The sequence below is a fragment of the Brienomyrus brachyistius genome, chromosome 5 (genome assembly GCF_023856365.1).
Source record: "Brienomyrus brachyistius isolate T26 chromosome 5, BBRACH_0.4, whole genome shotgun sequence".
NCBI classification, from domain to species: Eukaryota; Metazoa; Chordata; class Actinopteri; order Osteoglossiformes; family Mormyridae; genus Brienomyrus; species Brienomyrus brachyistius.
This window is the reverse complement of record NC_064537.1, coordinates 23,210,833-23,341,905: the sequence shown is the minus strand read 5'-3', so window position 1 is coordinate 23,341,905 and position 131,073 is coordinate 23,210,833. Positions and strand designations below refer to the sequence as shown.

Genomic DNA, 131,073 nt, shown 5'->3' with positions numbered 1-131,073 from the left:
AAGTCCTAAATGCATTAAATATGTGTACAGTGTTGGTTTGGAGGATGCCAAGTGTGTATACTGCAGCCTCTCATGCGATATCTCGCAACGAACCTTGTACGTTTGCTCGCATGCCCAATTCGCTGGCCAAGGGGAGGAATAAAAAAATTATGTGGTTTTTCCAGATTGTGGGGGCCTGAAGAATAGGTGTCTAGAGGGATGTACTGAAGAAAAACAACTGTATGATGAGGAAATACCAGGATACATAAGTGAACTTCATCATCCACTACTTTTGTTTACTCAGCTGCATAGATACTTTAGCTACAAGACTAAAGACTATAAACTTTTCCATGTAACAAAGGTAACAAGGCACCAGTCACAATGATCTGTGAGCTTTGGCTCTGCTGCAATTTAATAGCCAATATCAGATTTCCTGACCCTAGTGTTTTTTTGTTTTGTTTTTAATTTCACAACAATGTAAATTTCCTTTATTTAAAACATTTCTTGGGGGCGGCATGGTGGTGCAGTGGTTAGCACTGTTGCCTCACACCTCTGGGACCCACGTTCGAGTCTCCGCCTATGTGACATGTGTGCGGAGTTTGCATGTTCTCCCCATGTCGTCGTGGGGTTTCCTTCGGGTACTCCAATTTCCTCTCACAGTCCAAAAACATGCTGAGGCTAATTGGACTTGCTATATTTCCCGTAGGAATGGTGTATGAGTGTGCCCTGCGATGGGCTGGCCCCCCATCCTTGGTTGTTCCCTGCCTCGTGCCCATTGCCTCCGGGATAGGCTCCGGACCCCCCGCGACCCAATAGGATAAGTGGTTTGGAAAATGGATGGATGGAAAACATTCCTTGGAACTGCAATATCGAAATCACATTCAAATTAATAATAATCCTGCTTTTCATTAGACTGATTTTCTTTTTGTTTTTGATTTTGAAGTGTGTGTCACACATTGTCATTGCTATTATCATCGTCATTCCCAATCAGAATATGTTGTGTAAACTTGTACTAATTAGAAATAAAAAATAGCGTTAAATATAAAATGCAACTATTGTAGCAGTAGAAGCAGTGTTTTTTTTATTAGTATCTTAATATAGCTGCTAAGTCGATGTGGAGGGTGACATGAACCACCACTGAAAAGTGCGATAGCGCTCCGTATCCAGGTCAATCCAAACAGCCTGGAGCACGAGCAGAACCACAAAGCCTGATGCACAGTTTGTCTGCTGCACTCAGAGGGCACAGCTGGGTTCAGCAGCCGCAAAAGGCCTCGTCTTCAGTGAGAGACTTGATTAATTAAGAACATCGCGGAGTTTATTATAAATCAAGTTAACGAGCGGCAGAATGTCACAGATATACAAATGCGTTGACCACGAACAAGAGAAACAGGATATCCCTGCATGCTTGCTTAGATTCCTCCTCAGTTTTCGCAGTTAACATATTAAATTTACCTAACCTTTTTTACATTATGTTCATGTTGGGTTCATTTAATTTAGGAGTCTAAATCTGATTTTAAAAAATTATTTGCAGTGACCCTGCCCAGGTATGCAATTAGAAGATGGATGGATAGATTAAACATATAAAGAACTCTGTTTTAAAACTTACGTACAAAGATCTATGTTCTAATGCAAATTTTTAATTATTTTTTTTAATCCATGTTTTGGCATCTTTGATGATACCAGTCCCACTAAGGCTTTGCAGAAACATTAACTGGTGACAGTGATATCTGCTGGATAATGGAATGAAGGGCAGAACGTGTATTTAAATGAGATAATTAAAAGAGATGCTGAGCGATGCATGTTCTCGTCGTGTGTGAAAACCATTAAGGACAGTAACATGAAGCTGGCTCTGCTTTTCCACCTGGATACGAATCTCCAGATTTCAGAGACAAACACTGATCGGCAACATTTATGCATAAACTACGCTGATGTACATGGGATAAATATCACTCATGTGGAGCACAGCTGTGGATTGCTGTACAATGGGCAGAGGAGCCAGCAATTTCTCTGCAATCAAGGCTTTATAAGGGGAACATAATCAGGGTGTTACACAGCAACACCAAGTGTATTCTTGAGGGCTGGTTTATTTTAGGACTGTCTCACACATACAAGCACAGCTGATTATTTTAGCAAGGGAATTATCTGTAATACAATAAGTTACTGTGTTCTGTACCTGAAGACACTGTGGTCGGGTGTCTTTGGGTGCCTGCCTTAAATCTGCGAAAGTAATAGGTTGTATTGATCTTAAATACCACATTATTACAGAATATTTGCCATGGCTTTTTCATATTGCTGTAGTCAAGTGATTTACACTTGGACTCAGCAGCAGTGCACTGATTCACGTGTCAAGAAATGCAGTCATGCTTAACTCTGAGCGGAGGGAATGATACTCCCCAGAGACCTGCCTTGTGCCCTGTTTATATTTGAGAGCATTTGCATCAGCTGGAAGATGGGTTACATATGATGACCCTCAATTCAGCCGCAAATCGATGCCAGATGTCAAGGGCTCCTCTGAATTAGGCCTGCAATGACCTGACGATGTCACTTAAACTCACTTAAGGTTAAGAAGATGACTGTAAGTCAAGCACTGTCCTCTAATGATATTCCAGTGAGTGAATCACTCTGCTTTTGGTCTCCCACATCAATACATGTTTAAAACTCAAATAATTTTTTGTAGAGTTTCTGGTTTATGGTAGAGTTTCATTTGGGCATAGTGAGATGACATTAGACTTGAATGGGATGCAACTTAAAGAAATGCTGGCTGTTCAAAACTGGAAATGACTTGCTATCATTTTCCCAGCTGGGACTTCCCTCTGAATATAGTATGGAGTATGACGGAAGGAAAGTTGTCATCATTGTCTTGGTTTGGCTGGTGGAGAAACTTTGCTGCTCCATTGCTGATGACTGTGTGTACAGAAGGTCTCACATCAGCTGAGCTTACAGCTGCTGTTCTTTGAATGTAATATTCCTTAATGTGATTATATTAAGCTATACAGCTTTGCTTGATTAGAATTAATTAGTGTAAAACTTAATTTCCTTTACTATTTACAAACTACTGGATTGTTCAAGGAGAACAGCCGAATCAGCAGCAGGTCATTCATTCCTAGAAATAATTACCATACTATTCATCTGAGGAGTCAGATAATTGTTAAAAAGAAAATGTATTGTTTAAGGATGACAACTGTCCCTAAACTGAAAAAAAATAGTTCTGCATTTAAACAGTATAGGTGTCAACATCAACAGCTCAGTAAAAAAAAATAAGTTAATTAAGAGCTCAGCAGCAATTAATCACAGCACAACTCAGCCCAAGGCATTCAGTTTTACACCCCGGCTCTAGTGTGAGCCTCAGACTTCAGTGGTTAGGAGCGCTGTGTATTGGTGTAATTAGGACCACCAGGATCATTACTGTTGGAGTGCATTAGTCTGAGTGTGGTTAGAACCACCAACATTATTATTGTTCGGGTGCATTAGTCTGGGTGTGGTTAAGACAACCAGAACCATTACTGTTGGAGTGCATTAGTCTGGGCGTGGTTAGGACTATCAGCACCATTACTGTTGATTACTGTTGGAGTGCATTAGTCTGGATGAGGTTAAGACAACCAGAACCATTACTGTTGGAGTGCATTAGTCTGGGCGTGGTTAGGACTATCAGCACCATTACTGTTGATTACTGTTGGAGTGCATTAGTCTGGATGAGGTTAAGACAACCAGAACCATTACTGTTGATTACTGTTGGAGTGCATTAGTCTGGATGAGGTTAAGACAACCAGAACCATTACTGTTGGAGTGCATTAGTCTGTGTGGGGTTAGGACTATCAGCACCATTACTGTTGGAGTGCATTAGTCTGAGTGTGGTTAGAACTACCAGCACCATTACTGTTGGAGTACATTAGTCTGGGTGTTGTTAGAACTACCAGCACCATTACTGTTGGAGTGCATTAGTCTGAGTGTGGTTAGGCCTATCAGTACCATTACTGTTGGAGTACATTAGTCTGGGTGTTGTTAGAACTACCAGCACCATTACTGTTGGAGTACATTAGTCTGGGTGTTGTTAGAACTACCAGCACCATTACTGTTGGAGTGCATTAGTCTGAGTGTGGTTAGGCCTATCAGTACCATTACTGTTGGAGTACATTAGTCTGGGTGTTGTTAGAACTACCAGCACCATTACTGTTGGAGTACATTAGTCTGAGTGTGGTTAGGACAACCAGCACCATTACTGTTGGAGTGCATTAGTCTGGGTGTGGTTAGGACTATCAGCACCATTATTGTTGGAGTACATTAGTATGGGTGTTGTTAGAACTACCAGCACCATTACTGTTGGAGTACATTAGTCTGGGTGTTGTTAGAACTACCAGCACCATTACTGTTGGAGTACATTAGTCTGGGTGTTGTTAGAACTACCAGCACCATTACTGTTGGAGTGCATTAGTCTGAGTGTGGTTAGGCCTATCAGTACCATTACTGTTGGAGTACATTAGTCTGGGTGTTGTTAGAACTACCAGCACCATTACTGTTGGAGTGCATTAGTCTGAGTGTGGTTAGGCCTATCAGTACCATTACTGTTGGAGTGCATTAGTCTGAGTGTTGTTAGAACTACCAGCACCATTACTGTTGGAGTACATTAGTCTGGGTGTTGTTAGAACTACCAGCACCATTACTGTTGGAGTGCATTAGTCTGAGTGTGGTTAGGCCTATCAGTACCATTACTGTTGGAGTACATTAGTCTATGTGTGGTTAGGACAACCAGCACCATTACTGTTGGAGTGCATTAGTCTGTGTGGGGTTAGGCCTATCAGCACCATTACTGTTGGAGTACATTAGTCTAAGTGTGGTTAGGACAACCAGCACCATTACTGTTGGAGTGCATTAGTCTGAGTGTGGTTAGGCCTATCAGCACCATTACTGTTGGAGTACATTAGTCTAAGTGTGGTTAGGCCTATCAGTACCATTACTGTTGGAGTACATTAGTCTGGGTGTTGTTAGAACTACCAGCACCATTACTGTTGGAGTACATTAGTCTGGGTGTTGTTAGAACTACCAGCACCATTACTGTTGGAGTGCATTAGTCTGAGTGTGGTTAGGACAACCAGAACCATTACTGTTGGAGTGCATTAGTCTGAGTGTGGTTAGGCCTATCAGCACCATTATTGTTGGAGTACATTAGTCTAAGTGTGGTTAGAACTACCAGCACCATTACTGTTGGAGTGCATTAGTCTGAGTATGGTTAGGCCTATCAGTACCATTACTGTTGGAGTACATTAGTCTGAGTGTGGTTAGGCCTATCAGCACCATTACTGTTGGAGGGCATTAGTCTGAGTGTGTTTAGGACTATCAGCACCATTACTGTTGGAGTGCATTAGTCTGAGTGTGGTTAGGACTATAAGCACCATTACTGTTGGAGTGCATTAGTCTGTGTGGGGTTAGGACTATCAGCACCATTACTGTTGGAGTGCATTAGTCTGGGTGTTGTTAGAACTATCAGCACCATTACTGTTGGAGTACATTAGTCTGAGTGTGGTTAGGACTATCAGCACCATTACTGTTGGAGTACATTAGTCTGTTTGTGGTTAGGACTATCAGCACCATTACTGTTGGAGTGCATTAGTCTGATTGTGGTTAGGACTATCAGCACCATTACTGTTGGAGTGCATTAGTCTGGGTGTTGTTAGAACTATCAGCACCATTACTGTTGGAGTACATTAGTCTGAGTGTGGTTAGGCCTATCAGTACCATTACTGTTGGAGTACATTAGTCTGGGTGTGGTTAGGACTATCAGCACCATTATTGTTGGAGTGCATTAGTCTGTGTGTGGTTAGGACTACCAGCACCATTACTGTTGGAGTGCATTAGTCTGGGTGTGGTTAGGACTATCAGCACCATTACTGTTGGAGTACATTAGTCTGTTTGTGGTTAGGACTATCAGCACCATTACTGTTGGAGTACATTAGTCTGTTTGTGGTTAGGACTATCAGCACCATTACTGTTGGAGTGCATTAGTCTGGGTGTTGTTAGAACTATCAGCACCATTACTGTTGGAGTGCATTAGTGTGATTGTGGTTAGAACTATCAGCACCATTACTGTTGGAGTACATTAGTCTGAGTGTGGTTAGGACTATCAGCACCATTATTGTTGGAGTGCATTAGTCTGTGTGTGGTTAGGACTACCAGCACCATTACTGTTGGAGTGCATTAGTCTGGGTGTTGTTAGAACTATCAGCACCATTACTGTTGTTGTGCATTAGTCTAAGTGTGGTTAGGACCACCAACATTATTATTTTTCGGGTGCATTAGTCGAAATGTGGTCAGAAGCTCCAACATCATTATAGTGTGGACCTGCCAACACTACTATCACTACATCATACTAATTTGCAGTTTCCAATGTGAGTCAAAAAGAAATAGCTGTGTTCCTATATGAGAATAAGGTGGGCAAATGGTCAACAAGAAAGAAAGATTTAACAGAAGTCAGAGCCAGAATGCTTCTCGATAAAAAAAATTAAAAAAATGACAGGCCTGGAAGTGTGAGGAACTGGAGCAAAGATAATGCAGTGCAGGTGCTGAACAAACAGAGCATGCAGCTCATTGGCTTCTAACAGACTGTCTGTCCTTCAGCAAACCTGTGACCAAACTGCAAACCAGAGATACAACAGGCCCACATATATCACAGGAACACACATGCAAGCAGACCAGAAGGAGGTGTGACAGGGTCTTTACTAGTAAAGAAACTGCTGAATCTCCATCCATCCATTTGTCTTCTAAAATCACTTATCCTACTCAGCATCACATCTCAGAGACTACAGGTGCAAGGCAGGGAATAACCCAGGATGGGGTGCTAACCCATCACAGGGCAGACTCATATACCACTCACACATGCATACCTATGGGCAATTGGGGAACAGCAAGTAGTCTCAGGATGAACTGTGGGGGAAACTGGAGTACCAGCAGGAAACCCCATGATGACAAAGGGAGAACATGCAAACTCCACAGACATGGAACCTTGGTGGAGATATTATTTCCTCATTTATCAATCTCTCAATCTATTGGATTTCAGGTCCATACGTTTATATAGCATCTGGCATAACCCCAGTAAATTGTATAAATAGCATCATTTTTGTAAGAGATACACATATTAATGCTGTTCATTCACTGAATAATGGCAGAGTGTGTAACTTCTATTAATCCCTATAAGTGATAGATTTAAACATGATTTAAGGCCAATTTCAGCAAATAAAACAAATCTTACAGTAAATACTTTATTAATACTGATGCATAGTAAAACCAAATATAAGCTGGCACAGAGGATTAAATGTAATTTTTAAAGGCAGAAGAAATTTCTAAATCACTGCTAATTTTGCTATCCAGCTGAAATTATACATTTCCTTTGTTGTGCAGACACTATTAGAGATTTGCTAATTAATTCAGATTTTAATCAGTGTTGCCAACTCTCACGCATCTGGCGTGACACACTTTCTGACTCTCACGCTCACGGAAGAAATCTTACGGCAAATCTATATTATTCCATTTTAAAACCTGAAATTAGCAGCATCAGTAGTGTGTGGTAGTTTGCAAACCCTACAGACATACATACCTGTAAACGCTTGTGCATGTGTGTGCAGACTTGTCTCACACCAGCCAGCTGACCAAAGTTGGCAGCTCTGTATAATAGAATGCTGTACAAATACTTTCCTGACATTGATTATGAAACATGAGCAATAAATGTGTCATTAATAAACTTGATAAATGCATTGGCTTGCTTTTACAGAATAAGAAATTGTGTTGAGATTTCACTACGAGTTTAAATCAATAAACAAGTTTGATTACTTGAATGCTTTTGGGTTTTTGTGGTTGAATGTCAGAAGCAGGAATATATGTAAAATAGGCAGCTTATACTAGCATTTTCTATCTATTTATCAAAATTCTAACACTTATCCTGATCAGCGTTTGGAGGGGCCTTGAGACGACTGCAGACAACACAAGGCACAAAGCAGGGGTACACAATGACCCCGATGCCAGCACATCACTAACAGTACCACTTTTAATGATCAAATTCATTTTATTGGACAAATATAATATTTATTGACCAGGTTCTCTGCAATGACTGGTCAGAAAAATCGACCAAAAGTTTATGTATTAACAATTCTAATTATTTTCCCTTTTACTGGTTCATTTCTAAACTGCAACGGTGAAATCCACAAACCACAACCCCGAAATAGATAAATGCAAAATCTGTAGCAGATGGAATGCAAATGTATACCTGCCATAACCAAATGCTAGCAAAACAAAACGGATGAGTGTGAAAATAAGTGTGTGTGCATGTGTGTGTATTGGGGTGGGGGGAGGGAGCACAAATTTAGCATAATGACTATTTTGAGCAGGTGTTGTGGAACACAATGTCTGATATTATAACAGTTGATAGGATTTAGCTTATTAAATTAATAAACACCATAATTTTAGCAGTATTTTCCTCACTGGATTAAAAGATGTGAGTTATTAATAAGCCTTAACCTAAATAAGCTCTTTGGCAATAGCCAAAGGGGAAACAATGAATGTCTCACCTATCAACAAAAAATTCCTGCCAACTGTGGATGTACATTTTGTACATTTTAGGATAGATCGAGGCCTTGCAAGAGCCTTGGTCGTGATGAAGAACTAGGCTCTTCTATTCAGCCTTTAACAGATGCCCATCGAGCATCGAACCAAATGTGAGGTCAGATGTCAAGTGGTACGGCTCACACGGTGGGTAATTTATACAAAGCTACCGACACATGAGGATCGGACAGGGTACACACAACACACAGGCAAACACACATGCCACAGTCAAGAGACACCACCACCACCACCACCAACAATACAACAAGGGCCATTTACAGTACTCGCGGGGCATGCTGGGACATGCAAACCTCGCTGACGCTACACTGCCCCCTCCTCAAAGGTTGACTATCCCAGCAACCACCATCGCCAGTCCCCAAAGTAAGTCCCTGGTCCGGTGTCAGCCGTCAGTGCGTCACCTCCAATGACAGGGGCCATGAGCGTTCCAAGTGCTGGCGTGGCTAGCTGCTGGCGGGCACTGGAGTGATAGACAGTCCCCCTGGCCAGGAATCACCAATCCCAAAGACTGCCAAAACCAGGCCCCGGATTGTATGGAGCAGGTACAGACAGTGCCACCTCCTCCTGGCCCCAGCCCTTCTTTCTCCCCAGCTTGGTGGGGCCCTGATGTTGTGCAGCAAACCGGTCCTGCCACGGAGCCTCCTGCTTGCAGGGTCGGGCAGCCCTGCACAGCCACTCCTGCCCCTGCACGAAGTGCGCGTACTGCTATTCCAGCACATGCAGTCCAAAGCCAGTCGTGTCCAGGGGGCGACATACTATTCCCGACTGAGCAGCGCCGTCTTGTGGCCATGTAATGCCAAAATTGCTCCTGCTCCAAACTGGCCAGTTCTCAGCACAGCCACTCCTGCTCCGCGGACTCCCACAGCCGCTCCCGGCCTTGCTGGTCCCTATCCCACTTCTCATCAAGATAGCAGGGTTCCCAGGCTAACCGGGCCTCTGAGCTCTGGTACGCCTCCTCACACTCTGACAGAGTAGCCTCCACCTGCTGCCTCTGCTTTTCCTGCTCGCAGCCGGGGTTGCACCGTGGCTCCTTGCATCTGACGAGAGGGGAGCCCTTGACGGCCAGTGAACAGTTGCGGTCCGCTGTGATGCCCACTGTCCTCGATTGCCTATGTCTGACGAGGGTCCAGCGGGCTGGCAGAAGCGGCTTCAGGGCGTGATGTATGGGTCCAGTGCACTTCCTCAGAGCAGGATGGTGCCACCTTTGCTGCGATACCCTCAGCTCATCTGCCGGTGGGTTTGGGGCAGGATACTTGCCCCCACTTGCCACAGCCCCACCAGATAAGCTTCTCTCTCCCGGCTGTCTTCTCCCCAGAACTGCCGCCTCTTCTGCTTCGCCACTTCCCTGCTGCCTTGAGGTCTGCCAGGCTGGAGCAGGCTTGCCAAAGTGGCTACTCCAGCAGCGCTACTGTGATTCCTTCCGGCATCCCATTTCGGATGCCACTGTAGCACCGGGCAGGCCGAGGCATTACGTGAGAGGCGAATGACGAGGGAGACTTGGACTAATGCAGGCACCCAACAAGCACCGAATCAAATGTAATTGGGAAACACAGGGAGGTCAGACACCAAACAGTGAAGCTCACACATGGTGAGTAATTTATACAATGCTAAAGACAAGTGAGGGTTGGACAGGGTACACACAAGACACGGGCAAACAAACGCCACAACTGGGAAATACCACCACCACCAACAATAGTACAGGGCTATTTACAGTGCTTGTAGGGCACGATGGTACATGCAAACCCCACCAGCACTGCACTATATATATTTTATACATTTTATATCCTCGTGTTCTTACTAATAATGAATAATATACAGAAAATACCCGGTTTTCTTCAAATAAATCCATGCACAGATCGCTGGTATCTCATGCATTTTGATCAGATGGTGGTGATGCAACCAGCTTGGTTTTCTCAGGCTTTCAGCCTTGCTAATAGGCAGGGTCATGTCAGAGCGTGTACAGCTTGGATACGGGTTGGGTCCTTCACAATGGAAAATCACCAGTGTGGCTCAGTTCTTGGTGGCAGTAGAAAAGCACCATAAGACAAATGATGTACACGGATAAACGTGACTGGATGCTAGAAAGAATAAATATGCCGTCTTCAGATGCCTCTAGAAGGGCCAGTGTACTCAGAGTAAAGTAGTATAGGTCACTTTGCAGGAGCTACATGTATATGACGAGCATAATTACTATTCTGTTTATTTTTGCAGGTGTTATAATTATGTGGTAGCTGAGACACAAAAATGTTGCTAATATAGGCAACAAGATATAAAAGTGTGGAGTGGACTGAGCCTCGGTCATTAAAGAGAAGTGAAGTAATTCGTTGAAGGTGCAGATATGTACATATTCGGTATGGGATGTTCGACGGTAACTGTGGTGAGACGAGTGATGCATTTATTTAGCTGCAATGCGATTTCATAAGTGCACTGAAGGAGGGTGAAAAAAAAGATGTAGGCGTGGAGAGTTTCAAAGAAAATTCTGCAGTCAAAATACACCCCCCTACAATCCTCTGGTCCCCTCACTCCAAAAATGGCATAGCGTTGCAACTGAACAGCTTCCGTAAGCTGCCAGACAAGTTAAAACACACAGAACTGCTGGTGCTAGGCAGACTGCAGGGCACGCAATGTGAGTTTCATTTCTTTTTCATACAGAACTCATCCCAACATACTCAGACTAGTTCATGACAGCAAAACACTGTAAATAGACTTGTAAGCCTTATAAATCATGCAGTTTAGGCTGGGAGGGAGGGATACAATAGGCAGACCCAGGAAAAAAATATATGACCTGTGGGGGGGTCTAAAACCATCTGGCTGCAAACTTCCCTGAGTCTTATGCCAAGCGGATGGATGTCAAATGCTGTGAGAAGAATGAAGATATCAAGTGAGAGGGACCTCCTGTCAGACCGCTGCTGGTCAGGCAGCAGAGGAGCCGCGGGGTCTTTGCGGAGCAGCACTCAATCTGCCACCTGGATCGGACACTTACAGATCTCACTCAGCGGCAAATTTAGTCAAGGAATAGCCCGGGAGAGGGGGAGTGAGAGAGAAGAAGAGAGGTTTGGCTCTGTAGCACATGCATGAAAAAAACTTGGTACCTGATGTGTCTGTATGTTTGGAGACCTTATTCTGTACCAAGGACCATATGGCACGAGGCTGGGGTACACCCTGGATGGGATGCCAGTCTATTATATGGCACAAGGCTGGGGTACACCCTGGATGGCATGCCAGTCCATCACAGAGCACGAGGCTGGGGTACACCCTGGATGGGATGCCAGTCCATCACAGAGCACGAGGCTGGGGTACACCCTGGATGGGATGCTAGTCTATTATAGGGCACAAGGCTGGGGTACACCCTGGATGGGATGCCAGTCCATCACAGAGCACGAGGCTGGGGTACACCCTGGATGGGATGCTAGTCTATTATAGGGCACAAGGCTGGGGTACACCCTGGATGGGATGCCAGTCCATCACAGAGCACGAGGCTGGGGTACACCCTGGATGGGATGCCAGTCCATCACAGGGCACCAGGCTGGGGTACACCCTGGATGGGATGCCAGTCCATCATAGGGCACGAGGCTGGGGTACACCTTGGACGGGATGCCAGTCCATCATAGGGCACGAGGCTGGGGTACACCCTGGATGGGATGCCAGTCCATCACAGGGCACGAGACTGGGGTACACCCTAGATGGGATGCCAGTCTATTATAGGGCACAAGGCTGGGGTACACCCTGGATGGGATGCCAGTCCATCACAGGGCACCAGGCTGGGGTACACCCTGGATGGGATGCTAGTCTATTATAGGGCACAAGGCTGGGGTACACCCTGGATGGGATGCCAGTCCATCACAGGGCACGAGGCTGGGGTACACCCTGGATGGGATGCCAGTCCATCACAAGGCTGGGGTACACCCTGGACGGGATGCCAGTCCATCACAAGCCTGGGGTACACCCTGGATGGGATGCCAGTCCATCACAAGCCTGGGGTACACCCTGGATGGGATGCCAGTCCATTGCAGGGCACATGCACACACCCACAGACACACAATCTCCTGTGACCCTGACCAGGATAAGCAATTGGGTGATTGATGCAATTCTCTGTAATTTGCAAGAAAGAATACAGATATGTATTACAATATAGTGTCATTTATAAACATTTAAGTGGAACAGCTTGAAATACCTTGCCAATTGTCTCCCCTCAATTTGGATATAAACCAATAAAGTGACATGAGAACTGGAGTGACATCATCATGATGGAAGTGGCAATGGAAGAAAACCAGCAAATGTCAAACGAATCTTTTCCTGAAGAAGTCTGAAGTACCGCCGTAGTCATTCATTAAAATAACAGACAATGAGAGCCTCTTTTCTTGGCTCCGTCTGGATATAGTCAATTAAGGGCATGATGACCAAATGAACATACTGGTGTACAGTTTTTGGAGATTAGTCCATATATGCTGTCCAGTTAAAAACCTTCTGCCTTGCAATGAGAAGCAAAGTGTTTGTTCTCACTAAGAATGCGATTTTGTCAATTTCTCATGGTCAAATCTAGGTATAAATGCTAATACTGCACATAAGCATCCCATGTTCCACTATGCCGTCAAAGTACTCAATAACTCTGCTACCTATGATTTATACATAAATCAATCCAAGATCAAGATGGGATGGTCACTCAAACCACTGAGGTATCACCAGGTACTGTGCTAAGGAGAAGCCTATGCAGGATCTAAACCAAATCAAATGGCATCCACATGCATTTTAACATATAGCAACCTGTCAGTACAAATGCTGCAAGAGAATGTATAAGTACAGTGATGTGCAAAAGTCTTAAAGAGCTGTTTCTTAGACTCACTATCTGAGTGAGTGTAATTTACTTGGAAAAAAACCCACAATTTAACATTAGAATGTATGAAAATTAACACTAACACTCCAATCCAAAAAACCCCAGAATTTCTTACTTTCTCCAAAAACTTACTGATGTCTTGTTACATTATGATTTGGTTCTTCAGGGGCATTCCATGCATTCATTACATTTCACTACCAGCTCATTTAATTTAATTAGTTGAATGGTTAAGCGAACACACTTCAACAGACATGTCATAGTTTAACAGCAACATGACATCATTTAAACATCATTTTCTTTGATTACCTCAGACCTCTGCTCAATGCTGCGAGTGTGTGGTCTCCGGAGACCAAGCATAGTGTGAAAAGACCATCCAGACACATCCCCTCTTCCCAGGTGAGGGTTGCCGCTCCAGCTGAGGAGAGAATAATGTTTTCTGTTAACATTAGCCGCTGGGCTTTCCCCCCAGTCACGGGTCGGTCAACTTGCTGACTGTCAGGCAGATGAAGTGGTGTCTAGCCTAGAGGTTTAGGGATCAGTGCCTGTGTCAGGGAGGTCATAGGTTTGAATCTCGTGTAAGAAATCACATCAGCAGAGTGCCCTTGAGTGAGCCCTTGACCCCTAACAGCTCCAGGGGTTCTGGGTGCTGGCTGATCCCACCCTCTGACCCCAAGGCTTCCTCATGCGTACTTCGCTTTGGATGCAAACTGCTACTAGATAGATGTAACGTAGCACCAATTGCAATACGGTCTGCAAAAGCTATTCCAGAGCAGCCTAGCACACTCAACTCACCAGATTCTGCAAGAGTAAATGCAGCAGGCCTTTTGGGACCTATTTGTATTGCAGCGACATTAATTACAATCTAGTTTAATGCAAAATAAGTATTCTGTTCAAGCATATATAGCTTTATTCCCAGTACATACATAAAGTGTTTACTTAAAGAGAGATACACTCTCCTTAATGATTCTTTTACTGCTTCAAAATACTGTTAACAACCAAAAGAGCATTTCATAATGTTTGTGACCGAGGTTCTTAACATTTTAGTATGAGGTCTCATTGTAACTAGCATTTTATGTTTGACATCTTACAATGTTACCTATAAAGATTCATATTAGGCACAGGAACAGAAATATTGCTGACCGTCATAATGTTTGATTATTTATATGATTGAGCCATAGCTGTAACACAATGACTGACCAAATCCAGACCTGCCAACAATTAGGAGGCAGCTGGCAGCCAGACTGGAGCACACAGCCGTTTTGCAGGAGCAGCGAAACAGCGCCATGCGTCCAGCCAAATATAGGTTACGCTCATCAGCGGCGCTCAGCTGCTCGTCATCCAAGACTAATGAGAGCATTGAGGAGCAGCTGAGCTGAAGATGCAGAGACAAAGGCGGCTTGGCAGGGAGACCAGACTCTGCTGGGCTTTCAGTCATTCCTTACATTTACACGTTTATTCTGGATGCAGTTTGGAGATTTTTTCTCCTTTCATTTTTGATGGGTTCTTAATTATTTTTAACATGATAAGTTGATGCTTCTTAAAGGCTGCCCTCTCTGATTTATCCCGTACTTCAGTCTGAGTTTATATATTTTTTAAATTTAATAAATCATGAACACAATCAATGTCTTTTGTTCTAATTGTATGACTTAGTAGATCAAAGCTTCCTTAAATGAAATTTTAATCAAAAAATTGAGAATTGCGAAGGAATCAATATTATTAATATTAATACTATTAATCTTAAAATTGATACTAAATTAATTAAATATGTGTGTACATGGCCTGTCTCTAAGAGACGCATTTGTATGTCGCTCCAGACTCGGTGTAATAAACATCCCTTAGACAGTGACTTCGAGGTTAAACTGTATTGGTTGTCAATACTGTGAAGATAGTAGTGCTCTGGAGGAGATAATCATCAGCAGCGTCAGCATGTCTCAAGCCCTGCAGCACTGCCTTTAGCCCCAAGGAGGAGGACAGGCAGGGCAGCCAGCCGCAGAAGAGGCACCCGGGTGTGGGGTATGCGGGCGCCGACCTGCTTTCGCTTGTGCCAAACAAGTGGTGAAATGCCCATAACCATGCCTGCAGAGATGGAAGGAGCAGTGCAGAGCGGCTGTTTATGAGGGGGTATGTGTGGAATAGCACTGCTCTCAGCTTGGATCCATGTCTGCCGCCTCCCGAGACAAAGAGAAAACTGCACGATTCACAGTCGGAGAACAGAGGTGAAGAACGGCACTGAAAACGTAGCAGAGGACAAGCTTCAGGAGAAGGAAACTGGCTCTCAGGAGCAACCACCATTAAACTCATGGAGTCAAATGCTATCAATGATAAATAATTAATGATTGCTACTCTATTAAGGATGCATATTTTTCTCTCTTTATGAAGAACATACAGAGTGAAACACATCAAAGAAAGTAGTAATTTCACTCCCAGGAGTTATGTGAGAAGCAAAGACTGTTGTCCACTGCAGAGCATCACTTATTCAAGATCTGTCTCTTCATTCACACTGTTTGTATTTGGCTGTTGAGGGCAGTGCTGTCTCCGTGAGTTTAACTTGATTGACTTGATCTCATCTCCTCTGAAGTACTGGGCGACAGGCATGGAGGAATTCGACATGTTTATTCACAGGGAAATGGTATAAAAAGGTAGCATTCTGTGGAGATGCTGCCCCACGAAAATCACTGACAAGATGCTCTTAATCAGCGCAAGTGAAGACCGAGTCACAGTGTTTTTTGCGTTCTCAGGTATCAGATTTTGTATGCGAATGATAATTGTCGGGCTGGAATAACAGTCATTAAAGCGCGTGACAGTGACACGTGTCAGGCTAATGCTGAGCTACGACGTGCAGGGTCTGTAAACGATATGCTGGAGTAGAAATAAATAAGTAAAGATGGTATCTGGGTAGCTGATTCACCAAGGAAACAGGAAAGGCTCCGGCCCGGATCGCCGCTCAGCCTGCGAGTCTCAGATCTCACGTTTCAAAAATAGAGCAGCGGGCAGGCTGGAAGTTAGGGACCTGGGTAGGGTAGAGGGCAGGGCGGCAGGCAGCCCAGTGGGCAGGGTGGTGGGCAGTCTGGTTGGCAGGGCAGCAGGTAGGCCGAAAGGCATGGGAGAAAGTAGCCTGGAGCACAGGCTGGCGAGTAAACGAGATGCATAATGAGGGCAGAGAGGTGGGTAGGGTAGAGGGCAGGGCGGCGTACAGGCCAAAAGGCAGGGAGGCGGGTAGCGTAGAGGGCAGGGCGGCAGACAGTCAGGAAGGAGGGTAAAACTGCAGGGCAGAGCGGCGCGTAAACTGAAGGGCAGGATGAGGGTAGAGAGGTGGGCAGGCCAGAGGGCAGTGCGACGGACAGGCCGAAAAGCGGGTAGGGTAGAGGGCAGGGCGGCAGACAGGCAGGAAGGTGGGTAGGGTAGAGGGCAGGGCAGCGGGTAAGGTAGAGGGCAGGGCGGGAGGCTGGCCAGATGGCAGGGAGACAGGTAGGGTAGAGGGCAGGATGGTAGGCTGGCCAGAGGGGAGGGAGGCAAACAGGGTAGAGGCCAATGCGGTGGGGAGGGCAGGGTAGCCGGCAGGAAGGCAGCTTGGGCAGAGTGCAGGGCGTTTGGTAGGAAGGTGGGCAGGGTGATCAGCAGGGCAGCCGGCAGGGCGGCTGGCAGGGAGACAGGTAGGACGGAGGGCAAGGTGACTGGACAGGCCGGACAGCGGGCAAACATGCGATTCCTCTCTGATTCAGATTCGGCTGCGATTCATGGAGGTGTGGCTGGTGCAGGGGGTGTGGTCACAGAGTGGTAGTTCACAGGCTGCCTCTGGGGGGGGGGGGACCCGCTCCAACCCCAACGATCATCAAGATCAAACCTATTAATTAACACACAAAGACACTCGGTATGTGACAGGGTGGATGGGGGGAAAATAGCCCACAGCTGTGTGGCTCCGTAAATCACAGTGAGGTAACGGGGGCACCGGTGCTGCTCAGACAGACACAACTGGCTCACTGGGTGACCGTGGCAGGAGGCGATGGCAGTGCCCCAAGCTCCCCCAAGACAGAGTATCACTGAATCCATACATATTTCATTAACAATTATGAGCTCAGAATGACAAATTATTCCTTCTGTGCGAATTTCAGCCACATCTGTCCCATGTGCTAGTCTATGGTTAGCCCCATATTCCTGAATAACTTTAGCATGCACTTCCCAGGTTACAAACAAGATCCTACGTCTGTCTTTAAGCTGAGTTTGTAGGAAAAATAATGATACTATACATAATAATTATTATCATACGGTAATAGTCAAAGTCAAAGTAAACTTTATTGTCATCTCTGCTATATACTGTACAGGTACATAGAGAGACGAGATGACGTGGCTCCAGTTTTTTTCAGTGCAGACGAGAGAAAGACATGTAACAAATAGGCACGTGGTAAACAAAGTAAATAAATACAAGGTATACAAAAAAATATACTATACTTGGAGATGGAGGTAGAGGAGGTTATAATAGTTATGTATGGAAAATGTGCAAATAAGTGGCAGAAGTGCAAAAATGCTTGCAGCAGAGTTTGTGTGTAAAGTGCAGATGTGCAGGAGTCAATTTGTGTTGACCAAATGTATGTAATAAAAGAAGCTGCATATGGTACCGTACTGCACCTCAAGCCGACAAACCGTTAAGCCATACAATGTTTTCGCGAGCGTCACAAAGTAGCGTGTAAGTTCGTTATTATGAACCATAGTATTTAACCCAAATTATTAATATAATAGGCTTTATGACAGTCTGTTCCTAAGTACGTTAGTCGGACATTGCTAACCAAGGGACTTACTGTACAGTGTTATGACTATCATATAGTTTTTAGCTAACATTAGCTATATTTTTGGCTTCAGGGTCACTGTGCTTGTAAACTCCATGTGCTACGGAAACACAGTGTCATTATCCGGCCAGTGACTAAGGATTTTTATATGCTCTAATCAGCACCTGTAACATACTGTGACTCTTATTATTCAATGCAATGGGCGAGAAATTCTTCCCAAGTTAAAACAAAAATGTCTTGTACTTCATGAGGTGTCTCCTGGGGTCAATATTAAATAAAACATACAAGCAAAGACACAAAAGGCAGTAATGAGAATGAATAAATGCTTTGTCTCAACCTTTCAAACATAAGGGCTTTCAAACAGGCACAAGCACTTCAGAAATTAAGACCATGGAAAGCTAAAATGTGAAATGCTTTGTTGCCATGGTCACGTCTCAATTAGTGTTCAGAATGAAGACAGCTCTATATTTGTGGAAACCTGGAGAGCCTACATTGTAGTGCATTTCAGAAATAAATAAGATTATACAGACCATGAAACACAATTGGCCCTTAAAATCAAATATTGTTGATTTTGGAGTGTCTGCCCAGTCCTCTAATGTGAGTTTAATTCAGAGTCACAAATAATCTAATAGAAGCAATCTAAAAAAATTACGCTTTATTTGAATGATAAAATGGTTGTGACATTCAATGCTTGATTTTAACACTGGTACAATCCATCAACAAACACAATATCCCTTGATATTTTTACTTTATTTGCGGATTTATTAGTTTTGTATTTTTTCCACTGGGGAAGCTTATGGGGAATTCTCCACACTTCTTGTGTTCCTTCTCCTCCAATAATACATGTTTGTTACTCTGTTTGAAATCCGCCCCAGACTCCATCATATCCTAAATCCCTTTCAAGGAATGAGTTGCCTGCGATTACAATCGACCAATTACCAACGACCTTCACATGCAATTTAAGGCCTTACCCAGTACAACTAAATCATGACAACTTTCTTTCATACCGATTATTGTGTGCAAGCCATCTCTATTTACTTAAAAGCATTACGGATGTCGAAAATAAAAAGCAGTACAAAATGATATATTAGAAGCATTTCAAAACACCTACATATCCAAAATGGCTGTTGAGATACATCACAGATTCACAAGTACTGCTGAGCTCTCATGAAGCAGCTAAACTGGGAGCGAGTCCTCTTACCGCAATGTTTCTGTGTGCTTTACCTTGCCTGTGTCCTTCTTGTCCCCACACATTGCTCATTTAGGAATGTATTATTTAGGAAATAAAAAATGACTGTGAAGCACTTTAGATTTGCAAAATAAAATCCCTGGGAAGCCAGTCTTCCAAATGTAAAACATCAATAAACTAATCAAGATCAATCAATCAACTGATTAACATACTGCTTAAGCTGGTTTTAATTTTGATGGAATGATGCTACACATCCATTCATTTTCCATAAATAATTATCCAATACAGGGTCACAGGCCCAGGAATACGAGGATGTGACACAGGAAACGTTGGACTGCATTTTGCTCCTTCACAGGACTCACACATACACACACACACACACACACATGCACAGACACAGGGTTCATATATTCCTGTCATTCTGGGGACTCTCCATTAATTTCCATGGGCAAAACCCTCATTAACTGTGACAACCGTAAGCCTTACCCAGTCCAAACCATAACCATAAGTAATCAAACAATAAGATTTTTGTCTATTTCACAGCCGACCCATCTGAATGGCAACGTTCCACATCATGGTCTCGATATATCGTGGGGTCGGCGTAAGAAATGAAATGGGCTTTTTTCGTGAGTTTTGCAAACTGTGCAGGTGACACACAAAAAGCTTAAAAACTCATAAATGCATAAAAGACCATGAGAAGAAGGCAGAGCACCTGAAGAAAATTTAAGCAAACAGGCAAACGATGTGCGACTCCCATCTATACACAGACTGTTTGGGCAGGAATCCACAATTCCGCCGAACACAAATCCACTTAATACCCAAACCACCTGGGGCGGTGGCTGTCAGAACATTATACTGATAGCTTATTAAAATCCTTTAATTCCAGAGGAGCAGAGGCTGACCTGCATGCACTTCAAAATAAACAGAATTTATGGTAGGTGTCCACCCACTACGAGGAATGGAATCAAATGTCAGCATGCATGTCATACTTTCGTTCAGTAAGCATATGTTTGTTTTCTTAATCTGTATAAAAATCAGAGATGGATTAGAGACAAAAGCAGCGTGTCAAAATAATTTAGAAATATTGACTTAATTTGCACTCAATAAATGACAAATTAAAAGCAAACACTATCAACTGAAAGACGACAGATAATGACGAAAACATTACTACCAATGGGTCCGTTGGGGCTTGGTTGTCTGCATTTGGCAGCTCTGCTAACTCACAGCCAAAGCTTGGCCATGATAAACTAGTGGATCAGAAAGACATGTGATCGAGGAAGAACCACAAAAGCTGATGGTAACTAGAGTAGGGACAGGCAGAGCAAACCGGGTCTACAGACACTCAGCCACAAGCCTGGGAATAAACCAGGGACAGGCAAAGCAAACCGGGTCTACAGACACTCGGCCACCAGTCTGGGAATAAACCAGGGACAGGCAGAGCAAACCGGGTCTACAGACACTCAGCCACCAGTCTGTGAATGAACCAGGGACAGGCTGAGCAAACCGGGTCTACAGACACTCAGCCACCAGCCTGAGAATGAACCAGGGACAGGCAGAGCAAACCGGGTCTACAGACACTCGGCCACCAGCCTGTGAATGAACCAGGGACAGGCAGAGCAAACCGGGTCTACAGACACTCGGCCACCAGCCTGTGAATGAACCAGGGACAGGCAGAGCAAACCGGGTCTACAGACACTCGGCCACCAGCCTGTGAATAAACCAGGGACAGGCAGAGCAAACCGGGTCTACAGACACTCGGCCACCAGCCTGTGAATAAACCAGGGACAGGCAGAGCAAACCGGGTCTACAGACACTCGGCCACCAGCCTGTGAATAAACCAGGGACAGGCAGAGCAAACCGGGTCTACAGACACTCGGCCACCAGCCTGTGAATGAACCAGGGACAGGCAGAGCAAACCGGGTCTACAGACACTCAGCCACCAGCCTGTGAATGAACCAGGGACAGGCAGAGCAAACCGGGTCTACAGACACTCGGCCACCAGCCTGTGAATGAACCAGGGACAGGCAGAGCAAACCGGGTCTACAGACACTCGGCCACCAGCCTGAGAATAAACCAGGGACAGGCAGCGCAAACCGGGTCTACAGACACTCGGCCACCAGCCTGTGAATAAACCAGGGACAGGCAGCGCAAACCGGGTCTACAGACACTCGGCCACCAGCCTGAGAATAAACCAGGGACAGGCAGCGCAAACCGGGTCTACAGACACTCGGCCACCAGCCTGTGAATAAACCAGGGACAGGCAGAGCAAACCGGGTCTACAGACACTCGGCCACCAGCCTGAGAATAAACCAGGGACAGGCAGAGCAAACCGGGTCTACAGACACTCGGCCACCAGCCTGTGAATAAACCAGGGACAGGCAGAGCAAACCGGGTCTACAGACACTCGGCCACCAGCCTGTGAATAAACCAGGGACAGGCAGAGCAAACCGGGTCTACAGACACTCGGCCACCAGCCTGAGAATAAACCAGGGACAGGCAGAGCAAACCGGGTCTACAGACACTCGGCCACCAGCCTGAGAATAAACCAGGGACAGGCAGCGCAAACCGGGTCTACAGACACTCGGCCACAAGCCTGGGAATAAACCAGGGACAGGCAGAGCAAACCGGGTCTACAGACACTCAGCCACCAGCCTTTGAATAAACCAGGGACAGGCAGAGCAAACCGGGTCTACAGACACTCGGCCACCAGCCTGAGAATAAACCAGGGACAGGCAAAGCAAACCGGGTCTACAGACACTCGGCCACCAGCCTGAGAATAAACCAGGGACAGGCAGAGCAAACCGGGTCTACAGCCACTCAGCCACCAGCCTGTGAATAAACCAGGGACAGGCAGAGCAAACCGGGTCTACAGACACTCAGCCACCAGCCTGTGAATAAACCAGGGACAGGCAGAGCAAACAGGGTCTACAGCAGGGGTCTCCAACTGTCCTGGAGAGCTACCATCTAGGTGGTTTTCTCGCCTACCTGGTTTCTGATGAGCCACACCTGTTCTCAGGTAAATACTAGGAACAGGTGTGGCCCATCAGAAGCCAAGTGGGACAGAAAACCTACTGGATAGTAGCTCTCCAGGACTGCAGTTGGAGACCCCTGGTCTACAGACACTCAGCCTTCAGCCTGGGAATAAGTGAGGGACATCAGTCAGGAAGTCAGGGAAGAGCAAGTCAGTTTCTGTGAAATTACAATGGAGCCAAACATATTTTGAGTTGAGCACTCAAATGAAATTTGACACTGACCACAGCTTAAAAACAATCCCAGTAAGGCTTGATTAGTGGGTGTTTTGGAATTGAGCTGGGACTGTCATTCCTGCATGGTCTCTTGACGCTGCCCTCCTATAGCCAGAATGACTAATATTCACGTTATCTTTAATTCATGTTCATTTAAATTTTTATTAAACACAAGTATATAATGTGTAAAGGTGACTATGCAGGGAATATGTAGAGCATCAGTTTTGTGGTTCGTAAATCTTGTTCATTAGGTCTGCATGATGTAAACTGTGTTTACCACGTACTACATGCAATATGGCAAGAGAGCACTGGGGAAGGAAAGCCTACGATGACTTTGCCGCTCGTGATTTCCCTGCATTGCATCTTTTTTCTTCTTGGGGTCACCTGTGTGTGAAGCGGCAGAGAAGGTTGGAGACAGCCATTATTAATTGGTTCTATTCTGGTTCTCCTTCCCTCCGGCTGTAAGTGACGGTTGTTTTACTGCTCGATTCCTTTCAACGCTCTTCGTGCTCCACAAATGGGATGCAGGAAGGGGAATGTCAGTCGAACCAGCTCGTTTGTAAGGCCAGCGGCCGCTTTCTTCTTGCAGCACGACCTTGTCGCGGCTTTCGACGGAGCGAGTCGGTAATCCTCCGGCAACGCTCGCCTCTATCCCTCCATCTCCTGGTAGCATCTCTGAAATAACACAGGTGTGCCACTCAAGTTCCCGCAGAGAAACAAGTAGAACTTCCTATCTCTCTGCACTCACAGAACGACTGTCAAAGACCACAAGGACTCTATAAATAGAGATCAAATTACTGCATTTCCTTACTGCGTCATGTTCACCGCACCAAGAAGAGTTGGCATTTGAAAAAAAGAAAAAAATTTAGCCAGCTTCTGTGATTCTTGCTGGACGTCATACTCCCTGTTACTGCACGTCGGCGTGCAGTGTGGTGGCTGAATCGATGTCACATGCTAGCTGATGTCATTAAACATAGATATGCTAACCAAACGGCAGGGATTAAGACAGGCACTTACAGTCACCCGATACTGCAACAAGGCTGTAGCGTTTGTTTGCCACCAACAGAGCACCGATGTCGCATCACCGCCAGCAAAAGACCGCTTCTAAAAGATCGCAAAATAAAAGACGGCTCGGAGACAAAGGCTCTCATGGGCAATGATGCCCTTCGGGTAAGATGATAGGCCGTCCCTCTCCAGAACACCGGATGAAAGGGGAGGTCTGAAGCATGAAGAGGCCACATTGTTTCCCAGGAAACTTGCCTTTCAGGCCTGGAAATGTGAGCAGGTCTCCTCCCAGAGAGTGGCAGTCACTACTGTAATACCTGTTCTCAGATGCTTTCATGAGATGGGTCAGGACCTGCTGTGGGTGGGTGAAAAGGTCCTTCTGATGAGGCCCCTCTATACAGGAATCTTTGTGTATTACACACCATGCCTGATGAATGAATTACACAATACAGGCATGGACGTTAAGTGGAACTTTTATTTTGTTTATAAATTATACTAACACAGTAACTACAAGTACTACCTATAAAACTACTGTTTAGCGTGATATTTACACTGTATTACATATGTGCTTCGCTTCTGCACCAGTTCTTGGCATGCACTAATAGGGCACATGCAATTTTGCTAACAAACAAAAGACAGAATACAGTGTAATATAACATGTACTGCAACATATCACTTTGCACCTGGCTCTGACCAAAGGGCTTCCCCTTGATAAGCAGGGGGCTGAACACAAGTAAGGGGCCATATTGTACCGATTGACAGATGAGTATCAGTGTCTCAGGCATAGTTTGTGGGACAGAAACTAATAGTCAATTTATGAGATCTGTCTGAAAAGTATCCTAACAGAAAAATTACACATTCAGCATTCATTTAAGTAATCTGTTGTCTGATTGGTCATTTGTCATCACTTCAAACAATTAATAATCAATCGATACCACGTTCTCCTTCAAAGATGTTTTAAAAACATTGTCATCATTACAGTCCTATGATGGACTGGCATCCCATCCAGGGTGTACCCCAGCCTCGTGCCCTGTGATGGCCTGGCATCCCGTCCAGGGTGTACCCCAGCCTCGTGCCCTGTGATGGACTGGCATCCCGTCCAGGGTGTAGCCCAGCCTCGTGCCCTGTGATGGACTGGCATCCCGTCTAGGGTGTACCCCAGCCTCGTGCCCTGTGATGGCCTGGCATCCCATCCAGGGTGTACCCCAGCCTCGTGCCCTGTGATGGCCTGGCATCCCGTCCAGGGTGTACCCCAGCTTTATACCACAAAAATTCAACAAAACAAAAGTTCCATTGTCATTGATCTCATTTCATATTAATAAGTATAAAGTCCTTAACGCTTATGTATAGCAATTATTTAAAACACAACACAAGACATATTTAATCACACAGTTACATTAACACAGTAAAAATCAATGGCAAGATTACGGCCGAATGGCTGTACTGACGAGGCTGGAATGTGATAGAGGCTTTGGTTTTCCTCTGGACGCTGCAGCTCCTTCCCCTGGTCCGAGGATGTTACTCTGACTGTGTCCCAACAGACACCCAGGTGACTCCGTACAACTGCAGGAAGCATGGAGTTCAGCGTGGGCCAGCATCCCAGTGCAACATCTGGCACTGTCAGACCACAGCCCAGCTGGCCAAGGCTGCTCTCAGGAAACAAGGCGATGCAGCCAGATATTTGGACGGAGCCCCTAGTGGTGTACAGGCACCATTCATATTACTGAGCTACTTAAAAATGCATGTCTGTAATAATATTAAAACGGACAGCATTTTGTGCATTGACTCCGATAGGGCTGGGCTTTGATTCTCACCTCTGCTCTGTGTGGCCAGAGCTTGCATGCTCTCCCTGTGTCATGTGAGCCTCGCCCAGGTAACCCCCCTGCAGGTAACCCCAAAGTTTCTACTGCAGTGCCAAGTCCTGCAGTGAGTCTAACTGCCCCTAGAACCTGACTGTGCAAATGCATTAGCTGTAATGGACCGGCTTCCCATTCACGGCAAGCTCCATCCTTGTGCTGCCTGGAACAGGCTCCAGGCCACCCTGAGCAAGATAAGCCGTCACAGGAGGGATGCAACATAATATTCAGCATAATGTACACTATACAAAAAAGTTGGGACACCCGTCTGTTGGCCAAAAGTTGGCCTGCCTGCAGTCCAGATCCGTCACCCACTGAAACGAAATATACATCACAAAACGAAAAACACACCAAAGGAGACCCTCGAACTGTTAAGCAGTTGAAATTCTATATCAGGCAAGAAAGGGACAAGGTTTCACTTTCAAAGCTCAGGCGACGGGTCTCCTGAGTTCCCAGATGTTTACAGAGTGTCGTTAAAAGAAGTGATGCAACACAGTAGTAAACTTTCCCATCTCAACTTTTTTGAAACGTGTTGCTGGCATCAAATTCAAATTGAGTATATAATTGTCATAAAACAATAAAATTTCTCGGTTTCAACATTTCATAGATTGTTTTTTCTTCTATTATCAATAAAATATGGGTTTATATGATTTGTAAATCATTGCATTAAGTTTTATTTACCTTTCATACAGCAAACGCACTTCTTTGGATACACGGTTGTATTACATTGTGTGTCACTGCCCGTTCTCGGGGGACTTTCATTTTAATTATATTTACATGATAGATGTAACTCAAACCGCACTCCTATTATGTTGTACTTTTTGAATACTGCTTTCTGGCTGGTGTTCACCTGCGTGGACATTTGCACTGTCACGGTATGATTGCACTCTTGAATTGCCAGCATTGTGTGAGTTTCAGATAGCTCTATTCTTTCTTTATCAGCATAATGGTGCCCTCATTCAATCCTCTAAGCATGCAATCTGATTATTCCCTTCTGATGTCCATTAATAGCGTAACACCCAAAGGCTGAGCTGGGTGTTTTCTTAAAGGCGTGTAAACATCCATCACTAGCTAATGCTCCACAGAACTGCCATACTGTACTGTCACTGTACTGCCTGCACATGTGTACTTCTCTCTTTCCCTTGATCTGGCTCAGTACAAGTTAAGTGGCATCCCTCCTGAGTCATTTTTACATTTTTACAGTATCATCACTGTGATATTACCATACCCATAGGTGCATATGTGCACGCAATCAGTCAGCCATAAAACTGCAGCAAAAAATAAGCAAAGATACTCAAGCATAAACAGAATGATATGTTTATTGTGATGGTTTTCCAGTCAAGGGCGTAACTATATCTCTCAGTTTTATACTTCTTTTCTCACAAAATCTCAATATTCAGATCTCCGCTTCTCTCAGTGGGAACCCTGTTCACAGGGATGTAATACCAGCAGACAGCAGACCTGCAATACTTCCTGGTATAGGACTCGACTGTCAGGCTGAGTTGGCTTTTTGGCACTGGCATTCGTAGGCTCTGATCTATCGGGGGACAACCCATGAAAGTAACGACTACAACTGATCATCTCAATGACACTGGAAGCCAGTGTAATGATACGCTGGGATGAATGAATCTAATATTTATATAGCACTTTTTAAGACACCCAAAGTGCTTCACAGAACAAACGGGGAGCCATTTCAATCACTACCGTGTAGCATCCACCTGAACCAGTACCCTCACCACACAACAGCAAAGGTGGTGAAGGGCCAGGAGAGAATTCACCGGTTAGGTATAGGGGATATAGGCCACAGTGGGAGATTTTAGCCAGGACATCAGGGTACCACCCCTACTCTTTCGAAAGATGCCCAGGGGTCTTTTATGACCTCAGTGGGTCAGGACATCAAGTTGACGTCTCATTCTAAAGACAGCAGAGTGTCCCCGTCACTGCACAGGGAGGCTGGGTCCCACACAGTCCCCAGGACATGCTGACCTCTTGGTCACACCAACACCTCTTCCTGCAGCAACACAGCTTTCCAGGTTGGTCTCCTATCTACAAAGCCTTGCGGTTTAGATCAGTCTACAAAGATTTAAAATAATCTAGTGTAGCATTCGTTAAGGTATGCAAATACATACTTAGCACTCCTGAGACAGAATCGAGTTATTATAATACGATATATTTTTCAGTTGCCGGTAACAGGGCTGCGCATGCAAAAACAGCTGTAATAAACATGAAAATTACTTTCCTAAACAAAAAGTAAACTCCTGCATCAGAAAGAATGTAATTATGCTGTAATTGTATAATAGCTATTTAATTAGTAGTCTACTGGTTTATTGTAATGTTGAGTTTGTCTTTCTGGAAGGATGAACTAATGCGCATATAATGAAAGGGTTGGAATTATGTAGATTCAGGCACTTAACACTTTGAGTGGCAAAGGTTTTAAAAAACAGTGCCTGCATTTGACAGCTTCTTTTATCTCAGTTAAGTGAACAAATTCACTTCTGGAAACAATTTCCACAATTTGTAATCTATTATTGGTAGGGAACGTTTTACATACAAGTTATAAGCAGGTAACAGTAAAATATGTATCCTAAACAACTGAGCAAATCTCAAAGTGCTTCAGACGTAAGATATTTGGACATTTGGATTTAAACTTTAAAATATGTATAATTGATCAAAAAAATTGCTCGGACCACTAAACCCTTCTGTCTTAAAATCCAAATCAGGGTTGTAGTCCTTAAAGTCAACCCTGGGCATACAGGGTTTCCAATCTCTGGAAAGATTAGGAAAAAAAATTATTGCTCATTCTGGCAATTAGTTTTCAGGTATAGTGTCAGAACTATCATTAGATATATTCTTTCATAACGTCACATGCATGAAACAGCACCAGTATAGTCATATATATGTTGAGCAGTGATAATGCTCTTCATGTTTTCAGGGGACACAAAATATTAGACACTTCAGAGTTCCACTCGTTGCATCTATAAGGACTGGCTGATTCAGTCTGATCTTCTTCTCTTCTAGATTTTGAAGCTCATGGCTTTGGTGCTGAAGACTTTATCGCACAGCTCTGTTTTATCTGCATGGAGATGTAGTTTGGCCAAGAATTTGCTCATTTTCTTGTAAGATTTCTCGGAGAATGTCCTTAAGCATTTTTGACCTTTTAGAGATATATATTTTCTTAACTGTCTCATACACTGCCCATTTTTGCCTTCAAACCTAAAGGTAGATAAATCCAGTAACTACATCTGCACTATTTACATTTATGATTTTTTTTATCCAAATAAATTTTCATGCAGTTTTCCTATTAAAAAGACCCAACATATTTACACAGAGGTTTAAGTAAGATATATTTCTGCAAAGAGAATTTTATTTTAATAAGTCAGGGTATATCAAAGGCTTAAGTAAGTTAATTTTGAAATTCAGAATTAAAAAAAAAACTGTACTGCTGAACATTCCCCATAATATTCTGGAAATGTACTTACATTATAACCAGATTGATCATTTGGACTCAAAACACGGTTTTTCTTTATCGTCAACTGTTGTCCGGCAACTGCATCCCATCATATTCACTTATTCACAGAGTAATGCACTAGGTCTCCTCTGATGCATAACGTTGCTGAAGCTTAGAAGTACATCTGCTTATCAGTCCCAGAGGTGAGATGGATCAGACAAGAACCTGCCCTCACTAATATCTTATCTGATGTCTCTAACTAAAGCACAGGCAGCAAATTGGAAGGGTTTACTTTCATTATTAGAGCATCACGCATCAACCTTAAGAGTGCACATATAACTAAAGTGTAGTACAGTTAAAAGTATCATTTGTATAGTGGGATGAGAGTGGAGATTACACAGGAAGCATACCACAGAGAGAGAACTGAACTGCAATGTACGAGGCTTAAATGATTCAGTTTGGCTGAGGCTTTTTTTTTTTACTGATCAAATTTTAAAAAAGGGAAAAATTTTGCATAAAAGTGAGTTTTAACTCTTAGATCTTAGAGGGAAAAAAAAATGCAACTGCTGAAAAATCCTGCGATACAGCAGACATATGGAAAGCAAGGCCTCCTAAAACGCCGGGTGAGCCTGATGCTCTATAATTAATAGTGTTGTAGATTGGGAAGCTAGAGACAGTAAGGTAGCGTCTGGTAAAAGCTTTTGTGATGAGGAGAGTTCAGCTTACTGATGTTTTGTGGACAGTGGTTAATGTGACATCAGCACTGGAGAGAGAGGAATCGATCGTCAGAATGCAGACTGACGCACATACTTCTGGAGTATGATACGCATGGCTGCAGATGTCATCCCTCTGAGCGGGTAAAACAGTCGGGCAGAAATTACACACTGCAGGACATAATTGCAGGATTCATAAGTGCTTATTTAAGCTGGTAGCATATGTCCGTAAATTCAGAGGAGCAGAGAGTATAGTCAACTGACTTCTCAGAAACTGAGAAATACAACATATTCAAGATGATTCATCTGCACATTGTTGTCGAGTCATGCCAAAGACATTGTTTTCCACCTTCATGTACCAGCTGTGCGATTTTCTTGTGACAAAATGCTGCCACATTCCTCCCACAGAGTCCCAGATGCCAGTAGACTGTCACACCGTCGTGCCTAAAGGCCACACGAGCCATCGGTATTAGCTTATATCAAACTTTCCATTATAGAAGCAACACAAATACATCAAATTATCATCAATCACGGTGACGGGCAGGGCATCATGAAGGAGGAATGATTCAGGGAGTTGCTTCAATGAACATTAGACTTAATTAAACTGAAAAAGAATTCAAAGGGAGAAACAGAAAATAAAGGGGATAATGAGGGATCAAAACTAAACTAAGGCAGGGAGCAACACCTGGAAAAGCAAGGGGCAGGTGTGGACTATAAGGAACTAGGGGAAACAAGGAGCAGGTGAGGTCAATTAACAGATCTGGAAGGTTCAAACACCATGGAAAAGTAAAACAAGGAAAACAGACCATAATACCAGGGATTATAACATGGCCAGACTTGAACCCATGACAATAAAAGGGAAGGCAGGATGGTGGCTCATCCCTATGTAGTTAAGCTACGTGGTGGCCTGGGGAGCAAGGAAACACACTAGGAGTTAAAGACACTGGGATGACCAGCAGCATCTGCTGGCCACAAGGGGAACTGACATGAGAAAAGGGGCAGAACAGGGACCAATCCTGACAGTCAAAGGACATGTATAAGTTCTCATAAGGCCTATTGCTGACATGTAATATCACCCAGTCTGCTTTTCTTTTTAGTATTCTTTTACATAATTTTTATTTCAACCTGCAGATTGAAGATTATTAAGACTGTAAAAATTACATGAACATTTTTAAACTATCAATATGCAATTATTTTGTAGCATCATCAAAGTGGATGTTTTAAATGCAGTCACCCCTTCACAATTGTGAGGGTTAGAGGTGGAAGATCCCCATGAAAGTGAAAATTTGCGAACAATATTAAGATATACTCTGCACTTACACTAACAAACATTTCTATATTTGCATGATTTAATGTGGTCCAAATCATTTTCATCATTGTATGTTTTTGTCTTGTGTCATCAATAAGTTTCTGTGATCTTTTCGGCAAGCTCCAAAAATATTCCCATTTAATTGTTCACAGCCAATTTGCGAATGACCAAAACTGTAAATGTCAAATTCATGAATGTAGAGGGGCGACTGTACTGCCAATTATAACGCCAGACAGGCAAATAATTCCAAGAGACAAATATATCTCTGTATGGCATTCAGTGGAATCATGCATGGAACGGACTGCTTGCTTGGACACACATATCTCCAAAGTTTTCATTCCAACTTGAAACCTGAAGCATCCTGCTTGGTTTTCAATTTCATGAACAATTAATTCATATGAATGATTAACAATGCATTGCTACTTTGGGGATTGTGCTGAATTTGATTTATGGCAGAAATTATATACATATCTTCTAATGGTGGATCTGATCTAAAACAAAAAGTACACAAATATCTATTCCTGAAAGAAGAGCATGAAAATCAGAAATACTAAATAATAATCTAGTGCAGCCTGGAAGAGTCAGCTACCAGGAGGCTTGGCACAACTTGAAGAAACCATTAGACATGCATTACCCTACTAACAGCTACACACATGCCTTATACTCAACCCCTCAGTAGGTACCCAGTTGACTCAGCCTCATGAACCATTTTATTTATCTCTTGACCCCACTGGATGGCGCTCTTGGTTTGCGTTAGGACATGAAATGAGCCCTTTTTTTGAATATAGAGCACCACCTAGTGGTATCAGAAAATACAGCGAATGGTTCATGAAGCTTTATTTGGCCATCACTAGTTTAAATCCCAACACGACAGCAGCCTGATCAGGATCAGCTGGCTTTCATTACCACAGACACTTGGTGGCCCAGGGCTTGTGATCAGTCACCATGGAGATACAAGCGGTGAGTGTTATCCAGCGCCTTGCCGTCGCTCTGCCTCCCACAAGCTCACACTGTTACATTCTAGCCAAAAATGGACACACTGCACCTGTAATCTAAGCACTAAAACAGAAATATGCCATTTTAGTTAGCTTCTGTACACAAAGATGCAGTTGATAAAGTACATGTGAAGTTTCTAGGTCTACAAGTAGGTTTCTAGGTCTTGCGTAGGTTCAAGGCATGCGTGTCTTATAAACTTACATAATACTTTATTAAACAAACTATTGCTTTAAAAATATATAGAATAACAAATAGACAAATTCAGTTATATTCTGTTATTCTGGTAATTCCAGTTTACAAAGAATTTGCTTACATCTTCTATTAAAACATTAATGTACCTACTGTAAGAGTATATTCTAGAATATGTAAATGATTTATATATGCCATTCTTTTTATGATGGATTTCTGTGGATTTCTGATAATCTGTGCATTGCGCTTGATGATGCTTTTGCTGGGCCAAGTTAATACTTCTGTCTTAAATAGCTGCACAGTTTCCAGTAGTTTATGCTTATTGAATTGCAGCCTATTTTTGTGACACCGTTATCGAAAACAGCACAATACGCTAAGTAGACAACTCTTGGCTGTAAATCTTCTTATATAATTATATCTGTATGAGTGGCCAGGGAATATTAACATAATAGCACAGCATGTGACAGTGCGAAGAGAAAATGAGGACTGAAGCACCACGGAGGCGGGAATGTGGGTATTACAGTGTGTGAAGCATGTGCTCATGAGCCACAGTCTTCTGCTTAGGCTTCCAAAAGCACTGCAGGTCAAAGATACCAAACATCACAATAAAATTAGGATACAGTGACAAAAAAGGATATTGGTGAGACTGATCATTAATATTTAGAATTTGCTGCTTAATAAAAATATTTAAATTTGACTGCATTTTCCAAGTTATTTTTATAGTTTAGTGGGGAAAAAATAAACTGTGGTGGCACTGTAGCCTCGCCCCTTCAGGGCTGGGGGGTTTGAATGTTGCTCTGTGTACCTGGATATGCTGGTGCCCTCACATAGTCCAAAGACATGCAATTGTCTATAGGGTGTGATTGCTTATCAGTGTGTACCGCACCCTTGTGCACTGTGGAGGACCGGCATCCCATGCAGGGTGTACCCCAGCCTCGTGCCCTGTGGAGGACCGGCATCCCATGCAGGGTGTACCCCAACCTCGTGCCCTGTGGAGGACCGGCATCCCATGCAGGGTGTACCCCCAGCCTCGTGTTCTGTGGCGGACTGGCATCCGATGCAGGATGTACCGCAGCCTCGTGCCCTGTGGAGGACCGGCATCCCATGCAGGGTGTACCCCAGCCTTGTGCCCTGTGGAGGACCGGCATCCCATGCAGGGTGTACCCCCAGCCTCGTGTTCTGTGGCGGACAGACATCCCGTGCAGGGTGTACCGCAGCCTCGTGCCCTGTGGCGGACAGACATCCCGTGCAGAGTGTACCGCAGCCTCGTGCCCTGTGGTGGACCGGCATCCCATCCAGAGTGTACCCCCAGCCTCGTGTTCTGTGGCGGACTGGCATCCGATGCAGGATGTACCGCAGCCTCCTGCCCTGAGATGGACTGGCATCCCGTCCAGGGTGTACCCCAGCCTCCTGCCCTGAGATGGACTGGCATCCCGTCCAAGGTGTACCCCAGCCTCGTGCCTCATGCTACGGACCCCCACAGGAACTTGTGTATATATGTAAAGATATTTGGCTGGGCTCAGACTTAATCCGATCTGTAACTTTCAGCCAACTGAATTCATATTTTGAGTTTTATAAGGGTCTCATGGGATTAATTTGCCAAAATTATCAAATGTGGTCATACATTAGAGTACTTCCAATTAACAAAGACAATCAGCACACAAGACCTGCAGAGAAGGACTGAATTCTAATTTATACCGAGTCCAAGTGTTTGAACTTATACTTTTGCCTTCAATGATTGTTCAGTAACGATTAAATATCTACAGGAGACTGTTATGGGAGCAGATACTCTAGACTCGACTTTCTTCACAAAGCTCTTGGGCTATGAGCTTGAAACAGGAGGAGTTCCTACTTGGTCAGTGGTTACTGCAGCATTAAAACTCAGAATAAAGGCATGATTCTTTGCTTTTCCAACCATCAAAGTAGGCAGGTACATATTCTTTTTTGTTTACATTTTCGATCTTAAGGTCACGTCCAGATGCCTGAACCGTATGGGGCAATGTGAGATTTAGTCTTGCTTTCTAGATTTTAACCACATGGGTCAAAATTCAGCACTGGGTACCGCTCTTGGTGTTATATTTCTAGTGAGGTTTTGAAAATGCTCAAATATACAAGTAATGGACAAAAATGGGAAAACAGACAAAGCAAGATCCAGCAGGTGGTTGCGTAAGGGCGCGTAGGTGGACAGGAGAACAATGCAGTTTGGAGGAAGGACCAGACTGGAAGGGGACAGCACTGTTCTCCCAAATATACAGCATAATGACTTTACCAGCCCACCTTAACCCTCTATTGCCCTGTCAAGCAGGGCAGATAATATGCTCCTGCTATTCTGATGCTTCAAACACACACACACACACACACACACACACACACACATACACACACAAACAGCCGTAAGCAAAATATTCCTCCCCATTAAAGAGATCCCAGTATGAATGTTATTCAGATCTCCCTGCTTAAGCCCATGTGAGCTAATTAGTCTCCTTTAAAACACCCTCAGTTGCTATTAATTACATTTATGTGCTGGAAAGCACTATGGCATTTATACAGTGAGGCTCTCTGGCTCGCGGGACTTTGCGTTGATTAGTTCAAACAGCACAGGACAGTTTCCTCTGAAACTCCTTTGTTACACATGGGATGGACATATCAGTGTACAGCAAACAAATGGAAGAAGGGAGAAGAAAAATGTTACTTTACTGGAGTAATTTAGGTCAAGAGCTTTACTCAAGGGCGCCACAGCAAAGCCCTTTCCGGGACACAGATCAGCCTTCACATTACTGTCTATGTACTATGTATACACAAGTCTTTGCAATTGCCTACTAAGTTTAACAGGAATTTCATTATTCTTTTTAATATATGATGTTAAATAAGGGCCTTGTAATATATGCTTACAACATGTTTTATGACATACTGTAGTAAACCAATCTGCATCTGTCTTACTGAAGCAGATACATTTTTATTAAAATATTATTTTATGTATAAAATTTACTATTTGTCTAGTTTGTTCTATCACAAAGCAATGTTTTGTTTTTGTTTTTTTAACTTTTTTTTTTTTAAGTATGCCACAAATTTCGTTTTATAGTTAAAATCCCAGATTGCAATATTGGGAAAATATAATTTCCTAACCCTTTTCTAGCAACATTGGGGAAGAGGGAATTTGGAGATAAGTTATTATGCATCTGTGATATGCAACCTGTTGGCAGCTCGGCGATCCCAGGGATCTGCTGTTGGCAGCTCGGTGATCTCAGGGATCTGCTGTTGGCAGCTCGGCGATCCCAGGGATCCAACTGTTGGCAGCTCGGCGATCCCAGGGATCCTGCTGTTGGCAGCTCGGCGATCTCAGTGATCCACCTGTTGGAAGCTCGACGGTCTCCATGATCCACCTGTTGGCAGCTCGGCGATCTCAGGGATCCACCTGTTGGCAGCTCGGCAATCTCAGGGATCCAGCTGTTGGCAGCTCGGCGATCCCAGGGATCCTGCTGTTGGCAGCTCGGCGATCTCAGGGATCTGCTGTTGGCAGCTCGGCGATCTCAGGGATCTGCTGTTGGTAGCTCAGCGATCTCAGTGATCCAACTGTTGGCAGCTTGGCGATCTCGGCAATCTCAGTGATCCAGCTGTTGGCAGCTCGGCGATCTCAGTGATCCTGCTGTTGGCAGCTCGGCGATCTCAGTGATCCTGCTGTTGGCAGCTCGGCGATCTCAGTGATCCTGCTGTAGGCAGCAGGCAGCTCGGCGATCTCAGTGATCCTTCTGTAGGCAGCAGGCAGCTCGGCGGTCTCAGTGATCCAGCTGTTGGCAGCTCGGCGATCTCAGTGATCCTGCTGTAGGCAGCAGGCAGCTCGGCGATCTCAGTGATCCTGCTGTTGGCAGCTCGGCGATCTCAGTGATCCTGCTGTTGGCAGCAGGCAGCTCGGCGGTCTCAGTGATCCTGCTGTAGGCAGCAGGCAGCTCGGCGGTCTCAGTGATCCTGCTGTAGGCAGCAGGCAGCTCGGCGGTCTCAGTGATCCTGCTGTAGGCAGCAGGCAGCTCGGCGGTCTCAGTGATCCTGCTGTTGGCAGCTAAGGACTGAGAGTGGGCCGATATAGTTAACTGTGTGAAACCACTGGCTCATGTCAGAAGGAGCATGTGGATCTGCTCCTGTAATGGAAACTGCAGCTGTCTGGCTGTCTGGGCCCAGTTGATGATCTGTTTAGCTCAGGGCCAGATGGCCCCAAGCAAGAGGCAGAAGGGAAGGCAGAAGAAAAAATATTCAGCCGATAAATAATTACATTATTTACAAGTAGTTTATCAAATGCCATACAGAATATCTCGGGCAAACACACCTACTCACTATGCTTTCTATCAGTATCCTCAGACTTTTAAAACATCATTCTCATAAACTTAACATTATTAAGACCTTAAATAACTATAATGCTCTTTGGATGATGGGTTTGAGTTTGCATTTTGGCAGTCTGAAAGTGCCCTTTACTTCATTTTTTTCTTTCAAATGTCTCACAGTCAAATTAGGTAAATCGCATACTGTCTCAGCAATAACAGTCACAGTGACGCAGGCAGATTGTGACATGACTGTCAAGGATGTTCTTAGTTTATTATGTTCAAGGTCATACCAACAGAGACTAAGCTTTGCTTTATCAACATATTTGCTGTCCTTAACCAGCAGCTTGAACCAGCTTGGTTCTAATCATATTTAATCCTCATTGCTGTTCATTAGGCTAATCCATTGAGGAGGTTATGAATACCTCAAATGGCAATGAATTGCATAGTGAAAGAATATGCTTAATCCAGAATGTACCATGTAGCTTGTTAAAGACTAAATATCAATTGCTCTAGAATAAAATGTAAAAAAAAAAAAAGTATTTACAAACCACATCTGTATCTACATTCCAGTTTTATGTGCTAATACCCTAGAGCATCCCGGATAGGGGTGTCTATTAATGATACTAATAATGCCAACACTTATTTTAAAATGAAAAGAGCTACTTAAGCATCCTACATGAATATGTTTTTTAGTTTTATTTGTAATCAGTGATCTAGTATGTTCCACATTTGCCATACAGTGTATAACGAATGCATGAAACTGCAGATTTCCTGCTACAAAGCCTCAAGTGTATGTTATCTATCTGAAATGGCTACGCAGCTTTTATCTGCTCAGTATTTATATAATACGGCATTTTGGCTGGTCTGTGGACCATATCTGTGAACTGTTAGTGCCACGCAGAATCTACTGACCATTTTTGGATCCCGTGCAAAAATATCTGGGGCAAACTGTACACTGTTACTTCCCAGCAAAGTGTCACTGTACTTTAACTGTCGGTGACTGGGATAAGAATTCAGAAATACCCTTTACCCATGGTAACCTAACACCAGTCTTACCATATGCTACTGCTACAGCACCAGCTACATCACAGCCCAGATCTGGACTGTGTCACAGGCTGACTCTGACCGGACACCACTGGCAGCATGATAGATTCCTCAGCCTTTCTTAGCAGGTTCTCTGCTGAGATACTGGGTGCTAAGACTCAATTATTCATCCTTTTGGCACAGGACTCCACTGCTAATCTTAAGTTCTGTTTGGTTAACGCTCTGCCTCATCTCCTGCTCAAGTCTCAGCTCATGGTTATGTGAATCGCTCATCTCCTCGGTTTTCCTTAACACGTTATTTTTCCCATAGTGGTCATTAGGAAGCTGGCTTTACATCTTCCTGTATTGGGGTCTGACAGCCAGAACACCTGCGGCCACTTCGCCATGCACGGTGTGGTTGGTATTCCATTCATGGGCAACTTGTCAAACGGCTCAAAAGCTGCACCCAAAAGTGGAATTGTGTGTAAATAGTGAGTATGAGCAGACATAGTATAACTGCAGGTTACGTAGATGTTATGTGTGAACTGGGTTTGAACTGGTTCCTAAAATGGAGAGCCGAAACCAAGAGTCAGGTGGACTCCTTACATTTCCCCCATTGTCAACTACAGTGATCAATAAACACAGAGTCAAGCTTGATAGGACATTGACAGTGGAAGGAGAGCACCAGTGAATGATGTACAACGTCTTGGTCTCTGGGCACTCTGAGCCAATCTCCTTTCTAACACAGCTGAACACTAAAGAACTCTAAGTTAGAAATACTGGACCTCAAATTCTGGTCACATACGAAGATGTTTATTTTGTTATCTTGCCATGTTACTAGTTTGCAAAGTATTCCTACCTCATTGTTAGCCTGAGGGACTGTGAGTAACGCACATGGAAAATTCTGTTTAGCATGTTAACAGGAGTCCAACTTAAGGGCAATGGTAAGGCTAACAGTTTCCAGAAGATGCATTCCTCCTCAGAAAAGGTGTGGTACGTGTGGGATAACCCTAACCAGGATAAGCAGTTAGGGGATGGATGAATGAATGGATGGATATTGAGTATATTATTCAGCACGAGAAACTGAGCACTTCCCAGCAAGTTATTTGTGTATGCATTAGCCACCCAAAGAGTGAGAAAAAGTGAGCAGACCGGGAATTCATATTTTTCACCAGGTTCTTCACTAGCTTCTGTATATTTCGGCAATGTGTGTTCATGATAACTCGGGACACTACCCTTATGGTCTATAGTGTGTTGGGCTGAGAGGCTACCATGAATTAGCTAGGAGAGGTATTCTGAGATTGATGGGAGGCTAGAGGCAAAATATAAGACCTGGGGGCTTTTACGTGCTCCTGTGTGAGTGGTTATAAAAATAAAATCTTTAAATCTCTCTCTATTGGACTCCTGTGTACAACACAGGCAGTTACACTTGCCTACAGTTGTGATGCTGGGCCTTGATGCCTCTGGGAGGTCCACCGGGCTTTTGACAAATGTACTCCGAGGCAATCCAAAGCATAAGGAACTTGCACTTCGTCGGCTTAGCATACAGCTGGTGCTGGATCACAAAGCAGCAAATATGTTGAGTGGATTCCTTCAGTATGTAAGAAAAGGGAAAACACAAGGTCAGGTCAGGGAACATGCACTGATAGAGAAAAGACTAAGTATTTAGTAAATTAAAGTGATTTTAGCAAATTTCAGATAACTGACAAATAAATGGAAGGCAATGGGAGCACTGGTAAAGCCAAGGGGCGTTACAATATATCCACACTGCCGAAATGCAGTGGTATAGGCTCATTCTATTCGTCGTCGTTCTGAATCTTCTGAAAATGAGGTGCTATGCCTCACACAGGTCTTGTTTTGTGAAGATATCAGATTTCATTGCAGGACCCCGGGTTTGCCCAACTTCATTGTCAGAGGACAGATGACCTACAGACTCATGGAAGTTCTCAGCTTACAACATATCAGTATTTCCAATCATCCATTTGGCAACGAGAGCCTTTCTACTTTCAGTACTTTAGGGATTTAAATCTGCTAGAAAACAAGTCAACAGATTCATAAGTTACTACAGACTAGGTTTTGTGGTAGACTGCTTACTTTTTAGGTTTGACGTCGCCCTGCGGAATCGTGGCTTCATTGAACAGTGTTTAGCCAGATTTTGCCCTTTTATAGCAGCAATCTAGACTGAAGCTAACATTTTTGAAGACACAGCAACTGACTGGAAGTGGACTCCTGAGTGGCTCTCTGTGCATTTTTCCACTCATATTCCCGATTTTTCAAGCATTTCAGAAACCCACACACCTGCTTCAGCTTAATCTTAGTGGCCAGAAACTGTCCGGGGACAAAGGTCTACATGATGTAAAGGATGTGTGATGGTCCCATCTTTTAAAGAAATGGATTTATTGTCCTAGACACAGGTAGTATTTAGAGAGTGTTGCAGCTGTGGGTGTGGCCACTGACCTGAAACTGTAACTGAAATTTTCACAAATGCTGTGGTTCTCTCCCAAGTCACTGGGCCCTAAGACAGAGATGCATTTTCCCCCCCAAACCGTAGGATTCAGGAATAATCCAATATGTACATTCTTAAGCTCTAGTTTTCTTCCAGTCTCAGGTATAGATATTTTCATAATATTTAGTAAGAAAATGGCACTGGCACAGGGTCTAATATAACACAGTCAGTGAAACTCACACAAACTGTATCACACAAAGGAAATTCGCCAAGCCCTACTGCCCAGCCATCCCACCCACCAGCTGTGTGTGCAAACACCACTGCCACAAGAGATCCATTCTTACCTGCTGCATTTGCACAGACACCAGAAAGCAGAAAAACACAAGATAAGAAAATAAGTGTCAAACACTAGCAACTAAACAACATGAACTCTTCACCTCCCAGAATGCCTCTCACCATCAGCAAACTGTAGCCCAATAGTGACAGGGCAGCTGCAGAATGTACATCTCCGTTTGCATTGCAGGTCAGATTTCATAGCCAGGCTTATGTTGTGTTTTTTTGCCCAGTTCCTGAAATGAAACATCACAAGTGACAGTACACAACTTCTCTGCCCTGTGCACCTTGTTCAGAGCTACTAGTGAGCTTTTAGATGAAGTGACATCGAAGTGCCTGTCTTTGATGACTTCATGGTGGCTCACTTCACGGGGCACATGGCTGTGTCCTGAGCACAGTCCCATTAGGTGACATAGGTGGTCACCTAGGGCACCATCTTCTGAGGGGCTTGGTGGTTTCACTTTGTTCCCGACAGGGGCACCGGTATGAAATCTGCCTGGGGTCCCATGTGGGCTTCAACTGGGTGCTGCCTAAACAGCTGCAATCTGCGTGCCGGTGATATGGATCATTTCATTAGATGCCATCTTCTAGCATGTGAACTAGCATGTGATAACTAAGTAACTAGCTTGAAAAAAAACTGCGGCTTAACAAAACCCGACCTCATCCGCAGTCCACAGCTTGGTGGATCTGCCCCATCAGTTCCACTTCTGCTTTTTATACAGGCTGAGAACAAGCCAGCTAACCCATCAGCCGACCCCACCCAGTACTAATAAAAATCACAATAAAAACAAAAAGCTAAACCTGCATTCACCATATCCCTTACAACAACGGCCAAGAGTATTCCAAAACTGGGTCTACCCTACATCTACAAAATCCACATCTGTTTATTGTTTCAGGTGATCTTGCAGATTGTTTAAATTAGCAATTAAGTTAGTAATGATCAAGTACGGATACAGACACTCAAAACATTTGCAACCATCATAGTTAGCAATCAGTTGGAGTACCAGAGCAGCTTTATGTTTAGTCAGAAAGGGAGCCATTTTCAATGCAATTACCTCTTCATACCAGTGATTACAAATGTAACACTCCCGACAACTGACAATGCGTCAGTATTTCAAAAGTCATCTGCAGCTAATCTTAAACAGAGATTACAGAGAAAGCCAATAAGGAAGAGAGCATTATGGAGTCATGTGATGGAAGAACAAGCCCACTTCAAGGGGATAAACGGACCTGTACGGAGGTAAAATCCATGTTATTAATCTTTGATCTGATGACCCCATCACAACAGTAAGCAATGGGTCTTTTTAGAAACTCAGTGTTAGGTACATAAAGAAAAGACTTTCATTGGCATCATCTAAAAGCATTTATCTTGCAGGCTAGTGCTACCAGACAGAGCTCCCATTCTTCAAGCAGAATGGCCCTATTGTCTAGGGCTCTGACGGTGGAATTCTGAGACAGGGGAGCAGTATCAGGGTGAGGCAGCGTGGTCGCTATGGTAACAGTCACAGTAATTAGAGTACCAAAGCAACTTTCAGCTGATGCTGGTGAGGAGACTTTCTACTGATCTCTGAACTGATAGGCCACCACCCCTATGCTCAACTCAAGGTAGCCAATTAGAATGAGCATGGAAAAAAAATAAAATAAAAAATGTACCCGCAGTGCAGAGTTGCTGTTTGTGTTTTTGTCAGATTCAGGCTTTTGGCTGATAGGCCACTGCCCCTCTTCCCAGCTCAAGGCAGCCCGCTGATACAGTCCCCACAGAGATCACAACAGCAGGTGCTGCATGTACAGCACGACGCCCTCCAATCATTTCATCTTTTCTGAATTACATGCATCGACGACGGCTGCTGGCCTGCAGTAAGACACCGGGAGGCTGCAGTATGGGCCACTTTGAAAGGCAGGATGGAGACGAGGCCTGGCGTTCTCCCCACTCAGACTGCATCACGGGCTCGCCGCCACCCACATTTAACGCAACACAGAGCGGGACTGGCGGAGTATCTGAAACATGAGGCCCAACGCGTGCCTGCTGGAGCCACATGGGGGCGGCAGAGAGTTTACATAATTTTTTTTTTTATTCCTGTCATTTCAATCATATTCATAAACTGGAATTAAATACATTATTCTAGTTAAGGAATGTGCACATCCACCAAAGGACTAACTGCTACAATATATGCCTGACTAGTTACAAATTTGCTATTTTAATTTAATAAAATCTAAAAATTCTTTGTGTAATCAGTTATGGATTAATCAAGAAAGGTCACCGTGTTTGATGAAGACAATTCATTAATAAATTATCACTAATGAAAAACAAAATATACACAAAATAAAACAGGGCATCCTACTTCAGAATGGGATAAAATGGGATAAAATGGAGGTATTTCATTCATAACAAATTTTGACAGCTGCAAGTTAGCATAAGGAGGTTCTACATAAATCTATATTTATATTATCGCTAACTATGCATATACTTTTTACTATTTAGTTATTAAAATGCTTTACATTTCCACAGGCAACGTCATGATAAAAGTTACAGTAACACTACTTGAGGGGACACAAATAACTTAGTCGCTCAGTTACTTCTCATGAACAAATATACTTCCTGCATATACATGAACCATCATGATTAATGATGAACGAACATGGGATCAGTACATAACTAACATTTAGTTACTGGTTAACTCATACATTAAGAAAGAGTATTTCTGCCCCCTAAAGTGTTACCAAAGTTATGATACAAACTTTAAAAAAAAAAGATTTTTAGACTGCAGTAACACTTCTCCTGGGAGGAGATGGAATAAAAGTGCAACTGGATCATTGTCAAGGAGAGAGGAAACTGAGGTAAGCATTAGTGTAAATGTCCTTAAATTATGATTTAAAACGTCCTCAGGTGGGACGGCGCGGTGGGATTCGAACTGTCGCTTATTCAGTGTAAAAAGACAAATTAATTCACAGCTCAGACTAAAGCCAACTATACAGCAGTGTACCTGAGCAAGGAATTTCAAAGTCAATTGTCTGCATGCTCATCTTGGGACAATTTGATTATATTTAGTTATAACACGATGCTGAGGGGGACAAGAGATCATTCAGGACACTGAAGCAGGATGCATTCACACTTCGGAAAGTTTCCCTTTGGATGGAAAGGAAAGGAAATCTGTGCGACATGGGGAACATTCAATCTCCATACACACACACACACATACTGAGCGGAGACAAGATCTGAACCTGCAACCCTGGAGGTGTGAGGACACAGATGTCCACTGTACTACAGCGGTTAGGTCTTACCTTGAATATGATACCTATATAACCAGCAAACTTCAAAGTTAATCCAGGAAAGATCTTGAGAAGAGCCTGTGCACTACGACATGTGCTCTTTTACGAGGCCAAAGAAAAGAACTATAAAAGTTAAACTACAAACGTTTATTATGAAATTATGAAAGTTTCTAGTGATTACATTTCTAACATGAAAAGGCAGTCTCACTGACATTTACAACATGTAGTTTCATTATATAATAAATTGCTTTGAGAAATGTCAAACACCCTGCAATCAAATTAAAATCGACACTATCAACCATCTAAACGTTTTTTCATCTTACAAAATTGAACTTAAAGAGCTATTTCCTCCAACATTCTGTGCATATTGCAGACATTTACTATTGGCTGGATTTAAAAATCTGTAAGGACTTTCTGCCCAAGCAGAAGGCCTATGATGCAGCATTCTCCAATTCACGCCCATACCAATCTGCTTTCTTTTTCACAATCTGAATCACATGGCATCATGCGGGCAAGAAAAGTGCCAATTAGAGGAGAAATGCAATTTGCCACCTCTAGGGGCCATCCATTTACCAAGCACCTTAAAGGCAAGTCGAAAACACGTTCAACAAGTTTGGAGAAGCCAGCCGAAATATCCAAGCCAATTCCAACCCTCCATCTCTCATAAGAACGATGGGCAGTACAGATTCTGATTCTTTTCACCACCTTAGAGATAAAGCTATAAAACTGATAAAAGAGGCCACCCCTTCATAAGTGTAGGTGTAAGTACAGTGAGACCCCTGTTTCTGTCATTTCAGTAACTGCAATTTCAGTTCTGTGGTTTTCTGTGGCCCGAAAAATTTTTGGAAAATTCCAAAACTAAATGGTTCATAAGTTTCAAACCGCACACCAAGCAAATACAAGCCATAACATGGTGAAAGCCGCCAGCCCAGTTAGCCCAGCCCATGAGTTATCTCCTTTTATCCCTATATCCACACTTCCAGTCTGCCTCTAGTGTCACATACACAGTGATATGTGTCACCTAATTATCATGTGTTTTCAAATAAAAATAACATTTATACCTTGTGCATATTTACTATTTTCAAGAACTATCACCACATGAAAATTTGCATGTTTTTATTATGCATAACAAAGTATTTATTTTAGGAATTTAGTAAAATTTCTTTTACGTTAAAGGCGAATCTATACTCAATCAGTGGTGCAACTAGAAATTTGTAGCCTCTCTCCCCCCTCCTCTAAAAGAAAAGTTATTATATAATAAAACTCGAATCAGGTGATTGCTGAACCCCCCCACTGGGCTTTCAGGATTGCCAGCAGCTACCTCCCAAGCAGCGTAGCCACATCAGATAGCATTTGCCTCTCTTTTGTATGTAACAAAATTAGCATTCCTGTATTCTATTTTGTGGCATGTTAGCTTACCATCTATTTCGCAGGTTCACAAAATTCCTGATGAGAACTTTGCCACCATCTAGACACGTATTAATCTCTTTATAGCATCACGAATTCAGCACCAGATTAAAAGCTAATTTCGGGGGGGGGGGGGGGGGGGGGGTCATGTAAACATCACAGGCATTTTTAAGGGTGAAATGGCTGCCAGGCAACAAACAGGGACATCTGCAGTAAATTCTGAAGCTGACATGTGGAGGAAAAAAAAAAAGATGTTTGTTAGATGTTGACCTGGAGAAATGTATCCTAGTCACATTAGACAAAGAACCAGTCGGATTGCATGTAGCATTTTCATCATATATATATGGGACTTCAGAAAGAAACATAATATTGGAGTGGACCTTTCTGGGCCAGAAATAACGGCGTGAGTGGGCTGGCAGAGAATCAGGAGGGCCAGACCAATAAAGCTTGGTGACAAAATCACACTACGGACTCACCAACATTTAATTTTTTTTTATCAGATTTTAAATGACCCGTGGCATTACTAAGATCACATGAACAAAGAGAAAGAAAAAACCATTTGCTTCTCAAACCTTTCCTCCTATTGATTTAACCACGCGCACAAATACCCGTCAGACACAATCATTTTATCGTACTGTATCGCTCGCTGAGAGCCGCAGTAGCGACCTTCCCAAAAGGACTGATCAACTCTACACTCCGCAGTCATAAGAGGAAATGGCACCAGTAGATGGATTTTAGATACTCAAAATAAAGACGCAGAAACATGAGCAGGACATGATATGAAAAGTATTGTGTACAGTGTCAACAGAAAATGTGCTTTGGAAAGTTTAAATCCACAAGGTATAATTGACAAATCATTTTTATATATCAAAAAACTATAACAAATTTCCCTTGATACATTATATATACATTAAAGAATACAAACACATGACAGGAAAAACAAGTAAATTGCATGTCGTGTTTACGTTTAATATAAGGTTCTATGTTTATATAATAAAATTTGAATTGTATTAGGTAAATACTAAAGTTTAAAATGTATCTTTTTTTGGAAAAATATATAGCAGTTTCAGTTACAGCATTATAAAAAAATACATTACATAAATTTGGTGGGAACTGAAGTAACATTTTATATATATATATATATATATATATATATATATATATATATATATATATATATATAAAAATAAAAGACTTGAATTTCAGGTAATGCCCCATACAGATACCTATAACTGAAAGCAAATATCGGAGTTAAGAATACGGATAGTCATTAATGTAATTACTGATGTGTAAATATTGATTTATGAATATCTGAATAGTGTAAATAGAATGGCTTTCAGTTTCTACCAGAAAATGAGCCTCATACATACTTTGGATAAATTTTGCTCACTTGCAACTTTTCATGTCTAAATTTCTAGTTTCTAATTTAAAGGTGATGCGCATTTACCCAATAGAAGACATGCCAGGTTTCAAGCTCCGCCAAGTAAAATTTAACATTCGCAACCATCGCACAACGTACTGCCAACATAGTGAACTTGCATTTAAGATGCTATCAAGCTGATTGGTCAGGAAATTACAGCTGGCTTTCACAAAGCCCATTCTTTCACCTTTGCTACCCGTTATGGAAAAAAAATATTCCAAGTTGCCATTCAGATATGAAGATAAATAAATGAAACTAAACAAAATATGAATGATATAAACACAAACACACACCGATCAACCATGACAATAAAACCACTGACAGGTTAAGTGAATAACATCGATTCTCTCATTACAATGGCACAGGTCAAGGGTACCATTAGTATATTAGGTAAGTGAACTGTTAGTTCCTGAAGTTTATGTGCTGGAAGCAGGAAAAATAGGCAAAGATAAGGATCAGAGTGACTTTGTCAAGAGCCAGACTGTGATGGCTAGATGACTGAGTCAGAGCAGTTTCAAAATATCAGATCTTGTGGGGTGTTCCCGGTATACAGTGGTTAGTCTATGGAAGGACAACTGGTGAACTGGGGTCATGGGCTCAGTGATGCTTGTGGAGAGCAAAGGCTAGCCCATCTGTTCCAATCCCACAGGAGAGCTAATGCAGCAGAAATCGCGGAAAAAGTAAATGTTGGCTATGATAGAAAGGTGCAAGAACTCACAGTGCATTACAGCTTGCTATGTAGGGGGGGGGGGTTGCACGGGTCAGAGTGCCCATGCTGACCCCTTTCCACCACTGAAGGCACCTACAATAAGCACATGTCAGAACTGGACCATGGAGCAATGGAACAAGGTCTAATGAGTCACGTTTTCCATTATATCATGTGAACGGTCGGATGCATGTGTGTTTACCTGGGGAAGAGGTGGCACCAGGATGCACTATGGGAAAAAAAGCCAAGCTGATGGAGGCAGTGTGATGCTGGGAAGCCCAGCATTCATGGGGGACGTTAATTTGACACGTACCACCTACCTAAACATCACTGCAGACCAAGTACACCTCTTCATGGCAACGGTTTTCCATGATGGCAGTGGCCTAATTCAGCAGGATAATATGCCCTTTCATCCTGCAAAAATTGAATGATTTGAGGAACATGAAATAGAGTTCATGGAGTTGACTTGGCCTCCAAGCTCCCCAGATTTCAATCCAATCGAGCATCTGTGGGATGCGCTGGACAAACGTGGATCCATGGAGGCCCCACCTTGCAGTTTAAGGACTTAAACCATCTCCTGTTAAAGTCTTGGTGCCAGATACCACAGAACACCTTCAGAGATCTTGTGGAGTCCAAACCTCAATGCGTCAGATGTTTTGGCAGCACGAAGAGGACCTACATAATATTAGGTAGGTGGTTTTAATGTTATGGCTCATCGGTATAAAATATATTCCTATGGTGTATGTTTGTGCACTTTCACTACTGGATCCTTTCCATTGTCTCAAAATTTGGATATTTCATAGATTTCTTTCTCGTGCTTGTAACACATTTTGACACAAGCTGATATACACACACTGCTCGTTACTTCAGTTGATCATGGCAGAGTAAAAGTACAACAGTGTCCACCAGTTTTTAACAACTGAACGTCCAAGTCACACAAACAAATTGGTGCAGAGTCACAAATTCAGTTTACCCGCATGTATTTGGAAAATTGGAGTTAAGGAGTCACCTGCAAAAGTCAGGGAAAATATGCCAACTCTGCACATCTAGGGCACAGTCTACTGTCTGAATGCAAGAGCTCCAAACTTATTTAGGCAACAGAGACACCTGGTGCCCAACTTTAGTAACAGCAGCCATATAATGGAAAACTAACACTCTTCAAAGAGCCATTAAAATTAAATTTAGAAATTATCGATATGCATTTCATCAGAATTAATGGGAAAGTTAAATGTTTTACCCAGAACTGACCATCACATGCAAGCAACTGTACTATGCTTAAGTATCTCAAACAGGGGTGCACGGCACCATAATTAGGTGTAGAATATCACTGTACATCATTTTTCAGTTGATTTGAACATATTTACATATTTCTTAGATATACACTACTTACTTTTTACTATTAAAGAATATTTTGCAATGACTACAGCACTAATAAGGAATCCTGCAGGATATCTTTCACAAAATTTCCTGTTCGGTAGGCCTGAGTAAAGCAACACTAACGCTTAATTTACACGAACTGAGGCTAAGTCTGCTGGTAAGTAGTCCAGTCGACAGTAAAGTGAAATAAAAAATAAACAAATTGGTTCACGGCACGGGCGGCATGGTGGTGCAGTGGTTAGCGCTGTTGCCTCACACCTCTGGGACCCGGGTTCAAGTCTCCGCCTGGGTCACATGTGTGTGGAGTTTGCATGTTCTCCCCATGTCGTCCTGGGGTTTCCTCCGGGTACTCCGGTTTCCCCCCACAGTCCAAAAACATGCTGAGGCTAATTGCAGTTGCTAAATTTCCCATAGGAGTGCATGTGTGAGTGAATGGTGTGTGAGTGTGCCCTGTGATGGGCTGGCCCCCCATCCTGGGTTGTTCCCTGCCTCGTGCCCATTGCTTCCGGGATAGGCTCCGGACCCCCCGCGACCCAGTAGGATAAGCGGTTTGGAAAATGGATGGTTGGATGGGTTCATGGCACATTGTATGTGAACATGACTACTGAGACGAAGCAAAGTGAAAATCCTGGTCGTATTCAAAAATGAATTTTAAGCACTCATTGTATAAGTAGGCATGTTGCAATTAAAAATGGTTCATAATTAGCATCCAATAAACAAGCAGTAAACACAGAATTCACAGAAATACAAGTTTATGAGGGCATGATTGGTATGCAGAGACATGTTTTCTGATCTTTATCTGTTAATTCAGCTGCCTGACAATCATGCTTGGCAGCCCTATATTCGAAATAGCCTCCTTAGTTTAAAGCCAGATTTATTTCCAGCAGCAGGAGTAATTGAGAGCAATTGCACAGCCTCTTCTGTTCTCTGTTAACCAATTTGTGGGATAATCGTCAAAAGCTTCCAATTAAGATGCCAAGTCCCTCGCATGACTGAAAGAGGCAAAAGGATGTCAGCGGAGTCAATTAGACGCTACGCTTTTTATCTTTTATGAAAAAACAATCAGATTACAGCAGATGGCTCCCGGCAAGAACAGAGAAACGGGTATGAAGGCAGAGGAGGGCGTACTTGTGGCGGCAGACGACGGCGCTTTTGTGAAGCATCAGCTCAGCAGCAGCGATTTAAACGACTTTTATGTCACAGGCAGTTGGCAAAACTAGCCTGATTATTTCAAGATTCTGTGCAAAACTCCCACACAAATACTCAAGGTGGAAATCGTGCTGTTCCCCAGATGATTTTTTCCTGCTCAATTTTTTTCAAGGCAATAGAAATAAGGTTAATAAGGTGGGATGATATTATGTTATTAATTATTATTATTATTATTATTAATAAATGTGTATTATGTATGCCACTTCCCGGCATCAAGACATTCATTTGGTTGCGCATTACTGTTACATTTTTACGGACATAGGCTTAATTTTTATGATGACGCGTCTCGTTTAGTAGCTACTTGAGTTTTTAACCAAATACAGCATGAGACAATATTGTAATCTTGAAGAGACTGTTGCGGAAAAATGAGCTGTGCCAAGAGCATTGCTCCGGGACAGCAGCGGAACTCCAGCCAACATTACACCATGCCTTGGTGGAACAAACACACAACTGATTTCATGCCTAGTGGCACCATCCAGATTCACCCTGCGATCTGCTCCAGGAGGCAGCCTGCGTCTTAAGGGCTCCAATAGGGCTCAGTAATCTAACGCATATATTAACAAATCTATGTATGTGCATATTTTGGTATCCTAGCAACTGCAGACAATCAAGACAGTTCAGAAACACTCCATTTATTTGACAATATGATTTACATTCAAACCAAAATAAAAAATATTTATATATATTTATATGCTTTATATATAGTGGTAGTAAGCAGGATACAGATTTAAAACACATAAAATCACAAAAACTAAACTCTGTGTACCAAATATTTACAAGGCGTGCCTTGAATACTATACATTATATTTCGATAGCGGTTTTACTCCTGTATGTTTTTCTGTTAAATTAGCAAGACTACACATCTCTAGCAACAAAGCAGGGTAGTCAAGTGATTTGGGGGGGGGGGGGGGGAAGTAAGGACTGGGCAAGGTGCTTTAAAAGCCTCATCAAGCATCATGACATTGCATACTTACGCCGACAGCAAATGGGATACTGATAAGACTAAGCTTCATGTTTATTTAAAATCGATACTAATCCCAAAAAACGTACAGAAGACTTTACAGGTTAGTACACGGTCATGGCGAAAGCCCACTTTAAAAACAATCACAGGAAACCCAGCCGAGCCATTTAGAGCAAACCTTCGAAGCCCTTTGATGGAAGCCAAAAGTACGGTATGGTGAACTCTGGTTGGTTGTGTTCCTGTGAACTAGAGCCACCTTTTGTGATCTACTGCCTGCAGTTCGGCAAGAGAAGCTGTATAGACACATCTGCTCACATCCCCGGAGTGTCCAAACACCATGTTGTTAAAAGTCTAACAACTGTAAATATTACCAGTGTAAATTAAGCAATGAAACACCACAAATCGCCCCTTACTTACAGCTTTCTTTTAACAGGCTACCCACAATTAATTTTGATGAAAGGCCTTATTATAATCACAGGATTTCTAAGGAGAAATGTTAGGAATTAAATGAACAGGTAGTGGTGTAACGGGATTTTTTGGCTTATTTGTTGACAAACACTGAAGACTGCAGGTGAAACTTTTACAAACATGCACAACACCTTGGTGATTGTTATACATGTTAAAAATGTACAGAAACACAGCTACTAATGATTCTCAGCGCTGTGAGCATTTCTCTTAAATGTACAATGGTTGAAAGGTTTCACAGCATTTTCAAGGATGAGAATTATACCAAACATCAGGATTGGGAAAGAAAGAAAATGGCAGTTCAGGCAAAAATATTATCAAACCAAAACAGTCGAGAGACAACAGACACAAGTGAGGCAATGGGATGAAGGAGGATGATCCCATACTGTGAAAGTACCATTCCCTGTGCAAGATTCATCCACAATCCTGGCTGCTTCTGCAGCGTGACCGGAGGCTGGAGCAAGCAGCCGTCAACACAACACAGGGCAGAGAGAGGAAGAAACTCCATCTCACTAGGCCAAAGTCTCAATGGAATTTAAAGATGCACATTAGCAAAAACAAATAACCCAAAGATTTAGAAATGGTAAACTTTTCCATTTGAACTCATACATCAAAGCTACAAGACTTAACCACAAGACATTATGTTTACCCACCACGGCACTGCTAGTTTAAACCTGTAAAATATTGGTAAAATACACAATTATAATTTTAATATGTATATGTAGTAGTCAGGACAGAAAAACCAGGTCACATGATTTTTGTCGCCACAGCACAGAAAGACGTAACGTATCTAATCGTGAAGCTTGTTTCCTCTTTCGGCCCACAAAAGCACAGCCTGCAGCAGGAACGTCAAACACACAGATCTGTATGTAACTTGTATAAAACTCTGCACACGACTCTTCATTTCTCCCACACAAACACATACCCACTAGGTTCCACATACCCACTCTGATTCGAAAATACGGTGGTATAAATATAATAAATATATATTATATATAAAAATAGCAACAGAGACCGCAATCTTAGCTCATTCCAGACATCATCTGACAAGTGTATTTTGGCATCTGGTACTAAGGGAAAATACAGATCTGGATCACCAAAACCACTGTTATCTTTAATATCCTCAATAAAACACTGAAAAAAGCACATTAAACCTTAGAACTGGAGTGAAAATAAAGTTCTATAGCCTAGACAAGACCCTGAAAGTGATATCAGCGGCAGCGGAGCAGCACCGGCATGCACATAGGGAGGGGGCAGGTTGGCTCCGGCCGGACACCCCCACGCCAGTCATGCCAAACAGACAGAAGAAATAAAATGAGGAGAGAAGCTCTGTTAGTCCCCAGAAGAGCAGCAAAGAGGCTGAGGGCAGCGGGCTTCAGATCCTCTTGGAGTCTTTAGCTTCAAACAGCTTCATGCGCTCCTGCACCGTCAGGCCCTCCTTCAGGCTCTGGGAGACACGGAGGGGAGGGAGGGCATGGAGTCAGGACCTCACGCTTCAAGGCCCGCGCGAGCCACCAACAGTCAGAGCCATGAAGAGTCCACGGCTTCACCGACAGTATAGGGGTAGATCCGGCAGACAGACGACGCTCAAGTAACAGATACTCCACCAAATATGAAGCGGAAAACGTCACTGGCTGCTTACAGTAGTAACATTGGTAATAACAATGACAGGAAATGCAATTTCTGACCAGGGATTCCGCTTCATATTTGAACACAATTATGCTTTTATATGCGATTAATGAAGCACAATAATAAAAAGTCACCCAGGGTTGACCCCTGCTTTGGGCCATGTGCTGCCCAGGAGAGGCTCACGACCAGGATAAGTAGTTAGAAGATAAATGGATGGATGAAGTAAATAAGACCTTTACCAAAGATCTCAACAACAGGAAAGATAGAGAGCAATGTGAACAGCAGCAAGGCTCGTTTTGGCAGAAGACGACATTATTTCCACACGCTGTAAGAGATGTTTATGAAAAGCTTGTCTGGGAAAACGTTCATCATTTCATGATGAAAAGTGAATGCGTATTCAGGGGTCAGTACAGTAAGAAAAATGCACCCTCCATATATAGGAGACAGTATAAACCACACTGACAGGTCAACATGGAGCTGAACAAGGAGCACACACTGAACAGCACAGCCACCACTGGGATGTATGGGAACTCACTGCACCATGTGGCTATGACCTAGTGCGGTGTGGGCGTGGCATTTTGATGTGGGTGTGGCTTTGTGCACTGTGGGCGCGGCATGTGACAAGACACAATGCTTTAGTTGTGATACTCCTCATGCACTGAGTCGGCGGCATAAGAAAATATGGAAAACAAGCCAAGCAAGGCACTAACCTTATATACCTCACTTCCAAAAGTAAACAGAGATACAAAAGAAGAGTCTAGACCTCTAAGTTTGGATGCATGAAACAGGACAGGCTCACACCAACAGAATCTCCATTATGTTAATGTTTTAATGGGTTAATGGAACGATGCAGTGAACTTGAAGGAATGAAATGCTATGAAGTCCGAAGTCCTATAGATTAATCCCTGGTCCACAAGCACTAGAAGGTCACAGCTGGTGGACCTCCCACGGCGCTGGGACAGTAATGCCAGGAAGGCAGAGGGAGGGGGGGACATGCAGAGTGGGGCATGCTCCAGAAGTACTGTACCTACGTCACACATGACAGGGGGGGCTCACCCCCCACCCACAGCGGGAAGTCAGCTGTCCCACGACACCTGTTCAATGACAGACTGTCAGGGAAAAGACAAGAGACACGCTCAGACACGTTGACACACACACACACACACACACACACACACACACACACACACACACACACACACACACACACACACACACACACACAGCCACAGGGAGACGTGTGAGAGGGCTCAGGCGTCCAGTCATCACCCCACTACGTTTGGGGGAGCAGCTGTGCACATGGCCTCCATTACGAACTTACCAACAGAAGCAGAGCGCATGGCCACAGCGCATGCTCATCTCATCTACAACACGAGTTGCAGAAATGTACAGGGTAGAGAGCACAGAACACCCTGCTGACTGCATGTGTTAGACCTGAGCTCTGTGGCTGGGTATCCGGTCAGCAATAGCAGTGATTTATCCCTCATTCTTACATCTTGCTGTAAATCCGACTGCAATCTCAGGTGCAATTAACACTGGAAATAGCCCCATTGTAATATAATAAAATCTGTCTGCTGTATATTTCTTTTTCAAAAATTTTTTCTCCAAGTTACTACCTTCCAAAAGGTTAGGCATCGCGCCCTGGTTCCCCATAAACTGGGTGAACGCTTTTGGGCTGGAAACACTGCTCACCTTTGACCTCACACCTCTGACCTGCCGCGTCAGGGATGACCTCTCCTTCTTCAGGAAGTCCGGGTTGCTCTTGGATTTCATGATGTCTGCAAAGGGCATGAATAAAGCATTGTGATTCTCCAACAAGACGGAGCTGGCGGCTCTGTACACGGCAGCCAGACCTCACGGTGACTACGCCGCCTGCGGCGTGTAAAGGGAAGACTGCCTGCCTATTATTGCCTTGCCCGTGACCCCTGGCAGCGCGTGGCGTGACGCCTTTTCTTCTCCGGCTCTGGTGGTGACAGCTGAGGCTCACGAAAGGCCCCTGCTGTAAATTACAACCACTGCCTCCGTGCTGGACACTAAGCCGGGTAGCATTTGTGTTTCCACAAAAGGTCACAGACACCACACAGATAAACTTCAGACATGCCAAGCCACCTACAAAGGAGTGTCACTCCCTAGAGCAACTGGGGTTAAGGGCCTTGCTCAAGGGCCCAATGAATCCCCACTGTACCAACCATGGGATTTTAACCAGCAGCCTTATGAGTTCCAACCCACAGAGCTGCCCCCCACCCCAAACAATCTTTTTTGTTTAATGCTTTATTGGTTAGTGCATAATTCCATCCATCCATCTTCTGTAACCACTCATCCAAATCAGGGTCACAGGGGGTCCGGAGCCTATCCCGGAGATTATGGACATGAGGCAGGGCAGAACCCAAGACGTAGCATTAACCCATCACAGGCACACACACATACCATTCACTCACACACTCTTATGGGCAATTAGGTAACTCCAATAAACCTCGGCACATTTTTGAACTGTGGGGGGAAACTGGAGTACCCAGAGGAAACCCCACGATGACATGCAGAGAACACGCAAACTGCACACGCATGGAGCCACGGCGGAAACTGGAACGCTGGTCCTAGAGATGTGAAGCAACAGTGCTAACCACCACCATGCCACCCATCAGACATAATTAAATATATTTTATAGTATTGACGTCTATTTCAAAATAAGGAGACAAAAATCACAAATAAACCATTCAATGAGTAGGTGTGTCCAAACTTTTGACCGGCACTATATTCTTGTTAATATAAAGAAATATTTTTAACAGCACGACACATCTGGGAGGAAAATGTCAACCATCACCAGGCTGGGGCCCCTCGCTAAACCGTCCTAATAAAAGAGACATGGATCATGGGGACACTCCTGAGGTGCCCCGTTATAGGCCTGTGTGGGGGGACCCTGCCTGCAGAAGGCAGCCTGTGCGGGGGCGGTGCCTACCGTATCCCAGCCCCACACTGGGGCCGCCCTCCATGCTCCTCTCCCCCAGGGCCTCAGTGGCCACCAGCAGCTGCTCCTTCAGCTTGCTGATGTCACAGTCTGCCTTGGCCTTCACGATGCTCAGCTCCGTGTAGATGTCCTTGTACTTGTCTGCGGTGTACTTCTTGTCCTACCCACAGGATGAAGCAGCAGCGTTTAGGTAGGCGCCTGTCCGCTAACCTGCCTCAGTAAGGAATCAGGAGGAGAGGCTCTCTTACCCGTAGTGCGGACTGTAGCTCGTCCTTCAGAGAATGGATCTCCTGTTTCAAATACTGAATTTCTGATTCCTTGACCCGGAGTAAGACCTAAAATAAATTTAACATGTATGCACGATTCTTTCCTTTACTAATGTTCCAAAGTCTTTATTTATAATTAAAAATAGGTATTATAGACATTATACAGCCGCCTTCTGCTATCATTTGGTACTATAGCCAACGCTGCTCTCCTGTATGTATCACCTCCAGCTCGTACAGGTCCTGTCCGTGAGTGAGGGGAGGCACGGCACCATCTCCGCTGAAGCAGGAGCGCATGCGTGTGATCTCTGCCGCCAGGCGTGTGTTCAGCTCCTGTCCAAGTGGCACAAGACCCACAGTACACATTTCACCCACTGGCCTCTGGGGGGGCGCACCTAAGTTGGCAGGCCTTGCTCTGCCAGGCACTACTCTGATTTAACAGCAGTGGCTTGACAGCTGCACCTGGCAGCACATCCAAGGAGAGCCCCCTTAACCCTCTGGGAACTTGGGGTAGGGAACACTGACTGACTGACGGGCATTTCATTCCATATCATAAACTTAATTCATGGCAAATTAAATTATTTCTTGTATATTTGTTTTGCCATTACACTCATCTTCATTTTAATGTATATTGTGAATGTCAGATTTATGTTAAGTTTGTAATCTGACAAAGTATAGACATTGCAAAATGCAGTTTGGAACACTTGCAGAGATAATATAAAAGTACACAGTAAGCAATGGTGGCAGTTTGTTTTGATCGCAGATATCTGATCACCAAAGTCTTGGCTACATGAAGATGACTAAATGGTGTAGTTGCAACATTCAGTTGGGTAAATAAGAAAAACTCATGTCACTATTTCTGGCCTCCTTTCATTAAATATATAGCTATATATACCAACTTTCATGTGTACGAATGATGATGTGCCTGTCCCCAGAGGGTTAATCATTAGGGGATGTCTTGTGCACCCCAAGGAAATGGTATGACGTTCAGACGGTACTACAGTGTAGTGCAGGTTTAAACACAGCTTAGCCCCACTTCCCAAGGCCTCGCACTCTCAAATTACCAGAAGACATTTACAGAACTTAAGTTACCCACACTGCAGATTAGCAATATCTTTCATCACCTACCACATGTGTTCCTAATCACATTCTGTTCAACATGGACATAACAAAATGTTAACACCATGATACATGCATCCGTGAGACTGTCCAAACTTTCCCATGAATCTTGGGGTATCGTATATGATGCTTACTGACCAAAATCATTGATGTTTCCTGCCTTTGAAAACAGCATTACCGCCAATGTAGCTTCTCAGTACAGTGACCAATGGGCAGTATGCCAAGTGCCCGGTATATGCAGTGAGGTACCCTTGGAGGGAGCCACACCTGGTTGTGAGCGTTCAGCTCCTGGTTCTCCCGCTGACACTGGCGCAAGGCCTGCCTCTCGGCCTCCAGCGCCTGGGCCAGGTGCGCATTTTCCAGGCACTTCTGGGAGTACTGCTCTGACAGCACCTCCAGTTCCCGGTGGATAGACTGCAGCTCCTCCCTGGGGGGGGAGGGGGGCACACACTCATCAATAAAGGACTCCCCTTGCGGAATGGCGAAGCGTCAAACCCCTATAAAAGCACAACGTTCTGTCCACTCCCTCCACTTACTGGTACTGCTGCCGCAGTTCGCCGATGTCAGCACCCATGCCACTGAACTGTGAGCGCTGTGTCTTCTCCATCTCCTCCCTGTGGGCATTCTTCATGGCTTCGATTGCTAAGCGGGGAAAGGAGACAAGTGTCACACTGGACACGGTCAGACAGTCACAACCAGAGGCCGGTAGGGACCTCGGACACACAATGCCCTCATATCAGCCCAGGACTGCTCCCCGTGGCTAAGAATGGCTGCTCCTGTTGACGTGTGTCACTTGCTATAGGTTGGGGAAGGCAGACCTGGGCCTGTACCTTCGACCCAAATGGCGCTTGATGGCATTACCAGCAATAGTGGCGGCCGTCTCCTCGGCAAGGAGCCTCTCACGCTCCTCTAACAGCTTGGACACCTCGCGCTGGTGTTGTCTCTGGAGGTCTTCAATGACCTTCTGGTGCGTCTCCTCCATGGCAGCGAAGCCACGCTCGCATGTGGCCTGAGAGAGAAGCACTCCAGTTAAATCAGGTGGGCTCTGTGCTGCTCAACAGGTAACCTGCATTCATTCATGGCTGGTTTTTTTTTTTTGGAAAACTAGTCAAGTCTGTTGTCAAAGGCTGAAACTTTCAGCAAATACACCAAATAATACTAAACATGGGACTCCTATAGAACTACAGCTACTTTTTTAACGTGGCGATTTAAATAGTAAAAATGTCAGCTTTAATGGTGGTTTGGGGATGGCAGTTGCTTTCCTGTAGCCATGAATAAAATTTGGTTACTGATTTGATTAAGGAAGAAAAAAAATTCGTAGTAACTTACATCGTGATGTAAATGCTTAAGCGCATACACATCAGGCATACATTGTACAAGTCATTAGTTTTGCTGGACAATGATAATAATGGTTCCTTGACTAATAAACCATTTCATCACTGGCTGCGGTGTCCATGCGGCATCTAAAGGTGATTTTAAAGTGCAGAGCATGCAAGCGGGCAGAGCGGAGTTAGTCACAGGGCAGAGTGCTCAAGAGATGCAGCATGGAACCTGGCTCCACCACTAGCCAGGGGCTTGGGGGTGGTGCCAGAATAACACACTGGGGTGGGGGGGGGGGGTACTCTGGTCATAATAAGGGGACCAAATAAGGACGGAGGGGCGGGGGACATTTTTCAATGCCAGAAACTATTTTTGTTAAAGTTACATATATTAATATTATTAACATGACGAAAATGGATTTCCCACTGAAAATAAAAGTATTTTTTTTACCCTTTCAGAACATAGGAGACTTATCTGTTAACTTCTTATAAAAATGAGTAATGTTTAGATGCATGTTAAATAGCTTACATTGCCATTCATTTCCAGTGGGTATTTAAAAAAATAGAAAGACTTTTGTGCAGCTGCTGTTACTATTAAAAATGGTGATCAATTCAATCCAAGCAATTAAGACTAAGTACGACAGCACAAGTCCATGTGTGGAGAGTAAGATACCAAACAACCAATCATTACTAACATTGTCTTGCATAACAGCAGCTGCACAACGGGACTTCTGGTGCCCCATCGTGTGATGAATGGAAACTAAAGGCTGACAGTACCAACATGCAAAACCTATAGAGTGAGGGAAAGCTGCTCCTGAAACTCCAAGGGAAGCTGAAGAACATCAGCCACTAAAGGAACATGTGACTGTATAACTAGCAGCCGCAAATAGTGAAGACTACCACTCCTCAAATGGCCAGTCCCTTGGCTTCTCTGGTTTGAGCAGTGCTGGTTATGAACATGTGATGAAACGGGGAGATCTTGATGCAGAGAAGTGCGAGCTCAGCAAAACTCATGCTACATATCTGGATGCAAAGCTGAAATGGTCAATTTAGTGCATGCAAGGTATCTATCTCTCTGCTAAACAATCACAGTACTTCACTAAGCGTTTTCACTAGACATTTTTCATGTAATCCCCAAAGAACTACAAAGCTTATCACTTTGGCTACAAAGTGATTTTTAAAGAGTTGTTGGATGAGATCTCCTGAGTCAGTAAGCAATCAGAAATTAACCACTGCAGCTTAGAATCCAGAATGGAGCTCAAAAGCTCTACTAAAAAACTAAAAACAAAACAAAAAATTTAAAAACAAAGAACAAATAAAAAAAATAAAAAAAACACCTTCAAGCTCTCAAAATCTTTTTGGTATTTCTCCTTCAGGCTTGACACATCTCCTTCAAGCTGTTTGTTTTCCAACTCATCCTTCATGGTATTCATCTGCGTCTCCAGCTCCTGGATCCTATCTCTCAGCACAATCATCGAATCTCGGTCAGCCTTGCTTTCCTGACAAGTATCCTGTTCCATAGGCCAAGTCGGGGCCATGGGTGCTATGACCAGCTCAGGATAAGATGAGCCCTCCGGGTTGCTGGCTTTCAGCTTGTCCAGTGTTTCCTCCATGGCACAGATGGTTTGTGTGTAGTGTCCATGTAGCATCTGCATCTCCTTCTCATGGATGTGCTGCAATTCCTGTATCTTCCCATGAAACTTTTCCTCAAGGGTCTGCACATGCTCTTCGTGTCGGTCTTCCATCTTTTCAATGTCCATAAGGATAACCTCCAACTTGTGTTGGCTATCTGCCGTTTTCTCCATTAGTGCTTGCTCGGTGGTTGCCCGACCTTGCTCTGCTTGGCTCAGCTCAAGTTCGTACCTAGCCTTCAGCTGCTCAATCTCCCTGCAGAAGTGTGCCTCCAACTGTGCCAACCTCTCCTGTTGTTGCGAGAGCTCAGTGATGCGACAGGATACTTCACCATGCAGGGCACTGTTTTCCACCTGAAGGCTGGTTACCATCTGGTTAAAGTTCTGGCGTTCCTCCTGCAAGGAGGCCTCATACCGCTCCCGAATGGTTCCCACATTTCGGGCATGCTCCTGGCACAAGACATCCATATTTTGGCAGGCCTCTCTGCACAGCTTCAGGTCCCTCTCATGGTCCGCTCTCATCTTGCAGGCAACATAGGCAACCTGGGCCTGGATCATAGCCTCACGCATGCAAAGAGAACTGCTAGTGATATCATTGGGATTTCTGTAAGTTGCATTTACACAGGAAACCAGTCTCTGGAGAAATATTCCACTGTCAGCCTCACAGAGTGACTCTACCTTCTGAGAAAGAAACTGAAGGACTTCTGCTTGCCTTATCAGTTCAGCTGCAAGTCTATCTCGTCCAAGATGCGGGGACTGGACAAACTCAATGCTACAGGAAGGCACTGTGTCTTGAAGGTGTCTACTGACCAACTCATCAGCCAAGTCATGAGCCTCTTCCATTTTTATCTGTTCCAAATAGGGCACAAGTTCTGGGGGACTTGCATCAATCACTTGTTGACCAAGGTCAAGCTCATCACTGACCTCTTGAATGACTCTAGCAAATTCTGGTTCGTTAGAAGCTTTTATCAGCTCTTTCAATGCCAGCTCCCTTTGCTGCAGGTTCCTATGGGCCTCCATTAGGTCCCCTTTAAGTTTCTGTAGTTTCTCCTCATAGAAGCTCTTAAGATTCTGAACAGCAAAAGCCAATTGAGCTTTGATACAGACATTGCTAATTACAGTAATACCAGTATTAGTAGCATCACCACCCCCCTCTGAATTTATGTCATCCTCTCTCCTCCCTTCATTCACTTTATACTGTGCCTCAAGCTTCTCTACCTCTGTCCAAAATTCACTTTCTATCATAAGCTTCCTGGTCAAGACATCAGCATACTCAACTGCCAAGTAACCCTCATCACTCCTCTTCAATTTCTCAGCTTCTAGGTGAATCTCATTCAAACTCTGCAAGAGATCAAAATTCAGATTCTGAACTGAAAAAGCCATCTTACTCAAAACCAACGCCTCAAAAGCTAATGTCTTGGCAAACAATTTTATCTTCTCCGTATCCGTTACCTCATCCTGGTTCTGACCTGCTTGAATCTTTAGCTGCTGTTCCTCCAAATTGTGACCTCCCTCTCTAATATAAATGGTGGCATTCACTAGCTCATTTTCTATGTTTGACAGTATTTGAAGTTGTGTTTCCATGTTGCCCTCAAATGGATCTCTCAAGATGGCCTGGACCTTTTCCCTGCTCAGCTCTACACAAGCTAATGCTTTCTCGTATTTGGCATTCACTGCCCTGATGCGGCATGTTGTTTCCTGAGCAAAAGCAGATCTCTTGTCCATTTCTTCCTGGAGCTGAGTGGTGAGCTGGTCTACTTTGCACAGGCTTTCATTGAGCTGCTCCTGTAGCTCTGTCTCATTTTCGGCTAAGTGGCCATGTTGCTCCATCATAGACTCCAACTGCCAACTCTGTTGCTCTTCCAGCTTTAGAGTAATGTGTTTCAGCTTCTCCTCTGTGGCATACAATTTTGTCTCAAGCACATGAATGATGGATATAAACTTCTCAGGATCAGTGTCATCAGAGGCCATTTGCTGGTATTCAGTGCTGGACGAACCACAGTCTTCAGTAAGGGATTGGTCCTGGCCAATGTACGATGGCGAATTACTAGCCCACAATGTCTGTCCGCCATCTGTATGGACAAATTTTTGGCAGTGGATGCTGGAAAAATGCATGCTCTGTCTTTTGCCAAGTGACGCCTGTGCATCGGAACTGGTTTTCACTTTTGGCCTGGCTTCCCCTACACCTGAAGGAACTTCTACTGCTGCAGAGTCGTTTAGTTTGCTCAAGCTCTCCAAAACATCACAGTCCTCCTGCAGTTTGCAGTGCTCCACCTGGAGATCAGTGTAGCCTATCTGCAAATCATTAAGGTGTTGCTCCAGTTCAGCAATTCGATCCTCTGCGACAACTAATTTAGCCTGCAGCTCCTGCTCAGCAGCCATCCCCATATCTCCTTGCCCCAACTTACAGATCAACTCTTCTTTAGCCTGCAGTTTTAGCTCTGTCTCTTCCAGGCTGCTTCCCAAAGCTGCCATCTTTACCATCGCCTCATGAAGATCCTGCTCCTTCTTTTCTACCAGCCGCTCATACATCTCTTTGACCTCACAGATCTCCTGCTCCTTTTCTCGTAGAACCTTGTTGATTTTCTGGAACTCTTCAGATACCTTTTCGTAGGAATGTTCTAGATTATAATAGTCTGTTTCCTCAGTTTTAAGTCGAGTCTGAAGTTTAGTGACCTCATTGTCTGCCTCCGTGATTTGATTTAACAGTTCCTGACAACGGCAAGTCAGCTGACCCTTCTCTTCTTCTAGTTGCCGGATGGACTCCGTAAGCTTTTCAATGGCATCAGTCTTAATGGCTAGCTGCTCCTCTAGCTGATGTACCATTTCATCACTTTCCAGTCCTGAGGTCCTGTTCTCCCTTAGAAGCTCTTCAACATGCTGCTCTGCCTCATGAAGACGATCCTCTAGCTCCTGTCCTTTGCCCTCCACCTCTGCCAGATGTCTAACTAGATCCTGCCGCTCTCTCTCATGGTTCTCTTGCAGAACATGCAGATTTTTCTGTAACCTTTCCTCTTTAAGGGCCTGGGCTTCCTCAGTGGCAATCAGCCGGCCTGTGACCTCGGTCAATCTCTCCTGAAGTTTCAGGACCTCCTTCAGGTGGTCTCTCTGGAGGGCCTGCTGGCGCTCAAGGTCCCTTAAAGCCTGGCTCTTCTCTAGAAGGTGGGCCTCCACATCCTTAAGTCTGTCCTCGCTGTCCTTGAGCTGAGCGCGCAGGGTCATCTCATTGTGCTCCCACTCCTCCTTGCAATCCTGGAAGCGCTCCTGCTCTAGCTTGAGCTCGCTACGCATTTTAGCCACAGCTTGTTCACTTATGAGGATCTCGGCCATAGCATTGTTGAGTTTGGCCTGCAGAGCCTGGATCTCTGCTTCGTGGTGTCGGACGACATCCTTGGCTTCGCTGTAATTCCTCTTGAGGGCCTGCACCTGCTGGCTGGTGAAGTCCTGTTTGCGTCTGTGGGACTCAAGCTCTGCCTGGAGGTCCTGATTGAGCTTGTGCAGCCGATGCCAGGCGCCTGTGTTTGACGGTAGGGACGGCGAGTCGCTCTTTAAAAAATCGATCGGACATTTGGTTAGTAACATTTTTTCCACCACCCGCCCCGGACACTGAGGGACACATCTCTGGGGAGGCTCAGCAAACTCTAAACAAGATTATTAAAAGCTTTCCACTGTGCTTTTTTTGGAAAATAATAAAAAATAAAAATACAAATGAATAAACTCAAAGTTTGAACACAAAATGCAGTCTGGAAGTTTCAATGGCTGCAGACACAGGGGCATTGACACTGAAACTACACCTAACGTGTGATAGCCACTGAGATCGAAACGGGGGGGGGGGGACAGAGGAAAAAAAAAAAACACTGATACAGTGCTGGATGTAAATACTTAAGGAGATGTGGGGGTGGGATTCAGGATGTACATTTTGAAATGTAAAATGCACAGACATCACAGATGCAATGTACATAAAGTAAGTATAAAGCAAGCGTGCATTTTAGTCCAAAACACCCAAAGTCTTGGAAAAGGGAGGCAGGGGACATAAGTAAGCAAATGAAGAGGAAGAAGGAAAAAAGCACAGCACAATGCTCCTCTGCATACAGGCTCTCTTACCTTGAACATAATTATTCATACCAATTATTTCCCAGAAGATGTGAGGCTCAGTTAACACAGTTAGTGAAAACACATGCTGAAAACGCCACGTCTGTGCAGATCTGTCATGTGAGCCAGCTCCCACTCTAGGTTAATAGCAAGCCCATACATAATCATACTGCGTGCTGCGGGCGAGATCGCCCCCGTGCCGGCGCCCTACCCCCACGCCTACCTACGGCGCGATCGCCCCCGTGCCGGCGCCCTACCCCCACGCCTACCTACGGCGAGATCGCCCCCGTGCCGGCGCCCTACCCCCACGCCTACCTACGGCGCGATCGCCCCCGTGCCGGCGCCCTACCCCCACGCCTACCTACGGCGCGATCGCCCCCCGTGCCGGCGCCCTACCCCCACGCCTACCTACGGCGAGATCGCCCCCGTGCCGGCGCCCTACCCCCACGCCTACCTACGGCGCGATCGCCCCCGTGCCGGCGCCCTACCCCCCACGCCTACCTACGGCGCGATCGCCCCCGTGCCGGCGCCCTACCCCCACGCCTACCTACGGCGCGATCGCCCCCGTGCCGGCGCCCTACCCCCACGCCTACCTACGGCGCGATCGCCCCCGTGCCGGCGCCCTACCCCCCACGCCTACCTACGGCGCGATCGCCCCCCGTGCCGGCGCCCTACCCCCACGCCTACCTACGGCGCGATCGCCCCCGTGCCGGCGCCCTACCCCCCACGCCTACCTACGGCGCGATCGCCCCCGTGCCGGCGCCCTACCCCCACGCCTACCTACGGCGCGATCGCCCCCGTGCCGGCGCCCTACCCCCACGCCTACCTACAGCGCGATCGCCCCCCCCCCCCCGTGCCGGCGCCCTACCCCCCACGCCTACCTACGGCGCGATCGCCCCCGTGCCGGCGCCCTACCCCCACGCCTACCTACGGCGCGATCGCCCCCCGTGCCGGCGCCCTACCCCCACGCCTACCTACGGCGCGATCGCCCCCGTGCCGGCGCCCTACCCCCACGCCTACCTACAGCGCGATCGCCCCCCCCCCCCCCCGTGCCGGCGCCCTACCCCCCACGCCTACCTACGGCGCGATCGCCCCCGTGCCGGCGCCCTACCCCCCACGCCTACCTACGGCGAGATCGCCCCCGTGCCGGCGCCCTACCCCCACGCCTACCTACGGCGAGATCGCCCCCGTACTGGTGACCTACCCCCACACCTACCTGCAACACGTAGCCCTCCCTGGCACTCTGCTCCCTCCCCCTGGCATCCTGGAGCTGCACCTGAAGCAGGTTGTTCTGCTCTTGCAGCCTCACCAGCTCCTTCTGGGTCTGCTCCAACTGTGCAAATATACAAGAGGGGGTAGTGGGAGGGGGGAACAGTGGCAACTTATTCAGTTTAACAACACACAGCTTTAGAAAGTAACAGAAGGGTTCCAGGTTCCTGTAAACCCTGACTATCAGTGACTAACAGTTACATAGATGGAAAAGTAGATGATGGCTGTCACACATATTTGTCTTGTACATTATTTTTGGTTCAGCACACACAATTAAACAAATTAATATATTTAATTGACATGGATGGAATGTAATGTTCCACATGGAAAACATTATGTTGATTATGGGTGTGCTAACAGTCTGGTAACAGTCACTCAATCGCCGGTTTGGGAACATTTCGGTTTCCCAGTAAAGTACCCCAACACTGGAGAGGGAGCAGTTCTGTTACACCAAACTCATTTTGTAGAATACACATTCAATGAACTAACTCATTGGAGATGACTACACTGTGTGTGTGTATGTGTGTGTGTGTGTGTGTGTGTGTGTGTGTGTGTGTGTGTGTGTGTGAGAGAGAGAGAGAGAGAGAGAGAGAGAGAGACCAGTATAAGGCAGATTCAGCATCTGCAAGCTAGTCTCAGTTTAAGGGGCTTTAAGGCTATAGGGGTGTTTAAATGTTTAATTTTTAAATTTTATTTATTTTACGTATTAATTTTTGCAAACTTCAAACAAGCATCACTTTTGTTTAATTTAAACATGCTTACTGACATGTTGCCTTTAGTTTACAGCTCTTTGCAATAGTGTGTGTTTGCAGTTTTACCGATTTAAAAACAAAATTCTGTTTTCCCTGCAGTACTGAAAATGCACAAAACCATGAACCCAAACCAAGGCTTTTTACCAAGCCATGAATATTATGTACTGTTACACAGACAGACAGGAGAGACAGACTAAAGTTATACAGTCGGTATTAGGGGGCTAAAGCCCCACCAAAACATCACTCAGTGACAAGAGTGCATCCCCACCAACGCACCTCTTTGTCCAAAATGGCAGCGAGCTCCTGGGGGGGCAACCGCTCGGCATTCTGCTGAGAAGAATGTACGGTATTGATGGGAACCTGCTTCTCCTCACGGAGGGGCGTGGTCTCCACCTGGTGCCAGCGCTGCTCTATCTCCACCTGGACGTTGGGGGTCTTGGCCCGCTGCACGGAGTCTTCGCTTAAAGACTCGGGCATGGACAGGGAGCGGTCCATCTCCATGCGGCCTGTACTGGGGGGTTCGGCAGCCCGGACCTGTCCACTCACAGGCACCATGGTGACGGGCATGGAGCTCTGCACGCTCAGGAAGCGGCGCCGCCTCTCCTCCCGCCTTCGCGCCCGTTCCCGCTCCAGGTCATCCTCCAGTGACACCCCTTGGAGGGGCGCAGGAGTCGACGATGACCCAGAGGACGCGGAGGACATGGGCGAGGTTGCTGGGGAGGAGGCAGAGGAGGAGGCAGAGCTGACGTTCACATTGTCCTCAGGCTTGGCTGCCTGCCCATCACATTCCACCTTCTCCGGCTGGCCGTGCCGGAACTCCGCCCAGTCGAAGGTTTTGGAGCGGCCCTCACGCCTGCGCTCCCGGATTCGGCTCCGGCGCTGCTCTGAATTTGAGGAGGACTGTGCCAGCCCCTCCTCTTCCACAGTGGCGGTCTCCAGGCTGGGGTGCCGCTCCACCGTTGGTGCTGAATGGCCCATGTTCAGCAGTGCCCTTGCTTTGGCCCTCTCCTCTGGCAGAGAGCTGGGATGAGCAGGAAGTAGGGGAGCGGGTTAGCCACCAGCCAGGAAAGAACTTGTCAGTCATGCAAGCACTGCATTCTCTCTTCATACCACAAGGAGTTAACGATAAATGAAAACAGCAGCTAAAAAAAAAAAAAAAAATACTGATGTCCCACGATTGGGCATGTCTACTCCAGAGACTAAACGAACCATCCACCAGCTAGACTGTACAATACACAGGACACCCACTGGTGGAAGAGGAGTACAAACATCACTGACAAGATGGGCGGGGGTAAGAGGGCAGAATGAGTATGGAATACTAGCATCATTGGTGGGAGAAACCAAAAAATATTTGAGGTTCCAGTGCCGATTAACCCTCTGGGGTCGAGTGCGTCGTCAGCAATGCAGCGTACTTTTCACGTCTATTTCAGTTTATATCTTGCTGAAATTCTCATGTAGAATCATGAAAAAAGTATTAAGAAGTATTTAAAAGCATTAAAGTTTTTTAAATTAGGTTAAATCGGCAAAAAATTACACCATGTCACCTTTCTTTGTTTTGAGGGGGTGTAGTGCCGCCCTCACCTGAAGATCGCTATTCACATTCTAAATAGCCGCATTTCCGCGTATTCAAATCGCATTCGCATGGTAATTAGATAAACAACACACCGGTGAAACGCAATCCAGGGGGGTGTGGCCAGGTGTGAATGGCTCATTCATACACATGAAAGTTGCTACATATTCAATGAAAGGAGCCCAGAAATAGTGACATGAGTTAGGTTCTTCTTATTTATTTATCCATCTGAATGTTGCAACTACACCATTTAGTCATCCTCAGGTAGCCAATACTTTGGTGATCAGATATCTGGGATCAAAACAAACTGCCACCATTACTTACTATGTACTTTTTTAATGTTTCTGCAAGTGTTCCAAACAGGATTTTGCAATGTCTATACTTTGATGTCAAATTACAAACTTCACATAAATCTGACATATTTGACACATATATGACAATATATATAAACAATATGACACATATAGTACAGTAAGATTAAGATGAGTTTAATGCCAAAACAAATAAGAAATTATTTATTTGCCATGCATTAAGTTTATGACATTGAATGAAATGTGTGACCATGCCCCAGTCAGTGAAAGTGTGTTCCCTACCCCTGGACCTCAGAGGGTTAACAAGCCAAGCAACCAAATCATAATTCAAAGCATCCAAGAAAAGGAAAAAATAAAATAAAATTCCTTCCTAAATACCATGCATTGCAAAAAGTGATCAGTGACAGGGTCAATCCTTTCATGCCAGACAAATCCCCTGACTTTACAACAATGACTGCGGTTCATGTGATGCTACAACCTATATGAGCCACTACAATCAGGACTACAGGGATGAGGAGGAACAGGAAGGCAAGACAGAATTCCAACCTGGTTTTCAGAACTGACAGTTTCAAAGGGATGTTTTTCCTGCAGGCAGCACGGAAGCAGAAGACACAGAAAGGCAGAAGCAAGATCAACAGTACAGAAGTAAGTTCACACATTCATGCAGCCCCCATCCTGCGCGGGCTTACCGGGTGACGTCAGGGGCGATGGCGGGCCGCACGCTCTTCATGATGGCCTGGATCCAGTTGCGTCGAATGCCGGAGGTCATGGCAGAGAGCGTAAACGCACATTCTTTCGTCTGTTTGCCGAAAAAACAGAGAGGCAGAAATTGCCATTTATTGTAATATGTTGCTGTAAATTACCGAGTTGTCATTTATTGTCATACTTGTATTTACTATGTGTTATTATACACACCTTAATTCGTAACCCGTGTTTCACATTTTATTTGTGATTATCGTGTTTAGAACGTGGTTTTCATTGCATAGTGCAAACAACTGTATTACGTGCGTAACGATCAACTCTCATCAAATTTTTATAGGTGACAGTAACAGCCAGCAGTGAGATGGACATTATCCCATTATCCACCAAGCAGAAATAAAACACGTGACAGTGACAGGATGTATCAGCAACCGCATTCTCTGACATGCCTGCACAACAGGCATTAGCCTGGGACCTGACTTCCTTTGGCCGCTTGGCTGCCATTGGATTCAGGCACGTCAGGTCTACGCAAGCTTCCCTGGGACGTTCGGGATGCTCCCTCGTCCCACTAGCTTGGATGCTCGCAGCAGTTAAAAATACTGCAGTTATTAATTTCTGTGCACTGACGCCACGCTGTTCTCAGCCAGACAGAATCATACACTTCACTCCTCTATTTTGACACCAACAGAAATAACCGGAACAGAGGCATGGGCTTGCCTGCAAGTCAAGGTAAACACAAACAGGCTAACTGAAGGCTTCACCTGTCCGGTGGTGCCAGAGTCTCCTCACGTCTGCCGGACATGCCGTGATCAACTACTGTCGCTCGCCATTGTTTACATTCCCGGACCCTGCAAAAATGTCAAGCGAGGACGTGGCCACTGCCCTATTTCAGGAGATATTCCTGCCATTTCGAATGGCTTCCCCACTTGTGACGAAGAGTTCACCTCACTAGCCTTACGTAAACAGGCCATTAGGAAAAGGAATCTGGAGATGAACTGTTTCCCAGGGTGGGAGGGATAACAGAGATGGTCTGAGGCAGAATTAGACTCTATGACACCCCTCACTATAGGGGGGACAGATCGTATGACCGGGCAGGATGAGACAAAGGGTCGTTTTTGGAGAGGAACCCGCAGACCAACATGAACTGCATGCCAAACGAGGCAGCTTCTACTTCAAAACAAACCAATTAGCAAACTGCCTTAACAAATCCCAGGCTGCATGAAAGGAGCACAAATTGCACTTACGTGAATCTGAAAGCCATAGTTCCTCTGCACTGGGAACTCCATGACATCATAGCATGTGGAGAGGTCGATCTCGCCATCCAGATCTGCAGCCTGAAAGAGTGGGAGCGGTTATCCCAGCCGGTCAGCCCGGAAGCACAGCGCTGTCCCCACGCTTTCAGCACTTACTTCCTCTGCGATGGAGTCCCTGTAGTATCTCAGGCTCTGGTCCGTGAGGACAAACCAGTGCTTCTTCCACTGAGGAAGGAGAATTCGAAAGCATCAGCAGCCACTTCCAATGATCCCCTCGCACTCAAGTCGTCAGGGTCGGTACTTACCAGGCCATCTTCATACAGCTTGGTCATCCATCCTTTTTTGAAGTTCAACAGGTCTGGCTGAGGGGGGGGGGGTAATCATTAATAACTGAATATCCATAGATTATAAAACGACTGTTTAACTTGTATAAATAGGGCAATCACCTACAAATCATAGACCCCGATTTTAACATATAAAGACATAAAATACCTAAAATGTATTGGGAGAAACTACACAAGACAAGAAATGGACTCGTAAAGGACCTTAATGTAAGATTTAATGAAAAGTATACTAAGCCAGTGGTTCTCAAAGTCGGTCCTCAGGCCTCACTGCCCTGCTTGTTTTCCAGCTATACCTGCCCTACACACTGCTGATTGACTGGACACACCTGATCCAGGTAATCAGAAGCTGAAAGACAGCTGGGGCTTGTGTGTGTGAGGCAGGGACAGCAGGAAAACAAGCAGGGCAGTGGGGCCCGAGGACCGACTTTGAGAACCACTGCAATAAGCCAAACACAGAATGCCCTATCACTCCTATGAAAGATTTAAACAGTTATTTTCACATGGAAATAATTTACTGAACTGAACACTTTGCAACTTCCCACATGCTGCAGTTCAGCTACATTTCCAGTGGATATTGACAGGTAATGCACAGCAAGTCCGGCTGCGTTTCCAGCTCCACATAGCAGGACTTCAGGAAACACTAACACACAGCAAACCTCCCAGGGCCACCCCAGCCCCACCCCCGCCAACCAAAGCTGGGCCCTACCTTGTTCCTGTTCAGCTTCATTCGCCCCGAGTGCTAAAAAGCCACCTGCACACTCTCGCACTTCCTCAGCGAGCTCCCAGCTCTGCACTTTTACCCTCCTGCCTGCCTATTTATAACGGGTTGGGGGCATTCCAACAGCTGCAGCTCACATGCTGACAGGAAGCTAACAGCCACACCACAGGGCATGATGGGTAGGGAAACACCCAGGAGCAGCACAGGCGAGTGGTCTGCCAATACTTAAGGGTGAGTAAAATCTGGGACAGAATGTCTGTGTGTTTGGAAGTATTTTAAGTGACTGCCCTCCCCCTGGGAGTCACGAGAACAGCCAATAAGATCAGCAGCAGCTTCCCATGAACAAAACAATGTCAATGCAAAGTTTTGTAACAGCTGAGCACCTCCGCCCTGCACCGCTTTTCCCATTAACACCAAATCTATACAGAATTTAAGAATTAAGTTTCTTTCCCTACCATGTTTGACAACATATTTCCACACTGCTGAACAGCCAGGGATGTACAGTGAACAAGAAAATTCTGTCAATTTAAACAAAGACTGCTTGTTCTTTCAGCTGTTTTATATCACATGAGTTATATAACGCATAACACATCCATCCTGATTAAATCTGGCAGCTTCTCTACCTGCACAAAAAGGACAGTTATTGTGTCACTAAGAATTGTTCTAGCAGATTTGTATAAGCAGTAATCAAAGTCAATTATGCAGTAGCCACTTTCATCTTGCTATAGATATTTTGCTGTGGATACTGGGAACAGGTGTCAGATGTTCCGCAAGGGTGCTGGACGATGTGGAATCCAATGCGCCAACGGCCTTAGGGTGATGGACCATTCTGTTAATACACGAGTTACCACTGAGCAGGGAAAGCCAGCCTAGCCGTTCCTAACCCACGCGAAATCAGCATAGCTGGTCCCCATCCGATCCTTTCAAAGGGTCCTTCCATCTTCAGTCTCAGTCCTACTCTCTGACTCACACAACCTGTGTGTCCAACATCTCAAGTCATCAAAATCCTTGCCATTTTTCAGTGCTAAGTGAAATCAATTAGGGATCGACAAATTCGCCTGCATTTAACTGGATTCCATTTCGTGCAAAAGACAGTTTTGTAGGCTTGGTATATTTTCATGGCGATGGGGGAAGTTCATACAAAGAGTCATGGTGACGGCTTACAAGCTGGAGGGCGGCTGAGCACGGGGGTGTGTCTAACAGCGCGACTCACTGTCATGCTGGACTCTGACATCCTCCTGTCCAGAGACTTGGCCCGGCGGTAGCTGGAGACACTGGATGGTGAACAGCGGTCCTGAGCAGCATCCAGCGAGAATTCCTGGATGTGACAGGAACAGCGCCACTAGTAACTGGTCTGAGCGCTCCGACATCGTCAGGGTAACGGCAAACACGTCCGGCACGTTTCAGGGAACTCCCACCCAACTGTGCCCCTGACATCCTGGATGTGTTTCTCCCATTCTGTATTACATTTCACTGCAAGTACCCCAACCACTGGCCTTGGGAACTGCTCATTAACAGGGGGTCACAGCTGCTTCACAAGCACTTTGCAGTGACACACAGGGGTGATAATGGGATGGCAATGGGGTGACTTTGGGGGTAAAAATCGCTCATTAAAACAGAGACTGCTGATGGACATGGTTGTCTTCATGGACATTAAGTGCAAAACTCAAAATCACCTCACTTATTTGCATTAAAACTTTGAAAAAGTACATCCAGTTAAGGACCAAATTCCTAAAAATCACTGAACTATTATTTGTGCTTAATAAAATCATTTCTACATTAATGTCTTGGACAAATATTTTCCCATAATTAAAACAAGCCACCCTATTATTAGTATGAACTGTCACGCAAAAATGCTAATTTTCTAGTGTTAAGCTCATAGACTTATAAAGCAAAGTGACAAAAGGATACTTTCCCAAACTAAAGACATTTTCCACATGAATGGACGATTTAAAAAACAAACTCGGCTCTCGGCACAGTCCCGAAAGGCAGTGCGGGTTCTGGTGCAAACACACCGGTTTCACAGGGAGGTGGCGACGCTCGCTGCGACCCTGGCGATGGGCGGGGGTAGCAGCGGGGCACGTTGACGACACTGGCGGCGCCTCCGAGGACGAGTTTGTCTCCATTAGCTCCACACTGTCCACCTCCAGTGCTCCAGATTTCTCTAATAGCTGAGACCGCCTGATGGAAAAGGAGAGGAGGCAAATCGCCATGACAAACGTTACCACGGGAACCAGTAGACCAGCCTATGAAAAATGATGTACAAAAAACACACAAAAGTACATTTTCATGAGTCTACACAGGCTATATACGTCCCCCACTTCAACTGCATACTATTTTTTAAAAATCAATGGCCATGATATTTTATTTATAGACAGGCCTCAGCAAAAATACAACTTAATCAGATTAGATTAACAGACAAGTTGCTTTCAAATGCAGGAAATGTTCACATTCCTGGGATAAACAGGGTCTGCAGCTATACAGCCTCTGTCTGAAATCTTAGCAGTGAACAGAGAACGTCCACCCAGGACGTCCCAGCTGTAGTGTGCCCCTAGTGGAGCCTAGCGGACCGACACTAAAACTGTGCTTATCCGGTGAAGGAGTGAACTTCTACCTTCAGAAATAACCAACAAACCAAAGGGGACAGAGATCAGAAAGAACTCGCTGCATCGTAAACAGGCATGAGTACGCGAGTCGGAGGTCAGGTGGAGGGAAGAAACAACAGACACTCATTAAGGTCTGAGAGGCGGCACCAACACAGGGAATTTATGAGGTTCAGACTGCCAGTTCAGTGATACACTGGAGGCAGATTCTCCAACTTACAGAGGCTAAGCAGCAACGGCAAAAGCAGAGGCACCAGTCAGTGAGACAGGAGCTCGCAGTGTGTGTAAGCTGGCATACTCTGGGTGTGACATAGGGGGGTGTGTGAGACAAAAAAGTACATGTACTATGTATACCACACATAGACCCTTTATGTTCTGATTCACTGATATGAAATAATTTAGTACTGTATTGTGTTCACACTGTCTTCAGTTTTTTTGCACTGTATGTTTGTATTGGTGCAGCTTATGTTCTTTTGCTGCAATATGCAAACACACTTCCCATGTTATCTATCCATCCATCCAACTAATATGTGTATGTGTTATATATATATATATATATATATATATATATATATATATATATATATATATATATATATATATATATTTTAGTGTGTGTATGTGTGTGCTGCGTATGCAAGAGAGGGTAACAGCATATGTACAAGAGGTAAACAGAGGGACCATACACGAGATGGAGACAGCATATGTACCGGAGGTAAAGAGAGGGAGAGTATGCGAGAGACAGCATATGTACCAGAGGTAAAGAGAGGGACCGTACACGAGATGGAGACAGCATATGTACCGGAGGTAAAGAGAGGGAGAGTATGCGAGAGACAGCATATGTACCACAGGTAAAGAGAGGGACCGTACACGAGATGGAGACAGCATATGTACCGGAGGTAAAGAGAGGGAGAGTATGCGAGAGACAGCATATGTACCACAGGTAAAGAGAGGGACCGTACACGAGATGGAGGCAGTATATGTACCGGAGGTAAAGAGAGGGAGAGTATGCGAGAGACAGCATATGTACCACAGGTAAAGAGAGGGACCGTACACGAGATGGAGACAGCATATGTACCGGAGGTTAAGAGAGGGAGAGTATGCGAGAGACAGCATATGTACCACAGGTAAAGAGAGGGACCGTACACGAGATGGAGACAGCACATGTACCGGAGGTAAAGAGAGGGAGAGTATGCGAGAGACAGCATATGTACCGGAGGTAAAGAGAGGGAGAGTATGCGAGAGACAGCATATGTACCACAGGTAAAGAGAGGGACCGTACACGAGATGGAGGCAGTATATATACAGGAAGTAAAGAGAGGGACAGTATGAGGACAGACGGACGGAAACGTTAGATCAGACAGCATTTGTGCGGGTGGGGGACAGGCTCTCCAGGCTGCAGTTTTCAGAGGTGGAATGGAAGCAAGCAGGAATCAGGGGGGCACAGCGACGACGGCAGCAGGGGCACAGCGGCAGGACAGAGGCGGAGTCAGGGGAGAGCAGGTGCTCCTGGAGGGGGGAGAGAATAAAACAAAACAGACGAGAGGCTAAGCTGCAGAGAGGGAGCACAACATGAAATGGAAAGTTACATACAGATTCATTATTATTAGCGAGCAGATACCTGGAAAAAAGTAAGAGCGAGAGCAAGACATGCTTTCATAAAGTTAAGTGGTTTATAGAGAAATCAACAAGTTGAAGAATCATATGTAAACAGGCTACTGATATAAAAAATACTGCAGCTGTCAAAGCAGATACTGCCACTAGATGGCAGTAAAAGCCAACATAACAGGCTCAAGGTGCTGAGATATTCAGTGGCGAAAGGACAGCTTTAAATGGCTTTAAAAAAAGTTTCAAGTCAGAAATCAAGGAAACAAAAATCTGACATTTTATAGAACTGCTGAATAATAAATTCCAATAGAACCGCTGCATTATCATAACTCATTTTCAACGTGCTACTTCGTGATGGTGTTTTGCTGTATTCTGGGTGTGGGTTGATGGCACTTTACACTTGTGTGCGGCACAGTGAATGACGGTTGTAGGCGGCCTTTATGTGGATGGAGCAGTGAGAGGATGGTATTATCAGGGGTCTAGGCAGTTCAGGGTTTTCGCTGAGAAAACAAAGAAATGCAGTGTGCGTGTGGGAGATCAGCTGAAATAGTACAGTGCTCGCTTAGCATGCCAGGGGTAGCAGGATCAATGCCTGCATCCTTCAAATGTCGAGGGTGACACATGGTTCTGTAGGTTAAGCTGCTGTGCTTGCAATCAGAAGGTCACCAGCTCGAGTGCCGTAGCTGGCAAAGGCCTTAGGGACTAACCCTGATTTCTCAAGACATGCCGCTTTGGATAAAAGTGCCTGCAGATAAATTGGAATGTATAAATGTGTTTCCACAACGGTTTGGGCCACATGAGATGTGTGTGTGTGTGTGTGTGTGTGAGCGCGACAGCCCTGATGCCAGGAGGTCCACCACATTCTCAGCTCTCACCTGCGCTCCAGGCCAAAAAGCCGCTCCACCTCCTCCCTGCCAGGGCTCCGCGTCCGCGCTCTCTGCTCCAGCCGCCTCCTCTCCAAGAGGAACGCCTCCTCATGGCTCAGCCGCTTGGCCCTGGGCACGTCGGCCAACAGGGCATACTGCCGTGCCCCCCGGCCAGCCCGTGTGGGCCTTTCGGCCGGGGCCCTGTCCCGCCCCTCCCTACAAGGAACCGGGCTCCCTGCCTCCGAGTCCAGGGAGCTTTGGGAAGAACTGATGGCGGAGGAGCCATTGGTAAGGCGGGTCCCTGAGGGGAGAAAGGGGTCCCTGGCAGCGCTGCAGTCGCAGTCAGGCGACGAGGAGGGTGGGGAGGCCAGGTGCTCTGTGTCAGAGGAGCTATACCTTTGGAGGGCCCCGGGGCCGCTGGGAGAGGGCACCACCTGCTGGCTGTCTGGCTTGGCCTTCTCCAGGGAGAAGTAGCCACTCTCCACGCGGGCTTTCCGCCCGCCGCACACCGGGCCCTGATCTGGGGAGAGCGTGGGTGAGAAGTCAGGAGACTAGCCCCCAAGAAATGAACACTGGGTACATCACTGGGGACCACAGGCAGGCCAGTGGCTGCACCCTCATCCCCAAGTCTCCATGGAAACGTCAGTGTCACCGGCCGGCCGTCATTAATACCGGCAGCCTTTGTTTAACTCTTAAGAGGCTTCCTTTTCACCATGTCTAGCTTTATCCAGAAGGATTTGTAACTAGACGCGTCTCTCTGCTCACTTACTTACTCCCAGCCCGTCCCTCTCCTGCGGGTTCCAGTCCCCCCCCCCCTCAGAGCCACACTATTTTTTAGGCCCAAAGAAATGCTGCCAGCTTCACTTCACTCCAGAGACGCCGTGTTCCAGGAAAATAAATGTCCATCTAATAAGATCCCTGTTTGTTTCCTTTTACGGCTGGGATCCCATAGGCCAGCAGAGTGGGTTTTACTGGTCCAGCTAAAGTCAGACATTACATGTTAAAAATACAGGCAAAAATAATAGAGAATCATCCCAGAGGAGGATACTAAAGATGAAATTTCCAAGTTTTAAAAATAAATAAATAAAAATAAAAAGCAGCAAGATAGTATGCAAGAGGTTTGCTGGGTTGAGTCCCAACTACTCTGATGTCAGGACTTTGACAGAAAGACACAACTTGAGCAGCTCAGGTGAGACACGTTCAGGACAGCAAATAGTCAGCCCAGCCTTACGCTCGTGCCCCCAATGCATACCGTCCTTGGAGGTGCTGGGTGGCGAGCAGCCCTGGCTCAGCTGGCTGATGCAGGAGGCGCTGCGGCTGCAGGGGATGGTGGAGCGGCCCCGGCGCTCCTCCTGCCACAGGGAGGCGCGGCTGGCAGGGACCGTCTCCACGGAGGCAATGCTGCTGGGCAGACAGGGCATGCTCACTCCGGTGGCGGAGCCAGTGCTGGTCACGGTCACCTTGGCAGGCCCAGGCTCCTGTGTGGAAGGGGGGGGAGGGGGGGTCACGAGTGTGTGGAGGAAGAGAGTAAGCAGGGAGCAGCATGGTGCTGCCATCGAGAACTGCTAATCTGCATGGCTGTCACCACCACACCCATATCCAGCTCCACAAGGGTCACACATCACGGGCGCCACAAGCTGCTGGACTGTGATCTGGTGCCCTCCTCGCATGGGAAAGGACGGCCCACAAAACACACAGAGCCAGTTACCATAAAGAATCATTAAGTCCTTTGAGAGGTGAAAAGCATAATGGGATTCGGGAGATCTGGTCTTAAACGGAAGGAAAATCGGCCCAGGAGCGGCCACCGGACTCCACGAGCAGGGACGGCACGCCGGGCCCCGTTCCCACCCAGAGGTGTTACAGAAGTCAGCCGGACAGGCATTAGGTCAACGAGAGTGGCGTGTGTGACAGCAGGCCTCCCTGAGGCGGCCTGCCTCGCCCACATGCCTCCAGCACCTGACTGCTTCGCTTGCTGACCGGCAAACTTTAGAGAGTTTATTTTACGCTCGGAAGATAATGAGGGGGTTGGAACAGGATGGGGGAGGGAAAGCAAATAACATGAAAGCATAAAACTGTATGTTCATGGGGGGGGGGGGGGGGTTTGACAAAAATATCACCTGTCTAAAGTGGAGGGTAGGGGGGTGGGGTGACAAATCACCTGTTTGGGGGGGTGGGAACATTTAATTAACACAATTGCACAGTCCCAGCTTTTCACGCCTCTACTCCACAAAGGGCCCATTATTGCCCCTGGGGGGGCAATGCGGTGTGAGGGACGGAAGACACAATGGGCACCTTTCATGGGCCAAGACACACCTCAGCCGACAGAGGGGAGTCGCCACAGTGACCAGCGGCTTATTCGTTTACTGCTCTGCGATGAGGCTCGGCAGGGGCCTTCAGAGGCCATGCCCATGGTACCGCACGCTCAGACGAGGACGTGTGGGCCTTCAGAGGCATCGAGGACAGGGAAACCCCAGGCAGGCCTAGCACAGGAAGTAAGAGGAGTGAGCCAAGAAATGAACGACCCGATTGACAGCAAGTGGCATCTGCATGGTGTCCATTCCCATATAGCAGGAAGAATGGGGAAGAGAATAAGGAACACCCCACACCTCAAGCTGAAGATCCCGAGAATCGCGACGATGAAGCACCACTGGCCAATGGAGAGATAACAGCTTTAGTGGGACTTACAAGATGGCAGTTCACCATTCTAGAGGAGCACCACCTGCTGCCGTTAATGAGCCCCTGCCAAAGAGATGAGCGTTGGAGTGCAGGTGCCAGACAGCCTGCGGAACCCAGACCCCAAGGGGCTGTGTGGCGGGGCGCAGTTCAGGAATGGGATGCCCCAGGACCATCAAGGCCGTTGACAAAGCAAAAATAAATGGATAAACAAAGTGGCCAGGCAGCACAGGGAGAAACAGACTCCCCGTGCCCCCAACCCAACCCCACCCCCGGGTGCGTGTGCCAGGATGGCCTGGAATTGCAAGGGTCTGCGGGGGCAGAATGCTGGAGATATGCCAGTGCGCTCAAATCCAACACTTAATGTCCACCAGCTAATGAACGTATTACTCAAAGTCACTCAGAATCACAGCGACTTAGCAATGGAGCAGAACGATTTAGTCAGCAGAAAATAAATAAGCAAAATAAAAAGGACAAAGCAAAAACTACAGCGCTGAAGTGTAGGAAACCAGCAAGGTCCTGAAGTACTGATTCACTTATTTTTTTGTGGACCAAACAAGGTGCCCAGTTATCTATGAAAGGGTGAGTCTATAGTGAGCAGCCTCTAGTTTAACCTGACCTTTCACAATAAGCCTGTGGTCCTAATGACACTGAAGACAACATTAGGCTGGATGTGGGACCACATCGATTCAGGACTGGATTAATGATGAAGTGACCAGGATGGGAACCGCCATTGAACAGGTCTACAGGTTCTATAGGAATGCCCAGTTGAGGTACAGGTCAGAAAGTTCTACAAATCGTACATGATGAAGCCAACTAAATAATCACCATGGAAATGTCTGAATAATAATCGGAGAGGGTTGTCTCTCTCCCACCCCCAGAGCAGATTGGCCAGCCATGCCTAAACACATCAGGAACCGCGCAGAAACAGCTGTTTTCCCATCAACAGCCATTCAACAGGTTCCTTCCATCTTCCATAACCACCTGGAGTCTATCCCAGGAAGCACAGGCCAAGGCTGGAAGAACCATATACAGGATGCCAGCACGTCACAGGGTGCACGCACACACACGCACGCACACACACACAGAGCAATTTACTGTCCCTAATTCACCCAGCTGCATGCTTTTGGTCTAAGGGAGGAAACTGGAGAAGCCAAAGGAAACCAGTTCAAATATAGTGAGAACATGCAGATTCCACACACACAGCTGGAAGATGAGGAATTGTAAACATGCCAGCCATCGGGCGACTGGGACACCGAAACCCGGGAGGGGTCGGGTATGCAAGCTGAAAACTCAAAGGGTGCAAACAGGCGAGCGACTGGGACATTGAGACCTGAGAGGGTCCGGAGACCCCAAGGGTGCAAGCAGGCGGACGTCTAGGACATTGAGACCCGGGAGATGCCGAGTACACTAGCCGTAGACCCTGAGGGTGTGAGCAAGAAGCTCGGAAAGAATGCGACATGGGGGTAAGCTGAGGTAGCGTTTGAACTTGAAAGCGGGGCGGGGAATCCTGCACAGGCGCCTCTGCTATGTTTTGCACATTTGGGCACAGGACGCAGACAATAACAGTAATTAGTGTCTGTCATCGGGAGCGGTGCGAGGCAGCAGACATCCAGCTCCACATGGCACAGTGGCCAATCACAGCACGGCCCTGACAGCCAGGGGATGCCTGCAGGAAACAATTACCAGAGAGACAGCCTTCGTTACAGCCACCTGTGTCTGCGGGGAGCCTCCTTTATGGGGGGTGGGTCGGTAGAAACTCAAAGCCAGAGAAGGCTAGACAAATAAGGTCAGCATTTTTTAGCTTCCTAAAAAACTACCCAAGAGAGGTGCTCATAGAACGACTGAGCAAAGAGCTTTTTAATGACAAGGGGGGTGGGGGCGCTTTGGGGTGAGATGTGCAAATGACCCAGAATTCTGAGCACGGCCAAGAGGAGGAACCCGAAACGGGCAAAAGGGTTGCTGCTCATTCACATTCAGAGCCTCTCGCCGCCCCTCCTCCTCCCACTCTGACCTTGCAGAATGTGCTGGAAGGTGGAGGGAAGCTTTGGTGGCTGAGCTTTGGCCCAGGGCCTTCCTGGGGAAGCTGGTGTGGGGGCCAGGGGTGCCTGAGGGCTGCCTTCACTGGGCAAGTAAGGCAGGGAAGAGGCCTGAGGACACGCTTTTGTTTGACTTGGCAGAGGGGGTGAAAAAAAAACAGGAGGAGAAAGAAAAGTACAATGGCACATTTTCTGGGGTTGAAGTAGGCGGCGCCATAGCAAAGGGTAAAGAGGTGGGCACAGAGCACCACTGGCTGCATCAGTGGTAAATTCACATCCTGCTACCACGGAGACTCCAAGCAGCCTTCAGCAGGGGGCACCAGACCAGACAGACTCATTTCAGCAGCAAACAAATACAAAGAGATGCTGTGCTCGTTGGCTAGCCAGCTCTGTGGCCACTAGAGTTTCTGAATCAGGCACAGCGAGGAGGCAGCGGAGGAGATGAAGACCATGTTGACCGAGACGGAGTTTCCTCTTCCGTTCTATCCGTTTTTAGTCCGTTCTATGTCATGCCTTAGCCATCTCTTACGTTTCATGCTCTGATCTTCCACGAGACCGCCCTCACGAGGTTCTTGCAGTGCTTAACGCACTGTTTAGTTCCTGCTCCGATGTGAACCTGCACTCATTAGTGGCCACTTGCTGGAAGCTCAGTCTAGCTGCACCTGTGCAGCTTGTTCTTCCTTCCCTCGAGATGACTGCACCCCTCCCAAGAAAAAGAGAAAAAAAAGACCACGAAACAAACCCTGGGGAAATGATTCTGAAGGGACTGCCGCACGCCTTTTCAAACAGAGGAGATAGAGCCCAGCTGAGTTTGGTGGGGAGTCAGGCTGCCATGAAGGGGAGCTGAAAGGCCAGCACGGTCACCCCCCCGCAAGACAATGTCCCCAAGGTGGCATTGCCGGGCACACGCTTTGTCCGTCTGCCGTGGGCGCACCTCTCCCCCTCTCTTGCACACACACACTCTCGCCTGACCCATAAAAGGGCGCACTCCATCATGCCAGTGGGCCACCATCCCAAACTATTATCAGCATACCCACACCGCGGCTGGGGATACGGTAATGAATTAGACAATTATGTAACGAGAAAGATTCTGTGAAATTAATCGACCTGTTTCCGACAGGCACCAAGTGACATGAAGAGCCAATTAAACGTTCAAATAAGTGAGAAAACTCAAGTTCTGTGTGATGTATTCCTACACCATCCCACCCTCACGTCATCTGTCACTGTATGGAACCAACAGGAATAAAGAAACCAGTTAAGTGACCAATGAAAGCACAAAATAATCCCACCCCCTCACGAAGTATGTAAGCTTTGTTTTCTACATATAACCAGTATCACAAAGACAGGCAAACTCCATGTGGAGACCTCAGCACCCCATTGGACAGTACCTGAGGAGTCGCTGGCTCAACCTTGCGTTTCTTCTTCAGGTTCTGCTTGTTGGTCCGGGGGTAGACTATTAGCGATTCATGCCATCTGTGGGAAAGGACAACAGCATTAGAGTTCTCACACACACACAGGTCAGCCAGAGAGCATAATGGCAGACAACCCGCTTTTCGGAGGGGCACTGAGGCTCCCTTAAATGGAGAGCGTGACGGTCTTAAGCTCCTGTGAGGTCGTCACAGCCCCCGCTGCCCATCACAGCCCTGCTGCTCTGAGGTTTTCATGGCTGCTACAGCAAAATGATCTAGGAGCATAATTGGTACCAGAGCCAGCACAACGAGTGTGTTATTAGGGGCACAAGTGAAAACAGATGAATCTACAAACGCATCATGTTAACATCACCTTCCCTCCCATGTTTTCCACCCTTAGTATCTCCATTTCCCAAAGAAGGGCAGACAGCTGCATAATTTCTACAAACCCAGCATTCAAGCAGCACATCCTAATGGACTCTGAGCACAAAACACCGTGCTGCTGACCGAAGCCTAAAGAGCTGAGGTCACGATGGCAGGACTTACTGCGACTTACAGCGCTTCAGGGCTACGGCAGCTCGCCTACAGGCCTCCTGTACACATCAACGCTGCAGAGAGCTGCCACCAGCGCCCAAAATTAGGGGACCGTGATGTATGTTCAACAGGAAAGAGCCCAAACATTGAAGTCCCAAAGCAAGCTGTCACATGGAATTTTCACACACTTCTGCAGGTGAGGTGAGATTCTCCCGATCCCCGACTTGCCAATGACATCAGGGCACAGTCCTAGAAGGCGGGAGGGTAGGGGGATTTCACTGGGGCCTTACCGGATTACAAAGCGGCCAGACGGAATAACACACCACTAGTGAGCGGAAGGTGAGGAACAGGCTGAGAACCATCTCTAAAAACATGGAAACCAGGTCACGCTTGGGGCACGACAGGAACGGCCTGCTAGACACATCCGATATCGGCGGACAGGTTTCGGAGCGAGAGGCCAGGGGTCCATTTTCCCAGAGAAATGCACGGGTGAACTCGGGCCATCTGTGCTGCGAACCTACAGAAACAATGGAACAGATCTTTCCAAATGACATCAGTGTGGCGCTGCTTATACTCGCAGTGTTTGTCTGAAGATCATAGGTGTTGACTTGAGGATGTCAGCTGATTAAATAACGATTTCTCTCCTGGCTCACGCCAATGATTCCCGTTGTGCAACTAGTACTGAAAGACAGACTGAGGGGTTAAGTCCAGGTTTTCCCCTTTATTCATCACACTAAGCTGCCATGTCAGTGGGTTTACATCCACAGCAGGGGCCGTGCTTTTTAAAAGGCAGGGGTCTCAGACTACCCTGTCACAAGATGGGAGAGGGAGAAAAACAAATCTGTCTCCCACTGTGTCACGACAGACTTCCACGCAATGCAAAGGTCAAAGGGAATTTGTATTATGATACATTGACTATCATACTATGGGTCACATGACTACAGATCAAATGATCAACCCGAATTACATTTTCTACGCCTACGCAACAGGTTCCCAACAGAGCTGATTATTCACGGCCCATGAGCTCCCCTTCTTCAGCGCTAAACACCACTAATCCACAGCACACAGGTGCATCTCTCCATGGGAACAGTTAACTTATCAGCTAATTATATGCACGCATTGTGTTTGCCCCTTGTCGGGATCATTGCAGTGCAAATTATGCTACAAATGCATGTATAAATGAAATATGAAGCTATTGTATTAAGCCATTCATGGGCCATTGTCTGGTTCATAGTAACTGTTGTTGTTTGTAGTACTTGTGCCCTCAGGCCAAAGTGAGGCTCTCTGCTCTGCTCTCCTGTTACTCCTACCCTGCTACCCAAGCAGAGATGGCTTCTTACGCCTGACACCAGCCGCCTGTGTTCGCTGCCAGACGGCTCATGTGACTCATTAGCTCGTCTGAACCATACAACTTAACAACAAACCACGCAAATTTAGATATCCTAAGCCAACGTAACACGGCCTGGCTTCTGAGTGCCAAGAATACTTTGGTAATTCTTCTAAAATCATATTTAGCCGGAATAGCAGGTTTCGCAGGTGTAAGGTAGAGTCACATATCCGTCGCTCTGATTGTTCACATGCCTCACTCCTACAAAAAAGTTTCTCATTACATTAAATATTTAAATACATGCTGCTACGATACTTAAGTTATTTAAGACTGCGACATTAAACTTAGAGGAAAATAATCAGGATAAAATGAGTACCTAGGGACAGGACAGACAGGTTAAACATTAGTTATACAGGGAAAGCTGGAGTAACTGACTAAATAGGATGGAGTGATTAGTTCAAGGTGTAACAGAGCCCGGCTTCATCTATGCCGGATCTGCAGATTAACACAGAAAGAGGCCGCCCAGTCCATCTTCACCTTTCAATATCTAAGGGTAAGTAAATTTTTAACTTGGATAAATATGAAGACTGTGTCCTTTATGTTGTTAGGGAACTGATTCAAACTCTCACTTTTGATAGGAAAAAAACTTTTTCAGATCTGAGGTCTTTCCCAACCAGTTTCCATTTGCGGGCTCGTTCTTGAACCGCAGTCAAGAGCCAAACAGTCCTCATCTTACTCAACCGCTCTCTGACTGACACGGCATCCAGCGCTGACGCCACCGAACTGCCTCTGAGCACGGCTGAATCACTGTTGGCTTAGTCGTGACAAATTGCCTTCTTATTAATTAATCCCTTCTCCACCAAGGGAGGAGCTCGATGGAGCCTCGAGATCACGTGCAACAGCATCTGCGTAAAACCTGCTCCTGCTCTCCTGACACACTAAGCTAACTGCTTCTACAGGCAGCAGCTGCCCACTGCAGGGGGGCTAAGGGTATGGCAAAGAAGAGACACGCCAACACAACAGCGTCTGAGTGCAGAAACTCACAAACGGCAGCAAATAGAGGAGCTTGTGCAAAAAGCATGAGCCCTTAAGAGCATGGTGGTACAGGGGGGCAGGGAGGGCCCAGAACACACCATGGCATGGTTCCTCTGCATGTCTCTACAGCTGCGGCCCTGTAGGAGCAGACAGGTCCAGCTTCTCTTGCCGCCACCGTTAATGACTCAGGGTGGTAATAAATCCCTATAGTCATCAACAGCTACTCGAAATCGATTGGAAGCAGATGGGCTTGCGGTTCCTGCCCGGACGTGTAGACGGGAGGGGGCGGAGCCACACACGGCGCCGGCTGTGCCAGGCCGCCAGACGGCGGAGTCGTTCTCCCGGCCCGAGCAAACTCAAAACAGGAGGCAGCGTCTTCAGGTACGGCATCCTGTGCTCCCGGCTGGGAGCCGAGCCGTGTTACTAACCCCCCCGAAATGGCTTCAGGATGTGCAGCCGGCGAAAAGGTCATTTTAGCACTGGCAGATGGCACAAGAATCTTCCCCACTGCCCCCCACCTCACCTGCCTGTCCTCAATCACCTTCCTAATCGGTCTTCAGCTGAGAGATGATTAAGAAAAACAAAAAAACAAAATAAATTAAAAAAAAACACACCAACCCTGACAGCATATAAACGCATGATGTATCACAGGAAGGAGTCCACCCTGTGCCCTGCCAGGACTGCCAGTCATCTTCCAGGTTGACAATGCTGACCATGCTACCAGGGACAAGTGGAATTACAGGAAAGCGAGAAAAAGGGCAGCGGGAGAGGAGCCCTTCAACTCAGCAGGAACATGACATGCGATATGCAGGCGGAGGCCTCCAGCCATTGGGAGTGGCTCAAAGACTTATCGTTCCTGTGGCTGGTTTCTACGGACGTTTCGATGTGCCAGTCACAGCCTCTGTTTCTTACCAAGCTGCTCCCACATGTCGCTAAGGAAGCAGAGTCAGCTATTAATGGCCCAGAAGCTTCAGTAAAGTCGAGCAGGAGCGTGGGGCACGAGGGACTCTCAAAGCTTCACAGGGGGACACATTTTCGAACTTCTAATAAGTAGGTGAAGCCATGGTGCCTTTTAATACTCTCTCTACTAATTTGCCAAGTATTCATATACTGACAGGACCTCACAGCAGTCTTGGTCAAAGCATTGGTGCTTTAATGCTTGTAATTATGAAGAGATATTTTATGTTAACTGGACACTCTCGAGCTTACCCAACTTTCCAAATAAAGCGGTAGGATCAGAAGCTCTGGTCTCTATCCTTACCGGAGAGCCGTGGCTGGATTCCATGCAGCTAATCAGTTATATCACTCAGCACAGCCACATTACGCAGCTGTCTCATTCACATTTGCCATCTTAAGCCAGACGATGCATGGAGAACATGGAAAATCATGCATAGCACTTTCCTATTCCCTGTACCAAGCCCATCTGTCCTGACCAGGCTCCAGAGGCATCTCTCCAGGGCCACACAGTATCTGGATATGACGGATCGGAGAGGGGCTCTACTTTAGCAGAACGAATGGCCACACAGGAAGCCGAAAGCTGGTCTTGTAAGCGGATGACCTTCTAAAGGACCATTTGTCTCCCGATATGTCATTTGCTCTTCTTGGCCTTGCAGTAGCTATTACGATGATCGATGGACTGGCTGGCCATCTTGGTGGATGTGTCTTCACAGAGAGGGACTGCGCAGTATGAATAGGGAAGCAGACACTTTCATTGATGAGGCACAAGTCAAAGGATCAAAGGATATGTACCAGCCTAGACTACATAGCAAAGGAGTCGCACGCTCATGTTAAATGCTTCAGTACTTAATCAAGGTTCCATTAATGACTATAAAGATTTCCAAGCCGAGTTTCGTTGAAGAGTGAGGTGAAGAATGTAATGTATTGATATGGGGGGGCGGGTCCTCAGGTCAAAGGTCAAGGTGAGAACATAAATTCCCCAGGCTGTATGAGAAAAGAGCAGATAAGCTCTACGTGACCGTGACTCAGGGACCGAAGGGTGGTCAGCTGACAAGGATCATTCATATCTACCATTTATATACTTCCCTTTCTCAATCTTGTCCCTGCCTCTGTTTATATCTTATCCTCATTTCCTCTTACTCTTTCTCCCTTCTGATGAGTGACACGTTCAGGAATGGCCAGTTGGGCCATTGCTTTTGGAGTCATGGAACACCATTAACCTAGAAAAAGGAGGCACAAGTTGGTGTTAACACCTTTATATGGTTACGTCTCACTGTTAAAGTCGGCAGGCAAAGACTCTCCCTGACAGTTCAGTCTTCATTCCCACAGTCCCTCTGCCTGACAGCAAAAGCCTCACCTCAAGACATCCATTCTTGTCAACCTCAACGTTCTCATTTCTAGGGGTTGTTACTAAGGCCATAAACTGGGCCCTGCTATGTGACGTTCCAAGCCAGAGGATGTAATTTGCATGGTGAGGTTTTCTTCAGGAAACGGGAGGGAACACAGTGATGGGGGGTGGGGGCAGGGGTAGAAGATGCAAACAGCGGCACCTCTAACACTCCCTGAGGACCGTGGAACAGCCGCAGCTCTTCTACAGTTTAGACATGTCAGAGCAGCCACAGGCAGAAAGATGACAGATGCCAACCAGGGATCCAACGCCTGTTAAAAGTTCTGCCGAATCCAGCAGCTGGCTGGGTGCATTTTAAGATCTGGTTGCCTGTAAAGGCCTGGATCCTTAATGAGTCAGAATGCATCTGCCAAGAAACAGCCCTGCCATCTAAGTGAACGGTAAAAGTTAATGTTATATGAACTCAATGCTAAGTAGGTGTTTTAAATAATTACGTTGCACTTTCACTGGATAAGAACCTCTAACTTAATTTCCCAGACGCTCCAGGAGGGCTTTTGCCACTCTACAGAGCATCAGACGTACAGAGTCCCTCCCAGCACCCCAGGCCAATGGCGACCTTGGGGGCGGGCCGTGTGACACACTGACAGGGATGTCAGCCTATAGTTAGCCAGACAACACACAGACAGGGACCAAGGTCGGCAAGCCCGAGCCCGTTAGGCAGAAGAGACGCTCTACATCATCACTCATGACTGCCAGTGAGCACTGCCAGCGTCTCTTCCCAGACGTGTGACCCAGCCGCCCGTTTGCTCTCACCCACTGATGATCTCCTTGTTCTCGGCTCGGATGAAGTGCTCCTTGTCCGGGGTTAGGATACAGAGGGAGTTCTTCTGGCCTGTGCGGGTCTCTGCGTCGATCACGTCAGAGCACTGGTTCATATTGATGGTGCCCTGGGGAAGCGTGCTGGGCTGTGCAGGAGGGGGAGGGGAGAGAGCAAGTTACATTCATCTTCAAAATTCACCCTAAACTAGGAACAAGGGTCATTACAATTAAGAATGACAAAACTTCAGGACAACATCTCAAAATACTAGGCTAAGAAAAGCTTAAAGGAGACCTTTCAGCTAAAGGCTGATGCATTCAAAACTGGCTAGTTTACATCTTTTTGTTCCACAGATCACCACAAACACTAGTACAAGCTGTGTGTTCACTCTTGAAACGGGGCCGGACTGAGAGAGTAGGGGTTAACAGCCGGCTTTGGCGGATGTAGAGTCAGGCCGGGCGGACTGGAGAGTGTGCCGGGTCATGGCAGCGGACACAGCGGAGGTCTGTATATGCGGACACACTTCACTGCCTGTCAGCCTGCAGGCATGGAGATAATGAACCTCCCTCTGAGGAGAAACAGAAGCTGCTCCATATTTGCCTGGCAAGGCACAATGTTGCTTTGATGGTGGCTGGTGGTGGCAGGCTGCCGTGGCTAACTGTACGGCCCCGCTCCTCTGCAAATGGCACGACCCGTCCACTCTACTAAACAAACCCCCCTCTATCCACAGATGCACTGGACCGGCAGCTCTTCATGCAGTTTTGTTTGGCAACAAACTATGCTTTCTCCCCCCCCCAAAGCATCTTGTGAATGTCGAAATGTTTCCTCATACTTTGACAAGCATATAAAGAATGATAAGCATGCATTACATTAAAAATGAAATGTGCTATAGGAAAGTATGTACGTGTCCTAATGCAAATACATTCCTAGTGATTACATCCAGACACACGCACACAAATACCAGCTGCGTAGATATACATATCACCCTAGAAATGTACAAGCAATTAACTGGTTACAATGGAAAACAAAATCACTGACAATGACAAGACAAACATACACATAACATGTGAATCCATAGAAGCATACATGTGTACACACGCATGAAACCCCATTATCACCAGCCAATAAACGCCAGCATTACTGAACAAGCACACAAGAGCCAGGCTTCCATCACAGGAAAAGTATTTGTACAGCATTCTCTGTAAATAATACGTCATCACCCAGACAAAACAATTGATGCATGTTTAATATATGATAAGTAGAATAGATTAGATGTTGTGTGAATTATATATCTTCTGGCACTAATAAAATTACAGCAGACTTCCTTTCTCATGCCCAGCACTGCCTAAAGACATGTGGTCTGGTTCCCAGTGTTTACCTCCCCTCTGAACAAGCCCAACAGGGCCATAACTAAAGTCCCAGTGCATCAAATACCATGTTTATACAACATTCTCTCTTTTTTTTTTTTAATTCATATTATGGTATTCAGAAGAAAAAAAAATTCACATGCCATAAGACAGACCCGGAATCAGTAATAAATGTGTATGACACACAACAACAAATCCATAGTAGCTCGTCAGGGTTGACTGGTTATCATTGGCAAATTGAAATGGTTGCATGAAGTTCCTGCAAAGGCTTCCTTTTGTAGCAGTTCCGGTAAACTGCATTCATAACATTAACCAGAAATACGGCCGTCACAGCTTCTGTCATCAGTGCGAACAAAGTCACATGATCAGCTTTCACAACCACATAACCAAAAACAAGCAGAAATACCTCCATGCCTCTTCACGGCAAAGAAAGTGGTTCAGCACACCACAGCCTGCTCTCTGCAGAGAAACGGGCCATCCTGCCACATGCAGCAAGAGTGATGTCACTCATGTCAGCCTGGTAACGGTGGGTCTGACACCATACTGCGTTCGCCGAGTGCCCTGCAGCATCACGTGGCTGCGGAGAAGCACCTAAAGACAGCTCCGAGCCTGGCTCTCAGCCCAAAAATAATAAATAAAATTAAAATAGACGTCAATTTAGATGGAGGTGGATCCAAGGCAAAAATAATAACCGCAAGAGGTCCTGTGATCTTCTTGGTGATGTCTAACTGGCTTCAACTGGATCAGTTTCCCGATTAAAAGGGCCATCTGACGGGGGCACTGAGGGCTTCAAGGAACAAAGTGTACACCAAGTAAAGGCTGTTTTTTTCTGGTTTCTCTTTCATTTTCATAAGTTCTTGATTTACCCGCTTTGCTTCAACCATGCAGTACAAGGGGCTTTTCTCACATTTTTGCTGGTTATTAAAAGACTTTGAAGGCCCCATTCCCACCCTTCACAGCCAGCTCACTGCATAAATGACCATAATATTCTCATCACCATTCTAGTCAACGCCTGTTACCACGCTGACATATACATTTCTTACGGCGAAAGGACAGAAATGTCCAGGACGACAGAAAAATACCCATTATCCTGTCATGCAGGGTCAGCCTGCAAAACAGGTGGACAGAACCCAGGGTGGTGCACTCGAGACAGCGGGAGCTACTCTGCTGTCTGATTCCAGTCAGAGATGGACGGACTTCCTCATGCTTCCGTCCCTCAACAGGCTTCCAGCAATGTAAAAAGATTAGGATGGCTGGCATCAGCTTTGTTGCTGGAAACCTGGAGGAGCCTGTGGTGCAGTGTCCTGGTCCCAGCTTCTGAGGTGGGAAGCCACTGGTCATCTTAGGCCTCTGAGGGTGGAACTGGGGCTTATATTGCCTATTACTTTTAGATAAAGGCCACACAGGAGTCAGGCTGAACTTTATAAGGGGGGGGGTGTGGAAACAGCAACAGCAGAAAAAGCACCTCTACCCCAGTTAACATTACTCTGTTAGCTAGCAGTCACTTTTGTCCCAAGCAACATGTGGCTGAGAATCAGAGAGCAGGGCTGGTCAATGTACTTGGAAAGATGGTGGTTCAGGGCCTTGCTCTAGGTTCCAAAGGTGGCATCACTCTGCTGGCTACAGAACCAGTGACCATCCGAGTCCTAACACATAGCACCCCAACATCCATCTTCATTCCCAATCTGATTATGAAAATGACACTCCTGTACAGTCCCAGCATGCTCTGCGGTCTGGCGAGTGGGAAGGAAAGCCATTTAAGCCACACACACTGCAGTGCTGGCACCACCTTCAACACCTAACTGCAGCACCCACACCTAACCCACAAAATGCAATAAAAGCCAATTACGCATTTTTATAAAGGTTTTTTGTTAATGTAATTGTGTTCACTAGCAGTTTGTATGTGATCCAAATGCAGTGCTCCATCGCCTAAAGCCTTTACAACTTTTATTTGCAGGGCAGAGCAAACTTGTGGGCTTTTCTAGCTTAAAGGGCAGCTGGACTTGACAGTCAGTCAGCTGTGCTGGTGACCAGTGCCACTCGTCCAGGGAGGAGTCAAGGTGGTGGCCCTCAAATTTGAGAGAACAGGTGCCTCGGACACGCAAGCGCTCACGTCAGGGCCATCTGTCGTGTCACTTCCACAGGCAGACGGGCACACATACCTGGCCCCCACAGAGCTTGGATTAGCACAGCCTTTCCCCAGACAGATCCGAGCCGTGCTGGTAAGCGGGCTGTCTGTGAAAATGACTCTGAATGCCCTTCATATGAAAGTGCTGCTGCTGCCGCCTCGAGGGGCACATTTACAGATGAAGCGTCGTATCCGGGAAGGCATACGAGGTCCGGATATGATAAAGGATGAGGGGAATTAAAGGAGGATAACAAAACTAGCAAATATTTGTATCATTTACTCTGCAAACACCTTTATCATTGTATTCTCTTTATCATTTTGTATTTCTACTCGATATTTATCAGAATAACTGCCCCCAAGTGAGAAGGTTATCAGAAGGGGGTGGAGGGGTATAGTGATCAGTGCTTCTCAAGCCAGTCCTTAAAGACCCATAGCAGTCCATGTTTTTGCTACCTTACAGCTCCTGGTAGGGAGCAAAAATGTTGACGGCCTATCAGGGAGCTGTAAAAACTTGGACCGTCTAGTGGTCCCCGAAGACCGGTTTCAGAAACACCACCATGGATAAGATGAAATGCACAAAGCAACAGGGAAGCACTGAATCTCTAGCCATGTAACCCAAGTGGAGTGTTTCAACTGAGACGGCTGAATTTTTACTATAAAGGACTGTGGGAGCAGGACCTCAGCGTCTGTCAGATTTTCACAGTCAGGCCTGCAAGCAACTGTCTGGCCCACAGACACCCATACAATGAACACACTCCTTTGCCCCAGGCTCAGCAAGCTGCCAAGCGCGTGCAGGCAAGGGTGCATTCCTCACTGCCAATGGAGCAGCACAACGAAAAATCTCTCATCCCCGCCTGAAGTCCATCAGTCAAGGAAAATGTTTTTTTCTTACAGGATGTGACTGACAGGGCAAGCCTTTTTTTTTTTTTTTTTTTTTTTTTAAGTAGCACTATTGCTATTTTGTAGGAAGTAGAATAGAACAATCTGGGAGAGAATCCGAGTTACAGCAAGAGGACAGTTTATTATGCTTAGTGAACCTTTATCTTGTCAAAAAGTTCTCTGCAACTCCTGGTCACCTCCAGGGCTCATCAGCATTTTAAGATTGCAAACATGCAGCTGTTAAACCATGTCATAAATAAGCTAAAGTAGCATGCTAAGCCTGGAAACTCATGCCACAAGGAAGAGTTGTGGTTTAGTTGTAGTAAATGACACAGATGTAGAGCATCTAAATAGCAGAAAGTAGAAGTTGTAGTTAGCTAGCAACTGCCAACTTATTCACAATGCTAAGCTGTTTAGCATTAGCTAGCTACACATTTCTAGAACTAAGCTTCGGTTGATGAAATGCCAACTGCATTAGATAAGAATCGAGCTAAAAATCACAAGAGCTGTTTTGTTGCATAGCACCTCATGGGCTTCGTACTGGTTTCAGTAACACAAAGTACTAAACTAAATCAATTGGCTCCTGTACTTTCAGCAGTGGTGAAAGCTGCCACAGCCTACATATAATTGGTACAATCCTAAATGATTTGATGCATGTTCCACCTCAACCTAAAAGGTAAGATGAAAATGAACAGATAGCTTATTTGACAGGATACATTTTAAAGCTGTTCTCTTTCCTTGTATTTTTCAAAAATCATCCACAATAATAGCAAAACGTAGGTATACGATGTCAGCTTAGTGTAGGTCAGGAAGAGGACATGAATGAATTAGCACTCAACTCTAGGCTAAGGATGCGGCGTCATTCTGAAATGTGGAGATGCAGCATTTAAATATATAGCAGCATCCCTCACCAACAGTATTTCTGTCAAAAGAACATGCCAGAGATATATATTAAACAAATACACGCCAAAACAGAAATGAAATCCTCATTGAAGCACTACATCATTTAAGATTTACCACCAATTTTGGACAAGCAACACAAGGCATCATGATATGAGCTTAGATCGTTTCACCTGCACGCTTGAAGGTTCCCTATAAAAGAGAGATCTGCATGCAATGTGGTATCCTGGTATGTTTGAACTTCATCTGCAGATGAACAAACTTAATTTACAAACAATCATCATTCCAATCAGAGATACACACACACACTCACACACACACACACACACACACACACACACACACACACACACACCTTTATACACTCCACTACCTCAAAAACTTTTTGGACAACCCATTGCACTTTACATAAATCAGGACTGTAGCCCAGCAGCGCCGCTCTGCTTGTCTCACTCATTATCATAACCTCTATTCCACTGTCTCGTGTCTGCACGGGTTTTGCAATATTCACACATTTTGCACAATTGCACTTTATGTAGTCCTGTGTCGATGTAGTGTTATATGCAGCACCATGGTCCTGGAGGAACGCCGTCTTGTTACACTATATACTGCATTACTGCATATGGCTGAAATGACAATAAAAGCCACTTGACTTGACGTACTTAACTATTTCCACTTTACCTATGAGAACAACTAAAATTTAACTTGCAGGAAAATATATCAACCATAACCCAAAAAATGAAAAAAGTAGCAAGAAAATAATACGGGAAAACAACTATGAAGTTGAATATTCAGTATACTGCTAAAATTGCAAGATAATCTACACCACGACAGTAAACGTTTTCAAGCTTTCATCAGGAATACGAAACTTAATACATCTCGAATAATGTTTCCGGCTTCCCTGGACAGCAGCACACCTTGGGCTCCATCCTGACTTGGAAGATATTTTTAAGATGCCGGAGGTCACTGAGGGTGTTCAGTTCCCTGGAAGACAAGACAAGCAATACAATCTGTACAGTGAGGCCAGCACTTCAGAATCTGACCATCGCCAATGACCCAGACACCGTCCTCTGGAGGCTGAGACGCTGAGGGCAAAGACAGAGTGATGGATCCCGCAGAATCCGGACAGAATGCTTGCGTATTGGACCTAAATGAGAATTCTGACACCAGACCAAAACAAGAGAGGAAGTGGCGATATTAGTGGTGTATGGATGTGGAAAACTTAACCGATACCGATAAGAGATGTATTTTTGTCTAATATTGTCAATACTGATAACCAGCTGAGCCAGTTGTACTGGCGGGGAAATTTGAGGATTAATTAATTAATTTATTTTTTTTTTAATTCTCCTTCGGGGGAGGGGGGGATTTTACAGGATAGGTATAACAGTGAAGTTAAAAGCCAGTATTTTGAAACCACTTCTAAGTGCTAAAAGAGCCGACAAAATCATTCACTCACCACTACAGAAAATGGCTGATTGACCAATGTGATCATCTCCATTATTTCAGCTGCTGTGTCTTTAGCTCTGGTGCTACTAAAATTGACTAAAGCCTAAAGATCAGCCAGCAATACTGGCCATGAGTGACACATTGGACCAATTAGCCTATATTTCATGCAGCTCTACACAACATTTCACGACTGAGGACAAAGCCAATGATGTGATGGCTGAGGAGGAAACCTCAACTTGAGGCACCTCAAGTACTCAAAACTGCCTTCTTGAAAACAGGAGCAAGGATCACTAAGTGTCAATGTTTTGACCCTATAAGGGCTGTAGATGCACAGCTATGCCCAATACTGACGTAAACCAAGATCCTCTGCCATGGTGGAAAGTCCATGAGGCAGAACTGCTACGGCTGGCAAAATTTGCCTGGAAAATTTCCGGCGTTCTTGCCATAATGCTGCATCCAAAAGTGTTCAGTTCTTCTGATCGTATTCAAAACCCTCACTGATCAAGCTTGAAGTCTGAAACACAACATGCCGATCCTCCTAAACAAGAACAGGCTAAGGAAGGAGACACATACATATACACAAGCTTTTGAGAAATACTACAAAAGAAAAAAAAACAGGATACTTACCTAAAGAATAGTGGGACTGCTTTACACATTTTCCTGCCATGTATCGCCTAGCTTCCAATGGAATTTACAAGAAAACGTCTGGGGCTACACTTACCAACAGCAGCAGAATTAAAATCTTTATTGGACCTGCAAAGGATCCCTGTGTGAAGTTCAGCCAGACTGACATCTGTGACTCTGGACAAGTACTCAATACCTACCTCACTGTACTCATGTGTACTAATGAATCACAATGCAAGTAAAAGCTTTACTTCCCAGCAATAAACAAATATGCATTCCAATGAGAACCTGAAATACTGAGCTCTGGGTAGGAAATAATCAACTAAGCACATGGGAAATTCTACCTGCCAAAAAAACCGAATAAGTATGGGCCTAGATTTGCAAGCCAAGGGGCAGCCGAGGGCCTGTAAGAAAGGCAAATGCTGGTGAGGTTAATTAGTCAAGAAAGGAGTGGGAGGGGAGAACGGCAGACATCAGCAGAAGGAGCCGGCAGCAAACACGGGCTCTGCTAACACGTGTTGACAGAGGACCCAAACCTGTCAGTTCCCATCCCAGCCCGACCTGCTTAAGCCAGGGAGAAACAGAAGGCTCTCGGCCTGTGAAAGGCCGACCGGGAGCCTCTCCCCCAGTCACACTACAGAACAATGAGGCCTTTGTGGGCCACAACCAGCACCCATACAATGTGGAAATGTCACCCCATTTCAACAGGGAAAAGAAAAGGGAGGGGGGACCTGCTTTTGAACCCTGTGCATGGCACTATAAAAGTACCACAAGGGAACAGAGACTGTCAGCCATAAGATCCCCTAAGAAAGGTGACACTGAGGGCCCAGTTAAATTCACGGTGAGTCTGCTGGTTATCATTCCATAGCATGTCACTGGCTTAAATCGCTGAAGGCTGTGCTGTTCACAAATGTCTGTACATTGTCTATTCCAGAAAACACACAGCACTTCCTGAAAACCTGGTAAAACAGCATGTTTTTGAGAGAACAAATTAACCAATATTATTAATCAACCCCACAGAGGTCTAATCTGTTTTAAATTGAGTTGGAGAGCAGAGGTTCAGCTCCTGCCCCTCACCAGCTAAACACCACAGTCTGCACGCTTTCCCCACAGCTACTGGGCTGCTGAATGAGAGCCACACTGTACATTATCCAGGTTTTCAGGGGAGCACTTCGACGCAAGGAAGACAACTAATCTAGAGTCTCTACTGACTGTGAAAACAGCAACTGCTACTTTCATTTTTACACATCTTAAAGGCTTACAGTCCCTAAATCAGCCAGGGACAGGAATGGTGTGCCATTTTTGAAACGTGTCACTTAAATGTTGCACCAAAAACTGTGGAACATACCAAATAAAACACTACACTCAAGTGAGGAACATGGTGAAGAATTTGAGGGACATCATGCCAGATCTCGATTATTCTGAGAGGTGTGGGAAACCAAAACCTACTTCAAGAGCAGGAGGTCCACTTAGAGATGACCACGTCAATATGGTTCCCCAGAGGTACACATCAGAAAACCAGATTTATGACCGGTTTAAACCCGCACAACTGTCGGAGCCATATTTACTGCAATACATCAGCTTTCCGAAATCCATGGGACAGATAGCTCTGTTTTGATCTATGATCTCACTGGGAGGTGACGGACCTTTCATCAGTCTGGCAACGCAGACATCCATTTTTGAGGTTAAGGCGCAGCCCAGTTCCTATTTTTCCCCAAATGGAACATCTCTTCCACTTGGGGAAAAAAAGTGTTTTATTAGACACAATTATACCTTTTGCAAACAGCTGTGTCCAAGGAAGGGGTTGCTACCTGAAATATCAGCAGTTCAAGAAAGATGAAAGTCCCAAATCCAAGAATAAAGAATCACAGCATTTAAAGGCTGAACATATCCAAAAATGTCAATGCTTTGATGGGTAAAATAAACAACCCAGCTTGAGAAATATGCTAAATGAACGTTAGAAATGGTTGTCAGCATGATGCAGTGTTTTCTTAGCCAGCAGTATCACTGCACAACATTCCACAGACTCAGTGGTTGCAGTAGTATTGCATGAATCAGGTTTTTAGCACACTAAAACTGGTAAATACTTGGGATGCAGCACTAAGACGTGGTGGTCAGTGATGCCGACATCTACAGGCAAAAGGTGCAGATTGTTCTGGTCAGTTTGGAATATCCAGGGTTGATCCACCTAACACTTGGTCATCAGTTGTGAAGGCACAACAATGACATCCACTAATTTCATGTCACTGGGACTCTCCTTTTATGCAGAATGGCAGACAATATAGAAAAGATTTTATTTTTCCAAGAATGTGCACCATGCCTTCTGGGAACTGAGGCTGCATGGGGTAAACATACCACTGGATATAAAAAATATATATAAACAAAAATTTATGGTCCAGTTTTTCCAGTTGTATTTCATGACCTAAGGAGACACAAAGATGCAGGCTGTTTGAAAAATCCAAGAGTTGTAGTTGCCTTTTCTGTTGCTTGCTGAGATTGATAGTGCAAATGATCCTTCATACTGACAACACATTAGAGAGAAGCTCCAAGAAGAACAGTCCGCCTCTGCGCAAAACTGAAACCAGGACAATAAAGAAAAGTGGACCTGAAATAACATACTTGATGTAAGCAAGAGATACCATAGTATGGGAAAAATCTGCAACACAATCTGCCCAACGACCTATCCATCTTCCAAACCGCTTATCCTGTACAGGCTTGTGGTGAGCCTCGAGTCTAGTCCAGAGGACACAAAAATCACTACAGGCAATTTAGAAAGACCAGTTCCCCTCATCTAAGGTGTTGGACTGCGGCCGGAAACTGGAGTACCAAAAGGAAACCTGCACGAATGCCATGAGAACAGAATCTCCACATACACAAAGCTTAAGGCAGCAACTGAACCCACAAGCATGGAGGTATGAGGCTACAGTGCTACCCAGCGAGCCACCACAGTCGGGAAAGATGATACACATATTTAATACTTTAATATAAACCCTGCAGTAGGCTGTTCACACCAAAATGAGCTTCATCTGCTTATTTCCTCCCGACTACTCTCTGAAACTTATTAGAGAAACGAAACCATGGACACACTGCTGCTTTTTCAGCACGCTATTGCAAGAACATGTGAAGCTATAAGGTGCTTGCTCATGCGAGTTCTGAAATCTGGAGTTCATTAACATTAAGCCATTATCTGTTTTACATCTGCACAACATTATTGGTTGCTGCAGCCTATTAACCCAAGACACACTAGGTGCTAAAATGGCGCTATTAGGGTTTTATTAGCTTTGGGCTTCACGTTGGTTTCGATATAAATCCTGGGGCCCCAGTAACACAGAGCGAGCCAGGAATCTCCAAGAAAATGGAGGTTGACCGCTCTTATGAGTCCAGGCCCATGGACTGCAACATCCCATTACTATCTGCTAAGCCACAAGAGCCAGTGCTCACCAGCTTCAAAGGAGAGGAGCAGAGATGACGGAGTTCACATGAATGAATATCAGGGAAAAACAAACGTCTCTCTGCTTTGGGCCAGGTTTACATTCCATAGATTGGTGTGCTGAGTGTAGCAAAGAACAAAGGGATTACAGACAGCGGCCTTTGAAATCCAGCCTTTCAAAGGGAGAGAACACAACTGTCTTTTTCATTAAAGGAATACCACTTACCTTTACGGTCATACGGTATAATCAGCGCAAATTCCACACATCATGGGCCCCCATTGAAGTAAAAAGGAACAGTTGATTGCTTCTGTGGAGCTTCTGAGATCTTACGCGGCTGACAATTAATTACAGAACAAAAGCCTCCCACCAATATCCTCAAATTTTAAGACCATAATCTACTGGTTTTCATCTCCTACTCTAATTGTGGACATCATGCATCTTTGTAGCGACAGCACATGTCAGGAGAGTCTTCACACAAAAGAAAGAGTCATGCATCTATGTGGTGGTCAAGTTTCTCTACACAGTCATTTGACAAGGCAGGAGCTGGGATGGACAGTGTTACTGTCTCGGACCCCAACTTGCTTCAGCAGCCGTTATTCATGCACTACAGTTCTCAGCCCACCAAAACAGTGCAGGTGTGGATGATTACAGATTTCCCTTTAATATTGCAGGCTTGGACTACCTCTGTACCATCCAAAAGTAATTCCAGCTGAAATGAGTAGAGGTCTTTACTGCCAGTCAGCAGTCTGTACGAGGAACTGCTAAGCAACAGCTGTGGTGCCAACAGGTCTGACTTGAGAACCCACCCACCACAAACCAAAGGAACAAGTTCATGGTGTCCAGCCAGGATTCCTGCTCCACTACCTGTCATCCTTCATTAGGGGAATGAGTGCAACACTACACAACTCAACATTTTTACAGGCAGCCCCTTTAGGATCCCAATCACTGGCTGTTTGAAAGTAGACATCTCCTACTTTCAGCTGTCGGCCAAAGCCTGCTGGGATACAAGCATGTGGTCTACAATTTCAGATGTGCTCATTAAATAATGCAAAAGAAAAATCATAACTTACAGCTGTCTTATGCCAGAACTTAACTGCAACACTGACAGGCAATCAGATACTCTGGATAGACATAACCAGGAAATGTGCCATGTGATTGTTCCTTAGAGACCCACAGAATATTAGGGAGAGAGCCCTCACCTTCACTCCTAAATACCTAAATGGACTTGGTCAGACATAGGTCTGAACGATTTGGGGAAAATATCTAACCGTGATTTTTCAGACAGATATTGCTATTGCGATTTGATTTGCAGTATCGTTTTTTTAAAACCTCAAGCTTCAGTTCAATATTACAGATTTAGATTTAAAACATGGCGCAGCAATACCACGAGATACCATCAAAATATTAACTAGTCTATACTCTAATGCAAGAATGAGAACTTAAAGATATGAATTGCTTCCAACATGTATTTATTACTTTTCTTTAAATGTGCAGAGAAACATAACACAATTAAACACAAAAGCTGTGACTTAAGTTAAAGCCAGAACAGGGCTGCTGTGATAAAATCAATGATGTTGACACTGAAAACATTAATATTTTAAATTGATGCAACATTTTCTTAATTTTCATGAAATTACTGTTTTATGGTTTTAAAAACTAATTCATTATAACTCCAGTAAGTGTTGTCTGTTCATGTTTATTAAAATACCATTAGTATGGAGAGCATTTAAATATCTTTTGTCCTTGTAGCTGCTAAAAACACTGATTATTAAAACCATAAAGTTGTCTGCCTGCTACCTTACAATTTCCATTGAGAAAATGTTTAGGCTAAAATCTGGGAACAGTCGCATGTGCTACGCTCCACTAACAATTTACCAAGCATAAAGATACACAGAATTTATACAGATTACTAACTACTAACAAATTGTGGGTGAAACTACATATAGTGCCAAAAAACTGGCATCCATCATCTAAAGCCTTGCAATGACATTGTTGCTGTCAAAGTGAACTAAAATTAAACGGAAAAAAAAAAGTATCATTTAGATTAATCAACCGATCGGTAAAATAGTCGACAGATTGTTTCTAAATACAATAAATAATTCCACTAAGGGAGGAAAACACAAACACAAAAACAGGGATCCCACAGCTAACACTCTAACACTGCTTGGTCCCCTAATAGAACCTTTCTGTAAACGTTCCAACTATAAATTAGGTAATTCAATTATAGCTCAGCAATGGAATCAATATTTTTTGCACCGCGAATGTAATGTTTTCCTTGGTTTCACATGTTTGTGGGCATATGCAGTCACCTTGGCCAACTTCTGTTCAGCGAGCATGACTGGCACGAGAGGAGCATGGCACTTCTGATTGGTGAGAATCACTGTTGCAAATGGAAGACTGCATGAATTTGCCACGAACATGAACTATAATCAGTTTTAAACCCTGGGTCAGTCGTGCTGTATAATGCACATCCTAAATCGCAGCCTTTGAGATCTGCTAAAATCACAGTGTTTCAAATCGCAATTTCGATTTAAAATCGACATATCGTTCAGCCCTAGTCAGATATCCAAACTAATTCCCAGGTGCCAAAAGGATAACGTCATTGTAACTCTAAAAGCTGCCCCGATTCCTTCTAAAAGCTACACCCCATATTTCTTGCAAGCTTGTAACATTTCCCACAATTCAACATCACAGATGTCCCACTGAGGGTCACCGTGGATACCCTTTGATGGCTGGAAATTAGCCAGCCACTATGACAGACGGGTTACTCTAGCGCTGTTATTTTAGGCTAGTTATTCCACCATCGTGAACTGACATGTGCCTCCTAACCCACCCTCTACCCCTGACACACAAGTGCACACGCCCAACTTACTGCGGAGGGCTCGCCCCGGGACAGACTCCCAGCGCGGTGTCAGCTCTGCTTTAATATGATTGCTGCTATATTTATCAACGCCAGCTGCAAGCTTGAGGCTCGGGATGGTAACGCAACGGCAGTCTTCTGTTCTCCTCATAAAGACGCTAAATTGTGAGCATGACTAGCAGGCCGGGGGGTGCCAAGAACATGAATGAATGTTGATAGATATCCCGGTTCAGCTAATCTACCTCACTAATGCTAATTTCAACGCGAGTGTCAACCCCAGGAGAGTACAATCCTTATGCGCTAGTCACCCTTTCCAGAAATAAGGCTTGTGAGTGGTATTTAGCATTTGGAGAACAGTCTGTTGACATGCTTTATTTTTTAGGAACAGAATAATAGACACTGTATTCATCTTCTGAGCCAGGATTTCAATCTAAAACAAGTGAAACTTCAAACAAATTTCAGTGACCTAAAGTTCGTGGAATAGAGAGCATTTATATACAGACTTCTCTTCTCCAGCAGGTATAAACTTGATTAGAGACAATGTTGGCAAAAAAAACTGCCAACAGTCCAAAGCTAATCAGCAAGGAGGAGCTGGTGCTATCCAGACCACTCAGCATGGCGTGTTGGCCGAGAGGCAGATGCTTAAAGCTGAACCCAGCTGAACCTGCTCAATCGCAGCTGAACATGCCAGCAGCCGTACGCATCTCTTGACAGTTGCTTCAGCACTATGTCGAACCATTAGTTGATGCACATACAGTCAGTCTGAACAGGTTGCGACACCTGACCAGGCATTCACACGTCTCATGTAACTGGAATGCAGTCCAAAGGCGAGGAGGCCTGCAGAGTAATCCCTCAGGAATCAGACAATTTTACCAGCCATCAAAAACAAACATCCCTTCCATATAGCCGACATAAATCTCCTTCATACCTGATACTTTGCTCACATCTTTGCCAAAGGCGCTGGCGCAAATGTGACACAAAAACGAAAACCAGTCCTGTCTGCTGCAACACACAACATGGGCCTGCCAAAACAAACAGTGGACTGCTATGGTTTCGGATGAACTCTTAAGGAGGGTCATGGAACTAAGATCATCTCTGACTTTGAAATGGCCAATACCAGTGGAAAATTCTGCTTCATTGTCACCCCCCGCTTCATGCCATGAAAGATTAGGATGTCAGGCGATCCAGTCCTCGAAGGTCAAGAGTTGTTTTCCTTCCAATGTGAGTGCCAGAATTGAGAGGATGGAGAAAGACGGCTTAGATGTTTTCATTTTCGGCTGCTTCCAATAAACGTAACCGACGTCTCTCAGACACAGTGTGCAAGCCGAGTGGTGACAGAAACACGTCACTGCAGAAGTATAAACAGGCAATGTGTGTCTTCAGCTCAGGACAATCAAGTTATTCTTGGCCCACATTTCAACAAGCTACATACTGCCTCTTCAAAAATATTTGCATCCTGTGCTGAAGCATTAGGAACACCCAGATTTTCCAAACTATCCAGAGGTGTAAAAACATTTAAGTAGGCAGCCTTCCTATCTTTTGTACTACAAACAATTTATGTCATGCTAACTGGTAGCACATGCACGATTAAATCCTGGATTGATACATTAAATTGTAACAGAACTGTCTTCCCCATACACCAGCAAGGCTCAGTGCATGCAAGGTTCAATGCTAGCCCTTGACAAGCAACCAAATTATAAAGAGCAACAGTTCCAGATTAAACGACGGAAATTAACTAGTCCATGAAAGATCTGGCACTGTTAAACTAATTTGAAGACTATTAGCCAAGTAGCATAGGCTGATATGCACATATTTGGGAACAAAATCCTGTTTAGTTATATGGGAAATGGGATTCAAGTACCGCCACACTAACTCCAACATCAATTTATTAATTTATAATTTATATACATTTGGATTTGAGGTGGAGAAACATGGCGTTTCCTCTATAATCCTACATGTGGGATGCTCTAATCTATTCCCACATTGACAGGCAGTATAGCATCCCATGTAGTAGGAGACAATTCTTTTTTTAACTCTGTTTAGCATTAACGGGAATGGCGGAAAACAGATTCATGCTCCTTGAACAGTTTAAATGCAATGTATGCAGGAACTTTGGCTTTCAAAATTTAAATGGTAAAAAGGAGGAGCTGAACATGAGCCATGCTGTATGCAAACATTGTTCTGTGAAAGTTAAGCTTTGTGGTAATACAAGGAACATACAGGCACATATTGCCAGACATCTAAATTTTAAGTTCAAATTTATAGTGGTGCAATTGAAGTTTTTTCACATTGCTTAAATGATGCCTTTTTTGAGAAGGAAAATTATTTGAAGTACGCCATGTTTACTCGTTCAATTCAGCTGGGCAGCTATTGAATAAAGTGTTAGTGATGTGAATTTTATTTCTATGGTTTTAAAATTCTTTTTAAAAAAAAAAAAATTGTAGTATTGAATCAGGATATTCACAGAAATGCAATACATATCGAATCGGCACCGGTATCGCTGTATCGTATCGGGAGGTGGTGATTTCTGTCCCTTCCAGGCATCATGCTCACGTCCAGTGATCTCTACAATCATGCAAGCAACACCCAACTTCCTCCGTGGCAAGGAAGTGAAGAGCAGCAATCCATCTAAATGTGAAAGAACTCCTATTACTTTGCCCCCTCCAACCCACACCACCTCAACAATACCTTGCCAAAGTCACACCTCTTCCTCCTTGTGAAATATACTTCAGGAGAGCTACCCAGAGGTGTGGGGAGCGCAGAAGAACATGAAATCAGATTAGGGGCCGTAGCTAAGCTACTGCAGATGAAACAGAGCAAGCTTCCGCTCAGATGTTATCAGTGCCAAATCTGACGTCATGCAAGACCTTGTAATTTATCGATCTGAGAAAAAGCTCATAAATCCGGGATCCAAAAGGGACATGCTGTCCTGTCAAGGCCAGAACCCCCAGACAGCCTCTTTTCAGGGCATAAAACAGAAGCAGCTCATCTGCCATAAAGCCACAAAGATGGGCCCCCAAAGGCACAGACATCAGAGCACAAGCTGCGAGCATCTATCCAATGGAAGGGAATCTCCATCCCAGGCAGTTTATTAAAGGCACCCTCCCACAACCCGACAGGCTCCAACCCAGGAGACTGATGCACCGTGACTCCTCTCTCCCTCCCTCCCGTCTACACTGTCACTTCCGCAGCTAGACAGCTCAGATTACTGGGTGGCCTGCCTGGCCCCTAGCTACTGCATGGAGCGGGCAGGTCAGGGCGGCACAGTGCTGAGGAGAGGCCGGCCCGATCCCAGGACACCGACGCACACCTTACTAGGTCTCAGAACCTGAAAGTGGTCCAAAGAGACTCCCAAAAACATAGGAATAACCAAATGAACAAAACGATAATTTATCGTTACTGGTTGTGACTGAACCCATAAGTGTTTCGGAGTTATGGGTTTGGACAGCGATACATTTACTTTTACTAGGCAGATGCTTCTGTCCAAAGTGACACAAATGATGCAAACAGCACAATACAAACATACATACTACTGAGGAGCTGATTAGCTAGAAGGGCACCCAAGCTGAGCTTCCAATAAATTCCCAGTTATAATAGTGTTAAGTAGTGCATTTGTAACAAACAAAAACGCATGATGCCTGCATGTTGGGAGGCTGCAACCAACAAAGATGGAGAGAGTTGAAAACACACACTATTAAATATACAGTATTTTTTCATACTTTAATTTGATTACAATGCTACAAGCAATGTTTCTTGTAAGAATAGAATTACTGGTTAAGTGATTAAATGGTTCATTAATAATATTGCTACATACATTCCAATTCGGTTGGTTTGTAAACAAAACTGATCTATATTGTGGCTCATGATTTATGATGATATTATTCTGATATGATATCTTGGTCATATCGCCCACTCCCACCCATCTACTGTGTGTTTTGGCACATGGTGTCTTTTGGGACATTGGGGGATCATGGTACCTAAAGCATGTTCACCAGTTGTACAGAGGTTTACTATTTTTAGTACTATTGGTATTTATCTTATATCTTTATACTTTTTATACTTTATTTAGCACTACGAAGATAAGAGAGATAGCACTGATTCCCTTGTATGTTATAGACATGTAGTGAAATCCACAATAAAAGGCTATTTGATTTGATTATGTACCAGGGGAGCATTGAAGATGTCTGCTGGAGTGGTCTAACGTGACACTGCCACAGCCGCCTCAAACACAACAACTACCATGTCAATCATCAGCTGCTGCCGTCATGCCAGAAGACGGAGGTTGGCGAGATTCGTGAGAAACGTCAGACCGATGGGGAGCCAACGGCAGCAAAAAGCACGACTTCACAGAACCTGGGACATTATTTACTTTTTAATATTTACTTGACAGAAACAGTTCTTGCAGCATGATCTAGCGAACGGATGTCAACTGAACTCTGTAAAGCTTTATTATACATTTCCTTAAAAATTGACATTTATTTAGACATTCTCATTAAGGATTGTTTTCGATAGAGTCATTTAATGCTGTAAAAATTGAATGATGTCACCCCAGGCCAGAACAGTCTGTTCGGAATCTCTTCTCAGGCCGGCACAGGCAACCCTATCCCTGGGGGGTGACGTATGGAATTCACAGAGGGACCATGTGTAGAGTTTGGTAAGAGGGTCTCTGGTTCTTTGAAGAACACCAACAACGTTAGCATCCAGAGAACAGGGCAGGCTCTAAGACACCTACACTGGATTCATCCCGATGGTGAAGCCTGAGTGAGCCTAAATTGCCAGGACATGTTTGCCGCACAGGCATGGATGGGGACGCGTCGCGTGCGTGTGGCAGAATGTTCCCAAAGAGCGTGCGGTTTGGTGACTCACTTATCACCAGGTGGGGGGTAAAGGCGGAGGGGAGCGGAGCAACAGACGAGATGATTTAGCGTGTGAAAGAGCTCTGCTGAAGAGGCCGGCCCTGAGACTTGGCAGCCAAAGAAAAAGCAATATAAACTAGAGGGACTCCAAGATGTCGCCAGGGTCCTAAATCAGCCGGTCGAGTGCCTCTCGGGCACAAAGGAACAGACTGTGCAGGAACTCAGCCCCGTACTCAGCCACTCGGCTGTGCCGCGAGACCCGCCCCCACCCCAACTCTCACAGCCGGGGGAGTCGGCAGCAGCTGTTTTCGTAAAGCGGCCTGTAATTGCAGCTTCGCTTAAACAATCCCTGTGTATGACAGCCAGGGAGGACGGGTTCATCCAGACAGGAGGGGCAGGACGGCTGCCCCCCGCCCCCTCCCCACGTCCGCCGCCATTTACTTCACAGAACCTGCCTGTATGATCGATAAAATGCTTTCGAATAGGGAGCAGCAGAAAAAAAAATAAAAAATATTTTGGAAATCAAACTGGCTAATTTAGGCCATAATTCTTGCAGGAAGCATCCTGGGAAGCATAAGTAAGTATCCTGGCTGCAGCAGAACCTGGGTGATAATTAAAGAGGAACATGGTATTTAAACTGCCCTCAAAATGAAGGAGTACAGGCCACAGCTGTGTGAGTGTGTGTGTGAGAGAGTGTTGTCCCCACAATGTAAAAACTTGTCATTTTGATATTGTGGGGACCATTTCTTTTGGGGAAACTCAATTTCATAAAAATCTGACTGCAATCAAATCAAATGAAAGGACAGTTCCCACAAAGATAAATACAATAGTGTGTGTGGAAGAATGGGGGGGAGGGGGGGGGAGGGACCAGGTGATTATTAAGAGCTCAGGTCAGAGCTGACATCACTGTTCCAGTGGCTACAGGAAGGGCTGCTTATCTTGCAGCAGTGAGTGTTAAACACAGGTCCATGGCTACACAGAGGATCACTGCGCATGCAAGCGTGCAGGGCAGCTGATCCCTACAACACCGGCGAGTCGACATGGCCGCCCACAGCCGAGGTGACGACATGACTGAGCTTAGACAGGAAACGATGAGGTCAGGAAAAGCTGAAACATCAAGCAGAACTGATCTGGGGGCCTATCCTTTTAAAAATAAGATTAAAGCGTCAGTTTCTCTCAGACAATGATCTTACACATCTAGGACAGTAAAAACCCAAATACACCGGTCCACAAAATCTTCACAGGTAAACATTTTTTATATATACATATTACATACTTTTATACGCATTTATATACATACACATATACACACACACACACACACACTTCTCAAGTGTGAATATTTAGTTTCCAGCTAATCTCCAAGCACAATGAAAGCATTTCTATCCTTCAGTTAAGCTACCCCACTGGTGGTGTGCAGTGGGGTGGGGGGGTTAGCATAGCTAGCGCCGTGAGTCAGCCCTGCATGGACGCATCGCACAAGCACACAAGACGCCCACAGGGCACCTACACAGAACAGCAGCTGACAGCCTGTCCATTCCGGCAAGCTGAAGGACGGCAAACCATGTATGGGCTTCGGACACCTGGCCTGGCGCTGCAGACATCGATTTTGCAGAGAGATAGGAATTTCACATTTTGAAATAGTGAGTTTTCAAAATCGGAACAAATATGGATTTTTTTTTTCTTTTTAAAGTAATTAAGGTGAGGCTGTAATGTGAAATTACATAAACAAAACTGGAGATCTCAAGGTAATAACATGGAGAGTCTTTCCGACACAAAGGCGAGTCTGAACGCTAAAGTAAAACATGCATAAATCTTCATAACTGGTGTATTTCAGCCCACCCAGGCGTTACACCGTAACACTGGAGGTCTTTGTGTGCTATAATGGCCTTTGGAGAGTATTTAAAGCAATGAATGTAATATTTTCCATATCAAACAGCAAAGTATTTTTATCATCATCATCATCATCATCAACATCTCATGTGTTTAATAAACCCAGGCTGGATGGCCATTATTCATGTGCATATTTACACAGGGGTCAGACATGGGGACAATGGAAGGTGAGATGAGAGAAGAGGGAGCCAGGTGAAAAGGAAGAGAGCGGAGGGACACGGGGGTAGGGGGACAAGGGGACAAGGGGAGAAGGGGAAGGGGAAGGGAGAGTCAGAGGCATCAGCTGTTCAGGCCCAGGAGGCGAAGATGTCATGAAAGCAGAAGACTGGGAGCTAGAGGTGTTTTGTTAAATGGGGTTTACTTCCCCCTCCTCCTTAATTCACGGGTATCGAAGAGCCGACTTCAACAATAGGCCTCAGACCACAACCAGAGCTGTGAGAAATGAGTGGGCAGTGAATGAGGACTCATGGACCATCACTGTGACGAACGCGGCGCGGTAACACAGAGATGTGGACGAACCACTACGATGAATTGCAGCAAAGTTAACCTAACAGAGCTCGACTGCACCTGAATTTTTGGGAGGGACACTGAGCATGACATCCAAAATACAGGAGGCTAATATAACCCCAGCTAGCTACTTTTAGCTCATTTTTTTTCATTTTCAGATACTGAACACAATATATGAGCTTAGGCAGATTAAACTATACATGTATACATGTAATCATTGTTACAAATGTAACTAGAAGCATACAGAAATTTCACCAGTTGGATGAACGAAAAGCAGCGATGGACGGATCAAGTTATCTGTTATAGGGCCGTGACGAGCCTGCAGCGAATTCCAGAAAGAGCAAGACACAAAAGAGGGGACATGATGCTGAGCCGATTAAGCCTTTGTGCTGAGCTCAAGTTATATACATCTCAAAAATGTTATAGTATTAAGTTACATTGCTTCAGGTCTTGAGAAACCAGGTGATAGAGACGTACGAATTAATAAGAAAGGTTAACTGCCCAATCTGTACAATTACTTGACTTTCTTTTTCTCAATCCTTTCTGATCAAGCAAAAATTGACACAAAAGGGAAAAACATTTCAGGATAAAATAGGGCCACCATTAAACATGATATCTGTACATGTCAAACCATGCCTGTGGTCACAGAAAGAGGGATTATCATCCTTTTCATACATTCTGTTCCCCCACATACTAAAAATGTAATGCTGAGTTTCACAAAAATTACTGCAGGATTTAAAAGATAAAAAGGCAAAAAAAAAAAAAAAGTTTGCATGGTACTTTTAAGGAGGGGGAGCCAAGACTCCGCATGTTAAACATTTTGATTCCCCCTCCCCCCATCTAAACCAAAAGATGACCATACAAAAAAAATAATTAGAACCAAGAATATGAAACCCGCTCAAACAATTGCTTATAAGCCTGATGCACAGTGAAATAAATGAAACAATGTGTCCTGCCAATTAATTTCTTTGAATATCACGCTTCAAAGATGTGTCACCCAGTCATCATGCAAAAACACAACTTAAGATGCATTTGCACGCAGAAGATGATCATTTAGTTTTATATTACAGTGTACCTGAAGCCAGAAAAGCTATTTTTAGGGTAAATATTAACTCATTTTATAATTGATTCAGGCAAACAGGGCTTGATGTAACTCAGCGTTTCCCAACCCGTTCCTCAGGGCCCCTCAGTGGTTAACGTTGTGTGCGGACTGTCTGGCAGGGAGTTGCAAGCAAGCAAAAACGCGGACTGTGTGGAGGCCCCGGAAGACTGGCTTGTGAAACAGTGGAACAACCGCAAGACAGGCACTGCTCTTTCTCTTATTAACCTCAGCTGCCTGAGCTCTGTGGCCATCCACAGGGTTATGTGTTCGATTCCCATCCTTGGTTGTGTGTGTCAATTTTGCATTTATTCCTTATGTTGCACGTGTTTGCCCCGAGTTCTCCGGTTTCTCACCACAGTCCAGAAATCAGTTTTGAGTGGCATCCTGTGGAGCGTGTTTCCTGCCCTATTCCCTGCTCACGCTGACTCCACTGGCCTACAGAAGGCTGTCCTAATGAATAACACAGCCAGTCAAAGTGCCATCCACGCTCTGTGTGCTGAACATGGAAATGGTAATTAGCCAGTTTGTTTTTTTTCCCACTCCCTAACTAAAAGAAAGCCATCTGCCAAAGACTGCTTTAGTGGATGAAGACTGAGAATGATGACACAAATGCATTTTAAGAGCCTTAAGCCGACAGGAATACACAGCAGGGCCTGTCACACACATTCTCACTCTGCTCCTTGGGCCTGATGGTCCAGACAGCATCGTAGCAGAACCCCAAATCCGGAGCAAAGTCTGAGCCGGGAGAGGGAGTCAGCAGCCCTGCCCCAGTGACTCAGGCAGGCCAGGCCCTGAGGTCCAGGGGTTGTGTTACGCTAAAGTAAAAGATCCATAAGCAGCATCAAGAACAGCTTCTGAGGACTATCGAAAGCGCATACGCACAGATTTAGCAAGGATTCAAGTTACGTAGATGCTTCATCATAGGTCATGGTTAATCGTACATTCTGCAGTGGACATATGCACACGGCTAAGCCAATGAGCACAAGCAGGTAACAGATGTTCATCCAGCAGACCGTGGCTGTCCTGCCCGGGGAGCCTCCAGGTGAGACGTCACACCGCTCTGATGTCCTCAGACAAGGAAACCCACAGACAAGGAAAGACAGTCCCAACTATTAGCCTGCTAGTAATGAAAAACCCACTTGTACATCCATCCCAGCTCAAGTGGCCGAGTGATTACCCCTGCCCTCCAACAGCTGTCGCTGCGTGGTTTTATGACTGGATATGGGGGATTGGGGGGGATTCCAACACCTGCCGAATCTTTAGTGAGTGACAGCTGACGTCTCACCGATTCGAGACCAAAACCACATAAACTGATCCAAACACCAACACTATGGACATTAAACCAGAACCCATGTTTTTTTACGCAAAATCTAACATGAATGCAGAGACCAACCAGATGAGCTTTAAGAGTCAGTCACAAAGAACTCAAGTTAGTTGAAACAAAATTTGCTATCTGGATTTTTACTGTCTGAACCTGAATTGTCCACCTCTGCATGACTGGATACAGAAAAACAAGATTAGCAGCTTTGCTATCTATTCCAAACATATATATTTAACAGCACAGAAAGCACTCCTGAGACACCAGACAGGAGGAAGCAGGCATGCGGCTCTGCGACCGGGGCTCCAATAGCATAGCTTGGAGGCCAGTCAAAGCTAGCGGGGTGCCATTTGATAGCGTGTTGACTGTGGTGTTCAGAGCCACTGGGAACGAACAGAGACTGGAGTAAGAGAAACACAAAAACAACACACCGTAAATGGGGAGGCTGGGGAACAGGCCAGAAAGACCGAGGGCTCTTCTTTCAGGACCCCACATTGTCCACACTGGTCTCTGATTCCTGTCTTATTAAATCCAAGTCTTTTTTAATTAAGCCTCGTCTTTCCTTTACACTCCAGTTCTGGTGACCATCCTTTGAGGTGCCTGCAAAAACCTGCCCAGAAAAAAAACACCCCAAAGGAGGTTCCAGAAACGAAAGGGAGATTTTGACAGGCAGGGTTGCCTAGCGTTTTTTAATGCAAAATGGTAAAATTAAGACTGTGAGAGTAAACTTATTAAGCAGAGACTCCTAAAGAAAACCATTCACTTCCAAATGAATGGCTGGAAATCCCTGAACGCTGGGGAGGTCTTGCTATAATAGAAGAGGGTAAAGATTTCTCACTGCACTAGAAACACACCAGAAATCAGATTTTTTTTTTATTTCACCTTAGAAACTTGCTGTACTCCGATATTTGCAACAAAAAGGTTTTAAAAGACACTTTCGATTTGAATCAGCAAACCAAAATGCCAAAATGGCAGACTCCGAAAAGCGTTTATTCTACCTTTTCATACTAAATGACCACGGCACCGTGGCAGTGACTGCGGGGGTGCGAATTCCAAGTTGACACGGCACCCCCAGCTGGTCAAGGCATCACAGAGAAGCACGGTTTCGGTCAGGAATCTGAGCAGATAAAGTCCGCCGACACATCAGGGGAAGAAAGAGGCAGGCTTCTTAGTTTCTCAAACTGAACTAAGGGCATCAGGGCTGTTTATAGACAATCTGAACCCACCCTGCTTTACCTGCCAGCTATTCTCCCCCCCCCCCCCCCCCCCATTGGTAATCCTGAAAGGTCACAGGTCAAAGGTCACCAGAAAACAGACAAGATGGGATGCTCTCACCATGGCTGCTGGCACAAGGCAGGTATGCAATCAGGAGGCAAATGAGGAGGTGAAGAGACAGATTTCAGCACCACCTTGTAGCGAACCCCCAACCCAACACCCTCACAGGCTGCCCACCAGCTACGCTGTTGGGTGCAGGCACAGACCAGAGCCCCCATTGGAAGGAAGCAAAAAATGCAGGTATCGCTGTCACATGCTTTTCTGAATAACAAATATTTATGTGTATAAACAAATGCTGCTGGGAGAAACTGATCATCTGAGACTGAAAACAGGAAAACAGATGGATAAGGTAATGGTTTAGCAAGCAGATATCCCCCCCCCCTCCCCAGCCCTTACAAAGAATAACAGGGCAGTGGAGCCTCCGATTCCCAGGGTCCTCCAGGCCCAACTAAAACCCCAGGCTGTAAACCTTTCCCATTTTCATGCGAGGCCTCTGGGATATCCCCAGGCTGCACTGACCCCCAAGAAGCCGCCCCCACCCCACAAAAACCCCAATGCCTTCAAACTCCCTTGGCTTGCAGTTTAGGGACATAAATAAAATCTCAATTAGGCAGGACTCCAGAACTCGGAGTAAAACACAGAGGGGGAAAAGGAGGGGGTCCCAAATGTCTATATTTGGGCACGCATGAAAGAGACAGTGTGGTCACACCCACCCCCCACTCATCGAGGTTTCCACAAAGGCCGACCGGAGTGCATGCAGGCCTGGGAGTCTGCTTCCATTCCCATGAAGATGGACCGCAGGGGAGAATGAGGGACACAAACACACAAAACTATGACCTCAGACAACGTAACTACATCAAACAGGTCACCCCATCAAGGCCTCTATCAGTAAGGGCTGCTTCCCTCCAGCGACTTTAGTTTTAGACTACGTTCAGACATGGACAGACAGAAACCCTTTCCACAATCACAGAAAGAATACAAGCTAATAATTCAACAGGCTACTGAAACACTTTCAAGAGTTAAAGTAATTTTGGAAAGTGAACTAATTGCTAATTATAGGTGCTCTTACAGGGCAGGGTTATATTTGGTATGGAAGCAAAGATGAGTGGGAAAGGCTCGTAACGGCAGGGAATTCTGCCCGACGGAATGTGCCCACCGGGAAGCAGGCTCTGGCTGGGACGTTTATACAGAGCTGCTCTTGCAGAACAGATAGAAGAGTGCATACAGCAAACCACACTGGCAGATAAGATCATAATCAGCCCCTCCACATCCGGGCTGGGGGCGCGCTGATTTTAACTGGAGTGACAGGCAGTACTTGGGGAGGGGTGGCGGTGCTCCTCTGTGCGGTACATGCTGATGTAAGAACACAGATTAGAGGAGGCATATTTAAAAAAAAAAAAAAAACATTCCAATTTTGGGGGAAGCTTTCCTGACAGACTGCCTGCATGAGCGCTCAAGGAAAGAGGGCGGCCAGCTTGGAAACGCCCACCTGAGGCAGCACGGCGATCGCGGCCGGCACCTTACAGCTTTGCGTAAGCTCACAGCGGATAAGCGTTCTACACATAACCCTACGCACTCCAGCCAGCAAAGGAGCTGAAACCAGCGTCTCTCTCTGGTTTGGATGATGCCCCCATCCCACCCCACCCCTAAAAAAGACTGTTCCTAAATGCCCACGGTTTGCAAGCAAAGGGATTTTCGTTTGCCCCCCCCCCCATCCTTCACAATGCCTAGGAATGCCTAGCACAATGCCACCAAGCACTCTGCACAGTTACAGGGTTTTACAGACACTCCCATAGCATTTCCACCCCCCATGTCTTATTTCCCTACTCCTCGTAATAAATGCTCTCATATTTATTGCCTTTAACTTTTACCGCTGGATTGCCCCCCCCCCCCCCAGTGTTGCTCAAGCACAAACACGGCACTGCTGGGGTTCAACGCAACCACCCTGCACCTGAGCCCAGTTCCTTTTCACTGTCTCCCATCACTGCTGCCCTCTCCCCGCCGCCCCCCCCCCTCCTCTCCCTGCGCCCCCTCCCTGCTGTCCCCCCTCCTCTCCCTGCGCCCTCTTCGTCCTGCCCCCTGCCCTCTCCCTGGCGCCCTCTACCTGTCGCCCCCCCTCCTCCTCTCCCTGCGCCCTCTTCGTCCTGCCCCCTGCCCTCTCCCTGCATCCTCTCCCTGCTGCCCCACGTCCTCTCACCACGTCCTCTCCCTGTCGCCCTGCGTCCTTGACAAGCAAAGATAAACATGTTGGCAGTACGCGGAGGTGACACGGAGGAAACTGGAAAAGCAGGTGCGCCGTCACGCCGGCCTTGAACCACTTGGTACCCGCATCCTCTTACCGTGTCCTGTCACTACCACCCCACATCTTAAACTGTACAAAGGTCACCAAGAACAATTCCAGGCGTGACATGACTGTGAAGCTCAGGCAGATGGCTACGACTAGAGCCCGGATACAGCCGATTCAGGGAAACAGGCGCAGCTCTGAGAAGGCAGAATGTAGGAATCCGAGAAGTGGTTAAGGAGTGGGAATTCGGTAGCACAAACAGATGACTACACAGAACGAGAGCTGCAGAATGTGTTTACATCCCAAAGAAAGAAATGGTTATAAAGGGTCTCACTCTCTGGTCTCAGCAACAGCAGTAATGCACGTTCCCCCAAAGCACATTCCCATGGTCTGCTCAATCATGCCACAAGGCTGCCTGGAAGGCAGCTTAATAGTAGGGAAGTCAGTCATATCACAGGCCACCCGGAGACAAATTTGCACAAGACAACGCTCTGCCAGCAGGAGTGGGAAGGGACCAAAAATACAAAGGAAAAAAAAAAAAGAAGCCAAAACCCATCTAGCAACCCACAGTGTGTCAAAGACTGAGGAAGGGGATGCGTGTTGCAGGGCTGGTGGAAATGACAGCCGCCTCAAGGACACACAGGACTACAGTGAACGACCTGCCCTTGGGGCCCAGCGACGATATAGTGCTGCTCCCCACGTATCACTCACACACACACACACACACACACACACAGTCCCCCACATATCGCCATCACACACATACAGTGATGCACATTCTGGCAGGGAGGGTACCTGCAGAACATCACCTTATGACATTCTGTCTCGGGAGAGAAGGTGGCAGGCATTTCGCTTGCAGGAAAACCAACGTCTCGCCCCCACGCCTCAATCTGAAGGACAGTCCTGGAGCGTCGCCCAAGAAAGCAGGGATCCTGTAGATTCGGCAGGAGGGACTCCTGCAGCCCAGTGCCCTTCAGCTACTACCGTGGCATTTTAATGTTACAGAAGATGACCTGCAGAGGTCCAAAACAAATTAACAGAGGGAAAGGAAGAGAATGCAAAGGTATCTCCTCAACCTGCCCCCAGAGACAGAGGCAGCCAGAGCGGTACTCTCTGGCTCCCCATGCAGACAGCAAAGCCCACAAACCAGCTGCCGTGTGTGTGACCAGCACGCTGCCTCAGCTACACCCATCCACTACAGTACCCTACCTCAACTTCTCTGGGTTAAAAATTAGCTGCTAGCAAAAATGAAGAGTGAAATATTAACCATAGTTATGTTCAACCAAGAAGTTTGCTTAACAGATTTAGGACATTTGATGTACTTCCTGGCACCTCTGGCTTAAAAGATATCAACTCTGTATTCGAATGGCCTTGCCGCATTTACTATTCAAATGAACGTGAAGATGCATTATGTTAACGTTTATTAAGGATGAAATAATTCGAGTAAATACAGAAGCATAATAAAAAATCACATGAAAGATCTGACAGCCAAATACAGTCAAAATGTCCTTTCTACCTCACTTTGTTTAGATGGCAAATTTCCAAAAATGAGAAAAAAAACTACATTAAGAGTTTTCAAAGGAAAAGGAACACACACAAAGAAGAATTTCACAAAGGCAACCAATCCATAAAGCAAACAATCAGGACAGAAACGGTGTACAGAGCCTGCCATCATATAGCCTCAAAATGAAATCAGCAGGCGGTGAAAGGCTCACTTTTAACCAGGTCACACTGGGTTAGAGCAAGAGCATTCTCAAGGTCGGCTTGTTACATGAGCAACCCAGGGAAGAATGGGCTCCGGCTGACGGGGTTTGGGGGGGGGGGGGGGGTCGACCCGTGTTCACATCTATTGATCAACCTTATCAGCGTGCAAGCTCCCCCGAGACCCTACAGGGTGACAGAAACCAAAACAAAATGCAGGACAAATCAAGCCTCTTCAAGTCCTGTTTTCGAGAGGGAGAGCCATTTCAGAGAGCTCCCCAACAAAATCCCTGTTAGACCTCTGTCTATAACAAAGCAGTGGTCAAAGCTCTAATTCCCCAACCTCTTCACACTCACTCAAAAATTTGCTACCAATTAAAAGAGCCAAACCTAGCATCTGCAGCCTCTCTGGGTCTTAAACCCCCACCATAAATGCAGCCCATCCCAGTGATGGAGGCGCCGAGGGGTGAAGATGCTTGACTGCTGTTACACCGCCAGAGAGGCTGACAAGACTTAGGGCGACAGAGCTAAAAGCAGCCACAAGCTATTACACATCTTGAAAGATGTTACCGAAATCACATAGAGTCGAGTTATTTATATAACTAAATTGTGTTACATATACATGATCTTTCAACTTCCAACTGAATAGTGAGCGCTCCCCTCAGCAGCAGAGATAATTAATGGCCTGAAATGCAAGCAGTACTGACACATCCCATCACTCTCTCCGAGCCCATTACTGATGTGGTCGGGCTCCTCTCGGAAACCCGCTCGGAAACCAGACACCACCTGTTTCTCAAATGATTCTTGCAGCAAGAGGGGAGGGGGGAACGAAAAAAAGACGATGTACTTTGAGAAAAGCACTCGAAAGGGGGAAAAAAATTAGCTGAAACTCTGGACATTCTGGTTTTCACTACATGGCGTTGTACTGCAAGAAGACAGAGAGAGCCAGCGAGTGGGTGAGTGAGCGAGAGAGAGAGAATTTGGCAGATTTAATAAACAACGGGGCCCTTCTGGAGCTGAGCCGGACCCCACTCGCTTCCTGATGGAAATGTCTATGGTCCAGGACCTGCAATACGGCCCTCTTACCTCTGCGGGGCTTCCAGGCAAATCTGTCAGAAACTGCAGAGCGGAGGCCTTGTACAAGTATGAAGGTCTCAGACTCAAGAATGGAGAGGGGGCATGACTGTATAAAAGACGATACAAGCTAGGGTTTGTACAATGACATATGAAAACGTTATGGAGCACTGCAGTTTTACATTTAACACCTTTTTTGGAAATTGTCTTGTAGAAACAGTGTCAGCTGCAGACAAACGGCAAAAGCAAGCAAACATGGGGGCAAGCGACCCTTATTATGGATCCCCTTAAAAACATGCATGATGGCACTTTTTCTAGTGGCCATGAACACCCGAAGCAGTCAAACTGCAGAACCGCTTTCTGCAACTGCTGTGGCTCTGTCACCACGGTGACAGTCATTCAGCCTGACCGATCAAGGTCTCCGTGAAACCTGAGCACTCGGTCACACCAGTGAGGGTCTGGCAGGGTAGCATGATACTGTCCTTGGGAATTTTTTTTTTTTTTTTTTTTTTTTTTTTAAATCGGACGGAGCTGAAGCCTGAAGAACCACTGTCTGTGGTGGTGTTTCGAGTCCAAACCCAAGTAGACTGAAATGGAAACACACACTGTCTTTGCACAAAATTCTAACAAAAGAGGAAGAACAGGGGAAAAAATAAGTCTTGTTATAGGACAAATTGTCAATGCACTCAGATTTTTTTCATTATCCCAGTTGAGTAACTTAAAGGGCCATATTAAGCCACTCTTGGCACTTTAACCATCAAACGTTTTGGTCATAAATCAGTGAGCAAGCAACAGTAAGCAAAACCCTACCCTTTTCAGTCAAGAGGTGGGGAAGAGCTATAAAAATCAAGTCAACACTGAAGAATCAAACGGGTGGGTGAGTGGGATACTGGACGGCATTAAGCCCAATGCAACTTCCGGGACATCACCCCATGAATAAACGTTACACAACTCACTGAACAAACAAGCTGGCAATGCTAATCAGCGGAAACTGCCCATAAAGACACACTGGCCACGCTCAAAGTGGTGGGAGATAAGAATTCATCGCAACACTTCCATATTCAAGTCAGACCTTATTCCCTGGTTTCTCAAGCTCTAATTTACAAGCAGGACCTCTACCATTCAAGCTGAGTCTCAAACTTCCAATTTCAGCTTCAGGTATGTACTGCTTGGAAAAGAATAAAATTCTTATGATCGCCAGATAAGCCAAAGAGATGGGAAAAAAGGTCTTGAGTTACTGGGGAAAATGCATAATTAGGCCCTAAATGTAAATTTACCAGAAACAAGTACAATTCCTGTCCTTATGAAAGGTCCCGAGAAAAGATCTATACCTAATGTGTTGGCATCGTGGGCAATCGAACAAAAAGCATTCCATCTAAAAGTACCTAGACCAGGGGTCTCCAACTCCGGTCCTGGAGAACTACCGTCTAGGTGGTTCTCTCTCCTACCTGGTTTCTGATGAGCCACACCTGTTCTCAGGTAAATACTAGGAACAGGTGTGGCCCATCAGAAGCCAAGTGGGACAGAAAACCTACTGGACAGTAACTCTACAGGACCGGAGTTGGAGACCCCAGACCTAGACTACCACCCAACCCTGCACACGAGGGACTTCTAGAAGGCGCAAAAGAACATATGATCCCCCCAAACCAACAAATGTGCCCCATGTACTTTAGCTGGTCAGAAGAGGCTTCTGTTAAATAGGGAACATGTCTCTGACCACCCTTCTCAATCTTAGCTTCGAATGCAATTAAAGTCAAAACTTGAGAGGAAGTTCAATGGCAATTTCATTTCATCTGAAGCCAAAAATTTACATTTGAGAGAAAAAAGAGAGCTACCCTACATGAGGCGGCAAGGCAAACACCCCTTCTCACATTCACACACACAAACACACACACTATTCTACACGAGTCTGGGACACTGATACCCAATCATATATTTACCTCACAGCACTGCTGTAAAGCACAATGGGTTGGATGATTAAGCACCAATCAATGTTTTGACAGGTCGGCGAACAAATGCATGTGTACATTAGATAAGGGCTATTTCTCTTGGAAAATTTTCAAAATTACCTCACCAACCCCACTGCAATAACAAACGAAATCAAGTTTTTTAAAGGGGAAACAAAAATACTTCATGCTCAATGAAACAGACCAACTGGACACGGCCTGATACCATAAGATTATGATGCTTCTGACCTGAAGGTACTCGTACTTCTCCAAAGGGACCGTTACCCATATGTAGCCCGCCTTCAGTCACCCAGTGCTAACGCTACTAGTGCAAAACCCCAAGAGCTACCCAGTGCCAGTGTTGCTAATACAAAATCTCACTATTTAGTCCTAGTACTACTAGAGCAAAATCCAGAGAGCGGAAAGATAACAGAAGAATGTGGATCAGTGGGCTCCATGACGCCCTATGTTATTCTTGAGCCATGGAGATCCTCTGGAAACGCATGTTTGAAAACACAAAATAGGATTTCCTACCGAAGTCCTGGCCCCCCTTCTTACATAAACAGTTGCCACGGTCATGTGCTTCTATCATCGTCTGAAAGCAGCAGCGCTCAGACTAATTTGACGTTACAAATAAAAGGTACATTAAGCTAATCGCTAAATGCGAGTCACTCAAGTGTGGCTCCTGAGGGAAGAATGTTGCCCATTCACACACCCTTTACCTCGACGGGCCAAATTAGATCTGCTCTGATGAAAGCACTTAAGAAGTCACAGGAAATCAATGGCGGCTGCGTGGTCTTAATGATACCACAAGCCTAAATAAGCATGTGGAGACGTGGGGAGCATAGAACGAGCCTCGATAAAAGCGTCAGATCTGATCACTCCAAACAAAACTCTCAGCAGGAATGCAGGGGAAACGGTGAGTAAGCCTCAACAGGCTGTGACAAGGCCAACCCCCCCTAGCCATACAGAGAATGAGAGGCATGAGAACAGAGGCAGGAAGTCCTAGGAAGCCTTCTTAGCTTAGAGGCAATCCATATGTGTGCATGATCTGGCCCTCAAGAAAAACATACAAAGTGCCTTTTTGTGCTTCCTTAACTGACAGTGTCTTTAAAAATAAAAGAAATGATTTGAAAAATCTTCATATGCTCACTATTTGAGAGTCACGCTAGGGACACTAATAGTTAATTGTCTGGGGCCTCATTCCCCAGTTGGCTGCAAGTTCGGGGTACAGCCTGAAGACAGTGTGGCCACCTTGACAACATCTCTCTTATAAACATAAATAACAAATCTATAATTTTAAATGTAAAAGGAAAAAAAATAAAATTCTCAACTCATTGCTAGAGCTCCTTCCACAACTGGAGCATGTCAAGTCAAAGCTCTGAATTCACAGCTCACACTTGTTTAACAGACGTCTCCCTCCCCTCCTTCCATGAGATAACATCTTCCATTTCTGCTGATTCTGAACTGCTGCCGTGATAAAGGGTCTCCGATCCGTGCCAGCAACCGGCTGCCGAAGGCTGAGGCTGACGCTCCCGTGCTGGAGGAGGGCCAGGAGCCAGAGACGGCATGCAAAAATGACTTCAGGCACGCTGCCTGTGAAAACCACCACACACGTGATCTTGCACAATCCCACAACCCACCCCATTTGCGCTGAAGGACAGGCTCGTGTTCTCTGACCTGCTATGACCAGCAGCTTAAATTAGGTCATTCTGGAGCTCCCATTCCAGTCTGAGTGAGAAATAAGCTAGAAATATCTGAACAAAAGCCACAGAGGCAAATGCCAATGGCTGAAGTGCCACGATTTAACAATCGGGACAGAACGTGTGCAAACACAGCCTCGAAAGCCACACAGAACATCTGCAGCGAGCGGTTCATTTTTAACCAGGTCAAGCATGGGGTAGAGAGGCCATTCTCAAGGTCAACCAATTGCACTGTGCTGAAACAAGAGAAAAAAACCGACACGACAGAAAGAGTGTGAAATTAAGTTCATGGCGCAGTTTCAGATGGCCGTGACCTGTGAAAGACAGCACCGTCAGCTGCCCCTGTGAATCTAATGGCTGACCCTGAGGAACGCAATGTCCTCTAAAATGCGAGGGGAGAAGCCCAGCTGGAAGGGATGGATCTCAGCCTGGAGGCGAGACCCCATCAGGTCAACGACCAGGGGCCTGGATTTTTCCCAGTCAGGAAACTTGGGCCATTATTGCCATTAACACAAAAACGTTAACCGCAGTGTAACATGTGTGTACGAGAGAGATTAAGCCACCAGCACAATTCTCAAGAATCAAGTAATTAATTCACAACAGCAAAACTCTTCCCTTTGGAATGGAAGTCCGAGGGGAGCGGGCCAAAGAGGATCAAGCTGCCCGGCTTCCCCGGGACAGTGTTCAAGTACAGCACCCAGCCAGAAACACATGAAGATGACATGCGCCCAAGGCAGAACGCAAATCCAGGGAGATCACACTGCGACAGAATCTCACTGGTTCCCCTTCTCTCCCTCTCTCTCTCGTCCTTTATCCTGCCCTTGCTCACAACATGCTGACTCGGCAAACTGGTGAGGTCACGTTTACACTTTCTGCCTCATGGTGATCCCAAGCAGACAGACTCGCCTGAAACAGTTCAGATGTACAGGAGTGGTGGGGGGGAGGGGGGGGTCCTGCATCAGACTCACTTTAGGTGTAAAAAAAAAAAGTCTTACAAGACATATCTAGTAGAGATTTAATTCCTACCTTGGCATTCAGTTATGAAAGACAACTGCTTGTTTCGAAAAGGAGGTCCATCTCCCTGCCCACGATTCTCAGGCTGTCCAGAGTAATACAGCTTCAAGTATCAGCTATGTGCATTTATTCTAAACCACAGAATATACAGGTATGCTGGCAAAGTTCCATTATATCCCCACGAAGAGTAATATGAAGTTTCTAGGAGTAAAAGAAAACCAAAAAAAGCACAACATAGAGGGCATGAATCCTTTTTTTAAGAAACTAAATAAATGTACAGTACAAAATTTAGCATGTTTCCGTATTAGCAGTAAAGCTCTTCTTCCCAATTTCCTCCTTCCTCCTGGCTGAGGGCCATCCGGAGAGCACTGACCCGTCTCCGTGAGCTTAGCGGAATAACCAGCGGAGAGAAACGCCATCTGCCTGCCAGCAGCACCGCCATTGCCTTCACCCACCGGAACGACACCGGATCCCAAACCTGCCGGCCTCCTCAAGCTGAGCGTGAAGGCCGGCGACCTCACTGGGGAGCGGGACGCCACAGTGGGGGCCAAGAGGGGGTGCCGCTCCCACAGCCATACCCCCCAGGAGACGGATCCCAGTACAGTGGAGCCAGGTCCTGTTTCAGCCATTACCACGCTACACACACGCTGCCTTTAATCAGCAGTCTCATTTGGCTCTTAATACAACAGATAATAGAGACGAAGGGATATTTCTTGCAGAAAAGGTCAGGATGGAGAATGCCCACTGAAGGCCAGCCAGCAGGCAAGCTGATCGGAGAGTAACGTTAGAAAGGCTGCAGGGAGGCTCCTGCAACCTTGCTGTGCCATATGGATGGAGGGCTGCACGTTAGAGCCTGGCAAGGACCATCCTGCCAGCCTCTCTACTCTTGCCCTGCCTTCAGTATGGGGCAGCGCGTCTGTCGGCAGTGCCATAGCGATAGTGACCCAGCCTGCTTCTTTATGATATTAAAAGGCACGGAGAGGGAGGATGGTTCAAGCCAGCCACCAGAATGGGGGAGGACAGAGCCAGCGGGAGGGAGGGGGCTCGGCCAGCCAGGTCCAAGAACAACACGAGGAAACTGTCAGCAGCAACAGCCAGGCACTCAGCATCGGGGCTCCGGGAAGCGACTTATAAAGAAACTAAATAAAACGGGAGTCTATCAGTGCTGGGAAAACGGGGGGTGGGAAGTAATGTTCATTGAGAGACTTCATTTCATCACATCCATTTAAGAATAAAAATGGCCGATGTGTGGAGCACATACCTCTCTGCCTAATTATATAGCCGCGTGCCATATTTCACATGCGCTTCCCGGTCTCCATAAAGCTGTCGTGAAGTCAACCTTACATTTCCCTGTCCCTGCTCTGTGAAAACCAGGATAGAGTGCTAAGCCGCGGGGGGGGGGGGGGGCGGCGTCTGGGGCCACTTCCCTCGCCCACATCATCACACCACCCACTCTGATGGGCTCTCTTACATAAAGACAGCGAGCATGGCTCCTGGGGACTGGCAGCGCCGAGCACACGCTCACGGGGAGGGAGGGGTCGATCCGACGCATTTTTTTCATCTCTTATGCAACAGGCCTGTCAGTTCATATGGAAAACGCTGGATTTGTTTCCCTCTCCAGGCCGTTACATAAGAGGCATGCGCGCCTGCAGCTCTTTCAGAGGGCTGAATCAGGATAAACAGTTAAATTAGGTGATTTGAAGACATATACCTGGAAAAGAGCTTCATGACCTGGTGCATGGTTCAGCAGGCAGGGGACAAAGCAAAACATTTTATAGCAAAGGCACATCTCTGTATGAAACTTTCCCCCCACCCTAGCTTATGAAACGGGCATGGCCAAGAAGGTCTACAATCAGGTGACTAAGGCCACATTCCTGTCACTTTCACAGCCTGCACGGAGATCAGTGATCAGAGGCCCACAACCAGACACAGGGCAGCCGCTTACATACATCTGTGTGAGAGCCGGCGCTCGGACTGGCAGACGCAGGACCAGCTTACCCGACCCATCATGGACAGACAGCGCAGCGACATTTACCTTTGCGCGGACATACTACAGAGTGACACCCAAAGTGCACTTACCATTTCGTCCAGGGCGTAGCGCAGCAGGCCGTGCTCGTACAGAATGAAGAAGCGTCTCTGCCATTTCTGTAAGAAGGGGGGGGGGGGGATTTTGTCAGCAGATCCACTACCACGTTCACACAGCCATGGCCGCAGAAGGCTGGAGAGGAGCATCGAGGCGTGCTCATCAGGACCAGCGAGGCACTCAGCTTGATCACCTTCAAAAGCTTTAACCTTTTACTTTCAACCCACAGAAGGAGTGAAAACGAAAGGAAAAGCTGGGCTTATAGGGGACATATGGCACCCTGACAGACCCCTTTTCACTCTGGGCAGGAGGGGGTGGATTCACCCACTCTCCACGCTCCCCGCCTGTGGCATCCAACCACAAAGGCTCAGCAGGCCCCAGGCCAGGGAGAGGGGGCAGGTTCTGACTCACCTGTGCAGCCATGGGACCTGAGGCAGCACTCCCAGCCACACAGTCATGGGGACACAAGATGGGGCAAACCCACCAGGCCCACACAGAGCCCAAGAGCACAGAAACCCCAATGCGTGTCACAGAGCTGGCCCACAGTGTAGCCAATGGTTCCCTGTCAAACTCCCAAAACAGGGACAGAACACTACTCATCAACTCACACTATCACTCTCAAAGGTCTTGATGTAATCCCACCCAGAAACAAAGGGGCAATAAATCAAAGGTCTATATTAGGAGCGAAACTGAAAACGGAACTTCTCTGCCTGCCAGAAAGAGCAAAAGACACACGTCATAGTGACGGAAAGGGCTGTAATGGGATAGCAGTGTGCCAGAGAAAGGCGTACGTGCCACCAACATACAGAGCTGACACACATGGCCATACAGATGACTGATAGGACCCCGGGGTACGCTCTGACATGGGCTTGGCAGCAGCAAGACCACAAGGACTTAACATCAGCACCGGGGGAAAAAGAAGCCCCGCCTACCAGCCCAACATGGGCACAGGGGGCTTTACGCTGTCAATCCAGCATCAAAACTAGAAAAAATAAATGCTGCTTTCATTTCCCTTTTGATAACGGAATCCCACGTCAGGGGAATAAATGTTTTCCAGAAGTCAAGAATCTGCACTTGATTTAGCTATTTTAATTTGGGTCTTCTAACTTTTAAGCCAACACACAGAAGGTAAATATGCAATAATTCCTTCTTTCGTATTTCTTTTAAGGTAATATGTACTTTCTCCGAAAGGTTTTTGCTCCCTGCGTTCCTTAACCAAATGAAAAAAACACAAAACAAGTTACTAGATAAAGAAATTGCTGCACAAAAAGAACTTAAGCTTAAGTCTGACAGTGTGCACTTCCAGAAAGGCCTGAGAACATCAGGGAGTGTCAGGGAGTGAGTGCGTGCATTAGGTGCCGGCTCCCAGCCCCCAGGACAATAAAACCCCACTTTATGTCTTCTTGGTGCACAGCTGGTGTTCCCACGGTACTCTGCAGCCACTGGATATTGTGCTAAGTGCTTTAACATAAATAAAAGATAAATCGAAGCCTCTCTCCCACCCTGCTGACCCACAAAAGTCCCGCTTCAACAGGCCCTGAAGCTCCAACCAAAAATGCTAAATCGCACCACAAGTGCGCTTGTCGTGCATTAACGGGACAGGCCCCGCCCCCTCAGACAGAAGCAGAGGGAAAGGCCTCAGGGAGCAAGGTCCAAAATAAGGTCCAGCAAGCGAGGGCAGGGTAAGCCCAGGCCTAGTTCTGTATCAGGCGTCCGCAGAGATGCTATACTGCCGAATTGGGAGGCGATTACGAATTCGGATAGGGCCCTGGAAGGCTGGTTGATAAAGCAATTAGAGCTCTGGCAGAATCTCTAAAAGGAGAAGGAAAAAAAAGATGGAGAGAGAAAGAGGGAGAAAAGCAAAGCACAGGAAAAAAGAAGGTATCCACGCAAGTCCCTGTCAGCCTCATCCAGCTGTTACAGGCCAAAAATCAGCCTTTTGCCTGGCAATAGGAGCCGTGTAAGCCACACAAACTGACAGCACTGCCTGCCCTCCACATTCCCCTGAACAACATCTCAACATCCATATGGGAGACATTAGGGCTGTTTTGTAATCCTCCTCCAGGAAGCACTAAGAGTATCTTGTGTGTAGGAGGAAGGCCACATACAGTAGGAGGCTCCTCCCTTCCCCGCCTGGATGAAGAGGGGAGATTACCCTCAGCAGAGAATTCGATGAGAAGGTTTAAAGGCTCTCAGGGTAAACATCCCTTCCATTCAGTGGACTTTCTCAAAACTGCAAGTCGGAGGGCAGGGGAGTCAAAGGCAAGGGATCCTTAGACTCTTCAAATGGTAGCTTATGCTGGGAAAATAAATCCAGTTTCATAAACAGCATTAAACCTAGACACCAGACAGTAAAAACCATAACAGCTTGGTATCAATTCAGATCCGTGCGTAAAATCTGAGGTACTGAGAACTTCAACTTTGGTGAGGCAGTTGGAAATTAAAATTTAATTTAAAAAAAACCTGCAACTTTAACTTGAGAAGCCAGGTTAATATCTTACTATCATCGCCGGCTAAATAAAGCTTTAACAGGGATGAACAAGTAAGTAAGTTTCTCAGGCAGAGATACAATAATCCAGTTACAAACCCAAAAGTGTGGATTAATAGCAACTGAGCACATACCAACAACATTCAAACACCAAAAGGAGATTAAGAAACACAGAGCACAAGGTTCTCCCAAACTCCACCTGAAGGACAAACTATGAAAGCTACTTCAACACTGGTGATAAACTCATTGATTAAACATCTCTGTCAAATGTCACCAGGAAATGTCATTGAAAGCAAGAAGAAAATGAACAAGGCTAAGCAAAGATCTCTACACGTGCCCTGAGGACACTGACAGACTGGACACTAAGCAAATAAGATACAACTTCTTTATTCAAATATTTACAATAATCTACAAGAAACTGTGTCGAAGTTCATCCTTTCACTTGCTGCATAAGGAAATCCAGGTAACCATAAAATCCTACTGAGAAGCCTAAATGAATTTCTGGAGTGATTTTCTCACTTACCCGAGATCTGTGCAATGGATTGTCAAAGTTTGTCCCCTCTGGAGCCAGAAGCAGCCATCCTCCATATACTGGTTTTGCCTGAAAATAAAAATGAATAAAATGAATATAGCAACTTATCACAACCACAATTAACTGAGGACAACAATGATAAAAGCATACAAACTAGTAAATTAAGAATGCACTATTGACCTGTCTCATATTATTCTTTAACCTATACTTTCCAGTTGTTTACACCAATCAGAAATATAAAACAGTCAAATCTATAGTTGCTTTTTACACGTTTTAGTAATTAAGACAAACACATTGGACTATTTCCAAGCCTTTTGATAGCACCATTCACAATGCATGTTATCTTTTGCATTGTGTAGTTTGGGAACAATAAATAACCACTGCAAACCATTTGAATGTTCACCTAATGAAGGCAGACCTGTCAGCAGCAAAAAGACCAGGAAAGTAGGCAGGGCCAACTAAGCTCATACTGCACTACTCATTCAGACAAACATCCAAACCCCATATAAAAATATCAGATCACTTTCAGTTCAGTGATGTGCAGTTAGTCAGGACCAACAAAGGGGCAATCAGAACATCAGCTAGAGGCTGCCTCAAAACAGCGGTAATAGGCTTGGAGAAAGAAACCCAATCACTCCATTACTGAATCATCTTCTGCTTCATGCTTGAAGAGGCCAGGGGAGCCAGATATAGGCCACATTTTTCCCCTCATATGACAACAAATGACTGTGTAAGTTTTTGAACAACCCGAACCAAACATTATGTCTAATTTGTAAAATTCAAAAATGATTGGGAGGTTCTGAGAAACTTAATTTAGACGAAATAAAAAGCAAAAATGAGAAGTAAAAAACCCTGATTATTTATAGAATCGGGCTACACAAGCTAAACAAAATTTGTGAGGATGCTGATTGGCATTTAAGTTTCTCTTACATAAATGCTTTCAGCACATCTGTTATGCAAGATAACTGGCATCTCCACTAAGAGTACACTCATTAAAATGTCAATCCTGGACTGTAATTGACATCAGAGAATGGGAACTCTAGATTCCACTTTAGTAAAGGAAAAGGGTGAACTAACAACACCTCTTTCCTGCATTCCCAGCTATTCAACTTTAGTGGGCGACCCACAGGTTTGCAAGTGTGTGGCATTAAAAAAAAGAGGAATGTTTGGAAACTGGAACATTTTGAAAACTTAAACAGAGAAAATAGAAATGAAAAGACCTACGGCAATGAATATGCAGAAGTACCATCCTTTCCATTTGCCTCAGAAATGCTACCTTGAGGACAGAAAATACTGCATTTTTTTTTTTAACTCTGCTTCTGAACTTGCTCCTAGACAAGAACTGAGCTACATTCCCACCTCCCAGCTGGAAATCATCCGTCAGGAGAGAACAACTGGAGACCACAAATTAAGTAACCCTAAACTTGTGGACTATCCTTTCCCCCCAACATTTAGAAAGCTCTTCAACTGCCATCAGAACAACGATACAACGCACTTGATTTATGATATATAGGAGGCAAAAACACAGCAGGGCGCAGTAAAACAGCAAACCGTTTGTGACGGTGCCACTTAATTAGAATCAGTCTCCCTGTTAATAATTCTTCATTCAGAAAAAGAGCAAATGATTAATAAACACAAGGGGGACGTAACGAGTTAGAAAATGAAGCGCTTCTGCAGACGCTTCGTTAGCCCCGAGGCCGCGGTGGGGCCCATCAATCAGTCCGGAGCGAGGCCCGCCAGCGTCCAGGGCATCCTCGGCGAAATGGGCACAAAATTAAGTTTAACGGGGGGAGCTGAGCCCAGTAAAAGTGCCCCCTGAGTTAAAAACCTGACTGGGTATTTTGTGAAAATTGGTTCTATGGCCTCACCGAGAGGTCCGGCTACAACGCCAACTCCCCCCCCTTGGAGTGACCCAATTTATCATCACTTTTGGGAACAAAACAAAACCACGTTTGAGACGATAAACTACAAGGCAACAAAATCTGATTTCCATTTTATTTTTCTTCACCCCCGCCCCCTCTTTTGAAAAGCTGGTAAAAGTTAAGAAAGCGTTTCTGTTAGCCGGACTCCTCTGGCGCGGGTTCAGCTCCTCTGAACTTTCCTTCCACCGAGATCCCAGCAAAGCGACCCAGGGCTACTCATTTATCCTTTCATTAACTTCCAGACATAAACCTTACGCAGGACTTAACCAACACAAACTCTCAAGCCAGAAGAATTAACCACACTAATGTGAAAATTAGACTAAACTATTGGGGCTTACAATCAAAATAAAACCTGGAAGGGAACACTTTCATATGTGGGTAAAGACTTGAATTTTTAGCAGAATTCTTATGACTTTACCAAAACAAATATTTGTTCAGCCATTAATTTGTAATAAAAAATGTACATTCACGAAATGCACGGCTACCTAAAACAGTATATGGTGGTGGTGTCATTCGCATACTGCCTTTATGCCATTACCTTTGTCACCCCTATCATGGGTCTAAATGCACAGTGGAACATTTTACCTTCACAAAAAAGCTGCAGTTACAGGTTAAGAGTGAGGGGAAATGTGTGGGGGGTGTAAGACTTCGGAGACACCGAAAGCCGCATGCAGCAAACAGGTCTGCGTGAAAGTGTCCTTACACTGCAGTCTCTCCCAGCCAGACTACGAGCGGTTTTTACCTGGTTTAAATCTTCGTCGTTCAGTAAGTGCGACTCTCTGGGCTTAAAGCAGTTCTGGCATTTACTTTTGTTAAAAATGTTGGCCTGGAACTTCCGACACGGGTTGTCTTTGGAAGACATTGTGCCGCGATTGACTGTCCTTTTCGGGAGCCGACAGTCCACGGACGGCAGTTCAGAGTCGCTCTCCTTTTAAAAAATGTTACTCCCCCCCCCTGACTTTTTTCGACTGCGCAGATTCTTCCACCTCTCGGCTGTTCCCCCGGGACTGCGGTGGCCAGCGTTAACACTAGATTTACCGAGTTTTTATTCTCTGCTGAGAGTCCCAAGGTGTTTGTCACCCCTGCTGTGATTTTCGCAGGTCTTCAGCCCCATCCTCCTCCTGCTTTTGTTGTGCAAACACACCCATTACCTGTGAGGCCTGGCGCATTTGCATTTTTTACTCAGAGTAGCTCAAATCCAAGGCAGGCTAAACCTCTGTGTGTGACATGGAAACCTTCACAAAAGTCTGCCATATCTATACCAAATATCCCACACGCTGACTGACCTGCAAATATGAAAGACGCACATTCACAAAATATATGGAAACACAAGTCTGTGTTATTTATAAAACAAATTGAGTGAAAATAGAATGAAAAGTTGCTAATAGAATGAAATGAATAAAATGAAAACATGCTAACACTTCAGTCTCCAATGCATGTTTGTATATAAATGTCATAAGCTGAGTGAAGTCATGGTCCATGGTTTTTGACATGCTCATACAC

General features: G+C 45.6%; 1 protein-coding gene across 20 annotated transcripts; it reads right to left on the bottom strand.

Moving 5' to 3' along the window:
• Positions 1-37,371: 37,371 nt before the first annotated feature.
• Positions 37,372-130,590, bottom strand: si:ch73-103b11.2 (myosin phosphatase Rho-interacting protein). Of its 20 annotated transcripts, none has more exons than XM_049015665.1 (26): positions 130,313-130,590; positions 127,640-127,717; positions 124,625-124,690; positions 88,234-88,385; positions 82,199-82,283; positions 77,351-77,576; positions 76,108-76,618; positions 73,037-73,202; positions 72,235-72,339; positions 70,265-70,321; positions 70,116-70,184; positions 69,951-70,040; positions 68,697-68,806; positions 68,554-68,592; positions 66,403-67,147; positions 65,322-65,438; positions 59,720-63,559; positions 57,925-58,072; positions 57,600-57,705; positions 57,331-57,490; positions 56,170-56,277; positions 55,930-56,016; positions 55,673-55,841; positions 54,409-54,494; positions 53,748-53,825; positions 50,278-52,534 (listed from the first exon to the last, which is right to left on the bottom strand). In XM_049015665.1, exons 1-25 carry the CDS (start codon positions 130,430-130,432, stop codon positions 53,793-53,795), a joined length of 7,473 nt encoding a protein of 2,490 aa, XP_048871622.1. In that variant the 5' UTR covers positions 130,433-130,590; the 3' UTR covers positions 50,278-52,534; positions 53,748-53,792. The 20 variants fall into 20 exon arrangements, with proteins under 20 accessions (XP_048871618.1, XP_048871622.1, XP_048871623.1 ...); XM_049015666.1 differs by having other exon boundaries at positions 53,748-53,810; XM_049015661.1 differs by lacking the exons at positions 50,278-52,534; positions 53,748-53,825 and adding an exon at positions 37,372-39,084.
• Positions 130,591-131,073: the final 483 nt, after the last annotated feature.

Coding starts and splice junctions, on each gene's coding strand:
- si:ch73-103b11.2 (XM_049015658.1), bottom strand. CDS start 130,432: ATGTCTTCCAAAGACAACCCGTGTCGGAAGTTCCAGGCCAACATTTTT. Junction 127,718..130,312: donor ACGACGAAGATTTAAACCAG/GTAAAAACCGCT, acceptor TTTTATTTTCAG/GCAAAACCAGTATATGGAGG. Junction 70,185..70,264: donor AGCTGTATGAAGATGGCCTG/GTAAGTACCGAC, acceptor CTCCTTCCTCAG/TGGAAGAAGCACTGGTTTGT.